Here is a 144,179-nt window from a genome sequence, read left to right on the forward strand (position 1 = left end):
CTGGCAACCCTTGGTGTTCCTTGGTATGCACCTGGGTCACTCTGATCTCTGCCTCTGTTGTCACCTGGCCTTCTCTGTGTCTGTTTTCTGTTCTTGTTAAGGGCACCAGCCATATTGGATTAGGAACCTAATAACCTCATCGTAACTTGGTTGTATCTGCAAAGACCCTATTTCCAAGTAAGGTCACATTCACAGATACTGGAGGTTAAGACCACATCTTTTGAGCACAAAACTCAATGAGTAACTATGTATCCAATATGGGATCTTTCAAACTAATGAGAATTGTTTACGCCAAGACTCAAGGGCCCAGCAACCCCATGGTTCCCTATGGTTCATGGGGAACCATGATCTTTTTACATGTTTGTTACTTGTTTTTGAGAGAGCACAAGTAGGTAAGGGGCAGAGAGAGAGAGAGAGAGAGAGAGGAGGCACAGACTCCGAAGCAGACGCCAGGCTCCAAGTTGTCAGCACAGAGCCCAACACAGGGCTTGAACGCACAAACGGTGAGCTCATGACCTGAACCAAAAGTCAGACGCTTAACCGACTATGCCACGCAGGCTCCCCAAAACCATGATCTTCTTAAAGCTCAAATCTGGCCATTTCGTATTTCCGCTTGAAGTTCTTCATAGGTTAAAATCTCAACTCCTCTGCATGGAATGATCTGGTGCAGGTCTCCCACCTGGGTACCACCCTTTCCTTACGTCTCCCCTTCTTGCAGCTATATGAACTGTGTGTTTTCTGGAATCCGCCGAAATCCCCCGTGTCTTCTGCCCTGTACGTCTGCTTGTCTCGCTGAAATGCACCCAGTCTTCTCGTAACAAATTTTTACTCATTCCTCACGTCTCGTCTCCAGAACTTCCTCCCCTGTGAGACCATGCCTCACCTCCCTGGGCAGTCCTACGAGCCCACAAGAGGGTCGGTACTGAGGAGAGAAACTTAAAAGTCAGAAAACAGGGGTTTGGGTCTGGGCTCCGTCACTTGGCAGCTATAACCTTGGGATAGTTACCTAACCTCTCTCTGCCTGTGCCCCTCCGTATAACAGGGGGGTATAAGTAGTACCACTTGAGGGTTAGTGTATGATTGAAATGAATTAAATGTGATACGCTCACAACAGTGACTGGCACGGGCTACGTGTTTCAATGTTAATTACGATCTGTGAATCATAGCTATTGTCAGATACACAGTGTAATTTCTGGCATATGTTTTCCTCTGTAGATTACAAACTATTTGAGGACAAGGACTATATTTTTCCTTTGTGCATTCCCAGCCTAGAATAGTCTCTGACATTCAAACATTTGTGGCGTAAAATGCAGAGGCCCCAAGCTGAAGAAAGGCATGGGGGAGTGGTTCCTCTTTCTCCAGGAAGACTTGTAGAGCCTTCAGAGGGATGAAGGCACAGGGACGCAAGAAACGAGAAATGTAATCACCACCACGGAGGGACAAACTCTTTACGCAGATGGTATCCCTGGGTGCCTAGATGCCGAGCTCATCACGGGCACTCAATAAATATGTTCAAAGAGGGGAAATCGGGGGTATACAACAGGAGTGGAACAAAAGAAATATTTTTTTTTCCTTTTTAAACACCTCCGTGTGAAAATCATAGAAGGGATGTCGTGTGCCATTAACGTACAGACGTTGCTCAAATTTAAAGAAAGCTTAAGCTTGCAAACCAAGATGTCCAAAGAATCTCTTCACAATGTAAACCAAATTTTCCCACCTGAGGACTGAGAAATATTAAGGCATGTTATTTTATATATCAGTCTTCTGTGCCCCTCAGCATCTAAGAGATATTTCATTGTTAATATATGCAGGGTTAAAGTATGGGAAATCGGGGCGCCTGGGTGGCTCAGTCGGTTAAGCGTCTGACTTTAGCTCATGTCATGATCTCGTGGTTCGTGAGTTCGAGCCCTGCATCAGGCTCTGTGCTGACAGCTCAGAGCCTGGAGCCTGCTTCGGATTCTGTGTCTCCCTCTCTCTGCCCCTTCCCCACTCACACACAGTCTCTCTCTCTCTCTCTCTCAAATATAAATGAACATTTACAAATTTTTAAAAAGAAAGTATGGGAAATCTATTTGTTTTTATATGAAACATAATGACATTAGGAAACTTTACTAAATTCCACATTTCTTATCCTTTTACTCAGGTATCTGCCCCCCCGCCCATCTGAGTAACACAAACACAGAATGTATTTGAAATGAGGGCTCACAATACCAAGTACTTACTCTGAAAATATTACTTCCTAGAAAATGATCGAAACCAAGCCTTGCCAATGTTTAGGATGCAAGGTGAGGATAACATCACGAAAAAGATCTGTGTTTTGCTTAATTCACTGTCTCTTAAAAATGCAAATTTCTAGAAAAATAAGTTCTCAAATCTGTAAAGCTTGTTCCCCCTTTATTTTTTTGTTGTGATTCAGAAATACAAGATATGAAAATTAGGTTACAATTCTGCCACAAAAGCTTCCAAAGTAGCAAACACAAGTTCTAATATATATCAAAATAGCCATGTGCATTCTTACACTTTAAAAATGTCTTTAAAGTTGCCCATCAAGCAAGTGTAAAATATAATAGCTATGAACTCCTCTTCAAAATATCAAATCTGCCATCACTGCAGCGAACTAAGCAAGATTTAGTCCAGGATATGGAAGGTTATGTTTAGTATGTACTTTTTAAAACTGAGTTACTAATAAGAACTAAGGACATGAGAAAGATACAAAGCATCGTATGTCAAAAACTATGAATATTTAAAAGTGTCCTCATGTGAGTAAGACATGTTTAAATTAGAACATGACATAATAAAATTAAATCTGTTGATGATATAATTCAGTAAAAAAAATTATCATGGTATTGCCTTCTTCTAGAAAGACAAACACATACAATTCTTTGAATTGAAGCAACTATTTCCTAAATGTTTTTGTCATCTAAATATTAGAAACGGTCTCTCAATGTTTCACTTCCAAGAATCGACAATATACGGTTTAACAAACAGATTTATAACTAAACGTATATACGTATTAACGTAAAGAGGCCATTATGGGCAGCATTTTTAATTCTCTCTCTCTCAGCTTTGAAAATTAAATATTAAAAAATACAGAAAAGAACAATTACCTTGACTTGGTTTTTTTGTAAAAAAAAACAAAAAAAACAAAAAAAACCTTTTTAAACCTTTTTCAGTAATGAAGGGTCCTTGAATATATTTTGGTATTTCTATGGATGAATGACATCAGGCATTTTTAAATAAATATACTCGCAAATACGCTATAACAAAACAATAAAACCAAAGCCGGCAGAGACAAGATTTAGAACCAACACTCACATAATAAACTGTTGTTGGCTACAAACAGAAAGCCAACATTTCATCAGAATTGTAATTAAACTCTTTCTGCCACAGGTAAGGCATAGACACTTCTGTTGAATCAATGACCCCTTTAAAAAAAAAAAAAAAAAAAAAAAAGCCAATAGCTTCCTGAACAATCTGACTCATGGTTTTTTGTTTTCCTTCCCCTGAGCAAAAACACAAGTCTACGTAAAAAAAAAAAAAAAAAAAAAAAAAGAATAAAAATTGAGCCAAAGAAGATAAAAAACAGAATTTGCCTTTGTCATACTTTCATGTTTCGGATGAAGTCAGATCTTTGCGTGATGCTGCTGAATTTCTATAATCCTTTACCAAACCCTTAGGGCCAGATGTGTTTCAGATTTCTTAATTTGTTAGATTTGGAAAAGGTATATGGGACATACACTGGATATTATGGAACATCTCCACAGAATCCGGGGCAATACCTGCAATTAAACCCACTAGTGTCTCTTCAGGAAAAATGAGTAGTAGATGAAATGGATAAATCAAAACTATAATACATCAGATTTGGCTATCAAGTGAATAATGGCACTAAATTTAGAAAGAGGAAAAAAAAAAACAAACCCACCTTAGTTTTCAAAGCTTTCTGGATACAGAGCTTTGGCCCTTTGACATCTCTGACAAAAAAAGCCCATTCCCTGACATTTTGGTCTAAACAAAATCTGCTCTCGTGAGAGAGCTTCCAGTGGGCTGGGGATAATAGTTCCCACCATGGAACAGGGGCTCTTCAGTTTGTTCAGGTAGCAGATTCCCTGGAGGTAATAACAGTACAGTCTATGAGGATAACTTGAGGAGTGTATATTGAAATAACTGTGGTTAAATAGTTAACTGTATTAAATGAGACACCATCTTGGACTAGATTTTCATATAGACCAGCAGTAGAAAGTGCTGATATTCAAGGAACATTTAGGGGAGAAACAAATACAAGTGAGAAACATCCCGATATTAACATAAATGTTTTCCGTACATTAAGGAGACACAGTCATTACTCTCTCTCAGAGGCTGTGAAATACGACCTAACATAGTTTGCAAACAATAAACAGTGGCTGTAGGAGACTGAATCATGAAAGTACTGTGGCTCAACCCACCCCCACAAACTGCAATGAAGTCATTCCAAGCAACGTATATATTCGATAATAATTTCTTCTAACTTTGTCAGTGTTAAAGTATGCCATTCCCAGATCCTCATTAAAAGAACACCAGGAAATAAAGCCATGAAACATCTTACTTAAAAAAAAAAAAAAAGAAGAAGAAGTCATTTTGAAGTCAAGAGAGCCAAAAACTCGAGAGCAAAAAAGGTTGGCTATAATTTTTAAGTCTTTAATCTTTTGTATGCATAGTATATGCATACTTGTGTATGCAAGGAGGAGGGGGGGGTAGCATTATGAGGAAGGTGACTTGCCTTCAGCAGGGTAGCAAGTACAGTGATGGCGTGAAGCAGGGAACATCGGCCAAACTCATCAGAGGCACTTTATTGTAGAAATCCACTAAACTGAGCAACGGAGCTTGGGATCTAAAAACGGCAGTCACGGGGCCGAGAGGGCTCCAGGGCTATGTGACAGGAGTGATAACTGGGCTTCCTTACCATGGGGCATGGAGAGAAGGTTCTCTGGGTCCGCAGGAATCACAGAAACGATGGGTGATCATTTTCTTGCCAAGATGAGGATCTGCGAGCTCGGCCCTGTCCTATCTTCTTTTTCTTAATGAGGAAACCGTACATGGACGCTCATCAGCCTTTCCTAAAAGCTACATGTATGCTACGAGAAGAATGTCACGCTTTTCTAAGTTTTTTCGTGTTTTAATTAATTCATGAGTTAATTTAAAAAGTCAAGTCAAAAAATTTTCACTGGCCATTTTTTGGTTTTGTTTTTGTTTTTTTACAAAAATAGTATAGCAGTATCAGCAAAACTGGAAAGGAAGGGATGGGAAGAATGGAAAGAGCCCTCTAACGGAATGGGCGGGCTCCACGTCACCATGGCTATTGAAGAAATTGTAAACTTTTAAGCTTCTAAGATTTTATTTCTCTTCAGAAAAAATTGGGGGAGGCTGCCTTTCCCCGTGAATGAAAAATGAGAAGTGCTCTAAGCATTCGCGTCTATCTAAAGAAGGCAGGAAAGCGTGATTTTTCCTACTGGAGGATACTTCTCTCCTTCCCTTCCACTGCACTGCCCTCTCTCATCCCCCTGTAGTTTTACGGGATCAAAGAGAGAGAGAAGCCACGAGTTTCCACCAGAAGCACAGGGAGTCAGGGGCTCTCTCGTGCATTCAGAGTCTCCAGCAATGTGTGAAACTCCTCTTGAATCAAATACACCATGTTAAAAAGAAGGGGGAAAAAAAAAAGGCTCCCCAAACCCACAGACTGCCTTTCGTGGAAGGTTAAGAATGTCCTCGAGACGTCGTCCTATGTATCATAAGGTACATTTCTGGGCTTAATCTCAGTGGAGGAAGAAAAAGAGAATAAATAGAAAAATGTAAATGATCACTCTGGAATGACGTTCTTTCCCCTGCTCACGGGCCCTCTGGTCCCATACGATCCTCATGTCTCCGCCTCAGACGATCAGGGGCCTCCCGTTCCATATTTGCATAGTATTAATAATATCACCGGGCGCTGAACATCTATCCCCTCGCCTGAGCCAGGTATCTGAAGAGCGCCGGTCCTATCTCACAGATTCAAAAGCAACACATTTAAGTGGCTGTAGGCCACAATCTGGGTCCCTTTAAGCAGCAGGCTGTTCAGATTATTTAGAAACAGTCTTTTCTCCCAGGGTAAGAATTAGGCAGTTTTGTCTGCAACTTCAGATTTCGCTCTCTGCATCATGCAGCGACGGACTATGCTGTCGAAACTTCCCAGGTAAAACAGAGCAATGGTGCGGAACAGGCCCATGGTAACCACCTGCAAGACAGAGACAGACCCCTGAGCTCGTCCGACAGCACAAAACAACAGCTCTCTTCAAGGGTTTGTTTTAAGTTTTGTTTCTTTTGAGAGAGAAAGAGAGAGAGATGGAACATGAGCGGAAGAAGGGCAGAGAGAGAGGGAGAGAGAGAATCCCAAGCATGCAGGGCCCAATGTGGGGCTTGAACTCACGAACCGGGAGATTGTGACCTGAGCCGAAGTCCGACGCTTAACCAACTGAGCCACCCGGGTGCCCCTGATAAACGGTTTCTAAGACACATCTTCCAATCTGCTCCAAGGATAGGCACGATGAAAACCCCGGAAGTGTCAGGAGAACACAGAGGACAGGAGCTGTCCGCTCTGCACCCCTGGACGGCACGTGTCCGTCAGAGGTGTCACAGCGAAATATTTGTCCAATTAATAAACTCAAATTATACAAACAACAAAAATAGGTATTCCCACTAGTCCTAGGGTTCTACCAGCTAGGGAAGAGCCACTCCAGCATCCCAAATATCCAAACTACCATTAACGCTTTGTGGTGCAAGACTTACGTTCTGATCGCAAAAGTCAGACCGCATGCTCAGCGCTAACACTGTGGGGAGAAAGACACCGTGCTTGCCCTCCACGAGCTTATTAGATAATTGGAAAGACAACCAGCTGGAGGAGGTAATTACTGCGTCCAGTTGAGACAGCGGATGTCCATTAACTGTCACTCTTTCTGCCACTGCGCTCTCCCTAGGAATTTTTTAAATTCCTAGAAACACAAGGAGAGGCATTTTCAAATACACCCGTTCTCAAAAACCTTGCCTCCCACGTGCCCTTTTCCAGAAAAGTATTAGAAGAGTTAAAAAGGCACATTAAGCGGTCAACAAAGAAAAACAATGTCATGTGACCCAGGAGGCGGGGGACCCGGCCCAGATGAGAGGCAGAGGAGACTCCCGGACTTGCGGCAGTCAGTCCTGACGGGTGGCTCAGAGGCTCCAGGAAGGATTCCTTCCAGAAGGGGAAAGTGACAGAGTGCCTGATATGCCAGAGAGGAAATGAAGACGGTCATTGTTAATCATACATAGAAAAAGGCCAATAATGGTTCCGGGGAAAACAAAAGGTTGCACAAGAAAGGAAAATTGATAATGTGTAATACAGAGTTCGGCTGCGAATAGCATTTAAATAGCCAAAATAATGATGACCTCAAATACAGATCTAACCCAAATCGCAACAGAAGTAAAAAGGGGGGGGTGCGAATGGAGGGGAGATGGCTGTAAGCAGGAGGAGGGTGTGAAGACGAGCTAACTCCTCATCTGTCTGGGTAGAAATCAGCGGAGGGGGCCACGGCAGTCTAGACTCTGGATGCACCCTCGATGGAGATGTGGAGGCGAATCTCAGGAGGCCCCGCCCACAGGACAGCATGGCTGCGCGGGGGGCGGGCAAAGAGGGGCATGTGGCACAGGGGCCGCTGTTGCTCCGAGGGAGCCCTGAGAACACTGGTTCTCGGAAGGGCGTGTCAGGACAACGCTGAAAAAACTAAGAACCAAAGGGAGGCTGGAAAAAGGCAAGGCGACAGGGCCAGCAATGAGGTCAGTGGTTGCCCGGGGTTCAGGAGGAGGGAGGGAGGGATGAGCAGGCGAAGCACAGGAGAATGTTCGGGCTGGGGAACTATCCCACGTGACAGTCCAACGATGGTCACGTGGCAGCTATACACCTGTCAAAAGAGGTGTGACCCCAAGACTGAACCCTAATGCAAACCAATGACGTCTGCAGAGTGGCTCATCAACGGCGACAACAGACCGTGCTAATTGATGCAAGATGCTAAGAATGGGGGAGCCGGGTGGGGACAGGAAGAGAGCTCCCTAATTTCAACTCAAATTTTTTTGAAACGTTTTATTTATTTTGGGGCGAGTGAGCATGAGTGGGGGAGGGGCAGACAGAGAGGGGGGCAGAGGATCCGAAGTGGGCTCTGCCCTGACCTCAGGGAGCCGGATGTGGGGCTCGGGGAACCCTGGGGTCGTGACCTGAGGGGAGGTCCACCCAGGCAACTCAGCCCAACCAACTGAGCCACCCAGGGGCCCCTCAACTCAAATCTTCTATCAACATAAAACTGTCCTAAAAAATACAGTTTATTACTTGAAAAGAAAAAAACACCTAACGGAAAGAAAAACACATCAAGAAAAAGCAACTGTAACACCGCCTGCCAAAACACCAAAATACTTAAGTCCAAGGAATTTTACTGTCTTGGGAGTTTTCTGCAAAAAAGCAACATAAAAGGGGAGACTTGCAGTTGGTGGGTTGGTTGTAACAGTTGGTCAGAAAAGGAAGCGTGGGGATAGAGGGGCAGAGACAAAGTCTTGGAAAGAGGGGGAAGAAAGGCAGAGGGTGAGCGGGTCAAAGGTCAGAGGGTTACCCCACGTGCCGTCACGGAAGCTGTTTACCTCAGTGGTACTGGGGAGCCACTGAGGGTTGCCATGCCAGGTGGGTCTGCAGTTCAGAAAAACCAGCGTGGAACAGTGATGGCGCTCTGGTGCACCGGGCCTGGGACGGGTGCCGTGAGACCCCCGGGATGGGGGGACCGCGCCCCGTGTCACCGGAGGGGCCGCCACCTGCCCCAGCTGGTTACTGCCAGGTGCCGTGGGGCCTTCTGATTTCCCAAGAGAAGTCCGAAATCTGCACTTTGTGTGGAAAATCTAATTAAAAAATTTTTATCTCAACAAGCACACTCGTACCAGATGAACCAAACATTTTATAGGCCCTCGGGCCCCCAGTGGCGACCTCTGGCTCGCAGAGCGTGAGACCCAGGCGGGGAGCCGACCGCGGCGTCCCAGGCCCGAACCGCGAGAGCAGCGGCCGCTGGGGAAAGGAGCGGACCAGGGACTGGAGGGAGGGAGGGATGGACCTGACCCCTCACGCGCGGGGCAGAACGAGGGGGGCCAGGGACGCCACCCACCGCCTCGTCGGGCTCCTGAGTGAACACGAACGCTGATCCTGATCACAGCGCCAACACGGAATCGGGGCCGGGATGCTGGGAAACAGGGCTCTACTGTGGGCAGTGCGGTCACAGCCCGGGGAAACGCCTCAAAGAAGCGTATTCGGCACCGGAGTGGAGGAAGCAGCTCCGTGCTCAAGTTTTAGGTTTGGCGTCACGGAAGCAGAAGGACGAGGTGACCACACAGCACGTGAGCAACGCGGGCGGCGGCTCCAGCCAGCCTCCGAAGCTCCCAGCATGTGCCAGGCGCGGGCCGAGAGGGGCGTCACGTAGTACAGCCTCCGTCTCTAAGAGAAAGTCACAGAGTCGTGGAAGAGAAGAGTGAGGGAAACCCACACCCGAGCCATTTGGGTTTTCAGCCTAGACACGGTCGGCGGCACGTAACTTCGTACCTGGTTATAAACTACCCATCGGCGGAGACAGGCCCCTTCGCGGGCAGCCTTCTCTCCGTCTACACTCCACCATCCGCCATCGGGTCTGTGCAGAGCCAGCCCTCCGTTAGGACACTTGTTATATGACATGGCACGGGTAGCACTTTTTTGTCTGTGTCTCCCCCTAGCCCGTAAGCCCCTGGGGCTGGAGACATTGCTCCCTTCTGATTCTGCACGCGGCACATCCACAAGCGGTTAGCTTCCGTGTGGCCTGGATGGACCAGAATTTGTGGAAGAGTAGGCTCTGCGTTGAATCCTTGACTCGTTACCTCCCTAGGCTTAGTTGCCCGTGACCTGACTCGCCTAGGAAAGGTGTTCTGTTCCGATACCCAGTACCCTCCATCACTCTACCGCAAACACTCGGATCGGTGGTTCTCAGACGAGAACCCGGACGAACACCCCGAGGGCGGAAGCGGCCTTCCCTCTCTGTGTCCACAGCGCCCAGAACACAGAAGACCTCTCCCCTGTCGGAAGCCCTCCGGTGGTGTCTTTAACCTATGTCTGAGTTTCGTGTCCCTGACACAGGGAGGGAGACAACGGATACGGCCCCATCCTCAGATGAAGTCACCGAGTCTTCCTTTAGCCTTTTCTCATTGGGGTTCAATGAAAGGCACTGTCTGTCTGTCCGTCTGTCCGTTGACGTAGGCATAGCTCACCTGCTGGAGCCCTTCAGTAATAGAAGTCACAGGAGCCATTCCACAGGTCAGGGATGAGAGCATGTACCCATCTGAGCCAATGGAACTGTTAAAATTTCCTTGCTAAAAGAAAAGGAAAAGAGGCAACGGTAGTAACCAGGAAAGGAAACAGCACGGCAGAAACAACGAAGCGGGCCACTCTAGGTGGCATACCAGGGTGACAGAGCCTACGTTGGAGCTCACAGATGAACGTGACCTTGGCAGATGGGCTGGAATAGTGACACAGGTGGTTCCCAAAATGTACGTCCGTGGACGCTGGGGCTCCTGAGACCCTTTCAGGGGATCCAGGAGGACAAAAAGATGGTCTTAGCAATACGAAGACCTTAATCGCCTCGTCGCTGAGTGACATCTGCACCGACGGGCGAAACTGCTAGCTCGTTAGCACAAACCACAGTAGCAGCACCTCCCCACTGCCACATGCACTTGCAGTAATAAATGTACAGAAATTTAAAAAGTCTTTAAAGAGGTGCCTGGGTGGCTCAGTGGGTTGAGCGTCTGACTTCGGCCCGGGTCATGATCTCATGGCTCGTGAGTTCAAGCCTCCGTTCAAACTCCTTGCTGTCAGCGAAGAGCCTGCCTCGGATCCTCTGTCCCCCTTTCTTCTGCCCCTCCCCCACTCTCTCTCTCTCTCTCTCTCTCTCTCAAAAATAAACAAACATTAAAAAAAAATCTTAAAATAATTTTTAAATGTCAGTTGTGCTTTAAAATGCCCTTGATAGGGGTGCCTGGGTAGCTCAGTGGGTTGAGTGTCCGACTCTTGACTTTGGCTCAGGTCATGATCTCACGGTTTGTGAGTATGAGCCCCACACAAGGCTCTGCACTGACAGTGTGGAGCCTGCTTGGGCTTCTCTCTCTGCCTCTCTCTCTCTGCCCCTCCCCTGCTCGCTCGCTCTCTCTCAAAATATATAAACTTAGAAAAATTTAAAAATAAAATAAAATGCCTTTGATAAAGCAATAAAATTACTCATTTTTTTAAAATTTTTTTTTTTTAACATTTATTTATTTTTGAGACAGAGAGAGACAGAGCATGAATGGGGGAGGGTCAGAGAGAGAGGGAGACACAGAATCCAAAACAGGATCCAGGCTCTGAGCTGTCAGCACAGAGCCCGACGCGGGGCTCGAACCCACGGACCGCGAGATCATGACCTGAGCCGAAGTCGGACGCTAAACCGACTGAGCCACCCAGGCACCCCTAAAATTACTCATTTTATTAAATCTCAACCCTTAAGGGCAAGTCTTAAGAGCCTACGTCACAAAAAGAGAGGGCACACCCAGCGCCTTCTGCTGTGTTCCGTACCCAAGGGGGACGGCTGCCCAGCAGAAAGGCCCTCCTCTGACTGTTTAAGTCATGAAAATTAATCTGTGGTTATTCAGACTTGGGTATTTGGAAGACATTTTGTGGAACAAGAATGACAGGAGCCTGTGACTTCAAGGAAAGCTGGCAGCTTTTATGGTCAATGTTAACATCCGAGCTTTCAAGGAAAAATTACGATTTGTGAAAACCTGTCCGCCATTGTGAGACTGTCAGCTGCCCAATATGTAAAGACTTTTATGATAAGACCAGCAGTGATACGAATGGATGAAATTTGGTTTTTTTTTTTTTTTTTTTTTTTTTTGGTAACTCAATGAACCCATATTTTCCACATGACGGATGCATAACATTACAAAATCATGAATGGGTACAAAACATGCAAAGTGCAAAGACCAACGGGTTTTAATGTAACAGAGAACAAAAAGTTCATTAATGTGGTTTCCAATTCCACACTGTAATTAACCTTTAAGAAACTACTATTCATCCGGTTTGGGTTTAATATCAAAGAAGAATGTCTGCAATTCTCTGAAAAGCCTATTTAATATTCCTCCGTTTCCTAACTACATATCTGTATAAGGGCAGATTTTTTTTTATATCCTTCACTCCAAACAACATTTTAGGGCAGGCGGAATGCGGAGGCAGTGATAAGAGTCCAGCTGTCTTCTCTTCACAGAAACATTAAAGACGTTGGTGAAACGTAAAACAATGGCACTTGTCTCGCTGAAGCTGTGTTTTGGAAAACTATTATTGTAGGAAAATTGCATTAAGATGTAATGGGTTAAATTGTGGTTATTTTAAGCGGATTAATAAATACTTTTTAGATATGCATTTGCAGTTTCTAATACGGCAAGCATTGATAAATATAAACCTGTAAAGAAATCACTGGGATGGTCAATAGTTTCCCGTGGAAAGTGGCCAAAAAATGAAGTTTCAAGACCACCTGACTCAAGGAGCCCTGCCAACATACAAAGAGCTATTTCAGATCGTTCAAGGCACGGGCTGTGTCCGCTTTGATCTGAGGGGAGCAGGAAAAGCTAAGTCCGCTCCATCCACTCCTGCCATCTTTCTGTGCCCTTTGTTTTTTTTTAATGTTTATTTCTGAGAGAGAAAGTGCAAGTGGGGGAGGGGCAGAGAGAGAAGGGGACGGAGGGTCTGGAGCGAGCTCTGCACGGACAGCAGTGAGCCCCACGTGGGGCTTCAACTCACGGACTATGAGACCCCGACCTGAGCCAAAGTCGGACGCTTGGCCAACTGAGCCACCCAGGCGCCCCACTTCTGTGCCTTTGAGCACAGGGCACGGGTCTCCCAACTGGCTGTATCTTAATGGAGTTCGATACTTCTCGTATCCTGCTCAGCCGGTGCTCGTGCAACAGTGCATGCGGCCCTTCAGGGAGGCTGAGCGGCCCGCCGACACCTCATTGCATGGGTCCTCAAATCTCCCACGTGCGGCGTAGGCCTGAAGTTTACAGACATCCCCCGTTGGTGTGTGTTCTTCTGCACGTGGGCTGACAGGATGTTGTCAAAAGTGTGTGGCAGTCGGGGCGCCTGCGTGGCTCGGGTGGTTAAGCGTCCGACTCTTGGTTTTGGCTCGGGTCGTGATCTCACAGTTCCGGAGTTCCAGCCCCGCAGCGGGCTCTGTGCTGACAGAGAGGAGCCTGCTTAGGATTCTCGCCCTCCCTTTCTCTCTGTGCCCCTCCCCTGCTCTCGCTCTCTCTCTCAAAACAAACCAACACCTGAAAAAGAAAAAAGTCTGTGGCACATACGTTGTTTTAGAAGATGGCAGGCTCCAAATAGACTCAGCAGCCTGGAGGCACATTATCTGGGTGGACAGGATGGTGGCCCGGTGGGGTTGGACACACTTCCTTGTTAGTGAGCATTTGGGAAAAATGGCACTGGGGAGCAGGGAGGTGGAAGGAAAAGTCCTTCGTCAAGGAGTCAGGCAGTTAATCAAGTACCTAACATCGCCTACAAGTGCGAGTGCTGTGGGCAAGCAGCAAAAGGCAGCAGGGCCAGACATGGAACGTGGTCCCCACTACTGACACACGGCTCGAAGGTCTCACGTTCTTTTTAAAGAACCAAAGTTCCCAGACATCCTTACTCATCAATCTGTTCCTAAGGTTAAGATACGTACTTAGTTTCCAGAAGCCTACTACTTTACCTGGAATCAATAAAGCATCTAAGGGAGAAGAGTGGCGTCCCACATGCGACATGAATGTGACCCAGAAGCAACAATGACTTACGCTTTAAAATAAGCCCTGGGACAAACATCGTATCTCTTTTCAGAAATCCAGCATCACAACTATTAATGAAGAAAACAAGGACTGTACTTACTATGGCATCCTTAACAATTTGTTTGGCCACTTGCTCTGGTTTGCAAACAGATACGGTCTCTGAAATCAGACGAGTCTCCAGAGGCTGAAGGTGGGAAAAAAAATGGATGCATCAGCACCATTATTGCCCATTAAGTTAAAGAACAAATAGTTCTTTTTTTTTTTTCTTTTTTTTTTTACATTTATTTATTTTTGAGAGACAGAGAGAGACAGAGCACAAGCGGGGCTGGGGCAGAGAGAGAAGGAGACACAGAACCGGAAGCAGGCTCCGGGCTCCGAGCTGTCAGCACAGAGCCTGACGCGGGGCTCGAACTCACGGACCGCGAGATCGTGACCTGAGCCGAAGTCGGACGCTCGACCGACTGAGCCACCCAGGTACCCCAAGAACAAATAATTCTTACAACCCTCCTTCCCCTTCTTTGTAAATAATTCCAGTTTTCCACCTTTGAGCAGATTCCTACTTTTAGAATCCGGTCCATCTGGATTCTAACTCGGTTTCTACCTGGTTACTGTATAAAATTTAGTGCAGTAGCTGAAGCAAGATCAGGCGGCCCTTGCCACTCTCCGTTGGACACATGTGGTCTCGGCTCCAGTGGGGACCACCAGAGCTGGAATAAGAAAACGCCACTGGGACCATCCCGGTAGACGCCTCACTGCTGGCCAGACACCTGACCGGCAGTGTTTATGCAGAGCCTCGACCGTGTGTCCTGAGCAAGATGACCAGCGTCTCCGTTCTGACCATACTCCCAGGCTAGCAAAAGACTGACACGCGGACGGACAGAGCTGAGGCCCTGGGTCGAGACAGCCCCAGCCCAGTCCCTGTTCAACAATGCCGCTGCTTCTTAAAGGACCTGAGGAGGAGGCGGGAAGGAGGAAACTGGGACAGAAAACACCGAGGGGCCCCTGGACAGGCTGTGCTCTCATTACCAGGCTGGGGCATCAGCACCCCAAATCAAAGGTGGTTAAAGGTCCACCTCAGTTGTCTCCTTTCCTGAATTTTTAAAAAAAATTTTTTTTAACGTTTATTTATTTTTGAGAGAGAGAGAGACAGAGCATGAACGGGGGAGGGTCAGAGAGAGAGGGAGACATAGAATCTGAAACAGGCTCCAGGCTCTGAGCGGTCAGCACAGAGCCCGACGTGGGGCTTGAACTCACGGACCACAAGATCGCGACCCGAGCCGAAGTCGGATGCTTAACCGACTGAGCTACCCAGGCGCCCCTCCTTTCCTGAATTCTTAACTGGAAGTCCTTTCTCTTTTCATCTTTGCATGTTGCTGCCTTAATATATATTATAGCTACTTGTATATTTGTATTTTACCTCCTAAGTTCTTTGTGGGAAAGGGCTCCCCCCCACACTTTTTTTTATCTTCCTTAAGGTGACATAAACACGTGCTCAGAAATTCTTTAAAAGGGAGTTTCAGTTTGAAGTTTTAAAACTTAACGCCTTAAACTGCATGAAACTATACATATTTTTTTACCACGTAGGATTGAGAAAATTAAAATAAAGAACAGAATGTATTTTCTTAAATTGGAAAAGCATAGCACTTCATAAAAGTCAAGTACTTCTTGATGAACCTGAATTAAGAGAAGGGTTCTTCTGAAAGTGCCTTGCTCCTTCTTCCAGACCACCAGGCCACACACACAGTAGACTGAAAAGCACTATGGCGCCCCCTGCAGGGCTCACACATCGACATAGAATTTCATTTATCCAAAGTTGGCTCAACACTACACCAGAGGGAAAAAAAACCAACTTAAGATCAAAATCAGATCTTCCCAGGGAAATCACCACTTTTTGTCAGCTTTGGCTTCAAACAGAAAAGACTGCTTACCAAATGTTACAAATCCGCTTAGCGGGCCCCTGCTCATTCTAAGACAGGGCGTTTGGCTTACATTTACTTCTTTGAAATAGTTGTAATTTTAAGAGGCAGACTCAAAAAGAAGTGAATAGGGAAAAAAACGTTCTAAATCATACACATCTTTTTGCAAATACACAGTCTATGGAGCATAAGTGCCAATTTTTATGCTGCAGAAACTCGCACTTACTAAAGCATTACTACGAAGGAAAAGAAAACCAATCAACGCCCATTCAAGGTAGTTAAGTTCTGGCCGATTCCTTTCTTCTCCACTTGATTCATGTGCTCGGAGGATGCCTACAACGCATCAAGGCAAGGAAGAAAGAAGTTCCTTTGAACAACGTGCAAAGCTTGCATTCAGCTCAGTCTGTCATTGTGTGTGATGTACCTGTCCAGTGCGGATAAGCATCATAGAGAAAAGCAAAGCCAGAGGAAAGGATGGTGAGTGTTCCAAGGGACTGACATTTGAGAGACAGAGGGTCAGGGAAGTCCTCTCAGGGTGATGTCTGTACAGAGATAGAAAGAAACAAGGGATGAAGCCATTTGAACATCCAGAGAGAGAGGGCAGCAAGCGTAAACAAAGCCCACAGGTGAGGACAGCCTGGGCAAGCTCAAAGAACAGATGGGGGGCTCTGGTAGGGCTGAGGGCAACAGGAGACACCACTGTGGACAGGTGGCCAAGGTCCACATAGTGCAAAACCCAATGAGCTGCAACACCTTTGGATTCGGGGCACCCGGGTGGCTCAGTCAGTGAAGCTGCTGACTTTGGCTCAGGTCACGATCTCACATAGGGCTCTGTGCTGACAGCTCAGAGCCTGGAGCCTGCTTCGGATTCTGTATCTCCCTCTCTCTCTCTGCCCTTCCCCCACTCGTGTTCTCTCTCTGTCTCTCAAAAATAAATAAATGTTAAAAAAAATTTTTTTAAAAGAAAAGACCTTTAGATTCTACTCTAGGCATAATGGGAGCCACTGGGGCCATACTAACACATGACAAGACCAACATGTGCGTTTTAATACTAACTTTAAAGGAGTGAAAATTAAAAATTCAGTTTTATGATGGCGGGGGGGGGGGGGGGGTCCCACTAGCTGCATTCAAGTGTTCAACAGCCACAATGTGACTACCAGATTGGAGAAGGCAGACACAGAACATTTCCATTCTAGAGCATTCTATTAAACCGTGCTGTTTAAGAAGGGTTTTTCTGGTTTTGTTTTTGGCTTTTTTTTTTCTTCCTTGCAGAAGACGTGTTTGAACAGGGGAGTGACAAGACCTGACTTACAGTATAAAAGGATCACTGGTCACTATATGAGGAACAGACAGGGGGTCAGGAAGAGGGGCAGAAGCAGCACACCAGTTTGAAGATTATGAAGAGCAGTTCCGGCAAAAATACCAGCAGCTACCATTACGAGGATGGTACTGACAGCTGCGGTCTGAAAAAAAACGGGCCAATTCAGGACAAGTTCTGAGAGTAGAGCCAGGAGGAAGTGCTCGGGTCAAGACGTGTGGTGTGGGAGGAAGAACCAAGGCTGGCTTCTCGGTTACCAAGGAGATGAAAAGCAATGAGGGGCAATGAGAGGGAATCAAACATTCTGTTTTTGAAACGCTAAGTCTGAGGTGCCCCGGCAACCAGGTGTTTAAGTCCAGAGGAGAGGATATTATTTCTAAAGAGTATCCTCTCATTTGCTAAAAATGCAGGCTGTATTCGTGAAGATAATACCTTATTAATTAAGTAAGCCTTTGAAGATTATTAGCAAAACTCATGGCCTTGGAAAATATGGGCTGTGTTCTCTAAGACTCCACATGAGAGTTCTGGAAAGTTCAGAGGCCTCTACCTTGCACATCAATTGTAAAGAACGCAGTTTTCTGTATGATGAAAATGACTCCAGGCTGAGGGGTGGAAAGTCAGAAAATTGAAAAAGGAAGATTTACAACATTAAAGGCTCGAAACAGAGGAATACTTACCTTTGTTTTGTTTTCTTCCGCAAACCCAGGGGTATCTGTGTCGGGCGGGTAGGCCACTGTGACGTAGACGTTATATGGCTTCACCTGCATTTCGGAAACAACATATGCCCCTTCAGTAAACAAGGTCCAATTCTGCAACGACCCTTAGCCACCTGCACCGGCCACCAGGCAAACGTCGTGAATCCTGCCCTGATTTTCCCAAGGCAGGATGTGGCTCTGGGTGGAGAACCAGCACCGACTGGGTCAGGAAAACTCCTCTCCATGAAGATCATTTGGAAATAAAGGCACAGGGTTCACCCCAACAACCTCTACTCCCGAAAACAGCTGGCGGAGATTCACCTCCTTCTGAGTGCTGCCCACCCCCACTGGGCCGGCAAGGCCCTAGGAGCTGTCCAGGAGGAAGGTGGACAGCTAAAGGGAGGTCTCCTTTCCCGCCTGCCCCCACCCCCTGGACACCACTCAGCACTGTGTGCAGGACCATGGGACCGGTCTCTGCGACTGCAAACCTGGCTTCCTTCACAGCCGCTTCTGAAGCTCTTGTTGATTTCGTCTACAGAATACGTCAACATCAGTCAAAACCCTTTTCCTATGCTCTTCAGAGCCAGGCCTAGAACTACACGGATCCCCTGAGAAGTCTGCCTGGTCGGGAACTCCCTAAGCCACCAGCCCCTGCCCAATAGGGAGTCAGGAGTCACTTGTACCCTCCCCCACAGAAGAAACCAACAGGATTCCCCCCACCCCCACCCCCAGTGGAGCCGCCAGGTCAGACCAGCCAAGCAACTCCAGGAAAGACGACCTCACCCTTATTTATATGCAGAAACCCCTTCCCAGCTTCAAACAGGTTCCCAGGCTTCTTTGCCTCACTACAAGGCCTCCACGCCTCCACTCAGAAATACACCCCCAGCAATTCCAGAAGATTCTCCCGAGAGCGAGTCGGCCAGGACATACCCTTCCCAAAGATCCTGCACTTCAGTGGCCCTGCTCCACACTCTCATCTGGCCCTGATTCTTAGTGGCTCTAAGGGTGATAGTTCACACCATCCAAATTTCTGTCCCGATTTTTATTTGCTCCTGGCTCGCTGCTTAGCCCCAGGACGCTACCTTGCTACCTCGGGGAGTTAAAAGCGGACACACAGCTGGGGGTAGGTAGGCCACTGTGCATCTCAAGGAGGTTGAAAAGTGCTAATAGCGAGTCCTCAGGCAACCCAGAGGACCCTCAGGCACCCCAGGTGCCCTCAGAGAGCACCCCAGGGTCCTGTCTGTTCACACAGCCCTTATTCTCCCTGGGTCCCTCTGCCGGGCACAGTTCTGAAGCCTGTGGGAGGAGCTGTCGGGGTCGGGAGAAGCATTAGATCCTGGCCAGCCATGCTGAACAGCACAATAGCAAAGGGTGATGTCTTTGTTGGTTCAGAGCCACTGCACTCAGGGCGTGAGAGAGCCCGTTCACTCGGCCTCCACGGGGCATGCAGCTTCAAGGCCCAGCCATGCTCAGAAATAGCTCTGGATTCGGGCCAGCCAGTGAGGTTGATGAGCAAGCAATTTCTCTTCCACTTGTTTTTGAGATAGTGACTTCAAAAACCGTCTCCCACGGCCTTGCCCTCTGTTGTGCACAGACCAGACAAAAACACCACCAAAAAAGCCGGTGAGTGGTAACTGGCCCACAGAAGGCCTGAAGCAGACTCGACTCAGACGTTTCTCTAACGCTCCTGTGCCCCTTCCCCCTGAAATGCGTTAGGACCTTGGCGCACAAGCGAATGTAAGACAGTGTGTCAGAGCAGTGTTTCTCAAGTTCAAGGTTATGGCTGAGCTACCAAACGCCTGAAACAGCTTTTCAGAACAGCTTTCTCCTGGCGTAGACACAGATCGTCGGGGTTGGAAGAAGCCGGTCCCAGAAGAAGCAGTTTGGGGTGCTGGTAGTCTTGAAGTCACATGACCCTCTCAGTCTGTGGTTGGGTTCCTCCGGCGGCTAATCCCTTCGTTGTTGTATTTACTCATCCAAGGGATACTTACTGAATGAGTCCCGTATTGTTCTGTGAATGAAGACGTGGACGTCAACAACGCGAGAGAGCCCCTGCCCTCGTGGCGCGGCCCATCTCTTGAAACTCTTGGTCAAATAACCGGTAACATCTACATACGCTATACTCCATCTACACTTTCCTTTAATCAACTAGTCCCACAGCCCCGGCAGAAAACGAAAGGGGTTGATGTGGCTTCACTTGCTCTTCTCAGACGATGCCGACTCCTAGAGATCACCCCTGTCTCTAGGAATTTACAAGCCCAGACTTCACTAGCTGACTCCTCTGCTCACCTTGTGGCCGTGTGTTTCTCCTTGTCCCTGCTGACTGACCATCCTCTTTTCTCCTGCTCTGCCCACCTCCATGCTTTTCGTCATGTTCTTCCTTCCCCTGGTCTCCATTTCAATCAGAAAGACAACCGTCTGCTCAAGAACTGACTACCAAAATCATCCTGCCTACAATGTGTGGTTCCTAATTCCATCGAAACGAAGACGGGGCGAGGGGGGCGGGGGTCCTGGAGGGAGGAGCAGAGCTGTGTCTGAGAAGCTCCAGAATTTCAGCTAAGCTTACTTTTCAAGGCTGTGGGACAAGATGGCCTTAGGGGGAGGGGAGCATGATGGGAAGGAGGGAAGCACAAAGGCTATTTTTCTTTGACTTGGTCTCTGCTACCCACATCTTTGGCCGTAACCCAGCAGAAGTTGGCTTTCCAAAAAGATTAACTTTTAGAATCTTTAAATCATATACTTGTACCTAAAAAAACAGAGTTTAAAAAAAAAAAAAGGAACACCAAAAGGTGCAACAAATGTTTTATTATGCACAAAGCATGGCTAGGGTCCTACTTCAGTTTGGCGGGCAAAGGGTGGGGTGGACAGGAAGACTTAAGAGTTAGTTAAACCGGGGCACCTGGGTGGCTCAGTCGGTTGAGCGTCCGACTTCGGCTCAGGTCATGATCTCACAGCTCATGAGTTCAAGCCCCGCATCGGGCTCTGTGCTGGCAGCTCAGAGCCTGGAGCCTGTGTCAGATTCTGTGTCTCCCTCTCTCTCTGACCCTCCCCTGTTCGTGCTCTGACTCTCTGTCTCAAAAATAAATAAACGTTAAAAAAAAAAATTTTTTTTTAATTAATCCGAATAAGATCATCACAAAGTACTTCAAGTCTGAGCAATTCTATGAGGTCTGTTTCATTCACAGAAAACACAACCACGATGGCAAAACAGACTGAAGTATCCAGGTTCCAAAACACAACACTGTAAGTTTGCAGGGAAACAACTGTTCTGACGTAGGTCTACTATGAACAAACTGGATTTTGATTATTGAATTTATTCTCCTCTAAGCCTACTTTTCACGTGTTTATCTTATTCCGTGTTTCTGTGGGGACATTTTTCATGGAGTCTGAATATGGACAGGAGTCAAGCTGACTTTCAAGTCCAGGCAAGCTTCCTGCAGCGTGTGAATCACATTTGTCACAAAGAGGCTTTGGGGACTCTGTCTGTATTAGCAACTCACTTTCCTTTTCCTCCTCTTCAGTAACATGTCTGTTCTACCATGTACAAGGCTTAGGGACAAAAAGCCCTAATAAGCAGATTTTTCATTTCCAAAACAGCCCTTCACTTACCAGATGTCTAAGGCCGGATCAATCAGGTAACTTCTGACCTGAATTATAGACACATCATCTGCCCAGGGAACCAGAAAGCCAAGACGTTGTTACTGCGTTTGTTACAAAGTAACAAAGCAGCTTTAAGCAACTCCATGAACTACCAAAACTCAGCGTTCCTTTCTATAAGGTGGAAAAACGACATCTGCCTCACAGATTTCCCAAAACTTTTATAAGCGTGCCTGGGTGGCTCAGTTGGCAAAGCACCTGACTCTCGATTTCAGCTTAGGTCGTGATCTCATGGTTGGTGAGACCGAGTCCCGTACTGGGCTCTGTGCCAACAATGCAGAGCCTGCTTGGGATTCTCCTTCTCTCTGCCCCTCCCCTGCTCATGTGCACGGATGTGCGTGCTCACTCTTGCTCTCTTTCAAAATAAATAAACATTTTAATAAAAACATAAATAAATGGTTATTTGCAAAGGGACTTTCCAAGTAAAAATTTCAAAAGAAATGCTGGCATTCTTGTTTGAAATTTCACAGCCTTACGTGTCCTATTGGCTAAACATATTATAAAGAGCTATTATTGATTATGAGTATTTTTTTAAATCTTTATTTATTTTTGAGAGAGAAAGAGAGAGAGAGAGAGAGAGAGACAGAGCATGAGCAGGGGAGGGGCAGAGAGAGAGGGAGACGGAGAATCTGAAGCAGGCTCCAGGCCCTGAGCTGTCGGCACAGAGCCCGATGTGGGGCTCGAACTCACATAAACTGTGAGATCATGACCTGAACCAAAGTCGGAGGCTTAACCGACTGAGCCACTCAGGTGCCCCTTATTGATTATGAGTATTAAGAAAGTTGACGAAAATGAAATTTGGGGCTGGTTCCTTTTCGATGAGAATGGCACAGTCTACCAGTCTCTAAGTGGCGCATGAGGATTCTGTCATTGATTGGACAACTCATCTGCACTGTGATGCTGGGCAATGTGGTGCTCTGTCACACACCATCAAGGGCTCTTCTGGGGATTTTATAAATCGGCGATCAGCCAACTATGGCCCTATGGACAAATCTGGCCCTCTACCTCTTTTTGCAAATAAAGTTTTATCGGAACACAGCTATCTCTGTTCATTTACCTATTGCACATGGTTGTTTTCCTGCTCTCACAGTAGACTTGAGTAGTCGCGACAGACACCATCCAGCCCTTGAAGGCTAAAATGCCTACAATCTGGCCCTTTACAGAAAAAAGTTGCCAACCCCTAACCTAAATTATTAAACAGGATCCCCAGGTCACACACACTCCTACCATGAGAAGGTTGGCCAAAATGAATTTTCTTCCGGGCTTTTAACATCACGATGTAGTGTTACATTTCAGTGCAAGTTACAATAGAAAGAATTTTACCTTGCCTTTTCAGTGTGTGATTTGGGATAGATATGTGTGGTACTTTCTAAGCGTCCCCATTGGACAACAATGCAGCAGTCAGCTTCCCACAGCTGAGGTTGTGTGAAGGTTGTCACATCATGACAAGCATTTATTTCGATGCTAATGCTAACCACACCCTTTCACAACACGTTCTCTTAACTGTGAAAATAAAAAGCATTCGCTGTCATCAAGATTTCTTTAAGATACTAAAGTATAAGTCTCAGGAGAGTCAAACGATATTTTTAATCCAACCCTCTTGTTTTACAGAAAAGGAAACAGACCCAGTTAAATGATTTGTCTCACAGCTGAGAGCTAGACGGGAGCTGATTCAAGCTTTTCCCTCAAACACGTGCTAATTTCATCACTCGGTCTTAAACCAGAGATCTTTTCGTTAAAGAAACACCTCTAGAGAATCGCAGGCTCACATGGTATTAGACTGAAAAATACAGAGTAAATATAAAGTAGTACTTTGTGTATTAAATTAAGCCAGCGAAACACCTCCTAGCCCTTTTGCTTCTATCCCCAGTAGAGTCTTTATGCGATGAAAAATGTTACCTGCAGAATTCAAGGGCTGAGCCGATGCCCTTTCGCTAACGTCACGTCTACAAATGTCTAACGTGATACGACAACACGTGGCAAGTAGCTGCAAACCAAAGGGGAACATCCACTGCCGAGCTGGAAGATAAAAACTGTGAAACTGAATACAGCGTTTACCTCCATCTGCAAAGCTTCAGCCAGTCCCCTGATGGCAAACTTGGATGAAGAGTAGGCTGTAAAACCGAATAATCCCAGCTGTCCTGCCTGGGACGAGACAAAGACTATCCGGCCGACACGACGCTCCTTCATGGTGGTGATCACTGCTCGGCTGGGGTACACGCTGCCCAGGTAGTTGACGCTCATTAGTCTCTGCCGGGAACAAAGGGCCACGTGAGGAGTGAGCAAGGTCAAAGCCTCAGGGCTGCGCTCCACGGCAGTTGTCTGCTCTCCGGATCTGAGGGCCAGTGGAGCCCAAGTGACTGGGAGCCCAAGGGATGTGTCGAGGGAATGAACGATGCAGTGATGCTGTAAATGCGCCCCGGTGCCCATGACCTGCCCTCTCAAGCCTACTTCAGTCTAGTCTCTTATTCTCCTTGTGACGGCAGTGATGTCATCGCTGAAAACCGGTCAGGATTAGTCTTCTCCTGATCCAAAGTATGCTGTGTACTGCAAGCAATACTTTCTGAAAAACAGTTTTAGGAAAAAGCCCCCCAAAGATCTCTGGCCCTGTTAGTTCCAAGCTTCGGAAACATCACAAAGAGACTAGGACGTGGTTAACGGCATGGACTGTGGTTACTACCTATTGGATGATCAACAAGAGAGTCAGGCACTACTTATTTCGGCAGCTGCACACAGGGCTAGTGCAGGTAGTAGCCACAGGGTTGTTGCAAGCATTGAAAGAGGAAACACAAGTCAAGGCATAGCCTCTGACCCACCGTCACCTGCTCGGTCAGTGTTGGCTCTTACATCATGATGGGTAAGAACTTACGTAGGTACCAAGAGTGTATCTTCCTTTCATCCTGGCAACTCTCAAAAACCTTACATTTTAACTTGGAAATCTAAGAGTACTGGCATTAAATTGTTTCTATATTAAGGGGCACCTGGGTGGCTCAGTTGGTTAAGAGGCTGACCCTTGATTTCGGCTCAGGTCATGGTCTCATTTCATGAGATCGAGCCCCGTGTCAGACTCTGTGATGACAGAGTGGAGCCTGCTTGGGATTTTCTCTCTCCCTCTCTCTCTGCCCCACCCCTGCTCGTGCATGGGTGTGCTCTCTCTCTCTCTCTCTCAAGATAAATAAAATATTAAGAAATGTTTCTATATTTAAAGTCCTGTAAAAATACTACATCTATCACCATGTGAAACCAAACACTTCATTGCATACTATATTTACAGTGACTGTAACTAATTCAAATATTACACAAAAGTACACGTGCATAGGTGCAAAACCAAGGAACTCCAGAACACTGTAAATGATTGTGTTAGGATGTTGGGATTCCCACTTTTCCCAAAATGTCTTTTAATATCATTATATTGTCTTGATAACAAAAATGCTCTTAAAAAGTACCCCGAAAAGATAGCACACTAAACCCAAGTGTTCACTTCAGCTCCCTTCTAGAGACCTAACTAAAATCTCAATAAAAAGATACATTTTTGGGGCGCCTGGGTGGCTCAGTCGTCGGTTAAGCGTCCGACTTCAGCTCAGGTCACGATCTCGCGGTCCGTGAGTTCGAGCCCCGTGTCGGGCTCTGGGCTGATGGCTCAGAGCCTGGAGCCTGCTTCCGATTCTGAGTCTCCCTCTCTCTCTGCCCCTCCCCCGTTCATGCTCTGTCTCTCTCTGTCTCAAAAATAAATAAAACGTTTAAAAAAAAAAAAAAAGATAAATTTTTGTAAAGGCAAGAACCCAGAGAGCACAGACAACAGGAAAGAAAATAACATTTTGGAAGCTGAAAATCAGCATGGCGAGTGATAACAAACTTAGTGGAAAGCTGAATGCTAGAAGCAAGGAGCAGAGAAACTGGGGGCGCCTGGGTGACTCAGTTGGTTAAGCATCTGACTTTGGCTCAGGTCATGATCTCGCAGCTTGTGAGTTCAAGTCCCACGTCGGGCTCTGTACTGATAGCTCAGAGCCTGGGGCCCGCTTTGGATTCTGTGTCTCCCTCTCTCTCTGCCCCTCCCACTTTGTGCTCTGTCTCTTTCTCTCAAAAATTAAAAAAAATATATATATATATATACATATATATATATATACATATATACATACATATAAGAACAAATTAAACCAAAAGCATGCAGAAAAAAATATTAAAAATAAAAGAAGGAAATAAATGAAATAGAAAACAGAAAAAATAAATGAAATAGAAAACAGAAAATTAACAAAACCGAAAGCTGGTTATTAAGAAGATCAATAAAACTGAAAAATCTCTAGCCATGCTGGTCAAGAAAGATAAAGGACACAAATTATCAATCTCAAGAATGAGGGGGATGACATCACTACAAACTCTAAGTTTATTTATCTATTTTGAGAGGCCAGGGAGGGGCAGACAGAGGGAGAGAGAGAACCCCAAGTAGGCTCTGTACTACCAGCACAGAGCCCAATGTGGGGCTCAAACCCATGAACCACAAGATCATGACCTGAGCTGAAATGAAAAGTCAGGTGTTTATCTATAGATATTAAAAGGACAATAATGGAATATGATGAATAACTCTGCCAATCAATTCAATGACTTAGATGAAATGGACCAATTCCTTGAAAGACACAAGCTACCAAAGTCACTCAAAAGAAATAGATAAGAAGATATAGATGTAGCCCTACATTTATTAAAGAAATTGAATTAAAGTTAGAAATCTTCCCACAAAGAAAACCTTAGGCTTCCGTGGTAAATTCTACCAAACATTTAAAGAAGGTTAATATCAATCCTACACAAATTCTTCCAGAAAAGTGAATAGGCAGGAATACTCCCCCACTTATGCTAAGAGGTCAGCAATACTTTTACAAAAAAATCAGAAAAAAACTACAACTGGGTCTATCCCAGGAATGCAAGCTGGTTTAACATGGGAAATTAATCAGTGTAATTCACCATATTAACAAACTAAAAACAGAATTCTGTGATCCTCCCAATAGATGCAGAAAAAACACCTGCCAAAATTCAACCTCCATTCCTTATAAACACTCTCAGCAAGCTAGGAATAGAAAAGAACTTTCTCAACTTGATAAAAGACATCTACCAAAACAAAGCAAAACAGAACTACAGAAAACATCATACTTAATGATTAAAAAACAAAACAAAACAAAAGTTTTCTCCCAAGATCAGGAACACCACAAGTATGTCTGCTCTCACAACTTCTATTCTGTACTGGATGTTCTAGCCTTACAATAAGGGTATCCAGATGGGAACAGAAAAAGTAAAATTGTTGCAGATGACATGATCTTGAATGAAGAAAAGCCAGTGAGCACTAGAATCAATAACTGACTTTAGCAAGACTGCAAGATCAATACATAAATATCAATTGGATTTCTCTACGTTCGTTCGCAATGAACACTCAGAAACTGACATGAAAAATGCCATTTACACTAGCATCAAAAAACAGGAAATGCTGAAAAACGATGTGTAAGACCCATACATTGAAACCTACAAAACACTGCTGAGACGCAAAAGAAAATGTAAATAAATGGGAGATATACACTACGTTCACAGGTTAGAAGACTCGGTTATTGTTACAATGTCAATTATCCCCATGTGGATCTACAGACTCAATGTAACCCCAATCAAAAGCTGACAATAATTATCCTTAAAATCCACAGGTAGATAAAACAAAATATAGTTCCAAGGATCCACAAAGAAAACCATTAAAAAGGAAAATTAAGAGAAGTTCCCCGGGACCACCACCAGTTTCGGTGATTCACGGACAACCTCACGGAACTCTGCCCCGATCATACCCGTGACTAAGATTTATGACAGTGAAAAGGCACAAAACAAAATCAGCAAGGGCAAAAGGCACCTGGGCCAAAGTCCAGAGGAACCAGGCAAATTTCCCAAAGTCCTCTCCCCGGGGAATCATACAGCACGTGCTGAGACCCCCCCAGCGATGAGTTCTAACAAGTATCCCGTGCAGGCAACTTCTGTGCATGAGAACCCTGTGGGCCTCAGTAAAGCTAAAACCAACCAAGCAAACAAACAAATCATCAAAACAAAACAAAACAATCAAATAAAAAAAAAAAATGAAAGCGAATTGATTTTAAATAGAAATGAACTCTTATCTTTAGAAAATGCATCAAGCCTGGCAGTGGGCGTTCCAACAGGACTTACCCACGATGAGCACACATCCAGATGTGACCACGACACGGCAAGGGACGGAGACGGAGGAGGGGGACAGCCGAGGGGCAGATACCGGCCTCAGCCGGGAAGAGGGCCCTTCTAGAGCGGGCCATGAACACGGGGGGGGGGGGGGGGGGGGGGGGGGAGGCCCGGTCACCGATAGAGGCAACAGGCTTTGGGTTAACAGTCCTCTCTTTTTAAAAATCTGGTTCTCGGGGCGCCTGAGCGGCTCAGTCGGTTGAGCGTCCGACTTCGGCTCAGGTCATGATCTCGCGGTTCGTGAGTTCGAGCCCCGTGTCGGGCTCTGTGCTGACAGCTCGGAGCCTGGAGCCTGCTTCGGATTCTGTGTCTCCCTCTCTTTCTGTCCCTCCCCTGCTCATGCTCTGTCTCCCTCTGTGTCAAAAATAAATAAAACGTTAAAAGTAAATAAATAAATAAAAAAAAGTCTGGTTCTCACTGGGCTGAGACCGCTTCCGACACCCGCTATCAGCTGCCCACTCCTCCCCCCGCCAACCGCGTGCTGACCTCCGTCCCCCACCCCTCACTCCGAGGTTCCCCATCACTGCCCCCTGCCTCGACTACCTTCCCTCCTGATGCAGCAGGCAGAAAGCACCTCTAACAACCGAAACGCAGATCACACCACCACCCAGCTGACCTTAAGCCCCTTCAAAAGGTTTTGGACTAAAACCCAAACTCCCCGTGGTGGCCATTAGGCCCCAGCGGTTCTGGCCCCTGCTCCACTCCACATCGCTCCAAGAGCTGACTCCCCACCCCTCTGGCCTGTAAAGGCTCCTGGTCAGTTCCTTGAGTTCGCCCTCCGTGCTCAGTCAGGGTGGGTCTGTGGATTCCCCCTCCGTTAGCCTCTCTCTCTCTCAATCTCTCTCTCTCACACACACACTCACACATTCTCATACATTCGCTCACGCTCACACACACCCGACCCCTTTCCTGCTGGCCCCCTCAGCACGTCACACCGAGACGAATACGACCACGAGCTTCCCCAACTGATTCTTTATCCAGCTGTTGAAATCATCTTCAAAGTCCCCCTTCGATTACTTACAGTAAAGGCGTGCAGGTCAAGACAACTGCCTTATTTTAGGCCGAGCGGATAAAGGAGCCTTAACACACTCCAGCCCCAGATCAGGTGCCCTCTGCTTACAGCTACGTCTGGACTCTCCTCTGACTGGACTTTGTATCACACAGGCCACACGCCTTCCCACAGGCCGCCAGAAGCAAGGCATCTCAACTACTAGGCCCGCAGTCTCCTTCTCCACAAAAGGGGGATGGCATTTACCTTCGCGGGGTAAAGCGTTCAAAATCCACTACAGGGGCGGGCACCTGGGTGGCTCAGTCGGTTGAGCGTCCGACTTCGGCTCAGGTCACGATCTCGCGGTATGGGAGTTCGAGCCCCGCGTCGGGCTCTGTGCCAACTGTTCAGAGCCTGGAGCCTGTTTCAGATTCTGTGTCTCCCTCTCTCTCTGACCCTCCCCCGTTCATGCTCTGTTACTCCCTGTCTCAAAAATAAATAAACGTTAAAAAAAAAAAAAAATCCACTACAGCAGTAAAGGCTAATGGAATGTGAAGAAAAAGACAGTTGATAGGACGTCAACTAAAAACCTGTTTTAAAATTTTTTTTAATGTTTATTTATTTTTGAGGGGGAGGGGAGGGACAGAGAGAGAGGGAGACACAGAATCCGAAGCAGACTCCGGGCTCTGAGCTGTCAGCACAAAGCCGGACTCAGGGTTCGAACCCACAAACCGGGAGATCACAAGCTGAGCCGAAGTCAGACAATTAACTGACTCAGCCACCCAGGCGCCCCTAAAAGACTGTCTTGTACTTAAGAAAGATTTCAAAACTGATGTCCATTTATTTAGAGCTGACATAGATTACTAAGAGAAGTTCCCTGGAAAACTTGTTTAAAAGTATAAACAGAAACATGATGCATGGTCTTTTCGTCTTGATTTCAGAACTCAAAAGGGTCTGCTCATGAGCTTTTTTGGCTTCCCAAACCCTGACGCTTGAGATGAAAACCCAGCAGCCCTTGGCTTGCAGAGACCTCTCTTAAAGGGAGTAGCTCGGTGAGTCGTCACAGCGATGTGTGTCCGCTTGGAGGGGTCACCCCCGTGTTACAGCTTGGGAAGCCACGGTCCAGAGACCCGTCTGAATTCTTAACGCTGGATGGTCACGGCGCTGGAACCAAAACCTTGTCGAACCCTCCCCTCGCCTTCTAAAACTTCTATTAATCCTGAATGCATTTTATCTATGCCTTTGGTAAAGCCTTCGCCTGTGGCCCCGTTCTACTTCTAGCATATGGCCTACTCGACCAGCGAAAAACACAAATGTCTACTTACTTCAAAAGTGCTAACTTCAAGGTCTTCAAATTTTCCCGAAAGCGACATTCCTGCACAGTTCACAAGCATGTCTACTGGGCCCAGTTTTTCCTGTGCCTGGAAAAATTTATGAGAGCAGGCAATAAGAAAGAGAAGAATCGGGTCGTAGCAGATCAGTGCCAATAAATACAATCTATAAAACCATTAAACCTACAGAGATGATTTAACAGCTCCACACTGCACGCTAAAACAGTAAGAACCAATCGAAAGGCAAGTGAATTCTTTCCGGTTAACCCGGCCCCTTACTTGTTTTATGACATTTTCTACTTGGCTGTAGTCTTGAGATACGTCAACTGATATACACAGCACCACCTGTTAGAAAGAGGACACAAAAATGATCAAAGCCATGCAGGTGTCTAAAACTATTTTTTAAAGAATTTTTTTAAAGTAAAGGCAATTGTTTCCAATAACTAGGGAGTCTAGTTTTCTATGCACAGAGAGTAGTGTCAGAAATCTGATGGTGCAACAGGAGAGCTTAATTTTCTTGGCCATTTTCACAAAAAACTCTTGCACAAACTCAAAAACATGTGTTAAGAAATGTTGGCCAAACTACAGATTTTTAGGCATAAAATAAGTAAGTTCTGGGAATCTCACGTACGGTGTGGTGACCCCCGTTCCGAACACTGCATTGTCTGCTTGAAACCGGCTAAGAGAGTGGACCTTCTGTGTTCTCAACTCACATAGTCACACACACACAATAACTATGTGAGGTGATGGATGTGTGAGCCAGCTTGAGGCGGTAAACATTTCACAGTGTAAATGTGTATCAAATCATCACGTGATACACCTCAAATACATTCAGTTTTTGTCTATTATACCTCAGTAAAGCCGGAAACAGAAAGGAAACGAAATGTAAAAAGCTCCTCTTGGAATGCCACTGATCTATAGTGACAGAAAGCAGGTCTGAGATCACCTGCAGCCAGATGTGGAGAGAGGCCCGGACAGCAAAGAGGCAAAGGGAACCCTAGAGATATGGACACGTTCTGTGTCCATTTCACTGGTGGTTTCACATGCGTATATATCTGTCAAAAGCCATCAAACTGTACTCTTTTTTATTTATTTTTAGTTTTTTGTTTTCTTGAGTAGGCTTCACATGCAGCATTGGAGCCTGATGCAGGGCTTAAAACTCACGCCCCTGAGATCAAGCCCTGAGCTGAGAGCCGACTAAGCCACCCAAGCGCGCCCTGTACCCCTTCGGTGGGTGTGGTTTACGGTACATCAATTACATCTCAGGTCGTTGAAAAGAAAACATAATTCACGTGAAAAATAAACTGTACATAAATCGTATCTCAAGTTAACACCTTAGGTTGTTAAAAATAAAAACAATACATCTAATAAATAAGCTTACACAAAGACTCCTGTTGGAGCCATACCAGAGCTGTGACTGCCCTCCTGGGGTTCCCTATCGGCGGGCAGAATACAGAGATACGCATACCATACCTACTCACCAAGGCCTGGGACCTCAGTTCGGGTCCCTCCTCAGAGGCTGAGCCAGGTGACTTTATCCTTCAAGGCCAAGGGTCGCTCTGGGCCTGTGGGAGCTTGTGACCCGCCACTCACAGATTCTCTAGACAAGGGGTCACCAAGGGAAACCCACCAAGAGCCCAGGACAAACCTGGCCATGCCCAGAGGTTCACAGCCCAGAGAGACGGCAGGAAGAGGCCAGCCCGTGCTTACCATGGAAAACAATTAGTCTTTGGAAAGGAAGGAGGGAAGGAAGGGAAGAAGGAAAGGGGGGGAAAAAAGCACATATTTCAGTGCTTACTTACTTTGATAGAAATTTGTAAAACAGCAGTTAAGAATACTAATGGGTACCGACAATGAGCTATTGTTTTAGTTTCCTTTTTTGGATAATGTTTTCAAAGCCAGAGCTTAGCCTCTGACATAGGAATGTTCTACGTTCCAAGGGGGGTCACCGAGAGAAGCAGAAAGGCATTTCTTCTCGGTATTTCCATGAGTTCTTCTCTGTTGACACTGGCCGCCACGCCACGGGGCAGACAGAACGAGGGCACAGACGCGTCAACACGTGCACCCACATGTAGCTGCGGGCCCAAGGCGGGCGGCCCGTTCGTTCACTGGCTGAGCAGAACCTGGGGAGCCTGCAGTGGCCTCACCTTCAAGCAAAGGGATCAGAAGCTGGTGACGCCAAAGATCCCTTCTAGCTCTAGGAAGACACAACGTGAAGAATAAAGCCACGACATGAAAGGACACCACCTTAGAATCTGCTGCACCAGGCGGCAAGTCCTATTTGATGCAGGAAGGAACCCTATCCAGATGATCTAAATTCCTAAGAAAAGGAAACACAAATGTAACCGAGAATACTCCAGAAGAGTTGCCCTTGGGTTTTATATCCCTATAATCACGGGATTTTTACACAAGTCTTTTTATATAGTATTAGATCATTTACTATAAATAGAAGCTATGCCACAGGCCAGCAAAATTTCAGGGAAAAAAAGGGTCAACAAATCACCAGGAAAAGAGCATCCACTCCACGGGTACTGCTTACGCTAAGCCATACAACAAACCCACTCTGTGCCAGCAGGACGGAGCTCCCTCGTGCCACCCCGGCCCTGACGATCTTCCCTTCCCTGATGTAGATGTCAGGAACCTGTCACATGCCCTAAAGCCTTCTGACAGACGAAGTGGGGGCAGGAGCCACGGAGAAGAAGTCCGGGGCACAGAGACGGTGCTGACCGCGGGCCTGGCCTTTAGCCGGGAGCATTCAAGCTCCTTGGTTTTAGAGGATATTTCTTCCTCTATCAGAATTTACACGAATACGAAAACAAAACAAAACAAAAACAGGAAGCTTTGCGAAGCTGCCTGCTTTCCATGTTCACAGGCACGATCGGAGGCCACAGGAGTAGAGAAAATCTCACATATGTGCGCAAGGAGGCGTGCGTGACAATTTCCACCTGCAGCACAGAGTACCAGAGCCAAAGACATGCAACCCTGTACAAGGAACTAAACACACCGTGGGGCGCCCGAGACTGCGCCACGGCTGTGAAAACAATGAGGCTGATTTATTTTTATTGACATGGAAAGGTCTCTAACATATTTTGGAGGGGGAAAAAGAGGCAGTCAAAACTACAGTGAAATACCATCTAATACCCATCTGAAAGGCAAAAATTAGAGAGCGTGCCAGTACCAAGGGCTGGCAAGGATGCGAACAACGAGAACCACCGGGCATTGCTGGTGGGCGAAGCTGCTGAAATGCACACACACGCCGTTAGTCCACGATGCCATTTCCCGGCACGGTCCACTCTTGGGCAAGCACACAGAGACATGGAGAAAAACTTTAGTAATGGCAAGAAATAAAACTAACCAAAAAACTGGAAATGAAATAGCTACCACCAGCAGAACTGATGAACAAAAGGCAGTGTACATATTTGTAGGAAAATGCTGCAGAGCGGTAAAAAAAAAAAAATGAGCGGACTACTGCTTTATGTGGCCACACGGAGGAAATTTGAAAAAACAGTATCTAGTGAAGAAATCAAGTTGCACAAAAATGCATACAGAATGATGTCCTCCAAATCTAACAGAGACAGAAAGTAGACCAGTGATTGCCCAGGGCAGGGGTGGGGAGAGCGGGCTGGGAGAAGTGGGGAGTGACTAGGTGCGGACTTCACGGGATGATGAGAAAGTTCTAAAGTTGACTCTCGTGACGTTTGTGCAACTCTGTGGATACGCTAAACACCACTGAATTGTACATTTTAAATCGGTGAATTGAATGGCAAGTGAATTGTGCTTTAATAAGGCTGACAAAAAAATAAGAGTGATGCCATAAAGTTCAAAACGAAGAGAAGTAAACGGTACACTATTTAGGGTCACGTGCACATCCAGTCAAATTAGGAAGAAAAGCAAAGGACTCATCAACACAAAAGTCAGGTTGGAGGCTGCCTCTAGGAATGAGACCAGAGGATTCAGCTTATATGGGCTCACTAAAGCGGGGCTCAGGGGCCCCGATAAATCTCATTACTTAAGCTGGGTGATGAGTGTAATATAACTTAATGTCATGTTTTATACTGAAAGATACACACACACATACCATTTTTATTTATCCAAAAATTCTATAGCCAAAAAAATTTTAATACTCCTTTCCTCTTAAGTGTTTGTATGAAGTTAACTTAAATAAATAATTGAGGGGCGCCTGGGTGGCTCAGTCGGTTGAGCGTCCGACTTCAGCTCAGGTCACGATCTCACGGTTCGGGAGTTCGAGCCCCGCGTCAGGCTCTGGGCTGATGGCTCAGAGCCTGGAGCCTGCTTCCGATTCTGTGTCTCCCTCTCTCTCTGCCCTTCCCCCATTCATGCTCTGTCTCTGTCTCAAAAATAAATAAACATTAAAAAAAAAAAAAATAAATAAATAAATAAATAAATAAATAATTGAAATAAAATCATTTTCTAGAAAAACGTTATTTGGTCATTTGTGAGTATATGTCAAAGTCTATAACTTTTTTTGTGATAACCTGAAGACAATTCAAACAATTTGGCCTGTTTAAAAAACAGTCTGACAGGTATTTTAATGAAAAAAAAAAAAAATCCTACATGCTTTCAATGAACTATTCTCAGTTGAAATAACCCTTTTTTCCCTCTATACAACTGTGTCGATTAGTACAGAAAATGTATCATGAAGACTGATCATACCTGTTTATCGTTAATAGAGTGCTTTTCAATTTCTTTCTTTGCCTGCAGCAGCTTGTCCTAAAAGCAAAAAAGAACAATTAGTTCTGCTGATTGTCTATTTGCCTGCTTGCTTGTTTAAATGGAGTGAAAACGCAATTATTTGTGTGTTTATTAAATTCTAGAAAACACACGAGACGGCACCTATATTGCATAGCTATGGGCCACAGTCTACGAAAGACAGAAGCTATAAAACTACGACCAAGTGATAGAGAGGGTTTTAATTCACTGCAGAGAAAGATGACAGAAAAATAAATGAACCGCAAAATCCCAATTAACAACTTAATTGCTGATGGGCACCATATCAATTCTAATAAATGTTTTGATCTGACATTATTTAGTCGTGATATAAAACGGGAACAACCACATGGCCACGCAATGCTTCCCAAACTTAAGGGAACATGTGATTCCATGTCAAGAGTACTTTCATAAGCGACTGTCCACTATCTCCCTCCCCTACTATAAAAGCAAATATAGATAGGAAAAGTCACTTTTGAGACAGACTGAGAAAATCTAATCCTGGCTACTTTCAAAAATAATCTGAAAAGAAGCAAAGGTCCCCCCCAGTTGAGTAATTCTTCCAAGGTCTCCATTTTGCTTATTTTACTCATTTCCAAGAAGACAGATATATCAGTTTACAGTGTCTTAATGTGCTATAAAAGTTGTCACTTGAATACACCAGGACAGCTTGAGAAGAACAAAACGGCAGAGGAATCCTTTGGAAAGACACATGCGATTCCTAAACATGAACGTGTCTATAATGAAACAGTGCTGTTCTATTAATAAAGATACACACAACTTGCCTTTGTCCAAATTGGAATAAAGAATGACGTTAGAAAATAAAGAATTTCTGGATCCCAGGAGGCTCGTCTGCTCATTCATGCCTTGCAATGTGAGGACCACAGAAAGAGCTTGCGAGCACCTGAAACCCGGGCCCTCCTCTGTCTCCTTCTTATCTGTCTCGTGTCAAATATCAGCATTGCTTGAATCTCAGATAATGCCACTTTACTGAAGTTATGTTTTCACTCCCGCAAAGTGACTTCAACGCCAAAACAAATGCATGGTTAGGGACGTCAGGATACCCACGAAAGGTAGCAATTCTGCCCTTCTTGAGTTTAAGAAGAAATTACGAACATCGAAGCCTACTTCTGTGCCGTTGTTTAAACAGTTCCCCCAGAGGCCCTCCCTGGCAGCTGTGCACCCCCACCCGAGCAGTCACCCTGCTGTGGCCTATGTGAAGCCAACACCCCCAGGAAGCCCATTCCTGCCTTGTTTCTTCTTTCCACAACCACGAGCCAAGCATGATGCCCAGCACAGAATAACGGCGGGGCACAATGCGGTCATGGTCACCTCCCCCCGCTCTCCCTGGAGCAAGAGGACCCCACAACTGTTCGTGTGAATACAGTGTGACTGCTTTGGCTGCGGAAACAGCTTTGGCAAGAATAACAGACCCTGGGGGGAAGAGAAGAGAAGAGAAGAGAAGAGAAGAGAAGAGAAGAGAAGAGAAGAGAAGAGAAGAGAAGAGAAGAGAAGAGAGAAAAGAAAAGAGAAAAGAAAAGAAAAGAAAAGAAAAGAAAAGAAAAGAAAAGAAAAGAAAAAACAGACTTCGTGTTGACTTGACACAGAAAAAACACACATTTTGCTAAACTGCTGGGGAGGAACAAGAGGCCCCCGAGGAGCCTGGATTTCACCAGAGACGTGCGTCATGTCATAAGCAAATTACGCAGAAACACCTACACGTCCTCCCGGACCCGGGTATCAGCTCCGCGACCGGCTGGGCCGCCACCCGAGGGCAGATGGGGGCCCAGCCCGGCTCCCCACGGCCAGGGACGTATGCCCCGGACGGTCTGTGGCCTCTCCCATCTCAATGTGCATTGCCTCTGATGTTGCCTAACAGTTGTTGAAACTAAATAAATTATTTGCGGAACTGACCCGACTTCAACCAAAAAATCTTTTTGCCCTGAATGTGAGAAATAACCAATGGTTCAAAAGTCACACGTTGATCCAGGGAGAGGAGCGATTCCTAGCACAGGTGTGAACGCTGGGACATCTGCACAGCCCCTGACTAACCTAAAGCCGAAGAAGTAAGTTAGGAACAACACACCCAGGAGACTTACCTCATTTCGTGCCACCAGAGTTATAAACGCTCCTTGTTTATAGCACTCGATAGCAATACACTTCCCGATGCCGCTGGAGCCTCCTGTAACCTAAAAGCAAAAATAATAAAATCTTCTTGGCTCTTGAAATTTCCCTTCCGTGGGAGGTTTGTTTACACTGGGGGGGCACTTGGGTGGCTCGGCTGGTTAAGCGTCCGACTCTTGCTATTGGCTCAGGTCATGATCTCACAGTTGGTGAGTTCAAGCCCCACACGTGGCTCTGTGCTGACGTGCAGATCCTGCTTGGGATTCTCTCTTTCTCTCATTCTGTGTCCCTTCCCCACTTGCACACGCGCGCACACGCTCTCTCTCTCTCAAAATAAATAAACATTAAAAAACAAAACAAACAGGGGTGCCTGGGTGGCTCAGTCGGTTGGGCGTCTGACTTTGGCTCAGGTCACGATCTCACAGTGTATGGGTTCAAGCCCTGCGTCGGGCTCTGACAGCTTGGGGCTGGGGGCCTGCTTTAGATTCTATGTCGCCCTTTCTCTCTGTCCCTCCCCTATTCACACTCTGTCTCTCTCTCTCTCTCTCAAAAAAAATAAATAAATAAATAAAACATTAAAAAAATTAAAAAACAAACAAAACAACTACGATGGGCTCTAAAACCCAATCTACAAGAATCTCTACAAGAACGAGATTCTTAAAATTTTTCCAACGTTTATGTATTTTTGAGAGACAGAGAGAGAGAGTGCGAGTGAACCAGATTTTCAGCTACTGTAGTTTCTACATCCTGGGGTGAATGAATGAAGTTAAGTACAAACATGAAAGATTTTGCTGTCCACGGGTCCTGCTGCTTTGACTGTTTTTTGGTACTGAATTATAAATTGCCCACCCATATTTTTCTGAGTTCACTGGAGGGCAAGTGCCCTATACATCGAGCTAATAAATAATACATTAATCTACCTCTGGGTCCAAATCCAAATGAATCTTATTTCCTTACTTACATATCTTCTATATGACAATCTCCACAAGAGACAAAAAGAATAGCCACCAACTTAGCTCTTCTGAGATTTTATGAGACTGTTTACTATAAAAGTAATATATGATCACATGGAAATATTGAAAAGTAAAGTTTTTCTTCTTGGGCTATTCTGCCCCTCACATTCTATAGCTCAGCCCTACTGACTGTTTTGAGTTCCATGCTCCCTCCAACCCCAGGATCTTTGCACGTTCTATTTCCCAGCCAGGAACGTTCTTCCCCGCCTTTTCATCTAGCTGGCACCCCACTCACCCATTAAATCTCAGCTCACACATCACTTCCTCAGCAAAACCTTCACTCACTGCCCCTTCCCCAACCTCAATCCACTTTTCAGCACTACATTCTTTGTCCTTTACTCAATGGCGCTCACATAATCAAACAGCCATGCGTGTATTTGTGCGATTATTTGATTCACAATCATCTCTCCTATCACAGCCTCCTAAACGCCACAAAAATACCAACTCTAGTTCTGCTCCCCACTATATTCCTAGCACTTAGCACAGTGCCCCGCCTATAGGAAGGACTCAATATACATTTAGCTCAGTAAGACAAATGCAACACTATCGTCCTAGTCATTTTTACTACACAAATCATACAACATGGTCAAGAGAGCGGGGGGCCCAGGGTTGTCTGGTGAAGCAAGTGGAGAAGTATCAGAGGGGCACCTGTCCTTACATGGTATCACATCCTAAGATACATATCTATATACAGAGATATATCTTATAACATATATCTATATATAGATAGATATCCTATGTCCAAAAAACTAAAAGGCTTCATAATATTACATTAAGGAGCTGTATTAAAACTTAATTGACCATTTCCCTCTACCGGACATTTGGATTATTTCAAATATTTTACTGCCAGCTATCTATCATGCTGTAATGAACATCTTTGGCCCCATCTCAATGACTTTAAAACCATCGTGAAGCCACTCCTACACAATGTACCAATCTCTTGGGGGCTTAGGCTCCCCAACTTCTCTTTAGCCTCAAGTCCTCACTATGGAAGAGATTTCCTTGGCAGATAATTAACTAATTATCTACAGAAGGCTACTGTAAAAATCTACCTGTTGCCCCAACTAACAGTGGCCTCTGAGGAGCTCTTGGCTGCTGAGATATCTCACGATGGCTTTGCCTTAATTTCCACCAGACATTCCATTTCCGTAGCAATTGACAGGATCCCAGCTGCCGTATGATGGGACTGCTGCCACCTCGATGTCCCTCCACCCTACAACCCCCACATACCTACCGATCCAAATCCTACCCACCCTGCAGAGGCCAGTTCCAATGTCCTCTCCTCCAAGAAGCTTTCCTGCCACCCAGTCCTGTCCTTCCTTTACCTGTCACTTTCTACTTTGTGCACGTGTCTTAGCTCCCTCACCTGACTATAAGCTCCTTGAGGACGAGCACCGAGTCCAATTTATCTCCCTCACTGTGAGCACAGAACCTGGCATAAACAGTTGCTAAATTAGCACTCGGCCTACGTTAATTTGCAAAATGGTGCACGGTACCATTTCTCTGAAAAATACAATGCCCCAAAAAGTGGTAAGTAAAGTGTCCCTGTTTGTTATTCAATAAATTAACGGAAGTTGAAGTTAGGAGGTTGATGAGAAAATTTATATACTCTAAAGTGCTATTGTTATTGCCGTCCTTCTTCTAGACTGCGAGAGGTAAGCTAGCTGTGCACATTTACTGCATAGCCAAGAACGGCTCAGCGTGATCACTTGTAAGTTTTTTCCGTAACAGCAAGGTTAAGACACAATCCTTGGGTCAGAGCTCATGGGAAACGAACCTTCTAATCAAGCTAATTCTTCAAAGGCATCTAAGAATAGACATAAACCAAGTCTAGGCTATGTTATGCTGAGTGGTACAAGAAAATAGAAGAGATTTTCCTATGGGCTGAGAAAAGTGGGACATACGGATCGAGTTGCCTGACAATTGGTAAACTGAGTCCAGATGTGGGTCACTAAAGATAATAGTTTAATTTCCTTTCCTTAGCACTGCCTCTTACTGTTCAATGCAAAATATTGTTTAAATATTACTATCTCTTGGGGCGCCTGGGTGGCTCAGTTGGTTGAGCATCTGACTTCAGCTCAGGTCATGATCTCGCAGTTTGTGAGTTCGAGCCCCGCGTCAGGCTCTGTGCTGACAATTCAGAGCCTGAAGCCTGCTTCCGAGTCTGTGTCTCCATCTCTCTCTGCCTCTCCCCTGCTCATTCTCTGCCTCTCTCTCTGTCAAAAATAAATAAACTTTAAAAAAAAAATAAATATTACTATCTCTTTAATCACATCCTGCAACTCTTACTGAGGGCAAGAACCGCTCCCAGCCATCCCCCAAAATGGGAGGACCTGATTTTCCAGTTCTCACCAAGTCGATGAAACAGTTTTTAAAAAGGAAGTACAGACCCTGTAACACTTCTGCAGTTTTACCGCTATCGTTAGGGAGATAACACTAGCATATAAGAATAGTTCTAAAAAGAACAACAATAAATAATTAAGACCTAAGTCCGCTCCTTTTTTCACATAAGCAGACACTCTAAATGTTAGCTCCCTCTCCTAACACCACCTGGTCCGGTCCTAACAAATCTCAAGAGAAAGAATTGTGCTTTCCCTCATCTTGTGACATTAGAAAAGAAGACAGATGGTGACATCATGTGAATTATTCATGTCGTCCTCACATTATTTATTGTGGCATATCAAAACAGGATGGCGAAAATAAATTCTTCTTCGTTTACCCCAACGGACTCGTTACCTCACTAATGGCCTGCAGCGCCATGAGGCTAGAAGGACTAGAGTCAAGGTCAAGTGAAGCTCCCTTAGAAATACTGAATCACACTGTTCATGCTTGCTTTTGGCTTTACCTTTTTTCCAAGTTACGCTCTGCAAACATACGCTCTAAAAGATTCCAACTTTTAAAGCCATGCTTCTGAGGCAGAAGTTCTCTTGTGGATCTGACACTTTCAGAATCTGGCATAAGTGTAAAGTTTTCCTTCTCTTTTTAAACGAATGTACACTAACCTCATCTGTCTTCTACATCAGGAAGAGCAGGAGTTGTTAATTCACTAGTAGTTTTGCAAAGGACAATCTAAAGAAAAATACGTTTTCTAACTCACAGATGCTTGTCCAGATTTAAAGCACATTAAAATGAAAGGCCATCCCATCCTAGGACAGCTCAGTGGGGAGGCTCCATCTCAGCGGACACACGCATGTGTCACCTCGGGGACCAGAAGGATTTGTGCGGCCAGCTTAGTAACTAACTCTCCTTATTCAATAACCTGCCACCTCGGTGCGGTGAGATCAAAATACGAAAACGGAAGAGAAAGCCACGGCAAGCGGCCAAGTGCTGGGCGCAGGTGAGGAAGGCTCCCACACCTGCAGAAAAGGGATCTCTGAAGCCACGAGCTTCCGGTAAGAAACAAACCAAACCCATGCACAGTCCCTCAATTCCTAGAGCACCGGCAGCTCGGTCAGCTCATCCCTCGGGCTCTGAAATGATGGCAGAGGGCTGCACTGAAACGGCGATCAGCCGACCCCGGGCTGAGCTCCGAGAGCCAGGCGGTGCAGACACGACAGAAGCGTCCCAACACCGCCCAGCTAGGACTGCCAGCCTACTGGGTTCGGAGCGGTTTTCCCCCCAGGTGAGTCACTTCCTGGATTCCTCCGGCAACTGCTCTTTCTGTCACGGGCACAGGCCGTCTTCCCGGTCCGAGCTGCCCCGGCGGGTCCCGGCGGCCGGGACCCCTTCCCCGCCGCCCGCCTCCCCGCGACCCGGCCGGGACCGCGCGCCTCGCCCCGCGCGGCCGCCGACCGCGGTGTCCTTGGCAAAGTTTCTCAGCCTCTCTGTTCCTCAGTTGACTCATCGGGAAAACCGAGGACAAAAATATCCACAACCCACGGGTGCCCCGGGGATTAACGAGCGGTCCCCGAGCCCCCGGCGCCCCGGCACCCCGCCCTCCGGCCCCGCGAGGGCCAGATGCGGCGGAGGGCGGGTCCTCGCGCCCCCCCCCCCCCCCCCCCCCCGGCAGGGACCCGGCCGGGCTGCGCGGCGGCAGGTGGCCCTCCGCGGAGAAAGGGACGCGGGCGGCCGGGCCTCGGGCACGGGCCGGCGCGCCAGGGGGCGGGCTCGGGGCGGGCTCGGGGCGGCCGAGCGGGCCGGGCGGCGGCGGCGCAGCAACAGGAGGCCACTCACCACCACATGCGCCCCGGGCAGGGCGAGGGGCTTGGGGCTGATGAGCGGAGACACCATGTAGAGCAGCAGCACGAACGCCACGAGGAAGGCGGCCGCCAGCAGCAGCATCGCTCGGCGGGGCCGGGCCGGGCCGGGCCGGGCGGGCGGGCGCGCGGGGCTCGGCGGCGCGGCGATCACGCGCGGCCGCGCGCAGCGAGAGCCGCTGTTTGGGTTCGCGGCCGGCGCGGGGCGGGGCGGCGGCCGGAGGGGAAGAGGCGGAGCCGGCAGAGGGCGCGACCGCGGCGGGGCGGCGCTTCCCGGAGGCGGGGGGCCGGGGCCTGTCCCCGAGGGTCGGACGCGGCCCGCGACCTCCCGGGGGAGGGGCTGGCCCCGAGCGCTCGGCTGAGGGCCCTGGCGGCGCCACCTGCGAGCGCCTCCCGAAGGGCCGGGTGACGCTCCGGGGCGGGGTGCGTCTTAGGACCGCGGAGGCCGGTTTCCAGGCCTCCCAGAGCCGCGTCGGGGGTGGGGGGCGGGGGCGGTGGGAGCCGCTCGGGGCCGGGTTCCGCCCTCGCGCGGGGAGGCCGCGGGAGGCGCGGGGGCGACGCGATCCCGGGCGCTCGGAACGCCCGCGCGGGGATCGGCGGCCCCCGTCGCAGCGTGGGAGCCCCGGGAGCCAGCTGACATCCGGCCCCATGTCAAGCTTTCTCGGCGTGCTCCGAACTTGGTCGCAGCCCACCGTCGCGTTTCACTGGACCGGGAAAGCTTTACCGTGGAGTTTAACGCACCACTCAGGTCGCATTTCCTTTCCCAAGGCTGGGTTCCAAAACAAAACAAAACAAAACAAAAACAGCTTTATGGAGGTCTAATTCACATCCCATACGATTCACCGATTTAAAGTGCATAGCAAGTGGGTTTTAGTATAGTCACAGACCTGTGCAACCACCACCAGGATCAATTTTAGGACATTTGGTTACACAAAATTGCTTGGTACCCATCAACAGCCACGCCGGGTTCCTCCCGAACCGCGCCCAGCCGTTGGCTCTCACCCATCTTTCTGTCTCTATAGATCTGCCTAACCTGGATATCTCATATAAATGGAATTCTATGATATGCAGCCTTTTCTGTCGGGCTTATTTCACTTTACGTTTTCGACGTTCATCCATGTTATACATGTATCGGTACTTCATTCTTTCTATCACCAACTTGTATTCCATTGAATAAATATACCACTTTTCATTTATCCCATCATCACCTGATGGACATATGGGTTGTTTCCATTTGGGGGCTATTATGAATAATACTGCGGTGAACATTCGGGTACAAGATTTTGTGTGGATATATGCTTTCATTTCTCCTGGGTATATACCCAGGAATAGAATTGCTGGATCATGTTTAACCTGAACTGCCAGATGTTTTCCAAAGCAGCCACACCATTTTATATTCCCACCAACAATATATGAGGGTTCCAATTTCTCCATATCCTCACCAACACTTGTTATCATCTATCTTTTTAACGATAACCTTTCTAGTGGGTGTGATATTTCATCGTGGTTTTGATTTGCATAAGGTATATATTTTTGTTTGCTTGCTTGCTTTTCCTTTCTGTTGTTTTTAGAAATACGAAGGACGGGCGCCTGTGAGGCTCAGTCGGTTAAGCCTCCAACTCTTCATCTCGGCTCAGATCGTGATCTCACGGATCGTGGGATCGAGCCCCAAGTCTGGCTCTGTGCTGACAGTGTGAAGCCTGCTTGGGGTTCTCTCTCTCTCTTTTCTTTCCCTGCCTAACCCCTCTCTCTCCCTCTCTCAAAATAAACAAACATTAAAAAAAGAAAGAAGGAGCTCAGGAGCAAAGGAACTGATCTTACTTTTTCCTCTTAATTGTGTTGTCCCGAGTTAGGCAAATTGCAAGGTTTGAGGGCACAGGCCCCAGGACTTCTGACCCCAATTACAAATTTGGGGGTTCCCCCCCAAATATAAACAAATTAAAAATAAAAAAAACAGGGGCGCCTGCATGGCTCAGTTGAGCATCTGACTCTTGGGGAGTCTCCTCTCTCTCTCTCTCCCTCTCTCTCTGCCCCTCCATGGTTTGCTCTCTTTCTTTCTCTCTCTTTCTCAGAAAATAAACAAATAAACATTAAACAAAACTGGGGGCTCCCAAACCACCATCACTTTTGATAATTCTCTGGAAGGCCTCCCAGAACTCACAGAGGCACTCCCCGTGGCTGTGGTTCCTGATGAAGCCAGCTAAGGGAAGAAGTGCGGAGGGCAAAGTGTGGGGGCCTCCACACGCAAAGCTGCTGTCGCCTCCCATGCAGTCAGGGCGTGTAACACGCCCAGCCTGGGTGTATGAGGATTGCAAACCAGGGAAGCTTGTCTGCTGTTCAGAGTGTTTATTGGAGCTTCGAGTATGTAGGCGTGACTGATTGATTGATTGCCCATATGGCTGAAGTCATTCTTCAGGTCAACTTAACGATACATGATGGGATCTCCCGGCTACATCTCCTGGATGGGTCTTTCTGGCACGACCAGCCTCCACCTTAGAGTACAGATTGGCCTGCCCTCGTCTAAACAAAGACGCTTCTATCAGGTGCCGCATAGATTACCTCCCAGAAGGCAAAGACAAAGGCCAGACCTCCTCTTCAGGCAAGCCCAAATTCTTTACTGCACCACCTGGCCTTTATCCAAAGCTCTCCTGCAGCAAAATAAACATATGCCCTAACGTTTGGAGGTGGCAGCGTGGAGTAGGAGGCTCTTAACTCAGTTTTCAGACTATCAATATCAGTGGTGCAATCTTCCCCGTGACACGGTACCAACGTTACACCACATCACAGTACGGGGAGTGGACGTAACCTGAAGGGTAAGAGTCACAAGACGGTGGCATATTACTGGAGTTCCACTCAATCATCGACAACCGGCCCAACTCGTCATCATGTCATACGACCACAATGGGTCCCAAAGCATTCCCACTCAGGTTTTCAGGTTTCCATTCAACTCATCAGTTTCTAGAAACAGGAGAGGTCTCTACCCCCAGAGACGTCTACCGAGTGCTCTTAGGAGACCATCTCGTCTCTCGCTCCGAGCCCCCACCCCCACCCCGCAAGGTGTTAATGTAATACTGGATTTTTCTTGTGGCATAGCCTATTTATTTGTTCTTTTGCCCTTAGCTACGATTTCTCCTTCTCTCTATTTGTGATTTATTTTTATTCAGACGATCTCCTGTTGGAAGGAACGCGCGCGAAGTTCAGCCTAGGGATACGCTGTTTCAGATTGCCTGCACTGACACTACTTGAGGAAATGCACCCCCCTCAGTCCATTCCCACTCATACAAGGTAAGGTGAACAGAGCTGCATAACTTGTGGGCCTTCTCGACCACCAGGCGGCACGGCTCCATTTGCTATCAATTCCAATTTTGCCAGATGGAGTGAAAGCGTAATCCACCCCATCAACGTCTTGGGAATTCTAGTGTAATGGTTTAAAAATATAGTCATAGTTTCTTGCTTAGGGACCATCCTTGGTTCTGGCACTTGCAGTTGAAGCCCTGGTCCTTGGGACCACTGCATCAGGAAGAAAAATAAGAAAGTTGAGGCAACGTGGAGGGAAAAAAAGCAAAAACTATACTCATACTGTCTTCTCTCCATGGGAAGAGCTACACAGTCATACCAGCGTTCTCCCTCACCCCTTCTCCAGACCCCCCAGAAAAGCAGAGAAATCTACCGAGTAAGCAACACCCTCATGAAGATACGTAAGTCAGCCCTTCATGCCTTATCTCTCCCTCCCCCATTTTATTTTTTCTCCGTCCCCCATTTTAGACAACCAATGTTCCAATTGCCTGTTCCAATTCTCGGTTATACCTTTACTCAAGCTATGCAACCTGACTCGTCCGTTTGATGTGATATCTGTTTGTTCATTGTTGGACACTCTGGGCTATGAAGTGTGTTCTTTGGTCTGAAGAAATGGGACTTGGTGGTCCAGACTGGTGCAATAGCTTCTGGTCCAGTCTTTTTATAGTATGTTGAACATTTGCATCTACCTCTAGGCATGGAAAACCCGGTCCAGAGTGTGTCTATTCCTACCAAAACCCATTTGGAACCTTCCAGGGCTTCCAGCATCAGTCCAGCCGCCAGCTCTGCATCGGGCCTTTCCCCCAGGGAATCTGCCCCACAGCCATCTGTAGCCTCCATCATTTTTGCTGGCCCACAACGAAGTTCTTCTTGGCATTTTGTGCTCCAGAGGGTTTGAGAGGGCGATGTCTAGATTTGTCCCATCTCTGCACTGCTGAACGCCCCATATCCACTCATTCCGTGGGCCCAGGGGGCTACCTCAAGTGAGCACACCAGGATATCCACTTGCTGGTTCCAGTCCCCTCCCAGTCCTACAAGGAGGTTCTTCTGATGGACAGTGACATGCCCCACTTTAATGTACCCCCGAATGCCCATAGTCATTTCCACAGGGCAGTGCCCCCCAACAGGCATCCCTTTAATAGGCAAATTTTCCATTGTTCTTCTACTTACCCACATGGTCAAGACATTAGCTGTTGCCCATGAGTTGGTTCAAAACCCTAACATAGAGGGGCGCTTGGGTGGCTCAGTTGGTTGAGGGTCCGACTTCGGCCCAGGTCATGATCTCACTGTTTGTGAGTTCCAGCCCCACGTCGGGCTCTGTGCTGACAGCTGGGAGCCTGGAGCCTGCTTCGGATTCTGTGCCTCCCTGTCTCTCTGCTCCTCCCTTGTTCATGCTCTGTCTGTCTCTCTCTCTCAAAAATAAACATAAAACAAAAACAAAAACCCTAACATAGGGATCACATCATGGAATTCAGCCACTGAACTCATTTGGCAGCCTTCCAAACACCACGCTATCCATTCACCTTGAAACTGACATCTGTAAACCAAGCAGCTCTTTTTTGGTTAATAGACAGCACTGCCCAAGTGGCTATAGGGCCAGCAATTTCTCTCGTGATTCCCGAGTCGGCCTTAGGGGAAATAATTCTAGCTGCTTATGAACATATGTGTATCCCCTTGCATACCCTGGTTCCACGTTCCCGCAAAACCAGCCCCGTTTTACCATGGCACTCTTCTGGGCATTGCCTTCTCCATTAGAGTGTTTTCTCCAAGGTCACCTAAGACATTATGTGTCTTTCAGGTTTCAAGATTATTTTATGTTCTTCAGTCACCGGGGCCATTAGCAAGGTAGTCCAATACCAAGGTAGTAATTGCCTCTGAAATGGAAATCTTCCGTCCAGACTCTCGGCAGTCATTAATAAATAGGTGGTGCTCACAGCCTCTTGCTGTGAGCCCCAGTCTGGGTAAGGATTCCAAGACTGCTTCCAAGTGGTTGGAGGGGTAAGATCTTAGGAAGATTTCCAGATGTGGAATATGCACCCTGCAAAATCCAAATAAACCAGGTCTTGTAACATGTTTTGTCTAGCAGGTATCCCATACTGTTTAAAATCAACAACCTGCGTGGGCTTGGGCAAGGTTCTTGGTTCCCAGTTAGGATGCTCAGCCAACATTGTGTGAAAGGACAGGGTTACCTGCCCTCTGTTTCATGGCACTAGGTAGAGGAAACTTTCCCCAGTCAGACACAAAATCCATCCCTCTAGTACTTTCACATAAAGGAGATGTAAGCACTTTACAGAGTCTGTTCAAACATTCTCTCTAGAGAGAGACAGACAGTGCACAAGAGAGGGAGAGGACAGAGACGGAGACAGAATCCAAAGCAGGCTCCAAGCTCTGAGCTGTCAGCACAGAGCTCCACGTGGGGCTCGAACTCACGAGCCATGACTCACAAGCCATGAAATCATGACCGGAGCCAAAGTCGGACACTTAAGGGTGAGCCACCTGGGCGCTCCAAAGAAAACACTGGATTTTAAGAAGAATGAAGACGTTGGTCAGTCAGGCAAAAAAAAAAAATAATAAAATAAATCAGGTCATTAATTTATAAAAGAAATCAAGCTAGTTTTAGATTTCTCCATGGTAACATTCATCATGAGGGAACAATGACATCTGTAAGATCCTCAAGGAAAGAATGTTGAGCCAAGGTTTTGTAGCGAGCTAATCTGTATTTCACCCATTGAACGTGTAATAATTAAGGAAATGTTTTTCCTATGAGTGTTCCTTGAGGAAAGTGTTAAGGCAATGAGCCCACTCGGGCTGCTCTAAAACAATACCACAGACTGGGTGGCTTACAAACCACAGAGATTTATTTCTTACAGTTCTGGAGGCTGGGAAGTCCAAAATCAAGGTGCTGGCAGACGGGGTGTTTGGTAAGGGCTCACTTCCTAGTTCATACTGTCCTCACATGGTGGAAGGGGAAGGGAGCTCTCTGGGTCTCTTTTAGAAGAGCACTGATCCCATTCGTGAGACCAAAATCACCTCTCAAAGGCCCACCTCCAAATGCCATCCTGTTGGGCATTAGGATTGAACATAAGAATTTCGGGGAACACAAATATTCAATACGTAGCCAGCCAGAAAGATGACTGGAAAAATATAGCACTGCCTTTGGAGACTTTGAGAAATGGATATATTTAACAGTAGAACAAAGACTAAAACAAACGTCGGGGCTAGAATCCTTTGTAATTGACATATACCTTAACAATGTGAAATAATAATAAAAGACATGCATTTTAGAAGGGGAAGGAGGAAAACGTGCAAGGTAGGCGTGACTTTATAAATTACATCATTTGTAACTGAAATCCAAAGGTATCATTTCAATCTGACACATCAAGTAATAGAAGTATAGACATTTAGGGGCACCTGGGTGGCCCAGTCGGTTGAGTGTCTGACCTGGCTTCCGCTTAGGTCATGATCTCACAGTTTCGAGCCCCATGTTGGGCTCTGTGCTGACAGTTCTGAGCCCGCTTGGGATTCTCCCTCTCCCTCTCTCCCTGCCCCACTCGCGCGGTCTCTGAATCTCTCAAAATAAATAAATAAACTTAAAAGAGCAGTATAAACATTTAATGCCATCAAGGTAAACATGAAGAATTATTGACTCAAATCAGGTGAGTGGGGAAGAAAGAGGAAGTGTGTACATTTTATCATTGTTTATGGTAAAGGACTAAGATATTATCAAAGGAAGTAGAGGGATATGGGGCCAAATGAGGTGTAATTACAGAGGCGAACAAAACATTACAAACTTTCCTAATAACAGACCTGAAAAAAGGAAGAGGGAAGGGAAAATAACACTCTTGAGTGATGACACGATTGCATTCTTTTCTGCTTCCACTGCCCTTGCTGCTTCTGGGGCCCCAGGATATTCTGGGGCATTCTGTGTTAGGCAGGGCTGGCTGGCACCTACTGGGTGGCCCTGCCCTTTCCACTCTCAGCTGAGATCAGGGCTTTCAGTGCTTCTCAAACTGTGTGGAATGTCCCGTTTCCTTTCATCGTTCCTTTCTGCGGCAAACCAATCAGAAAAATGGAAGGAGAACTAACCAAAACAAACACACACAAAATACAAGCTTTAATGATTTGCTATGAGAGTCAACAGGCTTAAAAACAGTAAATATAATCTGAACAAACATAATTTCGAGAAAAAGAATGACAAAACTGCTAGGTTCTTTGTTAAAAGTATGCATAAAAGTGATTCATGTAGAGGATTATTTTTTGTAGTGAGCTAGATTTTCCAAAGATGGCTGCCACAACATCTCCAATCCAGTATGTTCTTTTCTAATGTGACACTTATTCCATTGAGTGGTGGGGCCTATAGCCCCTCCCCTTGAGCCTGGGTTGGCCTTTGGACTGCTTTGACCCATCAACTGTGGCAGAAATGACACTGGAGGACTTACGAAAGCAGGCTCCAAAAGCCCAGGTAGCTCCTCCCTGGTTTTCTTGGGACATGAAACCCGACAACTGATCCATGAAGCTCTGAGTAAGCTCAAGAAGTCTGTGGCGATGTCCTTGTAGAGAACATAGTCCCAGTTGAGTTCCCACCCAATCGCTAACACAGACTTGCCAGCCAAGTGAGTGAGTCATTTAGAAAGTTCACCCTCCATCCCCCAGTGATGCCTCACGGAGCAGAGATGAGCCATCCATGCTGAGCCCTGCCTGGATTGTAGATTTTGACTTCTTTTTTTTTTTTTTTTTTTTTTTGGCCAGTTCTTGCTCCCCAAACTCCTCTTGTTGGCTTCTGGAGAATTCTACTTCTAACAACAACTGTCACCCAACCCTTATTCTGACAACTTTCCTTCTTACCTATTTTAAATGCTTATTTATTTATTTTGAGGGTGGGGACAGCACAGGGGGGAAAGAGAGAGAGAGAGAGAGAGAGAGATATTCCCAAGCAGGCTCGTGCTGGGCCCCATCCCACGACCTTGAGATCATGACCTGAGCTGAAATCAGGAGTCAGACTCTCAACCGACTAAGCTACCCAGGTGCCCCTTAGGTATTATAAAATGTAATTTGTACTTTCCTCAAATTCTAGCATTTGAATTATACAAAAAGTAACATAAACCTGGTTAGAATTTAGACCCAACTCCAAAAATCTTACTTTTGGTATGAGTCATTTAGGAAATTCCAAATGCTGACTCTTTGTCATTACTGGTAGTACTAAATGGCCCTTTTCTGCACATCAGCAGGAGCTCTTTTCTCAAAATCTGTAGCATGAAATATGTGTGGCTATTAATCTGATAGGTTTAGCAAGGTAAAGCCCTGCATCTGACATTAATTCTGGCAACTTCAACCGTACTTCCAGTCTCTGAACACGGCAGGACAAGATAAGGGTGAAGAAATGTGGGCACCTGACTCAGGCACAAAGTTTGATGGGATGCCAAAATAATCAGTAATCAAGATAAACAATGTTTTAAGACGATATTACAAAAACAACAAAATTAATGCAAAAAAATCCATGGTGAAACCATATCAAAATCGTAAAGATCATCTCGACATGACTGACCGAATGAGTCATAGAAGTTTGTAACGGGGTTACATGCCCCAAAGCAGGTTATCACCTCATTCTTGGTCTTTAAAAATTGTTGATTCCAACATTTTTTTCTGATTTGAAAAATAACAAATAGACTTCACATTTTCGTTCTTTAAAAAAATCTAGACAAAACCCAAATAATAAGTGTTGGTGATGATGTGGAGAAATTGGAGCCATCATGCATTGGCGGCAGGAATGTAAAATGGCACAGCCACTGTGGTGGTTTCTCAAGAAGTTAAACACAGAATCACCATATGACCCAGCAACTCCACTCCTAGGTTTATACCCAAAAGAGACTCAAACAGATCCTTGTACACCCGTGTCCTTAACAGCATTACTCACAATAGCCAAAGGTGGGAACAACTTAAAATGTTCATTAACAGATAAATGGATAAGCAAAATGTGGCATATACATACACACAATGGACTATTATTCAGATTGAAAAAATGAAGTTCCGATATGTGCCGCAACATGGATGAACCTTGAAGATACTATCTCAAGTGAAATAAGCCACATACAAAAGGACAAATAGTGAATGAGTCCATTTATATGAGGTACTTAGAACAGGCCAATTTCACAGAGGAAGAAAGTAGAATTGTGGTCACCAGGGACTGGAGGGGGGGTTGGGAAGTTATTATTTAATAGAGAGTTTCAGTTCGGGTTGATGAAAATTCTGGAAATGGAAAGTGGCAATGATTCTACAACACTGTGAATATACTTAATGCTACAGAATTGTACACTTAAAAATAGAAAAAAGTGGTGCCTTTTATGTCATGTATCTTTTGCAGTAAAAATAACAAATGCTCACTTCATCAAGTTAAAAAAAATAAGAAAATAAAGAATACATTTTAAATTAGTTCTAATGCTAGCACTCAGAGAGGTAGCTGATTTGGCTCCAGACTTTTCTCACATCTTGGGATGACCTCACAATATGTGGCGACCTTATTAAGACGTTAATTTTTCCTCTCTGGATTTCCCCTTCCCTTGCATTGTGTAGACAGGCAAAAACATAATGGCTGGCAAGACATTTTCCTTTCTGCTGGCTCCCTCTAACAAATCCTAATCTGTCATGTCACCGAAGAGATTAAGCTAAAGACTTTGAGAGCAACCGGAAAAAAGAGAGATTTTGTCGGCCCCCGGAAGGACTGGGGACAGAATTTCTCACCTCACAAGGTCTGCAGGTTGGAGCCGCCCACACCCACCAGCGGCCAAACCTGGGATAGGATGGCTCTGAGGTTTCCAGCCTCTGCAAAGATTCCTCTGCGTGGAAGGGGAGAGCTGAGGACGTCTGCGGACTTAAGCAATAAGAATGCCAGTTCTAGACTTGGTGCACGAGAGATCCATCTCCCGTCTGAGCGCCGGGAGAGCCTCTTGGACCTTAATGCAACCCTTTGGCGAAGAGGCCTAATAAAGACTTCACAGTGGTTTCCCTGACAGCACAGCAGATTTGGATTTGGTTTAATGGTGATGTAGAAGTACGGTCTTCTCTGCCTACTGGAATCTGTGGGCCGAGATGTAGACTCGGCATACGTTGAGTGCCCATACTTTCAACAGCCCCGAAGTAATAGAAAAATGTCGGTGTTTCCTGTACTTTGTAGTCAAACCTCTACCAGAAGGAATCCATGAGGACTAATGTTCTCTTTTAGTGGAAATGTGTGTGTGTGTGTGTGTGTGTGTGTGTGTGTGTGTTATCACCTTGGAGATGAGCGGCTGTCGATAGCAGCCTACTGTTCTGACCGGCCAGTGCCGTGCCGCAAACCACCCTGTTCACTCTCGTGTGGTCGCTAGCAGTTCCCTCCATTTTCAGTTTTAATGTTTTAATTGAATCATCTAGAGCTCTTTGGTGTGATACTTTTTCTTGTCATCACTTATTCTTTAATGTGGAGCTTTCAAAGGTTTCTATAAAATTGTCACTGGAATTATTTATGGCCTAAGACATCCTATGTTGCATTTAAGAATCCAAAAGCCTCGGGATGCCTGGGTGGCTCAGTCGGTCAAGCGTCTGACTCTTGGTTTCGGCTCAGGTCATGATCTTGACGCTTTGTGGGTTCGAGTCTCACATTGGGCTCTGTGCTGGCAGTGTGTGGGGACTGCTTAGGATTCTCTCTCTCTCTCTCTCTCTCTCTCTCTCTTTCTCTCTCTCTCCTCTTTCTTCCCCTCCCCCACTTGCACTGTCTCTGTCTCTCTCGAGATAAACTTAAAAAAATACAAAAGCATTTTGATATTGCAACATTGTTTTGTTTAATGGCATCGACTTTTTGGAGACCAGGCCAGTTGTCTAGTAGATGCCCTACATTCTCTTTTGACTGGTTCTTCCTGATGTTATTTATTTCTCTCTCCCTCGAATTTCCTATAACCCAGCAGTTAGGTCTGTGGCTTGTTTAGATTCAGATTACACAGTTTTGGTAGGAACACTTTGTAACTGTATTTTGTATTGCATCCTCCCCAGCAGCACGTGCCGGTTTTTCCCCTATAAGGATACTCAACTTAATCTGCTTTCTTGGGTAGGGTGGTAAACAACCATATCTCTCCATTGTAAAGATCATGTTGCCCTTTGCAATCGGCAGATAATCTGGGAGTGACATCATGCAATGTTTGTAAATTGTCACCAATAATGCCTCCAACTTCTGTTAACGTATGCTGCTTCTCCCATCAAGAGGTAGAAATCTAGTTTTCATCCCTTGAATCTGGACTGGCATTATGTGGTGGAAGTGGTATTGCCTTATTTCTGGGCCCAAGCCTTAAAAGGCCCTGAAGCTTCTCTTTTTGTCCACTTGGGTTCAAGACGTCAAATAAACTCAGGCTGGACAACTGAATGATGAGAGATCACATAGCGGAGAGAGGCCCAGCCAGCCCACCCGGAGGCACTAGAAATAGGAGTGAAGCCATCTTCAATTCCTCAGCCCTGGTCAAACCACCCCAGCCAACACTACGTGGAACAGAGGCTCCACAGAGTTCTGCCGAATTTGCAGTCGTGAGAAAAAATAAATGGTACTTTGAGCCGGCATTGATTGATTTTGAGTGGTTTGTTATTCAGGAAACAAATCCCATGTAAATATTCTGTTTCACGTGATAGTTTTAGGATCCACTGATGATAGTTGCCTGGGTCAATTATTTCATTGGGGTTGACCCAGGATAGTTCAAGTTTTGATCTCCTCTCTACATTATTAGCTGGCATTCTTCTGCAGAGAGAGGGACGGTGGGAGAGAGAGAAACACACCAGCTTTCTCTCATTAACTAGGTATAAACTACTGTTTCTCCTAAAAATGAAGGGTAAATGTTTAATCTTTTCCATTATTAGTTTCAGAATAAAAAGTTGAGTAATATTCAACCCCCAAGGATGGCAAATAAGGTTCTTTGCCCCTCTACTTCTTTTCTAGTCTTCTTTAGATGTTTGTCCTCCATAGTTGTGCCCTCTGCAGATCTGCCATTGAACTTAGAACATTGCAGTATAATTGATTCATTTGTTGATCTGTTTAACTGAACTTTACGTTCCTTGAGGGCAGGGACTTAGAAGCTAAGCCAAGTACATGTAAGTTCTAAGTGAAACTAGATTTCTGTCATGCCCTTACTTATCTTACATAGATAATATCTGATAATTTTTTAATGGTGTAATTGCTTTGTCTTTTGGTGATTTTGATGCTTTTTCATTTTTTAATCAAAAGAATAACTGCATGTGGTTATAAAACAAATATAGTGGGTCAGTAATATAAATTAGTTCCTGGCCCTCAAACCCTCAACTCCACCAGAGATGATCATTTTCGATTTTTTAGCTTTGGTTTTTGTAATTTTTTTTTCAGAAAAATGGCCACGACTTCTTTCAACCCAAATGCCTTATTTACAATGTCACCTTGCTGTTTCTCCCAGTGACAGGTGGGACCTATATCCTCTCCCCTTGAAACTGGAGGGCTTTTGTGACTGTTTCAACCAGTAGAGTATGGCAGAGGTGACACCATGTGACTTCCAGGACCAACATTAAAGGGAATAGTTTCTGCTTCTCTGGAATACTTGATATTGTAGCCTTTATTCTAACTGCCCTGAGGCCACCGTGCTGTGTGGAAGCCCAAACTAGCCCATGCACAGACGGCTTGGAGAGGCCCTGGGATTTCATGCACATGTCCTACTGGCCCCAGATGTCTCAGCCCTCTGGTCTTTCAGCCCCAGCCAGTGTCTGACCACAACTGTACACATGGTTCCTAGCTAGACCTCAGGAGTTCCTGAGCCACAGAAATCAAGAGAGAAAGTAGTGCTTTAAGCCATGATGGTCAGGCTTCTTGGAGGCCAGACTTGGGAGGTTTTTGATTATACTAATGAAGTAGCACCTTCACTTACTTTGGGTTTAAGGCCCCATCATCACTGAACTATTGCTTGCGATCTCCGTGGCAAAGACCATTCCGATGATCAGGCTAGCTCTCCTGCATAATGAGCTAAGCCCACTTGGCTTGTAATGGTTAACTGCCACTACTTGGCTTCTGCAACCGAAGGATTGGATCGTTCCAGCTCCGATGATATCAAAAAGACAGCAAAACACTTTGGAAAGCATCCTTTCACCCAACAAAGGTTTGGTTAAGGGACTGGGTTATTGACCTCTGGGAACAGTTGAGGCCTTGTGAATGGTTCTCACATGAGAAATCCACACCAGCATTTCTATCTCCTAAAGATGTTGGGTTCTTCCTTTTACATTACATATTAATGGAGTTCCAAGTGAGTCGATTGTTGAATTGTTTCTTCAAGCCGCCAAGCAAACAATTAAAACCACTCCCAGCAGCTCAAACTAAAACAGTAAATTCAGTCTGTGACTGAAATCACATCAATAGATTCGATCTGAAACTAGGTTCTCCTTTTCTTGGCTGATCACCAAAATCCCCACACACAATGCCCCAAGTATTTCCTGAGACTCAGAAGCCCCCACATCCTTCTAAATATACATATCCCAATACTGTGCACCCTGCTCCTTCCCTCCCAAATTTCCTTACCTTCACATAACCTCCCCCCACTACCAACCCCAAACCCAAACTTGTTGAATCTGAATTCAACTGGTATCACTTGGTAAGGTAACCTGCAGGATCAACTATTAAGTTTCACTTGATTATTTTAGTACTGTGGATGCAGGATATGTTTGTAGTCCTAGTCTCAGAAGATCCTTGGGCTGCTCTCCTGGCCTTGACCTCAACGAGCAGTCCTTCGAGTTCTCGTGCCTTCATTCTGTTCTACAGCAGCTATGAAGTGGTTCCCCAATGTCTTGTCCTCACTGGGGACTTCTTCCATGCAGCCGTAAGGTAATTAGCTGTTTCGCCACAGGTACCAGGTTCTCATTGGGTTGGATGATATTGATGCTGCTACAGTCCTGCTTTTAACATCCTGCCATCTTTGTGGTGCTCCAGACGGATGGACCTAGATGGCACCTGGTTAACCAAGGCTAGTCAGGTGCCCCTGTGATGCCTGCCAGACGATGAAGAAAAACAGGATGTCCCCACTGTGGTTTCTGCAGCAGGCGGCCAGGGGCATTCCCCAAACCAGGAAGGCAGTTTGGATGAACAGCACTCCTCCAAAGTACATTTGTTTGAGGAGTATGTTGTCCTGTTTCTTTCTCTCTCTCTCTTCTTAAAACCTGTTCTGTTGTTTCATAGGGTTCCCAAGGGGGAGACAAATGCCTGTGATCAGGTGTCAGCCTAACGGTACCTTGTTGTTGTTGGTTTTTTTAAGTTTATTTTTTGAGAAAGAGCACGAGTGGGGCAAGGGGCAGAGAGAGAGGGAGACACAGAATCCGAAGCAGGCTCCAGGCTCTTAACCAAGCGAGCCATCGAGGCACCCCCCCCCCCCCCCCCCCGCCTAAACTCTTAATTAAAAACTTGTACTTATTTTGGGAAACTAAAACTTTTTTTTATTTTTTTAAAATTTTTTAATGTTTTATTTATTTTTGAGACAGAGACAGAGCATGAACGGGGGAGGGTCAGAGAGAGAGGGAGACACAGAATCTGAAGCAGGCTCCAGGCTCTGAGCTGTCAGCATAGAGCCCGACGCGGGGCTTGAACTCATGGACCATGAGATCATGACCTGAGCCGAAGTCGGAAGCTTAACCGACTGAGCCACCCAGGTGCCCCCAAACTCTTTTTTAAATGTTTATTTATTTTGAGAGAGAGAGAAAGAGAGAATCCCAAGTAGGCTCCGTGCTGTCAGCGTAAAGCCCCAAGCGGCACCTGATTCTCAGGAACCTGGAGATCATGACCTGAGCCGAAATCAAGTTGGACTCTTGACTGGGCCACCTAGGTGTCCTGGGAAATTTAAATAAAAATGGAAACAAAGAAAAAAACTAACAAGTATCCATATTTCTACCACCCAAATTTAGCCACTGTTAATTTCTTGATGTATCTGTTTTCATTCTTAATTTTTTTTAAAGGTGAAAATGCGGGGGGGGGGGGGGGCAAAAATTATAAACACTGTAAAGTAGTAACACTTAGAAAAAATCCAAAGATTCATTCGCTCAATAAATATTTATTGACCACCCACCAGGCACCAGGCACTGTTCCAGATATTGAAATACAGCAAAGAAAAAAAAAAAAAAGACAAAATCCCAGCTCTCACAGAACATACATGTTAGTAGGAGAAATTACAAATAAGGAAAACAGTACACTATACAATATGTTACATGGTAAGTGCTACAGAGGAAAATAAAGGCAGGGAATGGGTATAAGGAGCGTCAGGAGGGATTGCAAGTTTCAACAGGATGAGCAGGGACTGCCTCACCGAAAAGGTGACATCTGAAAATAGGAGATGAAAGAGGTAGAGAAAATTTTAAAAATCAACCAAAATCTCACTACCCACAAATAAGATAACGAACACAAGGTGAAAATAATTCGTTATGTTTCTCTGTGTACGTACAGATATCTGGATGAATGTTTATATGGACAGATACAGCTAGGAGAACTATACTGTTATAAAAATGGGTTCAAGCTACAAAATTTTTTAATCATCGATGAATTTATCAAGGATCTACTTTTTAGAGAGATAGATAATATATACGTAGATATACAGACAGATCTATGTATCACCCAGATCCAGATTTGGGATTAACTAAAGTCTAGTATCAACTGGGTTAGAATGGATATTTTGGTCACAGGCTTCCAAGTCATGAACAGGACCCATCTCTCCACTGACTCAGGTGTTAATTCTTGAGCTTCCATTTGTAATGTGTCCTAGCTTTCTATGGGAAGGTCTGCACATCTTTCAGATTTATTTTGAGGCAGTGGGTGCTTTCTGATGCTATTACAATTGGTACTATTTTCCTAACTTCAGTTCCTGATTGTTGCTCAAATACCATGATTTTATTAACTCTGCATCCTATCATCTCGTTAAATTCAAATTCGGAGTTTATATTAATTTGGATGTGCTACATATATGATGTCCCCTGCGAAGGACAATTTTGTGTCTTTGTTTTTAATCCCTAAACTTAGACTCTCCTGTCCAAAGTTGAAAAGAAGTGGTGATAGCAGGCTCCAGTATCTTTTTCCTGATCTCTGGGGGGTAAAGTTTTCAAAAATTCACAATTAAGTATGGTGCCTGCTATAGCGCTTTTTTCTTCTTGGTAGATGGCCTTTCTTAAACTAAGAAGCTCCCTTCTGTTCCTAGTGTGTGACGTTTTTAAAACAAATCATACGTGGGTACTGGATTTTATCACATGCTTTTTAGAACTCTACACATGTAACTTCGGTATGTTATTTTTACAAATGCAATAAATTAGTTTTTCCATTTAAATTATGGACACGCTGTGTTTTGTGTGGCGTCACGTGAACGGAAACTTGACCTCTGTGGTGTGACACCTCTTGCCACGGCAGATTTCAAGGTACCGGCATGAGCTCCCGGACCTCTCAGGTGGGGAGACATGTGCACTGGTCCTCATAAGCTGACACGAGCCAGCGCTGGCGTACCTCGGCCTTCAGTCCCTGGTAACCAAGACTGAGATTTATCATTTCACTAGACCAGCAAGAACAAAGTCACTTCAAATTCTCTATTTTATAAAAAGTCTCACAGATAATCCAGGAAGTAGATAAGGACTTGACACCCTGATTTCTCGAGCCTTCAGCAAGTACCTAATAAGAGAGGTCACACACTGTGCCAGCTGCAGGAGAAAATGTAATATCGCTTTGAAGAGCTTACAGTGTAAATGATCTAAACAAGATTAATAGAATGTGCTTGCAATTTGGATAAAGATTTTAAGACAGGAGTAGCAATTTATTACTAATGGAATCCAAAGGTAGGATGGGGAGAGTTTAGGAACGCTCCTTCAAGAGATTATACACGTCATGAGCTAGGTCTTAATAGAGATAATGGGATTTGGACCAGCAAAGAAGAAAGGACTCTATGTGCGAGTAACAAAATTGACATAAAGAAGGTACAGAGGTAGGAGATGACGTGACATCTAAGAGAGCTCATAAAGTTGAGATAAATTCGGTGTCCATGCTGGGCACTCACTGTCGCTTCATTTGCAACAGCGTCGAGCAACATTTATGGCTACAGGGTTAAGGAGCTGTGTCTCAATTTCTCAACCATGCAAGTAGGTAAATGGGACTTCATATTAATAATCAAATATACATACTCATTCTGTTTTTCTGCATGTAGATGACAGTGAACTCAAAAGTCACTTTTCTACTGAAACTCTTTTTACTAAGACCCCTGTAATTTTCAGGCCGCGAAAAAGAATGTTCTTTAACATCTAGGGTGTGGCTCATAGAGGTACTCAAGTAGCCTCAGAAACCATCTACCCAAAATTTCATAATGGTCAAGGTTCAGACACAGCCTGAGTAATCTGTCCACAAGGAACTCAGGGGAAATGGCCTATGTGCTACCATTCTAGGATAAGTCTAAAATTATTTGACTCCAGAAATAGGTTTAGAACCAGAAATGTTAAAAATGTACAAGATGCAATGCAGAAAATGGAGCTATGGCCACAAGTGATATGGGTACTGAGATATAGTTCTCAAAGCCCATGTGGGAATCAAGTGTGATAAAGTACCCATTTATCATCAACACTATACTTCTATACCATTGGGTCATGTATTTTATCAAATTATTTAAAATACTTCCTCAAAACAAATTCTAGATTTACAAAAAATTCTGGATTTCAACTATTAATTATAATAACATAGTTATGTCAATTCTCTTAGTATAATTAATAGCAACACTATATAATTCCAAGGCTGATAAAGAATATAAATTATCTTACAAGGCAGCCACAAAGAATTACGTTAGTCTGCCAAATTAATTCCAAACTCTCACAAAAAAGTTGCCGAAGAATGGAGTTTTCAGGGATACATTCTTACTTAATGATTTCTAATGATTTCTTTGTACGTAATCCATTCAGATACTATTTTCTTCCATACAGGAGATCCCAAAATAAAGAAGCATACACAGAATATAGCCAATAGTAGGTTATATCAATTTACTTCACTAAGAACAGCTTATTTCAGGCCTATGATTTCCATTTAGTATCAACAAAAACAATCTGTACAGAAAACCGAAAGGCAACCAGAAAGCATTATATGTAAAATGTGCAAATATACTTTAAAATGCGAGTTACTCTATAGCATTTGCAAGGTAGAACTTTACAGTAATTAAGGAACCTATCTCATTCCAGCTAATGTAATAATCCTTTTGCATATATAGCCAATGCAAATGCACAAGGCACAACTTAGTGTTGATGCTAAAGTGTCTAACATACACCCTCAGATTATTTATTTGAAGATATTAAAATAATGTATCATGTTTGTATTTTATTATTTAATGAGACATTAGTTCATTTCTAAAGCTTCACAAGCATTATACTGATAACATATGTGTGGCCAAGACAAACTATTCCCTGAACTTAAAAGGTAAAAGATAAAACCCTTGGTAGCCTATATTAAAAAAAAAAAAAAATTATATATATATGTACACACACACCCACAAGAAACTTGCCACAATTCAAAGGGAGGCCATTCCTTTTAGCAAAGGTTCCCATTATAGCATTTCATGACAGAGTTATTTAAAAAGTATGTATTTATTTGCCATCTGTTTTGGTCAATCTTGCTACAAAAAGACACTGAAATAGACAATTTTCTTCTTCAAGATAAAGACAATGCCTAATTTAGAAAGTCTTTCTTTTGAGACTGCACAGTGAAAGGTATTATTTAATTAAATATAGAAGCCCATTGTTTTTAAAGAAATTACTGAAATCTACACAAAGAAAAATGTCAGCCTATCAAAACTCAATGAGACCCGGCTAGAACACAATTCAAAATCTTTCAAGCCCAATCACAGTGCTCTTTGCTAGTATTGCCCATCCCTGAGAATAAAGATTCTATCATTTAATAAAGTAAATAAATTTTACATTGAAGCAAATGATGCTTAAGAATTTTTTTTTTCAAAATATAAAATAAGCCCTATTACATTCTGGTAAAAAAAAAGAGAGAGAGAGAGAGAGAGAGAGAGAGGAAATAAAAAATAAATGCTCTTTGTAAAGACCACCCATCCTAAATATTGGTATCGCAATCAATTTTAATCCTCTTCTTAACTGGGCAATTCCTATTTTTTGCCATTCATATATCACCGATCTCTTTATAATCCATTATTTTATCATTTTTGTTAACAGGAGCATTTAACTGGTAATGGAGCAAAGGTACATATAAAATTAAAGGGACTCTGGAGTGAGATCTGTATTTTCCTGTGGTAAAAGAGTTTTACTGGAAACAATCTGAATGCCATTAAGAAAGGCAAAAGTACCTACGAAGGAAAGAACACACATGGTAAACGTCCTCCTTGTTATCTTTGGTTTAGCCTTCTTGGCCAAAATCTTCCGTAAACTTCTTCAATTTCAACAAGTCATGTTCATTGACTGTGGGCTTTGTGTTAGACAGTGACCGTAACATATCCGACTGTCAGGGAAAAAGAAGGGAGGTGTTAGTAATAGGTTTAATCAACTAAAAACCATTGTGTCATCATTATTACTACTGACTTTCCATCTAAGGTTAAATCTAAGTATTTGCAGTGTGCCATAAGTTATTCACAACAAACTCTCTTATTCTTCTAGAGAAAATCTTTGATCATGTTATTCTTTTGCACAGCAGCTTTCAACTGGTTGCCTTGTTCTGACCACAACTTTCAATGGCTCCCCACTACCCATCAGAAGTACAATCCTGTTAATAAGGCTGAGGCTCTCCAGAATAAGGCCCTCCAGAATATGTCCCTGATCTCTTTCCTAGTCTTACCTGTTTTTCTTTCTTAAACAAGAGAGTTCACCAAGTGCAATTCAAAAGGAACATAATCATTCACTTACAGAAATCATTCACTTACACTTATGTGAAACACAATACCATTTAATTAAAACCAACTATCAGAATTTTTTAGCTATTAGTCAAAATTATGATCAAATGGTAAGAAAATATGCTAATATCAGGGAGTCATTAAAAAATTAAGTTCTAGGCTATGTCTCTTATATGAAAAATGATCTAAAGAACAAAATCTTTAAAAAATAATATAGCAAGGACTGCAACAACTGAATAACTTTTCAGAGAAGCAGTATGGTTAACACATAAATATATCCACAGACATACTTATGTACTTATAGAGGTACATGTACGTCTATAGATATAGAGTATATACCATGTAAGTAAGTTTTTTTTCTGGAAGTTACTGTTAATTCTGACACAAAGCTCTTTGCAAATATGTAACTGAAGTAGAAGATTTAAAAAAAACTGAACATTCACCAATAAGAAAACATAAAAACAGTAAATGTAGCTTTTCAATCACAGTAAGCTTCCTATACGTTACAAAATAAGTCTTACAAATTATTTTAATTCCTCCAATAAAAACTACAGAAATTTAATTTTTTATCATAAAAACTTGGTTTCAGGATTTTTTTTTCAAGCACTATAATATTTAAACTTTCTATGAAGCCTGAAGAAGTAAAACAAAAATACCATCACGAATACTATGATACATGCATTAGGGTTTCCAGATATTTTACAAAATCTTAGAATCCCCGGAAAAGAAATTTTCAACAATTCCACTTTTTATTAAGTCTTGACAATAATTTATAGATAAGTCTTTTGGTGATCGTATCCCAGCTGTAAGACCTATAAACTTAGAAACCTGTTTTTGAAAAATAGCTTTTTCACTTAAAATTAAATTTTCCTTAAAGCCCAAGAAAATATTTTAAAGATAATTATTTGTTACATTTTAAGTTTAATTACCTTTACAACTTTTTAACTGAATAGTTAGTATTACACACACTATTTCCTAGCTAATTTTACGTAAAATGTTTATCTTTGTCTCACAAATTACGAATTATGTTTTAAGTTTTTTGTTAAAAGCAAACAAAATGTCAAACCATGCAAACAACTGGCTCCAGAAGTTTATCCCCAGGGACGTCCATCCATGTCATTTCAATGGCACCAGGGTCACCTGGAGAACACGGTGTTAGCAGATCATCTACTATTTTGTTAGGATCAGCTCGTGAAGGTCCGCGAACCTGGAATAAATAGTAATCTGAAATATTTACTTGAACAAATTAACAAAATTAAGGTTTAGGCCATTATCAGGAAATGTGAAAATGTACCATTCTATACTTTGTTAAAATGTTGACTTCCACAAATAAATAGAATATACAACAAAATGTAGCTAGCTGTCTTTGGGTGATGGGATAGGTTTTGCTTAGTTTTAATTTTTTTCTTGATGCTTTCCTATAGTCTGAAATTTCCTACCATAAATTACTTACATGATTACAAGGAGAAAATGAATTAAAATTAAAAAACAAAACAAAACAGGTACCCGTGATTAAGAGTTTTCTTTTCTTCTCTAATGCTTATTAAATGCTCTTAGAGACCAAAAAAAAAGTAATCCTCAATAACTCTCCTAAGTTTCTCTATTTTCTAAAGCTGAGAAAGTTTCTGTGATATTTAGATTTATTAGTGTGAAATCACCGAATCTTTGTCTTTTTTAACAAAAATTTCTTCTTTAAATATAAGCACAAAAATAAATGCTAAGTATAATTTCAGTGCTATTTTGTGATTCATAACTAATTTAAAATAAAATTTTAATAACACCCAGAGAGAGAACCTTTGTGACAGAGTCACACGCAAGTATTTTTTAGATGGCAACAAATCTATACCAGTTGGGAGCTGCTTTCACACTTATTTATTTGATGATCAATCTTAAGTATTATCCCAGGATTAGGGCAGGTGCAGAAAAATAAACATTCTAACTTCACTTATTATGTCTATTTTATTGTCTGTCTTTCCCCACCAGCCTTTCAGCTGCGGGGATTTTTGTTTGTAGGAAATGTGGTGCCAAAGAGAGCACAAGGGATTTTTGTTTTGTTTTGAATTTTTTTTCTTAATGTTTTTATTTATTTTTGAGACAGAGAGAGACAGAGCATGAGCAGGGAAGGGGCAAAGAGAGAGGGAGACACAGAATCGGAAGCAGGCTCCAGGCTCTGAGCCATCAGCACAGAGCCCGATGTGGGGCTCGGATTCACACACTGTGAGATTGTGACCTGAGCCGAAGTCGGACGCTCAACCGACTGAGCCACCCAGGTGCCCCGGGATTTTTGTTTTTGACTGTGGTGCTTCCTGACTTACCAGTACTTTAGACATTTGACAAAATAAACAGGCAATCTTGTTTTTGATTGAAATAATCATCCTTCAAAATGGGAGTAAAGCATGGAGCCACGGAGAGCTCTACCATAGCTGGTGATGCAGAGAAGGCCTGGTGTTAACCCTGATTCGGCTGCTTTGCCTTTGTCCTCCTAGTAAGGACCTGGCTTCCGGGTCGTGTAGCCTGTCCCGGTAGTAATACAGAGAACGGAATGAAAACTTCTGGGTAAGAAAGGACTGGATTCCTAAAAATCTATAGTTTCTAAATGGCAAAGAGAATTTAAAAGAAAATAACAGTGGCTGAGACTAAACTTGACCCTGAGCCTCCTGTATTTCCCTCAGTGATGAAATGGCTGAAGAAGTGGAAAGAGCCGTTTCCTGGGCTGCTCAGGTACCAGGACAGAGATGCTGCGTGAGAGCTGCTTCACTCCTCTCGCACAGAGCACTTCGAGGCAGTGTTGTCATCTCCACTTTAGAGAAGATACAAATGAGCTTGAAACGGGTAACAAAATGTGCTCAAGGAGATGTGACAAGCAAACTGTGAACTCAGGCTTTAAATTCAGGTTTTAATTCCGGTTCATCCTTTTCTTAAAATCTTATTTCATTGTGGGGTTAACAGACATACGTATGTAACTTACTCATGATATAGTAGTCTTGTCATAGATTGCTGGATTAGGTTTACTAATAGTTTTTCAGGATTCTCACATCAATGTTCATGAGTAACATTGGACACTGCAGCCCTTAGGAACAGGGTTAGTCCATATTACCTACTCCACTGTTACTTACAATGGACGTCCCAAGACCATGGTCGTTGGACAAAACACTATATGCTCAACTCATTCATGCAGACAGAATGGTGTATGGGAAGCAAGGCTTCACATTCCGAAGTACACGTGACCTAGAGAAAAATCACACCTCTGCACCCCTCCGGTTGTACCCCGGCAAACCGGGTCAGCGTCCAAGCCCCAGTTTTATCATGTTAACACCTACGTCTCAGATTAATGATCAACAGGTGGCGAAAGGCACCTCCTGCAGAGTTTTTGTGAGGACCCAATGCAACAGTAAGATAAAGAATAGAACACAGCGCCAGGCATGGGAATATTTAGTATCAGCCATTATTATTTTTACCCCCCCTTTTTTTTTTATGAGACAGAGAGCACAGTGGGGGGAGAAAGGGGGAGGAGTGGGGGAAAGGGGAGGGAGAGGAGAAGGGAGAGAGGGAGGGAGAGAGGAGGAGAGAGAAGGCGGGGGAGAGACAGCGAGAGCGAGAGAGCAAGAGAATGAATCTCAAGCAGGCTCCACACTCAGCGCAGAGCCCATCGCAGGGCTGGATGCCATGACCCCTGGGACCACAGCCTGAGCAGAAGTCAAGAGTTGAACACTCAACTGACAGAGCCACCCAGGTGGCCATTTTTGTTAATGAAGTGTAAATGCACCAGGTTCTGCTCAAAGATATTTCTTCTAGTTACATCAAAGGTAACTATATACTTAAAAGTATATACTTTTAAGTACTTATACTTTCTATACTTACATCAAAATAATAAGTACTTAAAAAAATCACTGCACGTAACATTTTAAAATACTTTAAGGCTATTAATAAACTTTGTGGGAGGGGCGCCTGGGTGGCGCAGTCGGTTAAGCGTCCGACTTCAGCCAGGTCACGATCTCGCGGTCCGTGAGTTCGAGCCCCGCGTCAGGCTCTGGGCTGATGGCTCAGAGCCTGGAGCCTGTTTCGGATTCTGTGTCTCCCTCTCTCTCTGCCCCTCCCCCGTTCATGCTCTGTCTCTCTCTGTCCCAAAAATAAATAAAAAACGTTGAAAAAAAAAAAATAAATAAACTTTGTGGGAGAACTTATTTGCAATGAAATGGAAATGTCTATTCTATAAACGCACTTTAGTTTACAGAACTGAAACCTTCCTGAAATTCTCTGAAGACAAATTAATGATGGCCTGACTTTAAAAACCTATGAAAGGGTGGATCAAAGTTCCTTACCTTTTTAAAATGAGTAGCTGACTGTACTTTTCTAACAGGCTGCATGAGCGCATCACGCACAATAATACTTATGTCTGCTCCCGAATAACCATCGGTTTTCTTCCCAAGTTCTCGGAAGTCTGTTTCCGTTAGACTGTTCTGAGTGGTCCCCAAGTGCAATTTAAACATTGCTGCTCGGGCATGGGCCTCAGGCAACGGAATATAAATTCGTTTCTCGAATCTTGAAAGAAAAATTATACCAAGAATATTACTACATATGTTTAATTTCAGTTGAAAATTCAGATTTTTCAAGAAGAAACAAGATACTCAGATGGTCTCATATATACAAAGCTAAGCTGGTTGATTTCTATGTGTCAGAGTTAAAGATATATATTTTGGTTAAACAGTGGGAAAATATCCAGAACATGTTAACAACTAACAAGTAAAACCAACATAGTCAGAGAACCAGTTTGGAGTGATTTAATCTTTCTCACATGATTTTTGGGTTATTTTGGCCATAGTCTTTGTATGTCTAGAGGTCACAACCTGGTATGTCTCACAAGATTAGCTCCCCATAGATTTATACTCTGAACTCCTGATCAAGGGATTATGGTTCATCATATGAAATAAGAGAGGACAAAATAATTCTCCAAATCCGAAACAGTAAAATTACTCAAAATCTTATATAATAAGCATATGTTGACACAAAATGTCCACTTTATCATAATAGGTACATTCAGAATAAATAGTTATACTATCTCATAAACACTGTTTTATTAAGAATAATTTTGCTTGCCTTCTTAGACAGCATTTGGAGATAGGAAGTAACAAAGGCCAATTTAAGTGGCTGTGAAGATTGTTCTCCCTTTAGGTAACTCTCTGTGGCAGTAAGAAGTTTAAGTTTCCATTATCTACAGACATGCATTTAGAACTAGACCAGTTTGCAAAAGTAACGGGCAGATTTCCTCTCTTGATACTGGACAGTAACCTAGCATCTTGGCAAAGCATCAAGTGAATGGGGTAAAAGTGGCAGGAACTGATGGTAATTTTTACCATGCAAAATTCAGTGACTGAAATAGGGAACTATGTGCGTGAAAAGTAACGAGACTAGGGGCACCCGGGTGGCTCAGTCGGTTAAGCGTCCAACTTCGGCTCAGGTCATGATCTTGTGGTTTGTGAGTTCGAGCCCCACGTCGGGCTCTGTGCTGACAGCTGAGCCTGGAGCCTGCTTCGGATTCTACGTCTCCTCCTCTCTGTGCCCCTCCCACGCTCATGCTCTGTTTCTGTCTCTCAATAAACATAAAAAAATAAATAAATAAATAAAAGTAACAAGACTATATACCTTCCCTGTAGCTCAAGTTTCATATGCAACTTAAAAATTATAGACAAATTTCTTTTAATTACTTCCTTTTTAATGTTTATTTATTTTTGAGAGAGAGACATAGCGTGAGCAGGGGAGAGGCAGAGAGAGAGAGGGAGACACAGTATCCAAAGCAGGCTCCAGGCTCTGGGCTGTCAGCGCAGAGCCTGACACGGGGCTCGAGAACCCACATACTGCGAGATCATGACCTGAGCCGAAGTCGGACACTCAACCAACTAAACCACCCAGGTGCCCCATAAACGTAAATTTTTTTATGAAAATATATCTTGGTTATCTATCATACTTTAACCTATGTAACTGTCATTTTGCTAAAATTTTGTGTGAAAGTTTTCCATTGAAATATCAAGCTATACTTGTAAATTTTAGAAGCATCAGTGCCCACTAAGCATAGTCTGAATTACAAGTTAAGCATTAGGTAATATATGCTCCAATGTGAAAGATTCGTAAGTGGCTATCTTGTAACTTTAATATAGCAAGCAAACAAACACCTGCCTCTCTTCCTCCGACACTGGGGGTCAGCAGGACTAGGGCACACCAAAAAAATTCTAGGGGCGCCTGGGTGGCTCAGTCGGTTAAGCGTCTGACTTCGGCTCAGGTCATGATCTCGCGGTTCGTGAGTTCAAGCCCCGTGTCGGGCTCTGTGCTGACAGCTCAGAGCCTGGAGCCTGTTTCAGATTCTGTGTCTCCCTCTCGCTCTCTGACTCTCCCCCGTTCATGCTCTGTCTCTCTCTGTCTCAAAAATAAATGTGAAAAAAAATTTAAAAAAAAATTCTGAAAAGTTTTCAGAATGCCTCTTCACTAGACAAAAAGGGAATTGCTACTGACTTGTTACATCTGTAGTTAGAAATAAGATCTTCACTATATTTTCATACCTTCTTCTAATGGCAGAATCCAGAACCCAGGGGATATTTGTAGCTCCCAGAACCAAAATTCCATCATTGTCTACACCAACGCCTGCACCAAAATAAGTAATATTTTAAATAATTTTCCGTTTTAGTGTTCTTTAAACATTGCCTATACGTTCTGTTAAGAATGTGGGGTTTTAATGTTATAGTGCCCCATCTTGAGAGAGTCTCTTTGAAAAATCAAATATCACATTATTAAAATACAATGCAAATATTCCCAAGAATCAAATCTGCTAGACTGTGGGCAAATACTATTAATATTCTTTTCAAAATATTTCTTGAAAGATTTCATTTGAAGTCTACAAATTCCTTTTGCTGATACTGTTCCTGGTATGATGTAAGTGAATATGCAAATCTTCCTGTTTCTGCCAGAGTACTGCAAGATGATTACACCATGGAGGACGACCGGAATGAAGCTTGGCATAATCAAACATGTGGTCTGCTAAAATGAAGAAATTCAGCTAGAATTTCACTGTTTCATTATTGTGATGATAATGGTGATACAGTAACAGAAGCTATGTGAAAAGCCAGTCAGCCTACCTTGCATTTGAACTAAGAACTCCGTCTTAATTCTACGGGCAGCTTCACTTTCGTTTTCGCTTCTTGAGCCACACAGAGAATCAATTTCATCGATGAAGATGATGGAAGGTTTACTCTCTCTGGCAAGCTGAAATAAGTTCTTAACTAGCCTAAAAATAAGTAAAAGCTTTCAGCTTCTTAAAAGAATAGTAAATGACAAAGGACTTAATGAAAAAAAAAAAACACAACACATATACAGTATTATAAGAACTCTACAGATTAAAAGGTCCAACTATGTTTTGGTCTAGAAAATAAGAATACTACAACTGGATGATTCACTTTATGATTTACTAAACTATGCTATATATAACTATACATATGCTATCTTTTTCCTATGAAATAAATGTCAAACTAGGGACTGATCTGACAACGAAATGAATACTTATTTCATATTCAGACACTTCTCTGAATGTCTATTCATGACGTAGGAAGCCTCTTCCTTTATATACTGATATAGTGACTACCTGGCAAAGAAAAACTAAAAAGCCAAAAAAACCAAAAAAAACAAAAAAAACCCCACCAAAACAACAACTTACTACTTACTTTTCACTTTCTCCTAGCCACTTAGAGACAAGGTCAGAGGAAGATATTGAAAAAAACGTTGAGTTGTTTGCTTCTGTTGCCACAGCTTTGGCTAAATAGGACTTTCCTGTTCCCGGTGGGCCAAATAACAGAATTCCCCTCCAAGGTGTTCTCTTGCCTAAAATTCGCATGAGAAAAATAACATGAGAACCTAAGACTGTTAATTTCAGTTACTAGAGACATCACCCATACTGAAGAATACTGTGGAGAAGTTTTCACTCTGCAGCTAACAGTAATTTTTTTTTTTAAATAAATCAATCTAAGGTAAGTATGTCTTAGAAGTATTGTATTTGCTTTTTCTAGAGACCACTTTGTCCAATGGGTTTACATAGATATATAATCCTTCTAATAGGAAGCTCAACTGCTTGCTCACTCATTCATTCAGCCACTATGCACTGAAACCACAACGTACAGACGGAGAACTGTGAATACAAGAGGATCTTGCAATCTAGTAAAGGCAGACTCGTTCAGCTAAAACGTACTACCTGATGGTCTACTGTGTATGATCCTTAATACCAGAACACTGTAGGACAAACTATATCCGTAGGGCAAGGGCAGCTGGAAACATTTTCTTTTAAATATTTGACGCTTGGGGGAATGAAACTAACACAGTTTGGGTGATCCCTCGCAAAGTTCTATTCAGTTCCTGATTCCACAAGGAGGCAAAGGTTACTATTACAGAGAGCCTATTCTTGTATTCTTGTTCAAGCGGTTGGGTAACGATAAGGGGACTCTACCTGAAATCCTAGTTTTGCCAAAATATAACAAGTGAGCAAATCAACTCTGTATTTCGATTTTCCTAATGAGAAATCATAACACTGCCTAAAATAAAACAGGCTGAGTTACATCTGGCAAAAAAATATTAACTATACACTTAAAAAACTTCTAGGTGCAAACTGGATGGGTACATGGTATCCATAGGAGAATGGCATGTGGGGCGCCTCAGGTGGCTCAGTGGGTTAGGCATCGTGGAGGCTTGATTGCTGCTCAGGTCATGATCTCACGGTTCATGAGATCCAGCTCTGTGTCTGGCTCTGTATGTGGAGCCTGCTGGGGACTCTCTCTCCCTCTCTCTCTGACCCTCACCTGCTTGCATGCACTCTGTCTCTCAAAATAAATATATAAACTTAAGAAAATAAAAAAAGAATAAAAATAAAAGAATGACATGCAGATTACTAATGGCAAATCTGAGTATTGTTACATAAGCCTCATCTTTGACTTGAATTCTATCTTCCTATTTTAAATGTCTACAATTGTAAGTCAGTGTTCCCTTAAATGTGGTACATATAATTAGTGGCATATGAAGTGCTTTCTATGCAGCACACAAATACTTTGTATTTAAATAATTTTTAAATATTAGAAAATTATTAATTTTTTTCCATTTATAGCAGGCACAAAGCAATCTTTTAAAATGAAGTTAATACAGGGGCGCCTGGGTGGCTCAGTCAGTTACGTTGCAGACTTTGGCTCAGGTCATGATCTCATGGTTCATGGGTTCGAGCCCCATGTCAAGCTCTGTGCTGACAGCTCGGGGCCTGGAACCTGCTTCGGATTCTGTGTCTCCCTCTCCGTGACCCTTCCCCATTCATGCTCTGTCTCTCTCTCTCTCTCAAAGGTGAATAAACGTTAAAAAAATTTTTTTAAATGAAGTTAGTACATAAAAATAAGATGACTTAAAAGTTCAAATACAGACAAAACAATCTACGGTGTTAGAGGAGTCAAGAGAGTGATTACCTTTGCAGAGGAAAGATTTGGCAGAGGGAGACTTCTGGGTTATTGGTATTATTTCTTGATCTGTGTGATGATGATTACATAGATATACTTACTTTCTGATAACTTATGAAGCTGAACACTTACAGGTTCCTGCTGGTCTCTGTATATTTAGGCTATACAAATTTGCTCTATAAATGAGTGATTTAAAGAAAAATTAAAAAAAATAATAATGGTACACATATATGGAAACAATCATAAAGAAGATACATAAATGACGTGTTTGCAAAACAGTGATGTAAGTAATATAAAATGATCTCAACCATACTTTTGTGCCTTTATAGAATCATGATGTCAACTTTTAATTAAAAAAAATTTTTTTTAATGTTTATTTTTGAGAGGGAGACAGAGTGCGAGAGGGAGACACAGAACCCGAAGCAGGCTCCAGGCTCCGAGCTGTCAGCACAGAGCCCGCCGCGGGGCTCAAACCCACAAACCGTGAGATCATGACCCGAGCTGAAGTCTGACACTTAACAGACTGAGTCACCCAGGCGCCCCCACGATGTCACTTTGACACTGTTAACTTCCTATTTCTGAAGTTAGGTTGTAAGTCATACCTTGCTAGGTGGACCGCTGGGGGCCCACGGGTTCTCTGCCCGTCACTACTCTATACGACAGTACCTTCTGGAAGTGTTCAGCTTGAGGCCAACAGCACAGATCCGCTCTCTACATAAACCAGCTTGCTTCTAAAAGGGAAGCCCTGTTTCACTGTGACACTGTGGGTACAGCCACAGCACAAACACAGGCAGGCTCTCGGTCATACACAGGACGAAATGAAGGAAAGGTGCAGCACAAATCACCTACTGCTGGAGCTGTAACTTCAACGACACCCAGACGGCTGGCTTAGCGATATTCTGTCACAGTGAGAAGCAGCTGTCCCTAGAGGTAGGTACTTCATCCGAAAATGGTAAATAATTCCTATTCCTCTTTTCAAGAAATGGAAGAACTCTCATAAAACTAGTGCGTGGCCATTGCAAAAACTTCAGATGAAAGTTCAAAGAAGTCAAAATCACCCCTAATCTTATCACCCAGGCATAGCCTTAACATTTTGGTTGGTCTACTTTTACTTCCCCGCACACACATTTATTTAACAAATATAGAGACATACCACACACGTTTATAACGTGGGATTTGACCTTTATCATACACGTGGGCATGCCTTCATGTTAATAATGTAGATCTGTAAATGTGCCCTATATTTTAGTGAGCACACAGCACTCCACTGCATGTCGGTGATCACCCTACTGGTTGACATTTACATTGTGTGGCTATATATCTATATATGTACATATTACAAATATGCGTATGAAATAAATACCTTTGTGTAAAGGTGTATCACCACCTCATAACAGAACTGATGTAAGCTGTTACCTTATAATACGGCGACAAAAATTCACAACACTCTACTTCAGTCATCAATGACTTTTTAAACAATGACCAAAAAAATATTTAACATTCATCTCACCTGTAAAAAGATGAGGAAATTTAATAGGCAAGATCACAGCCTCTTTCAGTGCCTCTTTGGCTCCTTCAAGACCAGCAACGTCGCTCCATTTCACATTTGGTCGCTCTATAACAATGGCACCTACAAAAACATTATGTCACCTTTAAATTAAGGAAGACTATTCTATCAAATGTAGAACACAACACGAAATAATGACGTTCAAGAAACACGTTATAAAACTGTCTGGAAAAGTTTTATCTATTAAGAACCTTTTAGAACTCGTGTGACAAGGAAGTAGTTATTAGGGCGGAGTCAACAGGAGTCTGGAAGCTGGGGTGGGCGACTAGATCACCTCGGGGAGGTCACTTAGCTTTTCTATTTCCGCTTCCTCACTGTAAAATGGAAATAACACTATCTGCCCAAACTACTTAAGATGGGCTAGTGTAAGGATCAAATGACATAATGAATACTAGAGTGTTTGGAAAATCACCAGACATTACAGCAAGTGGCGGTCATGTTTGAATGCACTAAAGTATCGGAAGTACTTGTTCAATGGGGGCTGATCTACTAGTTCTTTTTTTTTTTTTTTTTTTAACAAAAACACCCAGTGATCTAATGCTCTCCTTAACCACAGAAAGAAAAATGTCCTCAAAAGTTTTAACTGATGACAGACAGATGGATGCACAGATAAATAGTAGGGAGAAGGGAAGGGAAGGGAAGGGAGGGGATGATGGAAGAGAGAGAAGTGTGCTCTTGTAGATTTGCAGTATTTTCCTAAGATTTGCCAAATTTTCTTTTTGGCTTCTAAATAGACCTACTTAAAATTTTTGTACATTAAAAAAGCTATCTAAATGATTTAGTTTTTCTGTATAATATATTCAAAAGCGACACTAATTGTTGCAGTAAGAATCCACAAAAGATTTCTTCTAATATAGCTTATTGGCAAAACTTTAGTTATTCTTTTATCAAAAGCTTTTTTTTTTTTTTTTCAACGTTTTTTATTTATTTTTGGGACAGAGAGAGACAGAGCATGAACGGGGGAGGGGCAGAGAGAGAGAGAGGGAGACACAGAATCGGAAACAGGCTCCAGGCTCTGAGCCATCAGCCCAGAGCCTGACGCGGGGCTCGAACTCACGGACCGCGAGATCGTGACCTGGCTGAAGTCGGACGCTTAACCGACTGCGCCACCCAGGCGCCCCTATCAAAAGCTTTTTGAAGGCACCTTTGTGGCTCAGTCGGTTAAGTGTCTGACTTCGGCTCAGAGCCTGGAGCCTGCTTCTGATTCTGTGTCTCCCTGTCTCTGTGCCCCTCCCCTGCTTGCATTCATTCTCTCTCTCTCTCAAAAGTAAACATTAAAAAAAAAAATAACAACAAAAAAGCATTTCCAAAAGCCAGTTCTAAGGTGATATATAACTGTTTTAAGTATAACAAAATATTACCACTTACACAGTCTGCTGATTACCAATAAATTTAGTTTTATGGGTATTTCTTCTTGTTAGGAAAGATCATCTATTATTCAAAGAGTAATTATATTACACAACCTACTTAAATTATGAAAATCTTTAGCTATAGATCTAAATTAAATGAAACTGGGGTGCCTGGCTGGCTCAGTCAGTGGAGCATGTGACTCTTGATCTCAGGGTTTTAAGTTCGAGCCCCACGTTGGGTGCAGAGATAACTTAAAAAAATAAAATCTTGGAAAAAAAATTGAAATGAAACCTTAAACACTTTCTACATTCTAAAAATTTACAGTAAGTATAAGGTAAAGCCAATTCACTTTTTCTTTTCTATGTTCCACTCAGATTAGTAAGGAAACATTTACAACACCCCATAGGATTTTGTGATAGGTAAACAAAAGTAAATTTACTTTAAATTATGTAAATATCATCTGGCCAATTAAAGTTTTTCCTAAGTATGAATTTTCTAAATATGCCATAATTTATCTTAACACTTAATTAATACTTTTCAAAGTTGAAAAGTGACTTTGGAATGTTTAGTGATAAAAAATTCAGATAAAAGTAACATTGACAAAAGTACTAACTAAAAAGGAGGAGAAGGATTATTGGGAATACAAGCCAAATGATTTGTTTTCCAATTATATAAATTCATCCAGTCTTTGACTCTACTCTTTATTACACTAATGTTATTTAACCTCAAAAAAAAAGTCCGTGAGCATCAAAACAGCTAACAGAAAACTCAAATCATAAATTATTTAATTTTAATAATCAAATATTACATTTAAAATCATAACTTAAAACAGAAGTAAAAGATTTAAAATACTCTTTCAGGGAAAAGAGGCAAGATTCAGAAAGGCTATTTTACAGTGAAATCCATGAGCAACTCTTAAATGAAAAGACGGAAAAAATGACTTAGATATGAAAGGATAGGATTTCATACTACACTTCATCCTGAAATTCCAAATAAATGTTCTCATTTATGTGTTTTCAGCATTTGTATTTTTGTACATCTCTGGTCCTTATCATTACTGATTTTTTTTTTTTTAACGTTTGTTTATTTTTGAGAGAGACAAAGACAGAATGAGAGTGGGTTAGGGGCAGAGAGAGAGGAAGACACAGAATGGGAAGCAGGCTCCAGGCTCCGAGCTGTCAGCACAGAGCCCGACGCGGGGCTCGAACTCAGGAGCTGTGAGATCATGACCTGAGCCAAAGGTGGACGCTCAACCGACTGAGCCACCCAGGGGCCCCTATCATTACTCATTTTTAAAGAAAAATTCCCTATTAAAAATTGGCTTGTATCTTTTCCAAAACTAAAGATACCATCCAGTTTTTACTTTGTGGGGGAGAGAGGGGAAACAAAAGCAGGACAGAAAAAAATGTCTTTTGCCACCTGGCACAGACCACGGGGTTGTCCAGCAGAGCTCACCGAGTAGCAAGCGTGTGCTCGCACCGCTCCAGGCAGTGCTGCTGTGGCAGCAGAAACGCGGCCTTTGCTTTTTGATTTTATCCACCACTCAAGCTCTCAGACATAAAAGTATCCTCACTAACGGTAGCATTTCCAAGGTGTTACCCTTAGAGTATTCTCCTAGATGTCCCAGTGCGGTTAGTAAGACAGGTAACAGAATAAAAATGAAGAGACCAGTTAGTGCAGTAAGATTAAAAGACTGGCCAAGCAGGGTGCAGTCACCATTCACTCACCAAGGCTGTGCCTATATAATGGAAATCCTTCCCAGCTATGCATCTATTCGGTAAGATCCAAATTAACAAAATACATAAAACTCAATCCAAAAAGTCATCAGCTAACATATCAAATGATGATCAAATCTCAGTATATATAGTCAGCAATTGAGTAGATGCCATTTTAGATACACAGAATGACTACCATTTACTGAGGCCCTAAAATTTGTCAGATATAACATTGTCAGGTTTTACGCTGCCATAATCTTTTAATTGCCCAGAAAAGAAGGTATTGTTAATTTCCATACTAGAGCTGGGGTCTTCTACTCTGAGAGGCTATGGAACCTGCCCAAGATTAGACAGCTTTTCAGCAGGAGGCCCTGGAGGGGAATCCAGATCTGAATGGAACTAAAAATCCATACCCTCCCCATCACACCGCTATACTACGAGCACAGGAGAACGAACAGGCTTTTACAGGTGTGGAAGGTAAAAACAGAAAGCTGGAAGAGATTAATGTAAATGGCAACACTGAAACAGAATAAGAAGCTGATGCGAAAGGTCTGGAAACATGAAATAAACCATCAATGAATACGCTACGGCAACAGCACTAAAAGCCAAGCGTGAGTCCTAACTCCTTCGGTTCCTCTGACAGTTTGGGAATTTTAATACCATTAGATTTTGCAGCATGCTACTAGCGTAAATGCGACCTTCTCTAGAAGGGGGCAAATAAGACAAAATGAAAACGAGTAAGTTGACGGACAGGCTTCTAAGGCACATATAAAACCAAACAATATTTGACTACATAGAAAAAACAACCTAGCTGAGATCCTACGGAGCAAATCCTGTGAAAATGGCCTACACAGAGCCAGCATGGGGCCACTGGGAACCAAAGCCAGTTCTTGAACCTCATTTGAATACAGGTGGAAAAAGCAATTCAGATAGACAATTCACTATGAGGTTTTTTAAAAAAATATAAGATAGTAAATTTAAAAATGAAATCTAAAGCAACCTTGAAGTTGATTCTGTAGTTTCTTTTTTTCAGGATCATCAGATTCTCCTTCCCCATCACTGTCATTCCTAATAAAAAGAATTTAATATATTCAAATGATCACTCATTGCTATCAAAATAAGGCAAAAATGAAGGAAAAATTAATCTGAAATATTTGTACTTTAAGTGGCAAAATAAGACATTCGTATTAAAAGTTATCCTTATTTTATTACTTTTAATAAGAATATATTAACCAAAATAGTAAGCAGGCATGTTATCTGTCAATATGGAATCATGAACAGGAAAGGGGCAAAAAGACCAGAATGAAGTCAGGAACCAGCTCCAAATTCCCATGACATACCTATGTATGTGCACATTTATAAACGCATGCCCCACACCTCATTCCACAAAAGACTTTAGATGAGTTACAGGAGAGTTGTAAACAACATAAAAACACCAAACCAGGCAAACTATGTATCAGAACAAGAAGCCATAACCAGGAGAGAAAAACCCCGAATATTAATTATTTAAGGTATCAAGGTCTGTAATCCTTAGGTTGGGGGGTTCCAAAGAATAGATGAAGCTTTTGATGAAAATGAACTGAGACCAAAAGACAAGTAAATCAATCCAGATATTTCATATCTAAGAATTTATCCTGAAAAAATAATTTAAAATAAGTTCAAAGAGTTGACGACAAGGATAATCACACCCACACTGTTCCCAAAGGGGAAAAAATTAGAAATAGAGTATGCTTAATTATAGGGATTAGTATATGATAGAACACATTGCAGTATTTAAAAATGATGTAGAAATAGTTTATTGGAAAGATATTTACAACACGATGTTGAATGAAAAAGTGGTAAAGCAAAAAATATGGCATTACATCATTTTTTACATATCAAATATAAAGGGGGATTAAAAAGCTAGACATCTTTTCCCCCAAATGGGACTGGCTTGGTTATCCTAGGATGGTGGGGTTACAGGTGAGGTGGAGACCGCCAAACGATTCACCTGACGCCTACTCCAGCCTCGTCCCACCGTGCTTTCTTGCACAATGAAGACGGTGCTTTCACACAACTGCCCTGCCCGGGCTTCCTTGCAGCTGGGGCCCCACAGGAGACTGAAGTCCCTCCGAGAAGGCGGAGGCAAGCAGCTGAGGTGGCCGCTGCGTGCAAGGAGACCATGCCTGCGAGCGAACTGGGCAGAGGTCCTCCTGCCTGGCACCAGGAGGCCTTGGATCCTTACCAGAACCACCCTGGGGGAGGCGGGCATTTCTCCTAACGCTACGGAATCCAAGCTGGATTCCCTGACCGCCCTCCCCCAGATCTATAAGGTTAAGACTCTGTAATATATCCCTTTTTGCTTAAATTGGCCAAGATGGGTCCTGCTATTCAATACAGAATTGGAATCCCCCTTCTAGGGAGCCATCTCAGGAGTGGACCCCACAGGGTCCTCAACTCACAGGGAGGAGAGGACATTTCTCCCGGCAAAGGAGTCTCAGGAAGAGTCAGGGGGTCATTCGAGGTTAACTAAAATTTTTCCAATGGTTTCATTAGTCCGTCAGTAAATGGCCCAACTTTCATGTAAGAAACCCTGAAGTTGATTCCACGTTGAAATGCAGTAATCCGCAAGATCAGGTGGGGTCTGGTTTTTGTTATGTCAGTGCTGTAGGTACAGAAGAGAAAATATTCTTAGGTGTCACAGGAACCGCCGATTCCCTGACCATGTCTTCAACAGAGGATATAAAACGCTGAATTTGCAGTTTTCCTCAAACCCTTCCGTGCAGTCTGAAGCAGCCAGTCACCTCTAGTTCTTCCATTCCTTATGTCTTTTAAAACGGCCTTTGGAAGCTGCCCCAAAGCCCTGCCTGCAAGGCACTCCCTTCCCGGCGACCACAGGGATTACCCAAGTAACTTGTGCCACTGCACACCACGAACAGTGAGCGTCACAGTCCGTACAGCTGACCAGAACCTCCTGCCTGCAAACCCAACCAGGCCAGATAGCAAGGTCCCACAATCTCATTTTCTTAGACGTAAGAGACTATGTTCCGGTAAGACTTTGCTTACAAAAACTGGCAGCCGGTCAGATTTGGCCTCTGAGTCCTGGGTTGCCAACAGCTGGTTTAAACAAAAGAAACGGATTTCACAAGTTAAATGTAGTTTTCTCGTTTAAGTAGATATAATAAAGTCTAACACTCTAAAATACATACCCTTTCTCCTCCGCTGGATTCGGCTGTCCCTCTTTCACTGGCTTCTGTGGAGTTTTCTCTTTCTTTTTCAGGTACTCCTTTAGTTTTTCTGCTCTATCAAGATACTCTGTACACTTTGCCCTGATACTCTGCTTGGCTTTATCACCCTGGGCTTCATCTATTAAAGGCAAGTGAGAGAGATTTTTCCATTAGTCTTCTACATGGACAGGTTTAAACTCTTAGACACACTTTTGAGACATGGACAATCTAGTTTGGGGGCGGGGGGAGGGAGGAAGGGTATCTCTAAGCCTCGTAACCAACCATCACCAACTCTTGTCTGCTTCCCTCCAGCACGGCTGGAAGCCAACAGCGGGTCTGAGGCAGAAAGAAATCTGAGCAAGACACTAGGATATGTTAAGTTAATGCTAAATAATAAGAAGAAATTATGTAATATTCTGTGGGTTTTCTATTCTTCCTTTAACATTTTGTGCGGACAGCTGAAAGCGGCTGCTCTCGCATAAAACCAATTCTAAGACCAACAAAAGTAATATCAACCGTTTCCATTAATGTCTACGTAAGTTTCATCTCATGGTAGAAGAATGCCGGAAATTCCGTATGTTACAGGTGCCCCCAATACAGTAATTTTACTCCACAAAGGCCTCTGTGGGAGCTGTCTCAAAAGCCGACTTGAGCAGTCCATGCAGGGCAATTATCAATTGCAATAATCAATTATCTTAGGATTCATTTTTAGTTTCACTTTTATTTGACAGAAAACCTCAACATGAAATGAAGAAGCTCAAAAGAAAATCCTAAATTATCCAACCGCTGAAGTTTTCAGTAAAAAATAACTTTCCGTTTGCCAGAGAGACACTTTTGTCGTATGCTCAGCTTATGCTGAAGAGCCACGGAGGCAGGGTTTTTACCCACTTTCCCCTCACCGTCGCATCCCGGTGCCTAAAACAGTACCTGGTGCGTGGGAAACATGCAGTACGTATTTGGAAAACATACGAACAAAATGGCTCCCAACCTATTTTTTTACAAGTACTTAAGAGAGTATTTTCAGAGACGCTTAGAAAATGTGGTTCGTACATAATGTGGGTATATCGCCAGTAAAATAAAAACTATTTACATCGATTATATGGCATTTTAATATTTTTAGGTAGACAAAGTAACAATAACTAGGATAGCTATGCACATTTGTTTGCCGACTACTTAAAAATTATTAACAAGCTACCGGGAATATTTTGCAAATGGATGGTTTGGAATTTTCTGGCATTATATTTCAACTGTTATAAAAGAAACAGAATAATCTTTTCCTTTAACTTTTAAAACAGAAAACAAACTATGGCCTTACATTTAACTACATGGAGAAAATACTGAACAGCGTGTTGGTAGAGTTGAAGAGCTTCCTCATAGTTCCCAGCTTTGTCTTCCTGGGCTGCTTTGCTAGCAAGATCTATTGCTTTCTGTTTGAAGGGAGGCAAAATCATATCATCAAAATCAAATAAGCAACAACACTGTGATGTAAATGATCATATTGAACGTGTTTTTTTCCTTTTCTTTTCTTTTTTTTTTTTTTTTAAACTAAAAGCAACCTCAGGGACACCTGGGTGGCTCAGTCGGTTGGCTGAGTGTCTGACTTCGGCTCAGGTCATGATCTCACCGTTCATGAGTTCGAGCCCCGCACGGGGCTCGCTGCTGTCAGTCTGTTAGCGCAGAGCCTGCTTCAGATCCTCTGTCCCCCTCTCTCTGCCCGCCCCTCCCCCCCGCCCCGTGCTCTCCCCAAAATAAATATTTTTAAATAAATAAGTAAAAGCAATCTTAAAACAAATCCACCTGTTTTCCCTAAATCTCAATTGCATGTTACTATACATTATAATGATTTACAAAATGTAAACTACATTTGTTAAATGGGTAAATGCTGACTACTACTTTTACCTAGTACCAATCCCTAAGATTCTCATTAATTTTCATTCAACATAAGTCAAGCTTAAAGCTAGTAAGGAATAATCAAATAATATGAAAATTCAAGTTAAAAGTATTCAGGGAAATTCTCAGAAATGCAATGTTGTTATAGATAAATCATATAACAACAGTAAAATGTAAATGGTGTAAAACCCCCTCAGAAGCAATGGGGCAATGAAATTGCAAGAATATGAAAATGCCCAAATCTTTTAATCCAGTAAGACAGTAACCAGAGGGGTCTTTTTAAAAAACAAAAACAAAACTTGGAAACATTAATTTTACACAGCAAACAGATGCCACACAATGGAATATTATAGGATCATTAAAATAATATTAAACCATTCACAATAACATGGAAAAATGTCTATAATGGGATTTTTTAAAAAGCACAATACAATTTTTACATGTAGCAGGAGTTCAGCTACTTGAAACAATAGCAAAAACAAGCAAAACCCAGGAAAAAGATGTAGAGAAAATTTAACACAGCTCATTTTTGATAAGACTCAATTTCTTCTTTTTCTGCTTTTTCTCATCTTCTAAAAGTGTCCATAATGAACATGGACTTTTGTGGTATTTAAAAAAAAAAACCAAAAAACACAAAACCCCTAGAAATAGACCCATACAAATATGTCAACGGACTTTTGACAATTTGCAAAAGCAAGTTAATGGCAGAAGAAACAGTGCTGGAGCAATCAGACATCTTTAGCAAAAAAAAATTAAGAAATAAAAAAAGACAGAGACAGAGAATCTTGACCTAAACCACAAAAATTAACTCACTACACTGTACACCTGTAACCAATGTTACACTGTATTTAACTAACTAGAAATTAAATAAAAACTTAAAAAAAATCCCGTAAGTTCTTAAAAGCAGAGAATTTTCTCTAGCTGGAAGTAGGAGACAGGAGGCAGGAGAAGTCAGAAAGAATAGAAGCCTGATGAAAATCCACCCGACCACACTGGCATCCAAGCAAAAGAACCTGGCTGACAACCACATGAAACTGAAGTCTGCCAACAACACGCATGTGTTTAGAAGCAGACACGTCCCCAGAGACTTCATGAACAACCACCAAACAGACAGACACGCAGCCCTGCTGACACCTCGGTCAGCCTGGTGAGACTCTGAGCTAGAGCCCCGCTGAGCGATGCTCGACCTGGACTTCTAACCCACAGAAACGGAGACAGTAAGTTAAGGTTGTTGTAGGTTGAAAAAAAATTAAATCACAATGGATCGTGGACTTTAATATAAAATATGAAACCATAAAATCCTTAGAAAAAACTGAAAATCTCCAGCATCTAGGGCTAGGCAAAGTTCTTAGACTATATGTGCCAAAAAACACAATATATAAAATGAAAACAACATGGGACTGGCATAAAGACAGACACATACATCAATGGAACAGAATAGAGAGCCCAGAAATAAACCTATGTGTGTACAGTGAATTAACTCACCACAAAGGAGTCAAGAATACCCAAAGAGGAAAGGACAGTCTCTTCAATAAATAGTGTTGGGAAAACTGGACAGCAAAATGCAAAAGAACGAAACTGGACCACTGCCTTACACCATCCACAAAAATTAACTCAAAAGATTTGAACAGAACACCTGACACCATAAAACGCCTTGAAGAAAATATAGGCAAGTTAAGCTCCAACTCCAGTCTTGGTGATGATTTTTTGGATTTGACACCAAAAGCCAAGGCAACAAAAACAAAGATGAACAAGTGGGACTCCATCAAACTAAAAAGCTTCTGCACAGCAAAGGAAACCATCAACAAAATGAAAAAGCAACCTACCACATGGGAGAAAATATTTACAAATTGTGTCCTGCTAAAGGGTTAATATCCAGTGTGTAGAGAGAAGAACTCATAAAACTCAACAGCAAAAAAACCAAGCAACCCAATTAAAAAATGACTCGAGGATCTGAACAGATATTTTCCCAAAGACATACAAACGCCCAACAGGTATATGAAACAGCACTCGAGATCACTAAACGTCAGGGAAATGCAAATGGAAACTACAATGAGCTGTGACCTCACATCTGTTAGAATGGCTATTATCAATAAAACAAGAAATAGCAAGTATTGGTGAGGATGTGGACAAAAGGGAACCCTTGTACACTGTTGGTGGGACCGTAATTGGTGCAGCCGCTGTGGAAAACACTATGGAGGTTCCTCAAAAAATTAAAAATAGAACTACCATATGATTCAGCAATTTCACTATTTATCCAGAGAAAACGAAAACATGAACTTTGTCGAAAGATACACGCACCTCAATGTTCAATGCAGCATTATTTAAAATAGCCAACTTATGGAAACAACCTAAGTGTCCACAGACAGACGAATGGATAGAGAATGTGGTTACGTACACAATGGAATATTATTTAGCCATAAAAAGAAGGAAATCTTGACATGTGTGACGACATGAATAGAATTAAGGGCATTACGCTAAAGGAAATAAGTCAAAGAAAGACAAATACCATACGATCTCATTTATGTGTGAAATTGAAAGAGAAAACATCCACAAATAAATCCAAGCTAATAGATACAGAGAACATACAGGTAGTTACCAGAGGTGGGGAAAGGTGAAACAGGTGAAGGGAGTCCAAAGATCCAAACCTCTAGTTATAAAATAAATGTCATAGGGATGTAATATACAGTATGGTGACTACAGTTAATAACACTGTGTTGCATATTTGAAAGTTGCTAAGAGAGTGTCTTAAAATTCTCATCACTGGAAAACCATTTTTGTAACAATGAAAGGTGACAGGTGTTAGCTAGACTTACTGTGGTGTCATCTCACACCGCATACAAAAAAAAAAAAAAAAAAATGAATCCTGTTGTACACCTGAAATGAATATACGTCAATTATACCTCAAAAAAAAAAAAAAAAAAAAAAAAAAAGAAAAGAAAAGAAAGAAAAGGAAAATGATAAATTGGACCTCATCAAATTATAAAAGTTTTACTCTGTAAAAAATCCTATTAAAAGGATGAAAAGACAAGCTACAGACTGAGAGAAATATTTGCAGACTACATATTTATAAAAGGACTAGTATTTTAGAATAGAAAGAACTCCCAAAACTCAACAATTTAAAAACAATCCAAGTAGAAAATGGGCTGAAGACATAAACAGACATTTCACCAAAGAGGATATACACATGGTAAAGTAGCACACAAAAAGATGTTTAACATCACCAGCCATTAGAGAAATGCAAATTAAAACCACCATGAGATATCTTGAAACATGTATCAGAATGGCTTTAAAAAAAAAAAAAAAAAGTGACAATAATACCAAACGCTCCAGAGAACTGGATCACTTACACATTGCTGGTAGGATGTAAAATGGTAGAGTCACTCTGGGAAACTGTTTTGTTTTTGTTTTGTTTTGTTTTTTTTCACAAATCTAAACGTGCAGCTACCATATGAACCAGTGACTGCACTCCTGGGTATTTACCCCAGAGAAATGAAGACTTCTGTTCACACAAAAATTTATACATGAACATTCCAGATGTCCTTCAACCATACAGCATGGTTAAACAAAGTGTGCTACACCCATACCAAGGAGTACGGTTCAGTTACAAAAAGAAACTACTTTGATACACACAACATGAATGGATCTTGAGGAAGAACCAATTCCAGAAAGTTACATATCCCAGAAAGTTACATATCGTATGATTCCATTTATGTAACTTTCTGGAAATGACAAAACCAGAGATCGAGAGCATATTAGTATTGTCAGGAAACAGGGATGGTGGGGGGGGGGGGGTGGCAAGAAACAGAGGTGATTGTGGTTCTAAAAGGGCAACAGGGGGCTCCTTGGTGGCTCAGTTAGTTAAGCATCTGACTCTTGAGGGGCGCCTGGGTGGCTCAGTCGGTTGAGCGTCCGACTTCGGCTCAGGTCATGATCTCATGGTTCGTGAGTTCAAGCCCCACATCAGGCTCTGTGCTGACAGCTCAGAGCCTGGATCCTGCTTCAGATTCAGTGTCTCCCTCTCTCTCTGCCCCTAACCCATTTGCATTCTGTCTCTGTCTCTCTCAAAAAAAAAAAAAAAAAAAAAAGTCTGTGTAAGCATCTGACTCTTGATTTCAGCCCAGGTGAGGATTTCATGGTGGTGAGACTGTGCTGGGTGGGGAGCCTGCTTAAGATTCTCTCTCTCCCTATTCCTCTGCCCTGCCCCCACATACCGTTTCTCTCTCTCTCAAAAAATAAAAATACACGAAAAAAATCTATAAAAGGGCCACAGGAGGGGTCCCTGTGGGTAGAACTATTCTGTATCATGACTTTGATGGAGGATCCAGGAACTTACCCATATGACACAGCTCTGCACACACACACACACACACACACACACACACACACACACACACAATATACATGAATACAAGTAAAACTGGAAAATCTGAGTAAGACTGGTGGAATGTATCAATGTCAACCTCCGGGTTATACTGTACTATAGTTTTATAAAATGCTACCACTGGGAGCAAATGGGTGAAGGGTCCACAGAACCCCTCTATATGATTTCTCACCATCGCATGTGAACCCATGGTTATAGCAAAATAAAACCTTCATTAAAAAACCAACTTTAATATTTAAACACACATACACACATGTAAATAACAAGCATGGTTTATTAAAACATTCCACCTGGATTAGTCCAAGTAGTAAAACTGTATTCAACAAAAGAGCCAGTAGAAAAAAAAGGATCATGGTTATGCTATATTAAAAATAAGCATATAAGAAAAAAACCACTCAAACAATCCCAAACCAACCATACGTGAGAATATTATATTTTGAAGCAGTTGCTAATGGAATGCATAGATGGAATGAAAGCTGTAAATAGGAGGAACAGACCTTCCCTCTGTTGTTGCAGGAGGGAAAAAAAAATGGTAGAGTTGATAAGATGTTTCACAGTTCAAATAGCTGAATTTGATGGTGAATTTTCAAAAGTCTGGTAAGCTAGGTGGGATATAAAGGGTGAACTCACAGCACTCATACGTGTGGGCAACCGGTGGACTGGGGCACCTTGTCACATAAAAATGCACCTAGAAGACTCCACGGCTAAGCCATGCAGGAGAAATAAGTTCTTTCTTATTCTAGCTACAATTTTCTTCTATTATTTTGAATTGTTGTGCCGCTCACCTCTCTAGCTATGTGTTCTCCTCATTTGCAGTCAGTCCTATTTTCAGCACCACAGTGATGGTTAAGGAAAACTCTTACACTTGGTATTTAATTACCTAGCTCCAAATACGGTAACAATGACTTTAAACCAGCCCTTCTTTGATGACGGACAGGCCTGTATTTGCACTGTCCAACTGTGAGCCACTAGCTACAATCGGCTTCTGAGCACCCATGGCTAGTGTGACTGACGAGTTCTAAATTTTGAGTAAAATTTAAATTTAAATAGAGGCGCCTGGGTGGCTCAGTCGGTTAAGTGTCCGACTTCCAGCTCAAGTCATGATCTCACAGTTCTTGAGTTTGAGCCCCGCAACAGGCTCTGTGCTGACAGCTCAGAGCCTGGGGCCTGCTTCAGATTCTGTGTCTCCCTCTCTCTCTCCCTCTGCCCCTACCCTGCTTGTGCTCTGTCTCTCAAAAATAAATAAACATTAAAAAAATTAAAATAAATAAATTTCAATAGTCACATGTAGCTACTACTGAACAGCGCATGTTAAACCTTTAATCAAAAATGATTTGAGGGTATGTATCTCTTTTTCCCTTGCTGAACACCCCACTTCAACCTTGGTTCTATCAGCATTTTTCATCTGAAATGAAAGTGACTGTGTCTGGTGTGGTTTGGGAGTGCCAGTTATTCCTAACCCTGACCACTTCCATCGCACGTGTTTCAAAACTACCACCGAGCCTCCCGAGTGGTCAGCCTGCTTCCACACTCAACACCCTGGCGTCCACCTGGCAGCCAACGATGGGCCCTCTTCGGTGGGTTTGCACGGTAGTTAATAAAACCCAGATGCTGGCTCACGGTCGACAGGGCCTTAAATGACCTGTGTGTGCCCTGGCTCCTTCCGGATCTCACCCCAAACCTGTTAGTTCACCTTTACTCAGGAAGCCTGCGCACGGCTGATCCCTCGGCCTAGAATGTTCTTCCCCAACAGGCGCAGGACAGTCTCTTTTTCACAGTTCAAATGCCAAGTCCTCAGAGAGGCCCCCCTAATCTACCGCAGAGGCTGCACTCTGCCCCTGCTCTCGGTTCTCCCCCCACCCCAGAGCCGGTGCCTGGCACACACTGGGCACTTAATAACATTGCCGAACGAAGGAAAAAAAATCCCCTATTGCTTTCTCAGAATCTTCTTCCTTTTGGTTATTCCACCCCTATCATCTCTAACAACTTTCCTCCACTGGATGTTTTCCTGCCTGTCCATGCTATTTCTCTCCCCTGGGCTCTGGAGACCACCCCCATCTTCCTTCTCTGACATCCACTCTATGAATCACATGCCCACTCTGCTGCTCTCCCCAACGTAACCTTTTTTTTTTTTTAATTGGGGCCTTCCTCAGCATTAAAATATACGTAAAGTCCTACCTCAGACTCATATCTCCAAAACACAAACGAAAACCCGCTGGCTCTCCCCAGTTTCTAGGTTCCTCCCTGGTTAACATCTCACTTATCTCTTCACCTCCAGAGCAAAATCCCAAAGAGAACCCTGAGTGCGTCATGCTTTCTTGACTCCTCCAGTGCTTCCTGCTGCCTGCCAGGCCTCGCAATGACCTAACTCTGTCCGCAGCATTCAACCCTCAAAGCAGACATCTGGACTCGGCCTCCTCCTCCGGCCTCCATGGCACCCTTCTCTCTCAGTTCTACTCTTGACTGTGCAGCGATTCTTCTGCAGGCGCCCTTTTTTCTCTCCTTCTATGCCAATATTGCACAGCGTTCTTGTTCCTCCTCATGCTATGAACTCTCCAAGATACCCTCAACCTCTGCTACCATCTGTATGCTAATAACTCTCCAATGCTTGTTTCCAGCTCTCTCCCTCTAGTTCTACACATATGTCTCCAACTGCTCATGGAACATTTCCACTTGGTTGCCTGTACATGCATTTCAAACCCAAAAAGTTCAAGATCACCTGTGCCCAAATATGTGCCTCTTCTTGTAATCCCAGACCCAATTCTTCCCCACTGAGATATCCAACCCAGGAAGAGGGGCGAAAACTCAGCCTCCTCCGCACCCCTCTTTCTAAATGCAGAGCCAAGCCTGACTTCTTCCTCTCCAATCTGTCTTTGATTAATCCTTTCTTCTTTAAGAGGTACTACACTACTTTGGCCCTCCCCATCTCCCATCACACAGAACCCTGCCTCCTAACTGGTCTCCCATGTTCCCAGGGTGGCTACCGGTCTGGCTGTCCCCCATGCACGCATGGTAGTTTCCTTCTAAAACAAAACCCTGAGCATATTACCTTCGCAGACTCCTGACTATAGCAGGATGAGGACCAATCATCTCTGTGTTAGCACACACCCTTCCATGGCCTAACTAGGCTTGTCCACTCACCTTATGCACGCAGTTCCAGTCATGCCAAACTGATGGGACAACTGAGACTTTATGCCTGTTTATAGTGTACTCTCCACCTGGAATATCCTATCCAGTTATCTCCCCACATAAGTCCAGCTTCTCTAAGACTCGGCACAGTCACGGTCCTCCTGCTGCAAAGTGTCCCTGATACCCCCAAGTGGCCTACCCTATGCTTCCTCTAAATTTCCACTGCCTCTGTTACACATTTCCAAAGATCACACAGTATCCCTGTTAGCCACTTAAAAATATTTTTTAATGTTTATTCATTTTTTGAGAGAGAGAGAGAAAGAGTGGGGGAGGGACAGAGAGAGAGAGGGAGACACAGAATTTGAAGCAGGCTCCGAGCTCTGAGCTGTCAGCACAGAGCCTGACACGGGGTTCGGACCCATGAACTGTGAGATCACGACCTGAGCTGATGTCGGGCACTTGACCGACTGAGCCATCAAGGCGCCCCAGCCACTTTATATGTCTTTTCACATCAGAATGTAAGCCCTTGGATTTCAAGGATGATATATTTCTTTTATGATTCCCTAAGACTTAGCAAAATGTATGGCACATTTAGGACTGAGTAAACCTTGAGTTCTATGTATACCGCATTACTCGCAATTTCTGCCAACCCTAAGGTTTATTGCACTTCTAGACTGGGGCATATATTCTTTTCTTTACCTGGAATGCATCCCATTTTCTGGTCCAAGTCACTTTTTCATAGTGAAAAAAGTACAAATGTATAACACATAAACCTGGATTCAAAACTGTCTTCTATACTAACTGCATGTCTTGGGTTAAATCATAACCTTAATACACTTTGGATTCTTATACCATGAAACTGAAGTAATATTCACCTTGAAGAGTTGCTTTGAGGATTAAGATCACACCAAACACCCGGTGGACAGTTAGTGTCGGCACCTTACACATTATCTAAGCTCACATCATCTCCTCTGTGGAACATTTCTCAGTTACCTTTGAAGAGTTAGATAAGCCCTTCCTTTCTGCCCTCCTATACTAACCTTTAATTCTATCATAGCACTATTGTGTTATTTTATAATTGTGAGTTTTAGTTATCTGCATTCCTCCATTAGTTAAGAGCTCCTGGTTATGGGGAGTTTTGCCTTGTTTGGTGGGAAAGTTATTTGCTATTTAAGAATATTCTTCATCCAAATTTCCTAGGTTAGAAGGTTAAAAAGGTTTGAATGAGAAAGTGCACCTATGACCCAACCACCATAAAATTAAACATCTCTCCCCGTTTAAAACTGGCAACGTGCCTTTCATTTGTGTCAGCCTCTAGCCGATTCATTAAGGAACATCCAACAACCCAATTCAAATATGACGCAAACTGACCATAAAACCAAAGTGCAATTCTTGCAAAAGAAAAAACAGGGGCGCCTGGGTGGCTCAGTGGGTTGAGCACCCGACTTCGGCTCAGGTCATGATCTTGCAGTTCTCAAGTTGAGTTGGAGCCCAGCATCATCGGGCTTGCTGCTGTCAGCCTGTCAGCGCAGAGCCTGCTTTGGATCCCCTGGCCCCCTCTCTCTTTGCCCCTCCCCCACTCATGCTGGCTCTCAAAACATAAAAGCCTTAAAAAAAAAAAAAAGGAAAAAGGTATCAGTAAATGGATGAAAATTATGTTGCAGAATGTCCAAATTACATGCAGTTTTGACAAGCGAAAAGCTGATGAAATAAAGAGTTAACTAAAAAACCAACAAATATGAAGACAAGACAGTACTTCAAAAGAAATCACTTTTGATATTAAAGAAACAATACTTTTATCAAAGAAACAATACTTTTTCCAAAAACATTTACCAAAAAGACCCTTTCTGAATGGGCTACAAAAAAAGTCAACGCTAAGTGGAGATTGTTATATCTTAGTCTAATGCAACCCTGTTGGAAAAGATACACACAAAAATCAATACATGACTTATTCTTCATTCTAAGGAATAAGCCATAGTTGCAATTATAACATTCTGAGACACATAAAACATTTATTTTCATAATCTTTTGGGTTGATTTTCAAGGTAAAAATCCCAAGAAAGGGACGCCTGGGTGGCTCAGTTGGTTAAGCGACCCACTTCCGCTCAGGTCATGACCTCGCGGTTGGTAAGTTCGAGCCCCACGTCGGGCTCTGTGCTGACAGCTCAGAGCCTGGAGCCTGCTTTGGATTCTGTGTCTCCCTCTCTCTCTGCCCCCCCCCCCCCCCCACGCACATTCTGTCTCTCTCTCAAAATAAACGTTAAAAAAAAAAATCCCCCAAAGCTCCTTCCTATCCTACCTCTTTCTGTGTGTGAAATTCTGAGTTCTATTTTAATGTATCTACTTTCAGTGGTCTTTCTTGTCAATTACCCAGGTTTGAGCAGGTCCTCCATTATCCTTAGTGCTTGTACTGGACACTCAATGAATGTCTCATCAACGACTGCAAGACGAAGACAAGGGTTCAATATTTTATGCTGATCTTTTGTCCCAAAATGACCCAGTGGACTGGGAGTCCTCGAGGCTAAGTCACATTCTAAATCCCTCTGAAACCTCAGATCCCTTCTGGGCATCGGAGGCACGATTTCACAAATTTCTCAATGAATCTCACAGATGTCCAACAATCATGTCTAAAAGTTTAAGGTTCTACGATTTATGTACAAAACACTGTACTCACTGCGGTAAGGGTGGGGAGATGGAGCCACAAAGGTTAAGAACACTCCCTGATTTTATATACATTTTGGGAGCCATGGCAGAGTGCACATGAATGCATAGCTCAAAGAACTGACGGATTCCTCAAATTCCAAGACTGTCCTCACGTTTCTATTCACCTGACAGCTAAAAGAGAAGGGCTTTGCTACACCAGCTTGAGACGGAGAACTAAGATCACCAGTGCTTTGCAAACATTACGTTCTTTCCTCTCTGTCTTACAGTGATTGGAGCGTCTGTGCCTCCGGTTCAAAGCTCTGCCCAGTTCTGTTCAAAAGAGGAAGAAAACCCACCTCAACAAAAGTGAAGCGTCTCGCACAGCGGGTGGGCTTGGGAGATCCCGGAGCGGGCGGAAAGCGCCCGACCCTCCCACCTGCGGCTGGGCGGGGGCGCCGCCCTCCTCCGTCCGGCACCAGGGGCGCGGCCGCTTCCTCCCTCCTCCCCGGTCTCCAATCCTAACCCCGCGCCGCCCCTCGGCTCCGGCTCTCCAGGACGCGGGAGAACAGTGATACCTGGAGATTGGACGAGGTGGATGCCATGGCGGAGATCCGAGGCGGCTCCCTGGGGAAGAACTAGGGCAGAGGAAGCCAACAGCGGCAACGTCGAATCGCGCCCGGTGTTGCCTCAAACGTGCGCAGGCTGGTAGCCCTCGGACCCGGAGCGACGCCTCCCCTCCGCGAACTGGTTCCAAAACCGCAAGCCGCTCCAAGCGCCGCCGACCCTTCTCAGAAAACTTCCGCAATTCTGAGCCCCCCCCTCCGGGCTCTCGTCCCGCCTCTGGCCTCGGCACTTCCGCTTTCGTCATCAGCACGCGCGCTACCCAGTCTCCAGCCATTCTGGTCTCGTCTCGGCCCCGGGATCTCGCGATGCCGGGAGCCCGGAAGCGCTCCCGGGCCTAGTGGAAGTCAGGCTGGGCGCAAGCGCACTGAGGCTCTTACGTAGGGGCGGAGATGCGTCCTAGAGCCAAGACCTGTTACGTTTTCTTCTTTTTCCAGATGTTTTACCCTTGAGGTGAATTATTGGCTCTGGCTCCTTTCAGTCCACATCATGGAGCGTGCCCTGGAGTTCTGTGGCTTTTGAGTGAAAAAGCCATCCCGTCCCCAAGACCCACCATGTGGGGACTTCGGGCTCGTTTACTGTGTCTCATTCATTCCGTTTTCTCCTCTGTAAGACGGGGTTAATTATATACAGTACCCACCTCAGGATTGTGAAGAATGCTAGTAGCATGCGCTGGCATAGTGTTGGATGAACAGTAAGATCTCAGTAAGCCTCAGCGTTTATTACTCAACACTGTACACTTTATTCAATAAGTTGTCATGGCTCCGTGAGGTCCTGAGAATGTTAGTAAAAGACAGGTGTGGTTGCTGTCTTCTAGGAGCTCACGGTTTGGTGGGGAAGCAGGCTCCTGAACACAAGTCTTATGAAACTGGCAGATCAGATTATCTTTTACACCATTTATAAGGAAGGTTAATGACGAGAGGTTAAGTGCTTTCTGTGTGAGATCACATGTCAGGGATTAGTCGCAGACCTTCAATAAGACCTTGCGTCAGCCTTTCTATCGTTTGCAGTCAAAATCCTCTTTTTCTTCATCCTTATGTAGGTAAGCTTCCCCAAGGAAAGTGAAATAGGTATTTAATCATTCCTCCATTTTATTTCCTACTCACTCCCTAATTCTTCCCGATCATCTGATGTCTCCTACTAAAGTTCTTCCCTCGCTCTTCTTACTAGGTATTGTCAACTACCCAGTTCTTGAACTCTCACTTGTAGAGAATCCTAATATTCTTTGTCTTTCTCCTTCACTGTCTCCCCTTCTTTTAAAAAAAAAAAAAATTATTATTTATTTTGAGAGCAAGCGGGGGAAGGGCAGAGAGCGAGTGAGACAGAATCCCAGGCAGGCTCCATGCCATCAGTACAGAGCCTGATGCGGGGCTTGATCCCAAGAACTGTGAGATCATGACCTGAGCTGAAGTCAGGAGTCAGATGCTTAACCGACTGAGCCACCCAGGTGTCCCACTGTTTCCCCTACTTATTCTTCTCTATCTGTAGCGTTGTGTCAAGAGTCATGTTCTCTTTAATCAAACTACTCCATCCCTGCTCATCTTATCCCCTTCCTGGACTTTATATAGCAATATAATAGAAATGACTTCCAATCTACATCTCTAGGCCTAATGCTGTCTTCTGTCTTGCATTCATAACCTTCCAGAGATCTCCAGAAATCACAGGACTTTCCCACAAGACAAATTCAACACGTTTGTAGTCAAGTTAATGATCATCTACCCCAAACTTCTCAGAATAACATCACGAAAACTCCATCATCCAGGCTCAAAGCTCAAAGTCAGCCCTCCCTCTGCCTTCATCTGCCAGTTCACCTTTCCACCCCTCTGTTCCCTTCCACTTACTGAAAATGCTGTAGGGATCGCAGCCCTTACGGTGTCAGCACATCATAGACATTTAATAAATACTAAACCTTTTAACTGAGCTGCTTAAAAGAAATTGCTAGATCCTTAATGACTATTGGATAAACCTGATTTTCCCTGAAGATACAACTAGACTCCAATTTACCTTTCACCTCAATCCCTAAGAGTCTATGGAACACCCACTAAACGTAAGTCGACTAGGCATTAAAAAACTACAGAGATGAATATGGTATGGTCTTTGCCATTCAGGAGTTTACAATTTAGTGGAAGACACAGACACATAATAGTGAAAAGAGAATCCACTGATATAAATTACCACCATGTGCCAGGCTGCTGTGGATATTGGATATGAACCAAACGGTCAAAAATCCCTCTTTTATCACTATCAACAAATCGTGTTAGTATCACGTACCCTCAATATTCAAAGAGAAGGCTATCGTCTGTAAGGTATTTTCAAAAATCCATAATTTTAGTCTACTCGTGAGAAAACACAAGAAAAACACAAATTGAGGGCTTTTCTACTTCTAAAAAAATGCCTAACCAGGCTCTTCAAAAATGTCAAAGTAATGAAAGATAAGAAAAGACTGAGAAACTGTCACAGATTGCAGGGAACTAAGGAGACATGACAACTAAATGCAATATGGGATTCTGGGTTGGATCCTGGAACAACAACAAAAGACATCAGTGGAAAAACTGATAAAAACACAAATTAAGTCTGGATTTTAGCTAATAGTACTACACTGAAACAAATTTTATAGGGTTTTTATGTTTACTTATTTTCGAGAGAGACAGAGTGCAAGTAGGGCAGGAGCAGAGAGAGGGGGAGACACAGAATCTGAAGCTGGCTTCAGGCTCTGAACTGTCGGCACAGAGCCCAATGTGTGGCTCGAACTCACAAGCTTAGATATCATGACCTGAGTGGAAGTCGGATGCTTAACCGACTGAGCCACCCAGGCACCCTGAGTTTTGATAAATAAACAAGATAAGATGCTAACAGTAGGGGATATTGGGTAAAGTGTATATGGGCAGGGCACCTGGATGGCTCAGTCAGTTAAACGTCTGACTCTTAATTTTGACTCAGGTCATGATCTTGCAGTTCGTGGGATCGAGCCCTGCATCGGGCTCTGTGCTGACAGTGTGGGGTCTGCTTGGTATTCTCTCCCTCCCTCTTTCTCTGCGCCTCCCCTGCTCATGCTCTCTCTCAAAATAAATGAATAAACTTAAAAAAAAAAAAGACTATATGGGAATTCTCTAAATATCTTTGCAACTCTTTTGTAATTATTTTAAAATAAAAGATTTTTTTTTTTTAATTCCTGCTCTTTGGGAGTTTGCATTACAGTGGTATAGAAACTTGTTACTTTTTCATGTTGAAAAATGTAAATCTAAAATTGTTACCTGTATCATGGTTTATAAAATACTTCCACATACATTATCTTATTTCTTAATTCTGTGAAGTGGATCTTAAGTATCCCATTTTTACAAATGAGGAAAACAACCTCAGAGAGATAGATGGTCCCCAATCCATGCAGCTTCTAAGTGATAAAGCTGGAGTTTGATCCCAGGTCACATGACTCCAGATGGGATGTTAGAAGACAGACAAGGACTCATAGACACAGGCAGTTTGCACCATGAGGGGGGATGCTTAATTTGGAAGGAGCGGTGAAGAATTTCTCGGGGAAGGTGTCAGTTAAACCAAATCTTAAAATCTTAAACTGATTTGGACAGAATGTAGGCCCTTTTGAGCAGAAGGAAAGCATGAATAAAGGCACAGGAGAATAAACATCTGGCATGTTTGAGGGAAGGCTAGAATGGGGGAAGCGACAGGCGCTCTGGGGAAGGAGAGGCAGGAGGGAAGCTAAAAACGCACCAGGAGGCACTGCCAGGTGCTCAAGGCTTTGAATGATAAAGAGTTCAGACTTGGTTCGGCAGGGACTAAGGATTCATCGGCAGGCTCCCCCGCCCCAGCCCCTTTCTCCTGCCCTTTGTCCTCTCCCTTCTCTGTAATTTTCTTCCTTTTGGAAGAAAGTAGAGTATATAGAATCCTGATTTCGTTCAATATTGGTTTGATGAAAATGGGTGTCACAGTTTGTAGGGTGCACCAGGGGGAGAGAGGAGCCAGGAAGATGGAGTAGGAGGCGACAGCAGCGGTGTTCTGGTTTAGACAACAGGATGGGGAGAGCCCAACAGCCTACGTCCCATTCCTGAAGCCCAGCACCTACTTGGACCGTGCGTGATTAACACGTCCTCTTTCCCACAATTGCTTTCTCCATTTCAACCTGGTGAAAATCATACCTATTCTTCAAGGGTTCGTTCCGATGTTAGTTCCTTGAGAAAACATCAAAACCTCTCTGAACTTTCATAGCACTTTTGACCTTGGATTGTCCTTAGGTCACGCATGCTAAGTCCCTAAAATAGGTCCCGGAGCACTGCGGGTGCACCAAAAATGGCTCGTCTCACTCACATGGCGTCCATCCTTTCTAGACGGTCAAATCACCGAGGGCAAAGACTTCATCTTATTCACTTCTGTAACCCTCCCTGTGCCCTGGCTCCCCACATGTCCATACAGGATAGGTGCTTGACTAGCCAAGGCTCGTTGAACAAAATGAAGCCTCCTTGCTCACGATCAAGGGTTTTGGATATCAAGACGTTCAGTTGAGTGTTGAGCGACATTTGTGGATTCGGGCTCAGCAGGGTCTCTCCAGGTCCGTCCAGGACCAAATCCATCTCATTCCAAGCATCTTCAAGGAAATGCCTACTGGTAAAGTCCTCATAGCCTGCCCTGCACAGCCATTCAAGTCCACCCAGAAGTGTCGTCCCAGCTTGTTGAGTCACCAGCTTCCTCCCTGCAGCATGACTATAAGGAAGGCGAGGCCCTGGCAGTGCTGATCACGTGAAAGAAGTGACAAGGGCCGTTCTCGGGCAGGAAACCTGTTCTCCATATCGGGCAGCATACCTTTCTGAATGTACCCGGGGAGACTGGAGACCCAGCCCTTCCTCAACAGCTGTGATTCATTTTACTCCTAAGAAGCCACAGAGAGTTTCTGGACTGATGGCCACAATGTCAGTCAGCCCCTTGAGGGAGGGTGTGTCCATCGAAGCAGCCATTCCTGGTTGTTGATGACCTCGGGGCAGGTGCACCCTAAGGCTTTGGTGCAGAAGGAAAGCTGAGGCACCTGTCCTCAAGATGTTTACAGGCCACCACCACCATCCCCCAGACTGTAAACACTCGGAACACGGATAATGCACTTAGAAATAACGGATTTGAGGGCGCCTGGGTGGCTCAGTCGGTTGAGCGTCCGACTTCGGCTCAGGTCACGATCTCACTGCTCTTGAGGTCAAGCCCTTCCTGGGGCTCTGTGCTGACAGCTCAGAGCCTGGAGTCTGCTTCCGATTCGATTTGGTGTCTGTCCCTCTGCCCCTCCCCCCACCCGCTCTCTCAAATATAAATAAGCATTACAAAAAAAAATTTTTAAAGAAAGAATTGATTTCAAACTCCTTTCCCCGCTACCGTTCAACCCAAGTCTTTTCCTGAATACTTTTCATCTAAGAATGCCTCCCGCGCTCTTGTGCTAGATTCAGCATTCAAGCAGTTGTGGCTGAAGGCTGAAAAAGGTCAAAACTCCTTTTTTCCCCCCCTTTCAGACAGTATCAGGTGTGAGCTGTATTTTTTCCGTGGCTAGGATGGAAGTGTGTGCAAGTGTGTGTGTGTGTGTGTGTGTGTGTGTGTGTGTGTGTGAGAAACACAAGCGGCCATGACTTGCCGCCTTGATGACCATCGCTGGGAAGAGACTGCCCGTTGAACCAGTCTTTCCACTTTACTATAGGTTTAAAATTCTCCACAATAAGAGGTTTTTTTTTTTTTTTTGTTTTGTTTTAATTGTATTTCCATGTTTGTGTTGAACTCTGTTCAAATTCTTCATCCAGTTTTCCATTCTGGTGCTCACCTTTTCTTCCTTCTTTTATTGATTTATTAAAGTCCTTTGTATGTTAAGAAAGTTCTTTCGGTATATGTGTTGCAAATATTTTCCCATTTTGTTCTTTGTTATTACTTCTTTTGGCATGAACATTTACGTTTCAACACAGTTACATTTATCATTCTTTTCCTTTTTCTTTCTTTCTTTTTTTCTTGTTATGCTTAGAGAGATCTTACCCACGGCTAGATTGTTTAAAACAACAACACTATACCTGTATCTTCCTATAGTACTTTCAATATTTTGTTGCATTAAGTCTTTGACCTCTCTGGAATTCATTTGGATGTAACAATTAAGGCCAAGATCTAGCTTTGTTGTTTCTTTTTATTTATTTCAAATGGATAATCAATTGTCCCAATATCATTTCTTTCTAAATTAAAAAACATTTTTTTTTAATTAAATAGGCTTCCTGCCCAGCATGGAGCCCGATGCAGGGCTTGAACTCATAGCCCTGAGATCAAGACCTGAGCTGAGATAAGAGTCAGAGGCTTAACCGACTGAGCCACGTGGGTGTCCCCCAATATTATTTATTTAGCACCCATTTTTTCTCCACTCATCTGAAAGACTACCTTTCGTGTAGACCAGTTTCTCACAAGGGTTTGTCTGAAATCTTGATTACGTTTCAACTACTCCTTTTCATCATCTATTCTCATGCCAGGAAAATAGTTTTTATTACTGTAGCTTTGTAATTCACCTCAATATTTTGTGGAACTGCCTGATTCATTCGAGGCAGAAGGGAAAACTAAGGATTCAGGCTCTGATGTAGGAATGCTTGGTTCAAACCTCGGCTTCAATGGATATCAGATAATTACTTACCATCTCTAGGATGCTGTTTTTGCTTCTATGAAACGAGGATCATAATACTACCTGTCTAACGGGGCTGTGCAAAAATTAGGTAAGCCTAGTGTATAGCAGAATTGGGCTTGGAACATGGTTTACACCCACCAGGTGTGAGCTATCAATCATTTTCCGGGGAGTTATGATTTTCTTATATTTATTCTTCCCTGCCAACTTTGGTATCCCTTTGTCAAGTTCCACCTAAAAAGCTTATTTATTCTGAAATTGGATTGGTAGATTAATCGGGGCAGAGGAACATCTTTATGATATGGAATTTTCTCAGATTTCCAAAATATGTCTTAATTCAAGCCTCCTTGTATGCTTCTTAGTAGAGTTTCATTTTTTTTTTCTTTATATAGTTTCTGAGCATTTCTTCTAGGCTAATTTCTAGGTATTTTGTTGTGTCATTGTTGCTATCATAAGTAGTATAATCTCTTCTCTTTATATTTTTTGTAGTTAATTGTGATTCAAATGTAGGAAACCATGAATATAGGTAGATTAATTTGGCATACGTGTTGTTTCTGATAGATTAACAATATCTCTCTTGGGTTTCTGAATGAACAGTGAAAACATCTGCAGACAGTGATACCTTTGTCTCTTTCCTGTGTGATGTCGAAAGTGTCGAGGGCAGTCATCCTAGTCTTTCTTCTTCCTGACTTAAAGGAATGCTTGTGGTGTCATAAATAATTATTTTCAACCTTATTGCATACATTATCATTGCTTAAACACAGCAGCTTAAAGCAACACACTCTTGGCATCTCACAGTTTCCGTGGGTCAGAAGTCCAGGCACGGCCAAGCTGGGTTTTCTGCTCAGAGTCTCACAAGGCTGAAATTAAGGTGCAGGCTGGGCTTCGTGTTCTGGAGACTCAACTAGGGAAGGATGTGCTCCCAAGCTCCCTGAGGTTGTTGGCAGCATTCGATTTCTTTTCTCTGTAGAATTCATGATAGCTGGCTTCATCAAAACCAGGAATACACACGCACGTGTGCACATGCACACACACACACACGTGCACACCCACACCCACACCCACCATCTCTGATGCTTCAAGTCTCTGACCTCAGAGAAGATTCAGATTCTCTTCTAATAGGGCTTACCTGATTAGGTCATACCCACCCAGGATAATTTCCCTTTGGATTCACTGCAAGTCAGATAATTAGGGACATTCATTATACCTGTAAAACCCCTTCACTTTGGCCATATTCTATTGGTTTGAAGTCACAGGTTCTGTCTGTACTTAGGAAAGAGGATTATTCAAGGGCATGACTCATTGGGGGGTCTTTGGGGCACTGGGTCTACAACAGTGATACTTTAGAAGACATCCTTATAAAGAGGAGAAATTAATGCTCTGTTCTTAGTATAAGAGAAATATGTAAGATTTCATATTATAAATACTACCAAATAAATAAAGCAACTATATAATTTTTGTTAGTAGTCTATATGCATATTGCCATCTCTATCTCTATATGTATGTAGATAGGATTTCTTTTACAGGACTATGATAATTATTACATTCATTAAGATAACAAAAAGAGATAATAAAAAAAATGCAGTGACTAAATATAGATGCTTATAAAGAAGATCTTTCCGATGAGTTGCTGCCTTGGAAAATTGTACGGAGCAGAAGCATTTGGTTTAGAAAGAGGAATCGCTTCTCTGTACCTTTGAAATATGCTGACCAATACATATTCTAGCAGTGAAATGACTTGAACCTAGAAGCTCTCATTGTCCACTGGGAGCTTCTTCCCCAGAATCTCATTCCTGTTGTCTTTGGAGCAGGCAAAATGTCCCAAGATCTCTACCACTAAACCAACACGGAGATCTGAGGTGAGAGTGTTGGGGTGGAATCATTTTTAGACCAAGAATCAGCCTCCATTTACTTCTCATGGACTAATTCCAGAAGAAGGACTTAGGAGAATTTAGGTTCAATCTCAGGACAGCCTCTAGCACCAGATAGCACAATCTTCCAAACAGCGACAATGCCATCGTCAAGCTAATGACTGTCTAGATTAGCAATGAAATTTTGCATTTTGTTATCTAAATGAACACTTTCCCTGGAATTACAGTCTAAATCAGTTGTTCATCGTCCCACTTGATTGCTAAATTAAGTCAGCTCAACAACAAGATTAAGCAGAAATAAAACGAATACACCACGGGAGTAGCAATGACATGTTGTACCAGACAGGGCTTGGACATGATGTCTGCTTAGTAGTCTTCTGAAAATAGTATAAAGCTCCCTTCACTCTTTCACAAGCTCATTAGTATCAACTTCAAGCAAATCTGTCCAGACCTTAAACTTTACTTCCATCTTCATTTTCTTCCTTTTCAGGCTTGCATCTGCAAACATTTTCAGAAAGGTATCATTGTGTCAGAAGAAAAAGTTGGTTGTGGTTTTGTGTAGAACATGTAGAGAAGTCTCATGATTTAATTACTAGCTACACATTTAGTAAATGGCAGGACTGTAAATTTCTAAGGAACAAATGTGGATAGTACTCTGGGGAGAGGAGAGTGTGGGGGTTCAGGATTGGACCCCTAAGTAAAAGGTCAGCCTGACCATCTTGAAACTGAAAACGAGCTGGCAACTTTCTTCTTTGCGATTTGTCAGTTTCCCTGTTTAGTATTTAAAAACAAATTTGGGGGGCGCCTGGGTGGCTCAGCCGGTTGAGCGTGGACTTCAGCTCGCGTCATGATCTTGCAGCTTGTGGGTTCGAGCCCCGGGTCAGGCTCTGCATTGACAGCTCAGAGCCTGGAACCTGCTTTGGATTCTGTGTCTCCTTCTGTCTGCCCCTCCCCTGCTCTCTCTCTCTCTTTCTCTCTCTCTCAAAGACAAGTAATTAACATTAAAAAAATTAAAAAAAAAAACAAATTTGGAAATGATGTATGTCAATGGTGAGATGGTGAGCCAAAAATTGCCAGACCTAAAAAATGTTTTGTTGAAAACTGCTGTTTTAATGCACCTTCAGGTCAATGCATTAACTAGATAAGACCTTTAATACTGTGTCTTTCCTACTCTATTTGAAAAATTTTTATAACTTTTTAAAAGTTTATTTATTTTTGAGGTGGGGGGAGGAGCAGAGAGAGAGAGAGAGAGAGAGAGAGAGAGAGACAGAATCCCAAGCAGATTCCAGACTGTCAGCGCAGAGCCCGATGCAGGGCTCGAACTCACGAACTGCAAGATAATGACCTGAGCTGAAATCAAGGGTCTGACGTTTAACCTACTGAGACACCCAGGCGCCACCCGCCCCCCCCCCCCTTTGTAATTGTGTTGGACTTTGGGATCAAGGCATGTTACATGGAATTCTTATTTATGTGTGTAAATAGATATAAACCCAGGGGCTCTAAGAAGACACAATAGAATTGGTGATATGCCTATGCTTGAATCAACAATATTTTTCTTAAAACTTTTTTTTTTTATTAAGGGCACCTGGATGGCTCAGTCAGTGGGGCGACCGATTTCGGCTCAGGTCATGATCTCACAGTCCGCGAGCTCGAGCCCCGCGTTGGGCTCTGTGCTGACAGCTCGGAGCCTGGAGCCTGCTTCGGATTCTGTGTCTCCCTCTCTCTCTCTGCCCCCTCCCTTGCTCACGCTCTGTCTCTCTCTCTCTCTCTCTCAAAAATAAATAAATATAAAAAAATTAAAAAAACATTTTTTATATGAGTCATCTTGAAACACAATTTTACATTGGTTTCAGATACACAACATAGTGATTCAACAACTCTATGTCTTCTGCTTTGTTCACCACAGTGTCACTAACCATTCGCCATAATCACATCGATGACTATGTCCCCTATGCCTTGAACCATCAATATTTTTTAATCACTCAACCAACTGGTGCTGACAGAGCTTCAATTAAATATGCAGCCCCCAAGTCCGATATTTAAATTTTTTAAATGTTTTTTAAAATTTATTTACCTCGAGAGAGAGAGAGCATGAGCAGAGAAGGGACAGAGAGAGGGAGACACAGAATCCAAAGCAGGCTTCAGGCTCTGAGCTGTCAGCACAGAGCCCGATGTGAGGTTTGAACTCATGAGCTGTGAGATCAGGACCTGAGCTGAAGTCGGACGCTTAACCAACTGAGCCACCCAGGCGCCCCTGGAATCTGATATTTAAATGAATCCACATGAGAAGTCAAACGCGGCCCCTTCTCCCAAGAACTGCTACTATAGTTGGAAAAATAAAGCAGTTGCAAACAGGAAGCAGTCTTCATAGGTCACAATGCATGATAAATACATACAAATATGTGTAAACAAGTAGTGAGAATTATTGGCTGCAGTGATCGCGGAAAAGGCTGGGCCTGAATAGTTGAGTGGAGAGCAAATTTAGATACAATGAAGGAATTTACACTTATTCATATAAAGACGCTCTGTGCTTCCTAGGAGAGTTGTCCTTTCATGTTATTCAAATTATAATTACAAAATGGAAGTCTTGAAAGCTTAAGTGTTTATTCATAATCTTGGCCAAAGTCCACCTTGGAAGAGTAAGGATAGGTTAAAAGCCACAGCCAATTCAATTATTTAATTTCACTGTATTAGAGCTCAAGGTTGCCAAATGATCTCATTACCAAATTATATCCTAAGGTCATGCTGGGAAAATAAAGAGATTCTATGCCAGACAATCTACTCCCAAGGGCAATTCCTGGCCAGTGATATTGTGAAGTTGCAAAATGACTATGTTTTTCATTGGAAAATTCCATCCTCCACCCCTCCGTGCTCTAGGAGAGTTCCTCGACTTACCTAACCTAGTGCAAGGAAGCACTGGGCCAGACAGTTATGTAAAAGACACCCAGGTACACACGAATGACAACTGGTAGCAGTCTGAAAAGCAATTTTGTAACAGGTTTTATAAAGAGATAACCTGGGTCTATAAAAATCATAGGAGAAAGCAGCAAATTGCAGCGTTAATGACAGGTGCTTTCCATATGTTGTCATGATCGGGTATTCACAGGTGGTTAAAATACTGCAGTAAGAGATGTCATGCCTGGGGAGGTGACAAATAACGTGTGAAAAGACGGAAATGTTCAGCTTGATTGTTCCTGTTCTCGGGTCTGTTTTTGAAATGGTGGGACTTTTAGAAGCAAAAGGCTCAAGTTCTTTCTTAAAAGAGAAAGTATACTACGCCTATCAAGGCAAGGAATACCCCCACAGAAAGTGGTTTATTGTGCCAGTGAGAAATTCCAGAAAAGGGATATTATAAGAGCCTCCAGGGGGCAGATTTAGGTCAGGGGAAATATATACCTTGGAGAGAGATGGAGACATTAACTTATTTAGAAGTCGACTCTCTTCAAAGACCCCGCAGTGTAAAGTATCATGTAATTGATCCAAGAGGACAATATGTCAATCAACAAATCTAAATCGAGCTATTATGTGAAAGGGATCTAACCCTCCAAGCTCCTTCTAAATTTCTCAAATGAAAAGGGCCAGCATTGTGCATTGATTGTCTAACTAATGGGTATTACAAGACAAATATATTTTTAGACGTGCCAACAGTGATGTTGTAATTTTATAGGGTGGCGGAAAGAGCTCTCTCTGGGCTTGGAGTCTGATGTCCCAGGTGTTAATCCTGACTCTCCCAGTCGACAGCTCGTGGGCCTTTCTTAGCTAAGAGAGGGGCTCTGATGAGACGTGTTGTGATTGAATCAGAAGATCCTGCTTCTATACCCAGCTACGCCTCTCCCTTGCTTTTGGATCTTGGATAGGTTCTTAGTTTCTCTTGTTTTTCATTTGCTTGTTTGTGACGAGGTTGAGCTAGATCGTCTCTAAGATCTCTTGCTGCTTTCAGCCAGTCTGTCGAAGCACAGCATAATTATATTACTTGCAATCACTGTGGGTGCTTAGACCTGCTTCTTTGTTTTCACGTCAGATTGTTGAGGCGCTGTGGTATACCAGAAAGAGGTTTTGATGTGAGACCCAAGGTCAGGCACTTAGCTGCTCTGAAACTTAATGTTCTTATCTTTAAAACTGGGCTAATCACACCTACTTTACAGGGTTCCTGCAAAGATGAGAGATAATGAACCACGATGTCTGGCCCGTAGTGGACGTTCAGTAAATGATGGTGCTTTTTATTTTTCCCTTTATGAACTAACTACTCGCTGCCAAGGTATAGCATTATTCCCGCGGGAAAATAAGACGAACTGTATCACCATCCACAGTTTCTAGGGCATCGCTGCGGCTAACACGGCATAATGCTATCTTTTGTAATGGTGCTCAGGTAGGAACTGTTAGAAAAACTTACTAATGGACTCCGGTGGGAGTCCATTACTTTGCAAAGGTATTGGATGTTACCTTTGTAATGTCGCTTACCCAGATCTCACGGTCTGGGATTCTGACACTTAATGCCCACGGTTGGGCCAGCTCAGGCAGGCCCCGAGCTGACCTACGGGCTACACTGTGGTCCAGATGAAGCTCCGTCTTGGCTTGGCATCTTCCTCAATGATTCATTGCAGGCTTCTCTTTCCACCGCCATCCCTGGCATGTGGGGTAGCCACTGCTCCGCACTTCTGCATTTTTGCCACATCTGGATCCTGCCTCGCGAAACAAACAGAACAACACACAGATTCGTGTCGACCTTGACCACGTCCCCTCATCTCAGGTGCACCGACAGCGATCGTTCCAAGGTGCAAAGTTAGAAACCCTTTGAGGGTTACACAGTCGTGTGTGATTCAGGAATCTACTTCGAATGAATTAATTTAGCTCATTTTTGAGCACCTGTCACTCCCTGTTTTGGGACCTGGGACTTCTTGTCAGTGTTCGCACGTGAGCGTTGAGACATAGCGTCTCCAGCTTCCACGGTTTCGCCGTCAGCCCCCTTGTATAAGGCACCATCCCTGCTCTCAGAGATTTCACGGTCGGTTCCTGTATTAAGAGATCAGTAACAGACAGTCCCGAGAGGCAGGCGTGAGTGGGAGAAGAGCTCACCGTGAGCTGGGCCAGGCCGGCTACTCAGGGAACAAACTCCGGAGCTGGCTCTTGGCTGTGGGAGAGGAGAGGCTGGGTCAGGTGTGGGGGCAGGACGAGGGCTGACCCCTGGTTTGTGCAGATTCTTTCTCCGAGACGCCCCACTGGAGATTCTGATTTCCCAATGGACTCATCAGCTCATCTTTGCTGTGGATATTCTTTTCAGCCTAGGACACGGCAGAAAAGTGGGTGTCCTGTCCCACAGGCCGCGAGCTTGGCTAGACCGCATGTCTAATCCTGATTTTCTCAACAGCGACAGCCAGCATCGAGGGTTAACGTGACCCTTAAGATGGAACCCATTTTACTGAGAGGGAGCAGTCCCTTGATGAACGTGAGGTGTCACCTCTGCCTCTGCTCCACGGAAATCTATCTGTGACAGGTGGAAAGGGTCATATTTACGGCTACAGTTCATGAGTTTTGTGTTATAATTGATTCACAAATTCATTAACATATTTAGGTGACTAAATCCAAATGTAGGAGATCTAAACGTTTCCTGGCTCTTTGTTATTTCTGGAATATTTCTCTGATGGATTGAAAGAATAACTAGAAAATGATTTTAAGGAAATCTTGTCAAACGTCTAAACACAGAAAGCAGAGGATGGTGGGTGGGGTTTCTGGTGGCCCAGCTTCCAATGACCTTTCCTGGTTTAGGGGACCCCTGGTGTGTTAGTCTCCCCGGGCTGCTGTAACAAAGTGCCACGAACTTGTGGCTTCAAGCAGCAGATAGTTACTCTCTTGCCGTTGTGGCGGTGAGGAGTCCACGTCAAAGTGTTGGCAGAGCTAGGATCCCTGTGACGGCTCTAGGGGAGGAACCTTGCCTGCACCTGGGTCTCCTACATCCTGGTGGTTTCCTGTAATCCTTGGTGCTCCTTGCTTTGTAGACAAATCCCTCTAACCTCTGCCTCTGATGTCTCCTGGTGCTCTGCTCGTGTCTGAGCCTCTGTGTCCAGATTTCCCTTTTCTTATGAGGACACCAGCCATCTTGGATATGGGGCTCACCGAATTCACTACAATCTCTTCTTGACTTGATGACTTCTGCTTCTCAGCGTGGAGGCTGGGGTAGAGGCTGGAAGGGGCAGCCTCCTTGGTGGATAGAGCGTGAACCCACAACCCCAGCTTGGGTGCTCTTGTCCGCGCGTTTGCATCCTGAGCAAGTGCCCCAAAGCTATTGCGACAGTGAACTTGGGCTCCACAACCTGGCAGCGAATGGGTGGCCCTGTGTGTCACAGTGGCCAGAGACAGTGGCACACAGGTGGGTGGGTGGGCTTTCTGGTCTCCTCTAGTTGTGCTTAATTCCTGAACTTGACTGCGTGGCCTTGCCTTCACTTTTATAATCGTCCTAATATCCTTGCAACAAATTCCCTCTCCTTCATTTAAATAAGACAAAGTCAGCTTTTCTTGTTTGCAGGCAAGAACTCTGAGTAGCAGCAGTATGAACAAACTGATTTATTACCCAAGTGTTACCAGAAGGTCCCAAGGAGAAGCAGAACCCAGGGACAATTAGCCTCAAAAGCATAACTTCCATTAAGAGCATTGGTTATGACAGGACATTAAATATTGACTCCCTAGTCACCTTTTATTGTAAATATTTTATACAAATGACAAAGGATATAAAGCTCATTTATAAATAGTTACATCAGGAAATATTGGAATTTTACTCCTCAATGTCTAGGGATCTGAAAGAGGAATACAATTATCCTAAAAGTTGTAATTCAAAAGGATTTGAGAAAACTAAAAGAGAAGTTGAAACATTGCTTCTTAATGCTTTTTGGGCTGTTGGAACAGTTCCCTGATATCAGAGCCATCTGCGGATCTCAAAGAATTTCTCCCACTCAGTATTAATACATTAATTTTCTTAGTTCAATCAATCTGTTAATTAACAACCTGGAGTTACCGAAAAAGAATTTGTATTTCAGAGCACGCACTGTTTTTCAGTCGTAAGCGTGATAAGAGGTCCCTCTAGTGGTTACTTGGGGGAAACTACAGTTCTCTACCTCTGCAGCTGTGACTGATTCCCAAGTAAGCCATTTACCTTTGGTGGTGTTCCCTCCTTGGAAATTGTCAGAGGTGGTAGCCTCAGGGCAGGAACAAGAAAAGGCACAGATTAGGAAATGAGCCATGAAGCAAATCATGGCCTACAGCTGTCAGGGTTGAAATGTAAAATGCTTCGCTATAGAATAACGTTGTCCAATAGACAAGTAATTCAAGGCACAAATGTGAGCCCCATATAATACTTTTAAATTCCCTAGTAGCCACAGTGAAAATAAAATAAAATGAAACAAAGTTAATTTTAATTATGTGTTTTTATTTAATCTAATATATCCAAAATATCATCACTTCGGCAATCAATATAAAAAATGAGGCTTTTTTTACACTCTTTTGTTGCACTAGGCCTCTGAAATCTGGGATGTATTTTGCACTCAGAGCACATCCTAACTCAGACTAGCCATATTTCAGGTGTTCAGTAGCCCCACGGGGCTGATGGTTATTTAGCCCGGGACTAGAGAAACTCCAAAAGCAAGAATAGGAACCCGAAGGAAGGATACGGTGTTAGCTGTTTCATAATTTACAATTCATAGTTCAGGGCAGCATCTTATGGTTTGTCCAAAATCTGTTTAGAAGAGGACCATCAAACGTTAATAGACTGGCTTGCAGGGGCCTAGAGCCCAGGGGTTCATGTTTTCTGTGTGTCCCTGCCAGGGGTGCCTACATTGTATAGGGCCCTGGAGAGTGGTTTGATGTCATGTTCCCAGAGCTTCCGAACATTTAGATGCTCTGGGCCGATAGTTGCACTTGTGGGAGTGGTAGCAGTGGGATGTGAGCGCAGGCGGCCCCCCCCACCCCCGCTCCTCTTGGACAGTCGTAATGGCTCTTGGAGTCCCTGTCTCTGGGCTCTCGCTCTCTCTCGGGATGGCTGCAACCCTCCGCCGTCAAGCTCCACCCACACCCCATGTCAGGGCCCAGGAACCTGGGCAACCTGGAGCCTGCTGGTCACACGCTTGGCTTGCTTTCCCTCCCCTTCCTGTGGGGTCCGAGGCTGGGTGGGCTGCTTAAACGTAAGATGCATATATGAAATTACACTAATGAATCAACATATGTAATTTACCTCATTAAAATAAGTCTATAATTAAACTGATGACATTTACTACTGATCATGAAGGTCTTTGTCCTCAAGGGCATTTTTGTTGGGTCTGATTAGAAGAAGCCATGGGTTGTGGTGGAAGAGAGTGGCTTTTCTAACAGAGTCTAAGTCTTTCTGCCCCAGAATGGGAATCTACCCTAGGGGCCTAATCAAAGATGCAGAGCAAGAGATCTGCCCGGTGAAGCTGTTCTAAGTGGACTTGTTTTGTTAGGGAAACACCGAAGCAGCTTAAACATTCGACATTTGGTAGTTGCTTGACCATGTATCTCCATATGATAGATATTATGCAGCTTTCCAGGTAAGCTTTCCATGAATGTTTTCCCTCCTCTTCAGTTTTTGGTTTTGTCAGTGATACCCAAGAGTTTTGGACGGTTTGTTATAGAAAGCATCAGCCCCACCCCCCCTTTCCTTCCACCTTTTCTGTTCCCACTGGCCTCCTCTTTCAGCTTTTCTGAACTGGCCATTTTAGAGTTTATTTCCAGTTCTCCAAAGAGCGTCCATGTATTTCTACTTCTGGATTTTTCAGCTTTACTTATCATCTTTCGCCTTTCCACTCTGGAAGGTGAGAATTTAGCCCTTTCCCTCCCTGTCTCCACCACAAATGCTCACCTTTCCCATTTCCCAGCCCTTCTTCCTCTCGGAGAGTTTCTGTCCCTCCTCAGCCTGGCTCTGCTCTCATTTTACCCCCTGTGCTGCTCCGTCCTGTCACGGGCCCCATATTAGATGGTAACTATTCACTTGGTTCATGACCCCACTGGGAGTCTTTGAGGATAAGGTCTTTGCCTTTCTACTCTGTGTCTTGGGGGTTGGACACCTCCCAGACAATGTTGGAGGAATACATAAATCAAACATGGAGCACGGCAGTAGTGGATTGCTCCTTCAGGAAGAGTATGAAACGCCGATGGCAATGAAAGCCTCCCCACGAGGAATTCATTAGGCAAGGGATTTCTGGATCTCTACACCTGTTACTATATCTTAACCAGCACCCCGTCCCTCCTCCTCAGACTTTGCTTCCATATTGGGGTTCCTCTTATTTCCCCCTCTTTATATTGGCCAACTTTGTCTCCACGTCTGCCTACCATTGGGAGAGCTAAAAGTAAATCACTAAGGTCATTTAAAATGAGCATTCTCACTCAACTATCCCAAGTGGAACTGTGTTTTCTCCTGCAAAAAAGATAAAGAATTAGGACAGTTTTAACTTAGGACAGTTTAAAGATTCAGGATGATGCCCAAAGATGGAGACGGAGCTTTTTTTTTTTTTGCAGAAATGTGTCCCAAGGAGCAACTGGTTGTGTCCCAAGAAAAGTCACCCATTTACTTTCCCTGTAAATGAACCGTACTTGCATTGGACGCTAGACCATAATTTTGTTGGTGATTAGACCCGATACATTCTTGCCTTCCAGAGGAGCTTGTACATTCCTGCGACGATTTTGTGGGTTGCAAGTTTGTGAGTAGAGTTTGTGGAATCTGCCAGATTCCACTGAATACCCAATATGGGATGGGCACCATGCTGGATGCTGGGGATAGATGCAGTCAAAAAGACACAGATCTTACCGTCCGGTTGGTGAGATAATCAGAGTAATAAATAAATACTAAAATAGGTAATCACAGACAGTTATAAGTGCTATAAATGCTGTGATGAGGACATGGTAAGGAAGGAGGGAGGGAGCCATGGAAGGTGTTCCTAGAGAGAAATGATGAAACTCACCTTCCACTGGAGAAGACTGTAGGGATGTGATGTCAGTGGTTAAAAGTCAAATTCCAAGTACTTTAATGGATGGAGATAGAACAGGTATAACAAAGAAATAAATGTTTGGAGATACAACGCAAATTATGCATTAGTGTGATGCACTTTCAAAAATCACACATAAAAATATAACTTTTTGGATAACTGAATTTAGTTCTAATACAGAGAAAATAAAATAGCCTGGGTATTTATTTCTTTTTAAATGTTTATTTATTCTGAGAGAGAGTGTGTGTGTGTGAGCTGGGGAGGGGCAGAGAGAGAGGGGGAGAGAGAAAATCCTAAGCAGCCTCCACACTCAGCAAGGAGTCTGATGCCGGGCTCAAACTCATGACTGTGAGATCAGGACCTGAGCTGAAATCAAGAGTCAAATGCTTTTTCAGATAAAGGGTTAGTATCCAAAACCTATAAAGAACGTCTCAAACTCAACACCCAAAAAGGAAAAAATCGTCTTTTTAAAAGAAGACATCCAGATGGCTAACAGACACATGAAAAAATGCTCAACATCACTCATCATCAGGGAAATGCAAATCAAAACCACAATGAGATACCACCTCACATCTGTCAGAATGGCTAAAATTAACAACTCAGGCAACAGCAGATGTTGGCGAGGATGTGGAGAAAGAGGAACGCTTTTGCGCTGCTGGTGGGAACGCAAACTGGTGAAGCCACTCTGGAAAACAGTATGGAGGTTCCTCGGAAAACTAAAAATAGAACTACCCTATGACCCAGCAATTGCACTACTAGGTATTTATCCAATGGATACAGGTGTGCTATTTCGAAGGGGCACATACACCCCAATGTTTATAGCAACGCCATCGCCAATAGCCAAAGTATGGAAAGAATCCAAAGGTCCATTGACAGATGAATGGATAAAGATGTGGGAGATATATATATATATATATATATATAAAATGGAATACTACTTGGAGATCAAAAAGAATGAAATCTTACCAACCTACCATTGTTCGGTAACAATGTGGATGGAACCAGAGGGTATTATGCTAAGCGAAATTAGTCAGCCAGAGAAAGACAAATATCATGTGACTTCACTCATAGGAGGACTTTAAGAGACAAAACAGATGAACATAAGGGCAGGGAAGCAAAAAGAATATAAAAACAGGGAGGGGGACAAAACATAAGAGACTCTTAAATATGGAGAACAAACAGAGGGTTACTGGAGGGGTTGTAGGAGGGGGGATGGGCTAAATGGGGAAGGGGCACTAAGGAATCTACTCCTGAAATCATTGTTGTACTGCACTGTATGCTAACTACCTTAGATGTAAATTAAAAAAAAAAAAAAAAAAGAGTTGAATGCTTAACTGACACCCAGGAGCCCCTAGTCTCGCGACTTGTAAGTCAGTTCAGTTACATTCAGTAATTTTGAGGGGCACACCTGATTTAAGAGAGTGTCACTCCCAGAACAAATGTAGTCGCGTTCAATCTTATCCTTCCGGGCACTATTCGCTTCTCCAGGGTAGATGTTAGGATGTGACGGGTTTGCATCCTAGCCCCCTGGGAGAAGGGGTCTCCATGGCCGACCCAGACGCCCTCCCATGCTACACACACACACGTGGATTGCCATTTCCCCCCGTTAGGGCTGCTAACCCTGGGGAGGACCCCTCTGCGCAGCCTGCTGTGTCTCTGGGCCTCTTCCAGGACCTGAGGCTCAGGTCCTGCCTGTCGTTGGATTCTGAAACCTCAGTGGGGTCTTTCCCATGTGCTCTTTCTCCTTCTTCCACCTCTGACCTGACTTGCCAAGGGAGAGGCAGATTGTGTGGCTCCCACCCTGAAAATGACCTTCTTGCTTCTTTTCCACTTTCCACCTCCTTCTTCCCAAAGGAGAGGGTCTTCTGTTTTACTGGAGCAGGAGTGGGGGCTGGGGAACCAGGTCAGCTCTTTCCTTCCTCCTTTCACAGCTTTTCTGCCTTCCTCCTTTCAACGTCTTCGTTGTTTGGTAATTCAGGCCACGTGGGGGCGGTTGGGCAGGCTCAAGAGGTAAATGAGAGATGTGGGTGGAGGGTGGGAACCACCTGCGATCATAGCTCATGAACACCGTCTCTGTTCACAAGAAAACAGGGGTTCCAACATGACCCCGCCTGGGAGGGTCGTGGGTGGGGTGATGTGGATCTTGGGGAGGCCAGAGCTAATCCAGACAGAGCAGTGAGCCCGGGAAGAAACAGAGTCAGAGGTCTGTACAAAGAACCAGTGATGGTAGGTATTGGAATTGAGGGGCATTGAGTCAAGTTAACTGTCCTGCTGGCGGAAGTGGAGGAATTCAGAGTAAACAGACCTTCGCCTATATTTCATTTTGTACCCTGGTTCTAAAAATTCCGTTTCTTACTTTTTTCATTTTTTTTCAACTTCAGTGTTGTAGTTGGAAACATGATCGCTTATTTTATTTCTTGGGCATTAAAATGTACTCTCTTTTATCCTTGAGTAAATGCTTAGACATTTGAAAATGCAATAGATTAAAAGCATGTGGCAGCCCTCTCGAGCCCATTGTGTCGGAGTGGGTCAAGTGGAGTGTCTCCTTAAAATGTGCTGAGTGGGGCGGCGGTGATGTCACTCATTGGCAGTAAACCCAGGGGGGCCACCACTGAGCCTGACAGGAAGTTAGAAAAATGAGTCCCCAGGGAAACCTGTTGCTCTGCCTCTCGTTCCTGGAGGTGTAAATAGGTCTCTGGAAATGCATACCTATATGCGTTATTTCTGATCACCACGTAAATATTTATCCCTAAGGGAGAATGACTGTCATGATGGATCAGTGTGATCAGCATTCATTCTTCAAAGGTACAGTTCAGGAGACCCATTCCTGGGGTGGCGAGGATCTAAGATATGATCCTTTTTAAAACCGTCCCCCTAATCACCTCCTTGTCCTTCCTCCACACGTGAGTTCGTTGCGTCGAACCAACATTCAGTGAGGACGAGGCTTGCTCCGTGGCCCGAATGAAATGTTCTTTTCAAATGTGTAGCAAAGATACTCATTCCTACCTGCATACGATCCGGTGGGTGGTTCTCTTGCAGGGACGTATTTGGGCGGTCCACTACTAGAGCAAATCCCACGAAGCCGTGCCCGGGGCCCGGGCAGAGAACTTGCCCACTCACATCTGCCTCCAAGAGCCAAATGTCTTGTGAAGAAATGAACGAGTTCTCCTAGAGGTTTTAGGATAACAGTAGAGGGGGCGGGCTCGATGGAGGTGAGAGGTGGTGCATGTTTTCAGTTTGTCCCGCTATTGCTGATGTTAACGTTAACCCCTTGAGTAGGCCTATTGTTTAATATTGGTTAAAAAAAAATTTTTTTTTAAGAGCAGTGTTGGTTTCGTAGCAAAATTGAGAGGAAGGAGCAGGGCTTTGCCACATACCTCTTGTCTCCACACACGCACAGCCTCCTTCGTCGTCCACATCCCTCACCAGAGTGGTGCATTTGTTACAATTGACGAATCTACACGGACACGGCATAATCACCCAAAGTCCGTAGTCTATCCTAGGGGCCACTCTTGATGTTGAACTTTCTGTGGGTTTGGATAAACTTACAATGACATGCATTGATGGTTATAGCATCATACAGAGTATTTTCACTGCCCTAAATATCCTCCGTGCTTTGCTTATTCATCCCTGCCTTCGCCTACCCTCTGGTTACTGTTGATCTTTTTATTCTCCTTATAATTTTGCCTTTTCCAGAATGCCGTATGGTTGGAATCATGGTATATGGTCTTTTCAGATTTTTTTCCCTCGCTAATACGCATTTAAGTTTCTTCCATGTCTTTTCACGGCTTGATAGCTTTCTTTTTAACACTGGATAGTAGCCCATTGTCAGGATGTATCACAATGTATTTATCCATTCACCTACCAAAGACATCATGGTTGCTTCCAAGTTTGGGCAATTATGAGTAAAGCTGCTATAAATATCCATGTGCAGGTTTTTGTGTGCGCATACATTTTCACCTCCTTTGGATAAATATCAAGGAGTGTGATTGCTGGATTATACGGCAAGAGTACGTCTAGTTTTGTCAGAAATGGTTCTGTAGTCTTCTCGTAATGTCTTTGATTTCGGTATTAGGGTAACGATGGCCTCAGAGAATGAGTTAGAAAGTATTCCTCCTGTTTCTATCTTCTAGAGGAGATAGTAGAAAACTGCTATAATTGTTTCCTTAAATATTTGGTAGCATTCATTAATGAGCCCATTTGGTGCATTCTGTTTAGGAAGGGTTTTTTTATTATTGATTCAATTTCTTTGTTAGGTATAAACCTCCTCAGATAGTCTGTTTCCTCTTGTGTGCGTTTCGGCAGATTATGTCTTTCAAGGAATTGGTCTGTTTCATCTAGGTTATCAGATTTATAGGTAGCGTCTCTTGGCCTCAGTGTACCCTTCTGTAAAACAAGGAGGCTAATTGCTACCTGCTTTCCTCGTGAAGAGGCAGGATGGAGGATTAATAGCATGACCTTCTGACAGCGCAGACACTATATACGTAAAGGCTTTATTCTCGTTGGTAGTAACGCTCTCTTTGTGTTTTCTGTTCTTTCAGTGACTTCACATGAAGACCAAAATTTGTTTCTCTCTTGCTTCAAAGAGTCATGAGGCTTAATAGGGCTCATAGGTTCTTTCTTGTCCTTTCTTGAAAGGTGCTATGCAAATGGTAAATTGCAAGTACAAGCAAGCAACAAGGTCAGCTTCTAGGCTTCCTTGTCCACTGCCTGGCTGAGTAAATTCAGGCAGTTGTTAATCTCTTTGGTTCTCAGTGTCCTCAACTGTGAAATAAGGAAATTAAGGTTCTGTCTATTTGAAAGCAGTGACTGATCTAGTCCATTTCTTTCCCCTTTTTATTTATGTTATATTAATTCGATTACTAATGCACAGATTTAAAATCATGTTATCCAACAATAGATTCATCTAGAGAGATCACATTTCCCCAGATTCATGTTTCTGAAACAATCTGATTCAAATGCTTTTGAATATCTTTGCATCAACGTCGTCTTTACCAGTGGCTCCACTTCCTGAATCAGAGCTCTCTACGGCACGTCACAGCTTTCATCTGCATTGTCTGAAAGTCGGGCTCTGTGTGATTACACTTCAAACTGTCCTGGACCCCAAGCCTGACAGTCTTTTTCATCTGTTTTGTAGGTACTGTAGCTGTGACCTCCATTAGGCAACCATATAAGTTATTTCTTATTTTTGAAATTTAATTTTCATTTTTATGCCTGTGCATAAACATATGCATAGTTTAAAAAACTCAGATGGTGTTAGCACGCTCACTCAAATAAGTCCTTACTCCCCAGAAGCAATTGCTTTCAATTCTTTTGCTTCTATCATCACAGGGCCCTTCTCTTGATACAACTCCCCATCTTCTTCCCTGCATGTGTGTTTTTGTGTCCAAATTTCCCTTGTCGAATAAGGACACCAGTCATACTGGCTTAGGACCCATCTGAAAGACCTTATCTTGACTTGATTACATCTGCAAAGTCCTTATTTCCCAGTAAGGTCACATGTAGTTACTGCGACCTCAAGAATATCTCTTTGGGGAGCACAATTCATCTCACAAGACCTATGACTTCCTGGTTCAGTCCACATGACATTTTCATTCTCGTAACACTGTGAATGTTGTTCATCACCAAAGCAAATAGTATATAATATAGTTACATTTCTTTTCTTACAACTCATTTTGTTTTTCTGGGAGTTTATATAAGTTCCCCACCCCACTTCCGCCTTTTGTTTTGTTTTTTGTTTTTTTTTTAGTGTCTGGCTACTTTCCCACACCTTTCAAGGGTCCTCAAAATGCTTCCAACTAAAATTTTTAATGTGACCAGAAGTATCTAATGATGTATGAATTCCATGGATCATTGTTTGAAATCCTTCTGGCTCTTGCCTCTGTGGTTCTAACAATTCCTTAGGTCCACTCTCTATATTTTGGGAGCTGTAGTAGGCAATATTTCATTAACTACAAGTACAGCTTGTAAATGTCTAGTATACCCCACAGGGGACTTGTAAGAATGGAAGCAGCATCTCCTAGAGATAACACAGAGACTGTTGACCATCTTGAGAACAACTGCTCCCTGTGGCGTCCTATGCTGAACACCTGCTGTAGTGGGGGCTGTGCGGAGGGATAAATACTTTAGTTTCTGGTGGGGAGAGGGAACAGAAGAAGGCTGTTGGGCCAGTAGTTATGGGCAGAAGACTGTTTTCATTTGAGCTAGATGTTAAAGGTGGGGAGGTGTTCACCAGTGGAAGGAGGGGAAATGGAATGTTCCAGGCGCACTGGTGGAAATGGCAAAGAGCAGGAAAACAAGTGGTTTATTCAGGGAACCATGTGTTCCCCTTGACCAGAATATGGGCTCTGGGTTGATGTAAGTCAAGTCAACTCAATTCATTGATGGATCCATTCAGTGAAGAAATATTCTTGAATGAATTTGATGAGTATGTGTGTGTGTGCGTGTATACATATGTGTGTAAATAGGTGCATGTGTGCATGTATATGTGTATGCACATGTATTAGTGTATGTGTGTGTATGTGACTTGGTATATATACATGAATGTTTACTTGTAATATATATATTAGTGAATCTGTTCTTCCTGAATAAATACACGATTTTTCTGTCTTTTCTCTCCTTGAAGCTGGGGAGGTATAGGCAGCTTGAAAGGGAGACAGAAGGTGGGGAATCCCAACATACAAACTTACATCCCTTCCCAAGTGAATAGGCAGCTGTGTCTCCCACATATTCTCTCATGTTAAAATGTGAGAGCTAAACTGGTTGAGGAATATCCTCATCCTGAATCTGGATCATGTATCAGAGAGTTGGTCCTTTGTATCTGAATGACAGAGGTGCCGGAAGTCTAGATGAGTGAGTCCCAAACTTCAGACACGTGAACAGATACAAAAACAAGACGAGGTCATCTTTTCTGGGGGTGGGGCTCAGAGAAATGTCCTTTTAATCCGATTTGGGAAGCACTGGTCACGCTAGCCTCCTGCTCCTCCCGGTCTTCATTTTTGGTGTACATTCTAGTTACTGGGGAAGTTGTTAAAAATGGTGATTTGGGAAGCTCTACCCGGAAATCTGGCTCAGTAAGCATAGGGTGGGGCCCAGCCCCCAGAATCCTCATTTTACAGCCAAACCTGGTGATTCTATTGAATCACAATTTGAGAACACTTCTTCCTATCCAATGATTGCCAACCCTGGCTGCTGTTTGGAGTTGCTAGCAGCTTTTTGCAAATGTATGATGCCTGCCCTACCTCCTCCGGATCAATTACAGCAGAATTTCTGGGGGCAGAGCTTGAGAACCGTCTTTGCTAAAATGCTCTCAGGTTAATTCCAACTTGTAGTTTGGGCAAGGAGGGTCCGAGCTAGACAATGGACTTCTAGGGTAAAGTTGGCATTCAATTGTGTACATGGGGAAAATTGTGTTTCCTTACAATTTAATGTGTGTGCTTTTTTTTTTTTTTTTTTTTTTTTTATCTCACAACAATCTATGAGTTTGGTATAATTATCCCCATTTAAAGGTAAAAAAGAACCTGAGGCTCACAAAAGTTATATAATTAATCTGAGGACATACATCTTAGGAGTATTGGAACCAGCATCGGATCCTGAGGCCACAGACCTCTTCTAATATATTTTGCTATCTCCTTCCACCAAGAGATGCTATGAAAGAATGAAAACGCATTTGATTCAACTTTGAAATGCAAATGAACTGATGATCAAAATGGCTTCATGGAAAATTGCCCCCACTAAAATCTATTTTTACACATTGTTTTATAACCTAGGTGGTCTCAGGCATGTAATGGGATGAATGATGGACCAACCAGTTGTCCACAACCTTGGCAATGGATACGGCATTGCTGATTTATCAGGCCAGCTGTTCTTGTAAAGAAGGGTCACATACCAGTGACTCGCACTCACTGCGGCCAGAGACCCCTTCCAGATAAGTCAGTCAGTTCCTACCAAGCAGATGCTGCCCAGAACAATTGCATTTGGAGTCTCAGTGGGACGTTAATTCGTGTGCAATAATTGAAAGAAAGTACTTAATCGCTCATGCCCTCATTTGCAGTGTTTCGCACCTGATCTGCCACAACATCTAACAAAGGGTGTGACCCCAGCCGTCATTCTGCTTCTTCCTGGCCTGTGACATCACTGGCTGCCAGACTAATGGGGCTTGGCTTTGACTTTGGGCGACTCACGCTTACTCACAGAGAGCTTCCAGTAGCCCGGGGCTGTTGGACCCTGCCATTAACTGCCCCACCCATTGCTCCATTAACTCCTGATTTAAGAGAGGGGCTTTTGGTATAGCGATTCCTTTTTTTTTTTTAATTAAAAAAAATGTTTATTTATTATTAAGAATCAGGGAGAGACAGAGCTTGAGCAGGGGAGAGGCAGAGAGAGGAGGAGACACAGAATCCGAAGCAGGCTCCAAGCTTCGAGCTGTCAGCACAGAGCCTGACGCGGGGCTCGAACTCACAGACCATGAGATCATGACCAGAGCAGAAGTCGGATGCTCAACCAACTGAGCCACCCAGGTGCCCCTAGTGATCCTTTTTTTTTTTTTTTTTTTTAGTTTGTTTATTGGGGGGGAGAGAGAGAGAGAGAGAGAGAGAGAGCAAACGAGTACAAGCCAGGGAGGGGCAGAGAAAGGAGAGAGAATCCCAAGCAGGCTCCATGCCATCAGCACAGAGAGCCCCAGGGCTTGAACTCACCAACCATGAGATCCTGACCTGAGCCGAAATCAAGAGTTGGATGCTTAACCGACTGAGCCACCCAGGCACCCCTGTATGGTGCTCCTTTTAATTAAATATAGGAATGTTATGTATTTTTGGCATTCACATAAGGTTTACATTTTTCTCGGTAGACCACAACACAAAAACTTTGCTACTGAAGGCAGACTTTGAGTTTGAAAGAGAGACTAATATTCTAGGTTTTAGATTTTTCACTAGTGCTCTGGAATGATATCCAGAAGGCTACTGAGACGTGTTGCTCCTGTATGATGTCGCAGAAGAAACCCCTCCCCGGCGTATCTGTGCCCAGTGCGACTTTTTCTTTCCTCCTCTGGCGGGGTCTGCAGCGACACCTTCGACGCAAGGGCTGGATGCAAGCCCCTGATGCACGGGCTCTACCCACTCGGTCTTCCAGTGACACAATCTGGTTCATCTTGTCTGTTTTCTTACCTCTAAAACAGCCCTAGATTCTCTCAAGGAGTGTCAGCAAAGCACGATTTTCCTTTTTCCTGCAGCTGGTTTGCTTCTAGCCTTTATGTTTTACTACGACTTCCCCGAAGGAATTCTTTTTTAAAAAACTGCTTTATTGAGATCTAATTCATATTAGAGCTCACTCTTTTAAGGTGTACAAATCAGTTTCCCTTAAGCATATTCACAGAGTTGTGCATCTACCATCACTACCTGATTTCAGACATTTTTATTATCCCTAAAAAAGACCCGGTACCCGTTAGCGGTCACTCCCAGTTCACTCCACCTTCCCCTCTCCTAGTCTTAGGCAACCACTAATCTACTTTCTGCTTCTGTAGATTTTATTCTAGGCATTTCTTCTGGACCCACTCATACAATATGTGGTCCTTTGTGACTGATCTATTCGCTTTGCGTCATATTTTCATGATGCGTCAATACTTCTTTCTGGTAAAAAAAATTTAATTTAAATGTTTATTTATTTTTGAGACAGAGTGTGAGTGGGGAGGGACAGAGAGAAGGCTAGAATATCCCAAGCAGGCACTGTCAGCGCAGAGCCCGATGCGGGGCTCGAACTCACGAACCATGAGATCATGACCCGAGCCGAAGTTGGATGCCTAACCGACTGAGCCACCCAGGTGCCCCAGTACTTCTTTCTTTGAAGGCTGAATAAGATTCCATTGTATGAATGTGCCACATTCTATTCATCCATTCATTAGTTGGTGTACGTTTGGTTTATTTTTATTTTTGGCTATGATGAATAATGCTGCTATGGACGTTTATGGTCAAGTGTTTGTGCACATGTTTTCGTTTTGGGGGCGTATATATCAAAGGGGGAGATATTTGTTTTTCTTCAGCATTCTAGAATTTTCCTTCACACATGAATGTTTTCTAATACTATGAATTGCTATATATTTTGGCTACAGGTGAGATTATGCAAAAGCACCACGCACCAGAGGTGAAAAATCACAGCTTACACAAATGGGACTTTAGGTGTTAACACACATGTTTCTAGATCAAAACAAATACCGAGAACCCGTGAGTAGTCACAGTGGCTCCCCATTCCTTTCCTTCCACGATGCTTACAGTTCCAGTGATTTATGAATTTATCCACAGCTTTTTTCATAACTGTTAAACATTCTAACTATAGTATTATAAAAGATGAGACTTAGATTTTGTTTCCCTTATGTTTTTCACCCAATATATGATCATTTGCATTGTCTCAATAGAGTTCTGAGAAAACTCACTTTCACATGCATAAAGGATTCCTGTAGGTTTATGTTCAAGCTTTACATAAATTTTCAATTTTTATAACACATCCAGGTATTATAGTCATACTTAGTATATATACATTTTTACCTAGAATATCTTCTTTTTTAAATTTTTAATGTTTCTTCTTCTTCTTCTTCTTTTTTTTTTTTTGAGAGACAGAGAGAGACACAGCACAAGTGGGGGAGAGGCACAGAGAGAGGGAGACACAGAAACTGAAGCAGGCTCCAGGCTCTGAGCGGTCAGCACAGAGCCCGACGTGGGGCTTGAACTCACGAACTGTGAGATCACGACCTGAGCTGAAGTCAGATGCCCAACCGACAGAGCCACCCAGGTGCCCTTAGAGTATCTTCTTGAAAGCCAAAAGCATCGGTTTCTGTTGTCACTTGTGCTGTGCAGTGTTAATTATAAAAGCTATGTATGTTAATTGCAATGCATTTGGAAATACAAGAAAATGAAACGAATTGCAGAAACATTCCATGAAGAGTAGGTACTTTTGATCTTCCCTAGATTACATTGCTTTGGTTACTTTCATCCTTACCTTTCCTGCCAGGTTCCAGAACTTCCTCTTGACACTTCCGTGGGGGTAAGGAGAACAGGGATGTGGGATAAGGAGGTCGGAGAAGGGAGCTTGGTTTCCCCAGAGCTAGACTTTGGATGGAAATGACTGGCTCCTGATTTGGCCTCACCCTACTCTTGTTTGTTGGAGGAAACAGCTCCTTCAGACCCTGACCAGTGGACCACCCTGGTTTTTTCTTGCCTAGGTGGGACCCCTTAATTCTTTGGACTGGGGTTCTGCTTATTTGAATATTCTATCTCAGGTCCAAACATTTGATTGGAAGTTCCTGATTCATTTGCATTACTGTATAAAGTGAAATCAAGTCACAAGTTTTGTTTGTTTTTTAAGTCACAAGTTCTAGTTTTACAATTCCACTAACTCCAAAATTGCTCAAATTGGTTGTTTCTTTTTAACTTCTTTTCGGACTTCAGGACAAATTACAATAATAGTACAAGGAATTACCTTATATTCTTCACCTAAATTCTCCAAATGTTATTATTTTACCTGATTGCTTTATTATTCCCTCTCTTCCTCCACCACTGAGAATAATTGCATGTTGTCCTTTTCACCTCTAAATATTTCACTGGGTGTTTTCTCAAAACAAGGACATTTTCTCCCATATCCATAGTATAAGTATTTTAGTCAGGGGATTACAATTGATACAATACTGTTATCTAATGCACAGATCTCATCCAAATTTTTCCAGTTGTCCCAATGTTTCAGTAATGTCCGATAGAGCTAAAGAACATGGATATTGGGGTTGTTTCCTTTGTTTTCTCTTACAAATAAGGCTGTTATTAATTTTTTTGTGAGGATGTATATTTTGATTTCTTTGGGTGAAATTTCTGGATTTCTGCTCCTAAAATCTCTTCTCAGTACCTAAAATCTTCTGTCTTTAAGATTAACTCATTTTATTTAGCAGTCTCCCCTGTTTCTTGTATTCAGAGCCTGTATACTTTTTTCCTTTTAGATTTTTGACTTTTTACTCTTTTTCATTTTTAAATTCTCTCCCATTCTTTGAAAGCTTTTATTGTGGAATATTTCAAATGTGTTCAAAAGTAAAGAAAATCCTATCATGCACCCTTGTTTTATCCGTATAAATATTAGAGGTATATCTAACTGAAGAGGAATTACAAAAATTGTAACCCTGATATCACAGTTACACCTGACATAAATTACATCAGCCTTTTAATATCATCAATATCCAGTTAGTATTCAAATCTTCTTGGATTTCTAATCCTTATTGTTATCATTGTTATTATTTTTACAGTTTGTGTGAGCATGCTCTAAATAATTGTGATTATTTGGCATTGCATAAATTCCTTTGAATTTACAGGTTGCCACTTGTTGTTCTTGAAGTTTATTATTATTATTAATTATTATTTTAACGTTTATTTATTTTTGAGACAGAGAGAGACAGAGCATGGACGGGGGAGGGTCAGAGAGAGAGGGAGACACAGAATCTGAAGCAGGCTCCAGGCTCTGAGCTGTCAGCATAGAACCCGATGCAGGGCTCGAACCCACGGACCACGAGATCATGACCTGAGCTGAAGTCAGATGCTTAACTGACTGAGCCACCCAGGAACCCCATCTCGAAGTTTAAATATTAAAGGAAATAGATCATATGTTTGTAGATGTTCCTGTTTTCTGGATTTTGCTCTGGACTCTATGGTGTAAATTTCTCTTCCTTATATTTCCTGAAATTCATAGTTAAATATAGAAGGTTGATCCATATTCAGGTTTGATTTGTTTTGGTTAGACTACTTCAGAAGGGCTGCTGTTAACTTTCATCAAGAAATACACAAGGTCTGATTGTGTCTCTTTTTTGTGACAGTATCAGCCATTGATGATCAGGAACTACCTGTGCTCGTTCATTTGGGGTTATAAAGTGGTGCTCCAATCCTATCACTTCTTTATCCATCAGCTGGAATACAATTTGTTCAAATTTTTTTTGTGTGTTTATGTTATTGCTAATTTTTGAGAGACAGAGTGTAAGTGGGGGAGGGGCAGACAGAGAGGGAGACACAGAATCTGAAGAGGCTCCAGGCTCTGAGCTGTCAGCACAGAGCCCGACGTGGGGCTCGAACTCATGAGCCGTGAGATCATAACCTGAGCTGAAGCCAGACGCTGAACCAACTAAGGCACCCAGGTGCCCGGCTGGAAAACATTTGTAAAGAGAAAACTCTTTATCAGCTGCTTGGTTATCCGAGATTGCACAGGAAAGGCAAAATAAATGTTGGGTTCTTTCCCTTTTGTGTCCATTCTCAAAACAGTAAACTGGTTGGGAGAGTGTATTGTTTAAGACAGTAGAAGAAGGTAATTATAGACTATGTTTGCTCATTGGCCACGAATTGACCATACAGCCTCTTTATGACAGTCTCGTCTTTGGTTTTCCTAAAGAACATGCCAATGCAAGTGGAAAATTCGGCATCTTTTGCCAAGCATTGAGCACAAAGAGCGATGTGGCACTTTTCATCTTCAAAGCATTTCAGGGATAATTATTTCTCTCATCTCCCCAATAGGTAGGTGTTATTAACCTCATTTTAAAGATAAGAAAATAGAGACTTGAAGAAGATGGGAGAGCAACTTGCCCCAAGCTAACAGGGCATCATGAGAGATAATATAATTTATATATGGCTTAATTTAGAATGTCATGCTGGGAAGAGAGATACAGGGAGCGTCAGAGGAAAAAGGAGTAGAGACCACTGAATCAGTTCTGACACCATGTACTGTGTAGGGTGCAGAAATTTGAGTGTTGGCTGTGCCGTGGGTATTGTCAGAGGAGTATATATCATAACGCCTGATACATGGCAGGTAACGAGCAAATGCTTGTCAGATCACTAAAAACAAATAGCTTGCTACATGTTGCCACTGTGACTATCCTTAGAGTATACAAGGACAGGGAAACTCTCCACTAGATCCAGATTCCTCACTGATTGCACACCCGGCATTTGCCAGACGATGATTGTTTTTCTCTAAGTTGGAATTGTGTAGTCTACACTGACGATTTTCCGTGTGAAGGAAAGATAGTATTTGTGTTACACTTTGAACATAGTTCCTGCTGCGAGATCACATGTCGTCGTGAGCTGGATCAAGCAAGACATGATATAATCCTTCGGACTCAGTCTTTTCAACACCAGGGTTGGCACTCAGAGTTTTCACCACAGAGATGATGAAGTTAAAATAATCCCAATACTTCGGAGCTGGAGCATCCAAAATTTGTGTTCTCCACCCAGACTAATTGCCCCTCCAGCTCGTAATTGCTTAGATCTCTGGTGAGCTTGCCTCATCAGCACAAACACGGCTGCCAGTGGTAGGAGAGTGAGGTGAAAAGCAAGGCAGCAGAAGGCGTTTTTCAAAAGGAAGAAACCCAGGAGCCTCTTTCTGACATTAGGCTTGTCTGATTACTTGCCTAACAACACCCCCTAACCTAAAAGCCATCTGGCGAGTTTAATGATGACCTGGGAGTTCATCTCCTCTTTGAAAAGAAAATAAATATATTAGCGTATACTCCACGTACTGTAGATTTTAGTTCAGGAATCGAATGCTACGTGTAAGACTTCCTGGGTGAGAAATCTCTGTTTAATTGACACTTCACATTTCTTCTCTCTCTCTCTCTCAAAAGAGATTTCTAAAAAGAAATCTAAATCTAAATTTCTAAAAGGAAATCTCTCGCTCTAAAAAGAGCAAGTTGGGGAGAGGGGCAGAGGAAGAGAGAGAGAGAGAGAAAGAGAGAGAGAGAAAATCTTAAGTAGGCTTCACACACAGCATGGAGCCCAAAATGTTGATCCCACAACACTGGGATCATGACTTGGGCCGAAATCAAGAGTTAGATGCTCAAGAGGCTGAGCCACCCAGGCGTCCCTCTTCTCTATTTTTAATCCTCAGTTTGTGCGTCAATAAAGCTGTTTATTGTGAACTTCCATCAAGAAATACACAAGATTCGACTGTGTCTCTTTTTGGGATGGTATCTACCATTGATGATCATGGCCTACGTGTGCTAGTTCATTCAGGGTTTTTTAGGGAACTGCATTAGCTTTTCTTGGCTTTTCTCCTTCTGAGTTGAAAGAAATAATATACACAAAATTGCTTTGGGGAAAAGACTGGGTGTGCAATAAGAACTTATAAATTGCAAAGTATTATAGGCTCTCAGGGATAGTCACAATAAATGTCTATTATCTGATATAAAATTTAATATGAAATATTAATTATATACTCCCCTCTTCAAAGTCTTAATCTTCCTCTCTTACTACCAGTAAATTCCAAAAATTTTATTTTTGTTTTTCATATTTATTCTTTGGCTGTTACTTTTTGCTATTTATAAAAAAACCCAGGCCTAAATGTAGAAAGAGAAAACCTCATATAAATTGGGCATGTATATTTGGGTACACGTGTGCATGTGAGTGTGTGTATGTCTGTGCACGTGTGGGATACAGCCAAAGATTCTTAATTCTTCTCAAGCTTTATAGACTATTAAATTTTCTTCCATTAAAAAAAGAACCTCCTCTTTTTTCTCTATATCTACTATATAGGTAAAACTAATCTCTCTGAGGTTTGTAACCTTGTGACAGCTTTTAGCAAGGAAGAATCATGATGGTTAACATTTATTGGACTTTTATTGGTGGCAGGCACTATTCGAAGCACTTGACCTGTGTTATCTCATTCAGCTCTCATTATAACCCTAGGAAGAGTTGCTAACATCACCCCATTTTACAGATGAGGAGACTGAGGCAACGTGAGTTTAGTACTTTGTCCAAGGCCACGGAGTCAGTATATAGCGGAGCTGGGAACCAGTCAATCTCCTTTCAGAATCAGCGCTAACCATTGGATGGCCTGTGTTGGCGAGGAACCCGACAGAAGCCTGTGATTTTGAAAGGCTGATCTGTGAACAACCAGCCCTGAATCTGAAAGGAATTCAGATTCCAGGGCTTAGGCATATTGAGTCACAATGTCAGGAGATTTGGATCGGGGAATCTGTAATTTGACTGTACTTCCTTTCTTGTCCCCCTCCCCTCACCCCCTCCCATTTCCTGCCCCCCCCCCCAAGATTCTAATGCACAATGGCATCAAAGAACCAGTAACATAAGTATTTTGATCTAATTAGATAAAAAAAGACAATTTGATTTGTTTACTACAATTTTCAATTCTTTATGTTTCAAAACACTAGAAAAGCAACTCTCTTTCTTGGAATTGGACACCAGTTGCTTTCATGGCGACCATCGTCTGCACCCGCCATTGCTACAAATAACTTACTGCTTTCTACTGCTCGATTTCGGCTCATGTGTTGTTTTACAAATTTAAGAGATGTTTATTTAATGTGATTGTGCAAAGCACCGTGTGAGTTCTAGGAGGGGGAGAAGGAATGTGTAGATAAATAAAGCAGCCTTGCTCTCATGTGGCCTGGGGCCCAGGGAGGGACCAGGCTCAAATGCACAAAATAATGTGGGTGTGAGTGAAGAAGTATGTGTACAGAATGGGGCTCAGTGAAGAAATGCCAGGTTTCAAGTGTCCACATTGGGAGGATTTGGAGGCACAGTAAGAGAATCCTGGAGTCACCCAGGTCCAGGGAGATGACGGCACTGGATAGAACGCTTTACCTTTAAATCCCATCTTCGGAGGCAGAGACCAGAACTGGAATTCTCATATGAAGAGCCTAGCATGCATAGTATAGGTTGATTCATACATTTCTCCCCCGCCCCTCAAATTCGTGAGTTTGAGCCCCATGTAGGGCTCTGCCCCAATGGTGTGGAGCCTATTGGGGATTCTCTGTCTCCCTCTTTCTCTGCCCCTCCCCCATCACACGTTCTCCATTTCTCTCAAAGTAAGTAAATAAACTTAAAAAACAAAAAAGCATAGTGTATTTGTTAAGAGCACCACCAGGATTTAAATCTGGAATCTGTTTCCACCATTTACTAATGTTGTGACCTGGGGGAAGTTATGCAACAGCCCTGTGCCTCTGTAGTTTTTTCTTTTTCATTAATGAAAATGGAATAAAAACAGAACATAAAAAAAATGATTGTTACAAGGCATGCACTAAAGAATCTTGCATCACCTTTAAAAGTGTGTACGCAGGGGCACCTGGGTGGCTCAGTGGGTTGAGTGCCCGACTTAGGCTCAGGTTGTGATCTTGCGGTTTGGGGTTCAAGCTCCACATCGGGCTCGCTGCTGTCAGCGCGGAGCCTGCATCAGATCCTCTGTCCCTCTGTCTCTCTGCCCCGCCCCTGCTTGCGTTCTCTCAAAAGTAAATAAAAAACGTTAAAAAAAAAATGTGTGCACAGGGCACTGTGTGGGCTTAAGTTTCACCATTTGGACACAAGGGACTTGGACTTGGTGATGGCTGAGTTTCCTTCTGAAGTGTCAGCTTCTCCCGGACAGGGTTTACTTGCATCGTGTAGGAAGGCAGAGAGCAAAGCCCGCAACTGAGTCAGCACGGTGGCAGCTGATGCTGTGGAGGAGGAGAGGGAGGAGGCTGGAGGAGGGAGAAAGAGGGTCAGGCCAGTCTCCACTTGCAATCCCCTCCCGGGGCCTGGGGCAGGGATCCTCCTGGAGGTGTTCCTGGGCCCCAGGGCCTTGGGCTCCTGTTCTCCTTGGTCTGGCTCATCTAGGGAGGGGTTGGGGCTGGTTGCTTGGCTCAGCTGTGACACCAGCTTCTGCTGGGCCGGTGAGAGGTCCTGGACCTCATCAAAGGAAAGTCTGAAATTTCTACTTCTTAAGAAACACAATTTTGGTTTTGAGTTGCATAGCCTTTATCGGACAGCCCGGGTAATCGTTGGCTACGGCTAGAGATTTATTATGCAAAGGCCCAGTGGTGGCAGAGAGCTTTTTTTGAAAACAACTTGTCAAGAAGCATAACTTGCTAATCACAAGAAATAATATATGATGATTTTAGAAAGTTTGGCAGACACAGGGAAGTATGGAAAGAAAATAAAAGTCACTTGCAATTTCATCAGCCAGAAATCATTACTGTTAGATTATTATTTAAAATTTTTTTTTTTTTTTTTATTTTAGAGAGAGAGAGACCACAAGCAGGGGAGAGGGACAGACGGAGAGGGAGAGAGAAAGAATCCCAAGCAGGCTCCATGCTCAACGTGGAGCCCGATGTGGGGCTCAATCCCATGACCCTGGGATCATGACCTGAGCTGAAATCAAGAGCTGGTGGCTCAACTGACTGAGCCACCCAGGCACCCCTTACTGATAAATTATTTTATGCGCGGTGTTTAAGTCTTCTGAGTATATGCACAGACGTAATTTGTCAACATGAAATCAAGCAACCCTTAAGTGCATTACAGCAAGACCCAAAAGTCTCTAAATACGTGTATGTATCTATATATTTCTTAACTTACTGTTACGTGACTTAATCTTGTGACCACTACCCTTCAAAAACATGTAGTTATTTTCCTTAAAGATGGACACTCAGCTGGTTTCTGTTTTTCTGTTAGAAATAATATTATTGTGGATATTTCTGTACATTAATCATTGACTTTATCTGTAATTCTTTCTTTTTTTGTTTTGAGAGAGAGAGAGAGTGAAAGCAGGAGCAAGGGAGGGGGCAGAAGGAGAGAGAGAGAGAGAGAGAGAGAGAGAGAGAGAACCGTAAGCAGGCACCACGCTCAGTGCCGAGCTCAACTTGGAGCTCGATCCCATGACCCTGGGATCATGACCTGAGCTGAAATCAAGAGTTGGGCCCTCAACTGACTGAGTCTCAGGCACCCCTGTGATTATTTCCTGAGAAAATTTTCTAAAGGCTGTATTATTGGGTCAAAGGAGATGGACATTAAAAGTATTAAAAAGATAACATCCTGAGCCCCGCGTAGGTAAAGGGAAGTTTTACTCTCTGACTTTACATCTAAAAGGAACATTAGGACAACAGGTCCAACCTTTGCCTCTTTTTTACACTGCAGGAGCCTGAGGTCCAGAGAAGCTAAGTTTCTCGCTGATGACGAATACTTACTGAGCCATGAGTGTGGCTCAGAATCGACTCTAAGATGAATTGAATTCTCTTTCCCACACTGTCACCTTCTTTTCCTCTACATCCATCAACCAGATGCAAGTGATTTGATATCGAATTTTCTGCTTGGATATACCTTGACGCTCAGGATTAAGGATTATGTCACTTATACTATTTCCCTTCACTTTTTTCAGTGTTAGGTTTTTTGTTTTTTGTTTTTTCCTATAAGTTTGCATCTTAGTAGAAATTTCATGTGAGTGATTTTCCATTACAGGCCATCATTTAATATAAAATTCCTTCTAGACAGAATTTTAGGCTTCTCAAATGCCAGATATCAGTAAATTGAGCCCGAAAGCCTGTTAAAGCTGTTGGACTCTTGAAATGGACATAGTTTGGGTGAAGGATTATACATCTGGGGTTTTGAACACATGGTTTTGTATCTCAGTCAGAAACTCTAAGGTAAAGTTGCCTTAACCATCCTGATTCAGTTTCTCCACATGTGAAAAGGAGGTGACAGTCCTCAGTGAGTAGCTGGGGGCCTTATTGTGCGATTCTGTGAGTAGTTGGAAACGAGCACGCTTCTCTGTATTCCTCTGTTGTACGCGAGAACTGTCGTGCCCATCGGTGGGAATCATACCCACCAGCGGTGAAAAAGCAAAACAAAACACTGATGATTTGTAGGTATCTGGGGAGCATACTCAAGAATTTGTGGCTGAAATTTGTCTTCTTGGAAGAGAAGAAAGAGGGAGAGACAGACAGACAGAGTGATTTTAAGCATGCTATAACAAAGCTCCTTTGAGAAGCTCCTGGGAGTGGCGGGGTGTGGTAAGCCAGCCCTCAGCCAGAATGCCGAGTCATCAAGTTAATAATGTTCACAGGGTTTCAGCCTATAGGTAAGAAAAGGCACACCAACCTACCAGTCTCCTAGGTTATTAAATATTTGGGCCGATGATTGCTTTCGTTGAACTAGAGAAAATTATGTTTGATAAAATTGTATGATGACTGAATGGATAATTCATTCTTTAAGCTGTGTTTCTTCTCCCCCCCTGCAAATATGTACCCTTCAATGGACAGCAAATAACATGGTTTTTGTGGCAAATGAAAGAGAAGGGGAAGAAAATTGTCGATTATTTGGGGGAATTAGAAAGCAAATGGCGCTTCTTACAAACCGGTGTATCATTTTCCACTAAATATTTTCAATGGAGTATTTATTTCCGACAGTCAGAATTACGGTCGGGCTTCCTGGGGCATTGCTAAATTCCTGTCACTGGAAGCATTTCCTTAAAAAAAAAAATTTTTTTTAATGTTTATTTATTTATGAGAGACAGAGAGACAGAGCATGAATGAGGGAGGGGCAGAGAGGGAGACGAGGACACAGAAACCGAAGCAGGCTCCAGGCTCCGAGCTGTCAGCACAGAGCCCGACGCGGGGCTCGAACTCACGAGCTGTGCGATCATGACCTGAGCCCAAGTCGAAGGCTTAACCAACTGAGCCACCCAGGTGCCCCTCACTGGAAGCATTTCTGTTCAGGTTTGATAAGCACTGAGCAAGAGTATTACAGAGGAAATTCAAATACCAAAAGGGGGAATGGACAAAGCTCTCTGATTCAAGTGCACGTCTCTTAAAATCTTTGGGTCACAGTGGCAAGCAGGCAGCAGCTGCTCAATAAGTTATTGTAGAGACTAGGGTGTGAATATTCTGCACCAGGCTTTTGGCCATTATGATTATCCCCTGAGCCCGTGCCTGCCTGAGGAATAGACAAAGTGGTAAAATAATATCCACCGTAGTTAGGAGGCACACGCATATGCCGACACTTCATATGTTTTCTGTCTTCATGAATATGTGTGTCTCATTTCACAGATGAGGACACTGAGGCTAGAGAGGTTAAGCGCTTGGACTAGGATATCTCAAGCATCGAATGGTACAGTAGGTTTCTAAACGTATGACTCTGCCCCTAAACCCACATCTCCCCACTCCAGCTGGGGATGTAAGTGTTGAGAGGCAGCCTGCCCACATCACCCTCTCAGGACCTTCTTGCCTCCACTTGCTCCTGAGATTCTCCTTTCAGAGTTCAGCTCATTTGGTTTATGACTTTGATCCTGGTTAATAATAACCAGGCGTCGGGGGAAGGGAAGCGATCAGTCAATCTGAGTTTGGCAAAATGAGGCGCTCTCATTCCTTTAGACCAGCATTTATCGACTGCATGCACGCTGTCTCTCAAGCCCATACCAAGCTGGTGTTACAAAAATGAATGGGGCTTGGTCTTTCATCTGTAGGATTCTCCGTCTTTGTCGTTACCGTCTTGTGGTCAGATAGAAAAGACTGTACAATATATAGATGGTAATGGGAGCAGAGCAGAAAAATGAATGGCTTAGTTTCAGGTACTTTCCTGAGAACAGATTTGGTAGGAAGCGTGTAGGTCCCACTGAATGAAGGAGCCACAGGATGGCAGGAACTCTGGAATCTGCAAAGAGCAGGCTCCACAGAGAGCAAAGCTGTGTATCTTAATCACTGGGACCTTCATCAAGCACTTTCTCCTATCAGTTTGGTATTACGTATTTTGCTAAGCATACTTCATTTAATTTCTAGGCCCTCTTCCTTTGTGATCGCCATCCTGTTTGATAGGGAGTACCTCTTTCGCACCTAGCAGAGAGAGCTGCCCCAGTTTACGTGGAAAGGTGGGGGTTAGGGAGCTTTTCGGGCACCACCCTATTTGAGAAGTCTGAATCATTACGACAGTCACATATTCCTTCTATTTCATATCATATTTCACCTTCCGGTCCCACGTGGCCTATCAGGGTTGCCCTGATGAATGTATGTGCATATTTAGCCCAAGGCAGGATCCACCGAAGCCCTTCCTGCCCGAGCATGTTGGAGGCCTTTGGAGGCTGTGCAGACAACAGCAACTTCAACCTGAATCATTTTTTTTTCCAGTCATGGACCTGCTGCCAAGAGGCATGAGTAAGAGCCGGGAGCGCAGGCTGGGAGTGGTCACAAGGGAGTGGTGCCTGCTCAGGGGAGCCAGCCCTGCCTCTGCCCCACAGAGGGTTGCTCCTACATCAAGGTCCTTGGGAGGCTCTCGTGTTCCTTTTCCCTTGCTGTGCGTTTTCCGGGATAACTGTGACTCCAGGTGAGCAAAGCGCGGGAGCAGGGCGATTTTTCAGGGAGATTCTTGAAACGCAATAATTATTTGAGCTGTTTCAAGATGGTGGAGTCGGTCGCCATGATGGTTACTGTCAAGGATAGGCTGTGGGCTGTAGTGTCGCCACGTGGGCGGCACTTTGAGCTCTGGGTCCTTCGGGAACCAGGAATGCCAGGTAGGGAGCAAGATCACATCCAACTGTGAAGACGTAACCTGGCTAGGGGGTTCGGGTGGTGGTGGGGGGGCGGGCAGCGCAACAGTGATTCCCGCAGGAGAAAGTATTCCTGAGGACATCTTCAGCCGTGCCTGGGAATTCAGAATGGATTTTGTGACACTAATTTCAGGAAGGGCCAGGTGCTGAAAACCGGAGAGACTGCGAAGGCGTTTGAGAGTCTGGCCCACCTTCCTGGTTGGGTGAGAGTTCAGTTTTGGAACCACTCTTCTTTTTGACAATTTAATGCAACCAGTCACTGTTCACTTTACCAGCAACCACATTCTTCCGGGCGGAGACTATTCTCCCTCCCTGTTTATGGGTTTCAGGACAGTTGAAACAATTTACATATTTCAAATATATGTTCTTTTTTTTTTTTTAACGTTTCTTTATTTTTGAGAGGGGGAGAGAGAGAGAGCATGTGCGTGTGAGAGCAGGGGAGGGGCAGAGAGAGGGAGGGACAGAGAGAATCCTAAGTAGGCTCCATGGAGCCTGACACAGGGCTCAAACCCACGACCATGAGATCATGACTTGAGCCGAAATCAAGAGTCGGGCGTTTCACTGACTGAGCCACCCAGGCGTCCCTCCAGTGTGTGTTCTTTCAAATGGGCTGGTTCATGGTTTCTTCCTGATACACACTATGGTTTTTGTGGTTTCTTTAAGTGTATCATACTAAAGATCAATTTAACAAGCCAGGCTGTTCAGTTGGCTCGTAATCAGATTACACACGATTTTGCGGAGCTGAGGGGTTTAGCCAGACCACAGCTCGGCCCTTTGCTTGTGGATGAGGAGTGGAGGTTCGCAGAGGCAAAGCGGTGTCCGCAGTCACGCGACTTCTAAGTGGGGAGATGAAGTAGATTGCGGGCCTTCAAACTCATAGCTTGTAGACTTTTCCACGACTCCACAGGCACCCTTAACTTTTTCACCCCAACGTCACCAAAGAGGTTTCGAATAGAATCGGGTGTGTCCCAAATCTCAGTCCTCACCAGTCTGTGCAAGTTGGGTGGGTTCCTTGACGGGTGGAGAGATGGCAGCCGCCCGAAGAAAGGCATTGTCCAGATGACTCAGCCGGTTTATTTCTTCGCTTCCTAATGCTTTCAATTCTGTCCCTTCGATCCCTCTGCTTGACTTTGAAAGTATGCAGTCAGAGCAATTTTGGTCATTCTGGTGTGGCAAGCCTGACTCTAGTGTTAAGCAGCAGTGGGAAGGCTCAGGGGTCAAGATCAGGCTTCCAAACAGAGTATCTGAGCACAGCAGCACCCCTGCCACTGGCAATCAAGCCATTGGCCTTATTACTAATAGCTGCGTTCTCCTTTCCTGCTAACGAAGCACTTTTCACATGCATCTACTCATTTCATGGCTTTGTTTAATCCTCATGATAACTCTTTCACCCTGCAGAAGCTGCAAGAACTCCTATTTTCTTAATCCGGCTCTGACTTTTTCTTCTCGGGAGTGCAGACAGCAGAGACTGGGGTTTTAGGCATTCTCCACTGTAGTTATTATTATTAGAGGCAAGGTTTCTCAACACATTGCCTAGGGACTGGCTATACTGAATACTTAGAGGTTTTTTATTCACCACATTTTTCTTCATCTGTAAACTGAGGCAGGCTAGGCTAAATGATTTCCACAATAACCTGACACAGTGAAAAGTTAGTTGGTAAGGAATGAAAAAGCTTATGTACATAGCTGTGTGTGTGTGTGTGCGTGTGTGTGTGTGTGCACATGCATTTGTGCATAGAAGAATGGGTCTGTTGGTAGAGTGAACTTATCTGGTTCAAATACAGCATGTTTGAGAGGGAAAGGGGCACTCTTGCTAATGTTAGGACAACACAGATAAACCAGGACTGTCCCAGGCAAAACGGGACATATGGTCGACCTGCCCATAAGGTCTTTATCTCAGCCAGATGGTCAACAGATGAAAAGTTTGAGGACCATTGGCTTGGATGCATTAAAAACTTTAGGAATCTTGGGGTTCCTGGGTGGCTCAGTCGGCTATTAAGTGTCTGACTTGGGCTCAGGTTGTGATCTCACGGGTTGTGGGTTCAAACCCCGTGTTGGTCTCTGTGCCGACAGCTCAGATCCCCAGAGCCTGCTTCAGATTCTGTCTCCATCGTCTTTGCTCCTCCCCCGCTCATGTTCTGTCTCTCTGTCTCCCTGTCTCTCTCAAAAATGAATAAACATTAACAAAAATTTAAAAAAAGAACCTTTAGGAATCTTTATGCAGGGGCCAGTGACCAGCTCTAGGTCTAGAGAACTGAGCTCAGTGACCCAGCTTACATCCTAGTACATGTGCCTGCTCTCATTTGGGAGTCACCTGCACTCTCTGAATTGGGTCTGTTCTCTCTGGCACACACTTTTGCATGACTATCTCCTACTTATCCTTTAGGACCCGTCTTTGGTGGGACTTACTTGGATGGAACTGATTCTGAGGAGACCTCACTGAGATGTTTCTTTTTAAAAAAAAATTTTTTTTTAACGTTTATTTATTTTTGAGACAGAGGGAGACAGAGCATGAACGAGGGAGGGTCAGAGAGAGGGAGACACAGAATCTGAAGCAGGCTCCAGGCCCTGAGCCGTCAGCACAGAGCCCAACGCGGGGCTCGAACTCACAGACCATGAGATCGTGACCTGAGCTGAAGTCGGCCGCTTAACCGACGGAGCCATCCAGGCACCCCTCACTGAGATTTTTCTATGAGTGAACTGCCTCTCCCGAAGTACTTGTGCCCCCCACAAGTAACTTGTGCCCCCGTCCAAACACTAATCGCACTATCACACGTGTGAGGCCACACGACAGCTCTTCAGAGGCAGGAACCAAGTGTGTATTCCCCTGTGGTTCCTTAATGTCTAGCTCAGTGCCTGGCACAAATTAGGTGCTCAGGCCATACTTATCAGATGAGAGCAATATCAAATTAATAGCTTTCGATGTAAATAGCAGAGAGAGAACAAGAACTTCTTCAAAAACGGGAAACAAAGTTTTGTGTTGATTTAAAAAAATACGCAAAGTCTCTCGGTATCTCTAAAGGGGTAATTCAGGATGTGTAGAATTTTTGGAGCTCCGAAGACACTCGAGAGAACACATACCAGCCAAGACACGATTATGATGAGGTGTGGTCGGGAGTACCCGGCTGGCAGCTGGTGGAAATGAAAGTCTGGTTTTGCCACTTTCACCTCCCTGTGTGGGTGGCCTGGGACAATCACTTCATCTCTGCCCACTTCACTTTCCTCACTGGGACATGAACAGGAGGAGCCAGACTAGATCCATTCCAAGATCTGGCTCCACTTTCAAGGTTTACGATTTTAGGACATAACGCAAACAGCGGGCGACTTTGCAATACGTTCTTACAGGTTTTTGTTTGTTGCGTCTGTACTTGTGCCTTACGTTTCCATCTCACTTTTCTCTGGTTAAAATAAAAGTGCCTTTGAAACATTTAAGTGACTAAAACATGTAGCGTTTCCTACGTTGGAGCTGTAATGGAAATTCTTTTTTGTTATAATTGTCAGAGGGTTTTCATGAAAAGGACAGAAGTTCTCTCTGTGACCAAGTGAAAAGTAAAACAAATAAAAAAAAACCTGCAGTGATTTTTCGCACTCTGAACACAGGTCATTAGGCATGTACAATTATGATGGAGGACTTGCTAACCTCTACTCTTGGACCCATAATTTGTATAGCATTAGCTGCACAAAATGGCCCGTGTAAGACCGGATGCATTTTCCTGGGCTTGTATTGCTATGTTGCTGGGATTTTTTTTGCATGCTTTGTCTTGCAGCACCTTGAGGTGGCGATGGGCTGTGGCCAAAGTCATCCCTTGGAACCACCTCAGACCAGATCGGCTTTAAGTGTTTTTAGATCTGCTGGTATTAATCACCAAGCAGGTGATGAGGTCTGCCATGCGATATCTGCTGGATTACTTGCTTGGTGATTGCTTGCCTCTACACAGATTTCCGTGTGCACCCATTTTCTGCTTCCTTCGTCAGGCATCCAACAATATTGTTATCTCTAGGACCTCAGATATTAAGGCCGTAGGACCTTCCCTGACTCGCGGGAGAATTTTCTGAGAAAGGAGTCAGTCAGCACACAGATAAGAAGGCACACCTGTTTGGACGCCTACACTGAGGACTTTCATGCAAAGGAACAGACTCTTGAAAGGGAGGGTCTGCCCCTGTCGGGAAAGCATCAGCTGATAGACGTGCACTGATTTACATTTTCCATCAGGGACTGGAAATCCAAGCCTTGAATTGCAACACAGTGTTAACTGGATTGTGTAATCCGCTGTCCTAAAAACCACCATTATCTTGTATCGCATGGAACCATTTAGACTAAATTTACCTTCAGATGCTTTAAAGGATGAATGAAGAGTGCTTCACTTGAACAATGTGGTAAAATGAACATTTCCTTACCCTTTGATCCGCTTCTAGGTGTTTGCAGTCAGAATTCCCTGAGCGGATTACTCCAAGGCCTTGAATACACAGAGGAAATCAAACTTTAAAAGTAAAGTTTGTATCGATTACGCAAAATTATTCTAATTTCTCTTCTTGAAGGGTAGGAAGTACATGCTGGGAAGGACTACTGATGTTTGTTCAAGCAGAGTTGGTATGTTTTCATCTTATTATTGATGTGATCAGGCCTCAAGTTGTAAAAGCTTCGAGAAGTTTTCAGTGGCTTGGGTTTTAGGCCTCTCTCTTTGGTGAAGAAATAGCTCATATAGGCATCTTTATTTGATGGAGAAATGACTCATGTTGAATTTTAGTCGTTGATGAACTCAGCCCCATCCGTGTTAAATTTGCTGTTGGAGAAAGCCAGACTTCAAGTCCTGAAAGTCTGTTACAGAGATCCCCCAAACCTTTTGTGAAGTTTCTTTTAATTTCTTCGTGGTGGACGTACTGGTCAAAACACCCTGTGTGCTTCCATTTCTGTCTCATTGCCCTCCGTACCCTTGATGTTGGGCGGCTTTGCCTGGGAGTGCACAGTCATCCCGAGCAGATCCCGCCCCAGAGAGAGGAGAAGGTCTCGGGCCCCAAAGAAATGTAAGATTTAAGGTTACCTTGTGGTAGGTTTTCAGAACAATGACCTAAGTTCACTTAGCTGTTCTTATTGGGAACATAAAACAAAGGAGGAAGAAGTCATTGGAGATGACCAGCGAGCATGAATGGGTCAACAAAACATTCTTTTTGGTAATGGATTTGCTTTTATAGACTCTGAGATACATTATAACCTTCTCGAATCCATCTTGCACACAAGCCACATGTCCCATAAAAGGCGGATTCCTATCCTGGGCTCAGGCAAGGGCTGAAGAGTCTATGTAGCCCAGTTCTGTTCAAGAAAGTGTTATGCCCTGACTCCTTCAGTTAGGTGCCTTCAGGCTTGGTCAGTAATGACTGGATTGAACAGAAAGGTCGACCTTTTCTTAGAATAACAGTTCTCAAACTTTTCAATTCCAAGATGCCTTTGACCTCTTAAAAATTACCAAGGATCCCAAAGAGTTGTTTTTCTTTTCTTTTCCTTTCTTTTTTTTTGATGTCAATTATATCTATTGGTATTGACCAAATCAGAAATTAAAACTGGAGAAATTTTAAAATAGTTACTCATTTATTGAAGATACCAATCACGTGACCCTTACATATTAACACGAATAACCTATTTCTATGAAAAACCACTGTTTTCTAAAGGAAAAGAGGTGCAGAAAGAAAAGTAACACTGTCTCTTCATTTCCTCAAATCTCTTTAATATTTGGTTTAATAGAAGACACATCACGCAGACTCTGGAAACTCTGCTGCATATTTGTGACAGATTGACAATGGAAAGACAAACAATGTCTAAAAACTTTTATGACGTTAAAAAAATCTCCGTGCCCCTCGAGGGGCTCGACCTCGACTCCGAGATCAAGAGTTGCATTCCCCACCGACGGAGCCAGCCAGGTGCCCCTGAAAGTGGTTTTGACCTCACAGACCCACCGAAAGGGTCTCAGGGACTTAGAGAACCTACAGGAGAATAAGAGTCCTCAGACAGGACTAGGTGCCCGCTTGCTGTTGTCTCCAATTCCCCGGGCCCCGTATTTTTAGCTGAACCCACCTTCTCTCTCTTTTCGTTAACTCCTATATGATTTGTCACACCACTCGCACGGCACGGGCAGCCGCACATTCCCCTTACTTGCCTACGTATCTGCCCCCAGAGATGGCAGGCTCAGAAGAGGAGGGACTCAGTTGATCCTTCTAATACTTTGTGTAGTGTCTTCCACACTGTAGGTGTGTACTAACAACAAAAACATTAACAGCTGTATTTATTAACTATTGCTGTGTTCTAGGTGGCCTACTAAGGCATGACTGACTGTATGAGTCTCCTAGAGCTGTTATGACAAAGTACCACCAATTGCGTGGCTTAAACCAATAGAAATTTATTCTCCCACCGTCTGGAGGGGCCTGAAATCAAGGTACCCGCGGGGCCCTGCTCTCTCTGCAAGCCGTAGGGGAGAGTCTGTTCCACGTTTTTCTCTTAGGCTCTGGTGTTGCCAGTGATCTTTGGTGTTCCTTGGCTTGTAGAAACGCCAGTTCACTCTCTACCTCTGTTGTCATGCGGCCTTCCCCATGGGTGCGTTCACACCATCTTCCCTTTGTGCACGTCTGTCTCAGTGTCTTTTCTCCTGTTTTTACAAGGACCTTGGTCATATTGGATTAGGGCCACCCTCACGACCTCAACATATCCTTTAGGGAGACACTATTCAACCTGTAACACTTACTAAATATTAAATTGAACCATACCAAACTGCTCTGATTTTTTGATTTATTTTTGAGAGAGGGAGAGAGAGAGCCAGTGGATGAGGGGAGGAGAGAGAGGGGGACAGAGGATCTAAAGTAGGCTCTGTGCTGGCCGCAGAGATCCCAATGCGGGGCTCGAACTCACAAACTGTGAGATCGTGACCTGAGCCAAAGTGGGAGGCTCAACCGACTGAACCACACGGGTGCCCTTAAGACCGACTGATTTTGATCAGTGCCGTCAACTGTTCCGTCCACCTGCTGAGGAAGAGGTGTGCAGGCTCCTGAGGATGGCCTTTGTGGCCGAGTAGGCCTGAATCTGGAGATTCTGGGCAGAGCTGGACACACAGAGGATCCCATGTGCTGGACTGTTCAGACCTTAGGACATTTTCCCAGAAGTTTCTTCACCATTGGCTTTTCAGATTGCATTTACTGAAAGTTCCTTCCTCTCTTCTACCCAAGACCGTTACTTTGTTTGAATAGAATCCCGTTGCATTGGCAGACTGCCGTTGAGAACACCTCAAAGACGCTTTAGAAATAACCTCATCCTTGTCCTTGTCCTTTGCTGCAGGCCCACAATGGACGCTCTACAACTGGCAAATTCGGCTTTTGCAGTTGACCTGTTCAAACAACTGTGTGAAAAGGAGCCAGCGGGCAATGTCCTCTTCTCTCCGATCTGTCTCTCCACCTCTCTGTCACTTGCTCAAGTAGGCACCAAAGGCGACACAGCAAATGAAATTGGACAGGTAAGCTCCATACCTTGTTTCTGCTTTCGGTGGGAACAGACTTACCAGAACACAGAGGCGGTGCCTCAGGAAAATGAATGGGGGCTCTTGGAGAAAATTCCTCAGGATTGAGAGATATGCCATTTCTCGCATCGTCTTAATCTATCTTTAAGTGTGTCGTTAATCTGTCCTGCGACCCACATTTACAAGTACCATGTTGTGATGGACAACCTGGGGACCTGCTTGCTAGGCAATCACAATATTTACACTAACGAGTAGCCTTTGGCGAGTCTGTCTGATACTTTGTGAAAATCATTCAAGATGGTGTTTGTTAAATGTGCCACTGCAGATACCCTGTCCAGTGCGTGTTTATTTATGGCATCATGCTTTATTTCAAGATGCAGGCTCAACTTCATTCTACTCTGTGATATATTCTACCCTATAATATGTCCATATCAGATAAATCGATCTGTGCTTATGTTGGTATAGAAATAACTTAAAATTTTTTCTGCCTTCAAGTAACAGGGATAAAGAAGCAGATGCGCTGTGCTTACTTACGTTCCAGAATACTCCCCGGGGCTTGAGTATCCTATTTAAGAAGAATGCAATGAACTGATGTCGACCCTCCCCCACATATGCATATAGTTATATGTATATGTGCGTGTATTTTCTTTTTTTGTTGTTGTTTGAGTTTCTTTTTGGCTATGGCTGACCATCTAGCTTTGTAAAATTCTTAGACCTCCAAATGGAGTGATCTTCTCTATCTTGCTACGTTTCATATTTGCTCACTTACCTTTATTTTAGGTTATCATTCTTTTCAACTGTTATATAATTGACATACAACATATTCGTTCTAGATGTACCATATAATGACTTGATATCTGCATATATTGGAAATGATCGCCACGATAAGTCTAGTTGACATCTCTCACTCTACATTGTTACAAATTCTTTTTTTTTTCTTGTAGGAGAACTTTTGAGATCTACTCCCTCAGCAACTTTCAAGTATATAATACAGTGTTATTAACTACAGTCCTCATGCTGTACATTACATTCCCATGAATTATTTATTTTATGCCTGGAAGTTTTGTCCCCTTTTGGATCGTAGGTGGATGTGCTCCTAATTCCATTCCGTTATCTTCTTAGGTTGATGGTTTTATGTTCAGTAGAATCTTCTCTTCCATCAACTCACAAGCATTTCAAAACTAGGGACCTCTTCTTATATCCATAAATCCCTACAAAGTAAGACCCACAAAGTATTATTTTGGTCAGGATGAACAATTTACACTTGAAATTGAGTGAGGCTTGGAAAAGAAACTTCAGTTGTGGAGAAAAGCTGTCTCCGTCCTTGGTTCCTCACCCCCCATCCCTCCATTCCTACCCCCTTTTACCTTCCTTGTCTCCCACTAGAGAAGGGATGGTAAAGAGACCTTCCTGGTGGTGGGTCTGCTCTTAGTAATAATAATAAAGCTCTTTTCAGTACCTACAATGGTTCTCTCAGTAATGGTGACCTGGGTTCTTTAATTTTTTGGTCTTTTTACCTGTCATTAGGCAGGAGAGCTATGTACTGCCTTGGATCAGACATCTAACCCTGCAGTACTGAGGCTTTGTGAGTCACAGGCACAATGTGCCCATTTAGTGACATTACCTAGGGTGTGGTGTCAGGGCAGTTATTATGACTTAAGAGTCAGGAGAGAATCACCTTATGCAGACATCGTTTTGGGGCACCATGAAACACAAGAGCTGCTGGGCTATCTGTTGGAATGAAAGAAAAGTTAGGAACAAAATAGAAGGGGACTTCTTCCAGAAGATAGCATCGTGGTTTTAAGTAGCTTAGAATATAACTGTAAGAATAACTACTAACTGACTAGGGAAACAAAGGCAAGAGACACGTAGCTTAAATTAAATTTCCTTACAGCTTGCAGCCCACTGACACCTGAAACCTCCAGAGTGTGACCTTCCTCAGGGACTCATGGCTGCCTCAATGTTTATATGTCATTAAAAACTAAAAGTAACTTTATCTTAATGGCACCTAAGCCCCACAAGGTCCTGAAAGCCTTGCTTCAAAATCCTTAGAAACTTACTTTATCTCTATTCTCCTTCCCACCACGAACTTAAAAGTATACAATCAGTCCTTCACAACCCCAGCGCAGCTCTTTCTCCCCACAAGTCCTGTCCCTGTGCTATATTAAAATTACCTTTTTGCACCAAAAATGTCTCAAGAATTCTTAGCCGTTTGCTCATGAACCCCACTTCCTAATTTCATCATTAAGGTTTCTTTTCTTTTCTTTTAAAATTATTTTTATTTATTTATTAAAAAAATTTTTTTTAATGTTTATTCATTTTTTAGAGACAGAGAGAGACAGAGCATGAGTGGGGAAGGGGCAGAGAGAGAGGGAGACGCAGAATCCCAAGCAGGCTCCAGGCTCTGAGCTGCCAGCACAGAGCCCGACACGGGGCTCGAACTCACAAACTGTGAGATCATGACCTGAGCCGAAGTCGGGCGCTCAACCGACTGAGCCACCCACGCGCCCCTTTTAAATTATTTTTAAATGTTTATTTATTTTGAGAGACAGAGTATAAGCGGGGAGGGACAGAGAGACAGGGAGACAGTGAATCCACAGCAGGCTCCGGGTTCCGAGCTGTCACCACAGAGCCGGACGTGGGGCTCGAACTCACGAACCGTGGATCGTGACCTGAGCCGAAGTCAGGAGGTTAACCGACTGAGCCACCCAGGCGCGCCTCATCGTTAAGGTTTCGATGTGATGTTTTAGATGGTTTCCATATAATGTCTGCAATGATCATAGCAACGCCAAAAAGTAGGTGTTCTCAGTCCATTTTACAGAGGGGAAAGGGAAGCTCTGAAGGGCTGGGCAAGATCACGTTTCTGGCGGGTACAGGCTGGGATTCCAAGGCAAGGGTGTCTGACTGTAGCCCACCCAGGGCAGCCACCACTTGTGCTGACCCTACCCCCAGTGATGCAGCAGCTCACGGTTAGAGCAACTTGTTGGAGCAACTGATGGGGTCACATAGACCTTGCTAGAGACCCTCTATCCCCGAATCTGACATCTGCCTAGTGATGGTCTCTCTTGGTGTTAATCTCCCTTTGCGTGCGTCTAAACTAGATAGAAGGGGGGCGCGTGGGTGGCTCGGTTGCTTGAGTGTCTGACTCTTGATTTCGGCTCAGGTCACGATCTTGCCGTTTGCGGGTTCGAACCCCATGTAGGGCTCTGCACTGACAGCGTTGAATCCCTGCTTGGGATCCTCTCTCCCCCTCTCTCTGCCCCTCCCCAACTTGTGCGTACATGCGCGTGCACTCTCTCTCTCTCTCTCTTTCAAAAATAAATAAATACATAAATATGTAAATATCAAAAAAGTAATAAATAAATTGGATAGAAATTATACCCCAGCTTCACTCTTTCCCATGTTTAGAAAGGCCTTGGTCTGAGCCTCAGAGGCATCGTTTTGAGCAAAGGGCAAAATCCCCCCAATAGTTGAGTAAAGAGAAGAGTATCATTATGGCAGTGTTTCTCAGCTGGGGACGGTTCCTCTCCCTCTCATCCCAGGGACATCTGGCAAGGCCCGCAGACATTTTTGGTGTCACAAATGGAGGAAGGAGTGCTACTGGCAGTTAGTCTGCCGCTAAGCATCCTACAGTAC

General features: G+C 43.6%; 3 protein-coding genes and 2 long non-coding RNA genes across 7 annotated transcripts in view; 2 read left to right on the forward strand and 3 right to left on the reverse strand.

Moving 5' to 3' along the window:
• Positions 1-2,377: 2,377 nt before the first annotated feature.
• On the reverse strand, positions 2,378-42,199 carry KDSR (3-ketodihydrosphingosine reductase). The gene is made up of 10 exons (XM_042910105.1): positions 42,074-42,199; positions 36,863-36,952; positions 34,710-34,766; positions 30,315-30,380; positions 30,030-30,125; positions 23,538-23,729; positions 17,805-17,888; positions 13,994-14,077; positions 10,312-10,413; positions 2,378-6,247 (listed from the first exon to the last, which is right to left on the reverse strand). Exons 1-10 carry the CDS (start codon positions 42,179-42,181, stop codon positions 6,128-6,130), a joined length of 999 nt encoding a protein of 332 aa, XP_042766039.1. The 5' UTR covers positions 42,182-42,199; the 3' UTR covers positions 2,378-6,127.
• Positions 41,461-53,967, forward strand: LOC122203369. Of its 3 annotated transcripts, none has more exons than XR_006195146.1 (4): positions 41,461-41,522; positions 45,261-45,381; positions 45,740-45,794; positions 53,752-53,967. It is a non-coding gene; the product is annotated as an uncharacterized LOC122203369 (long non-coding RNA). The 3 variants fall into 3 exon arrangements; XR_006195145.1 differs by lacking the exon at positions 41,461-41,522 and adding an exon at positions 42,384-42,519; XR_006195147.1 differs by lacking the exon at positions 41,461-41,522 and adding an exon at positions 42,690-42,844.
• A 7,412-nt stretch (positions 53,968-61,379) lies between these two features.
• VPS4B (vacuolar protein sorting 4 homolog B) lies at positions 61,380-92,500 on the reverse strand. The gene is made up of 11 exons (XM_042909880.1): positions 92,197-92,500; positions 80,891-81,002; positions 79,558-79,714; positions 77,370-77,437; positions 73,248-73,367; positions 69,974-70,130; positions 69,392-69,540; positions 68,819-68,900; positions 66,587-66,806; positions 63,331-63,471; positions 61,380-61,876 (listed from the first exon to the last, which is right to left on the reverse strand). Exons 1-11 carry the CDS (start codon positions 92,221-92,223, stop codon positions 61,775-61,777), a joined length of 1,335 nt encoding a protein of 444 aa, XP_042765814.1. The 5' UTR covers positions 92,224-92,500; the 3' UTR covers positions 61,380-61,774.
• A 40,054-nt stretch (positions 92,501-132,554) lies between these two features.
• The window catches only part of SERPINB5 (serpin family B member 5), a 23,909-nt gene continuing 12,284 nt past the window's right edge, over positions 132,555-144,179 (forward strand). The window contains exons 1-2 of the mRNA XM_042911186.1: positions 132,555-132,821; positions 140,366-140,540. Of these exons, the coding sequence (XP_042767120.1) occupies positions 132,628-132,821; positions 140,366-140,540 (369 nt within the window). The 5' untranslated portion in view covers positions 132,555-132,627. The remainder of the gene's footprint in view (positions 132,822-140,365; positions 140,541-144,179) is intronic.
• LOC122204006 lies at positions 141,562-142,139 on the reverse strand. The gene is made up of 2 exons (XR_006195433.1): positions 142,061-142,139; positions 141,562-141,754 (listed from the first exon to the last, which is right to left on the reverse strand). It is a non-coding gene; the product is annotated as an uncharacterized LOC122204006 (long non-coding RNA).

Source organism: Panthera leo, chromosome D3 (genome assembly GCF_018350215.1).
Source record: "Panthera leo isolate Ple1 chromosome D3, P.leo_Ple1_pat1.1, whole genome shotgun sequence".
NCBI lineage: Eukaryota > Metazoa > Chordata > Mammalia > Carnivora > Felidae > Panthera > Panthera leo.

Excerpts from the sequence above, each read along its gene's own strand:
- KDSR (XM_042910105.1), bottom strand. The coding sequence starts at position 42,181 with ATGCTGCTGCTGGCGGCCGCCTTCCTCGTGGCGTTCGTGCTGCTGCTC. Across the intron at positions 30,126-30,314 it reads TAGAAAATGTCATAAAACAA|GCACAGGAAAAACTGGGCCC; the intron begins GTAAGGGGCCGG and ends AAATTTTTCCAG. Across the intron at positions 23,730-30,029 it reads TTGAAGTTAGCACTTTTGAA|AGACTAATGAGCGTCAACTA; the intron begins GTAAGTAGACAT and ends TGTTCCCGGCAG.
- VPS4B (XM_042909880.1), bottom strand. The coding sequence starts at position 92,223 with ATGGCATCCACCTCGTCCAATCTCCAG. Across the intron at positions 63,472-66,586 it reads CAGCTACTCATTTTAAAAAG|GTTCGCGGACCTTCACGAGC; the intron begins GTAAGGAACTTT and ends TATTTATTCCAG. Across the intron at positions 61,877-63,330 it reads TGGAGCCAGTTGTTTGCATG|TCGGATATGTTACGGTCACT; the intron begins GTTTGACATTTT and ends TTTCCCTGACAG.